A 144179-nucleotide genomic window follows, 5' to 3' on the forward strand; every position below is an offset into this window, starting at 1 on the left:
ACCGATTTACAACTTGTTTCTTTTTTTAGCGCATTGGTAGTCCATGTTTACATTATTGCCTGCCAGGACGCAGCGTCTCTATGCGGACCGGACAATACCTTAAACTGTAGGAGGTTTTGCTTTATGAATGAAAAACGAGAAGGAAATACAACTATCCAAACGTGATCGTGGGGAGCGAGCCACCGATATGAGGGATTAGCGTCCCTGTACCCGAGACTCATTGCGGAAAAGCCTTTCACTGCGGACTCATGTGAAAACGCATTGGGGGAGAACGTGCTCAAGAGGCATTGACCAGCGGAAAACCGTGGTGACCATGTAAGTTGCTCTCTGTACCTCCTGAAATGATGCAAAGGATGCATTCCCCTCGCATTTATGTGCTTGCACCACACTTTTTCCCCCAAAAAAATAGGCTATAGGATAATTGCCCAATGATAATAATAATAATATTTATAATAATAATAATAATAATAATAATGGAATTCTCCTCCAATTATTTTCTCATCTAAAAAATTCAGATGGAGCATCGCCTGTCAGTGTCATTCGCTCAATGACACAATGTGATGCATTGTCTCCGTGATAGACATGTATAATAAGGGGAAAAATGCACTTCTTAATTCCCTCCTTGCTGCATCCCTCACAGGCACAGCATTAGAGACACGTTCACCACACTTTCCCCCTAAATTACATTCCCTCCTTTGCTGCATACATCAATGCATTTGAGAGATACATCACATTCACCCCCATGGTGTACCAGGCTGCAAACCCTATCTGTCAGGTCATCTCTGCTTGTCTGGTTCCTAATGGGTCTGACTTTCACGGTTTCCCCCTCTGGTGTGCTTTGCTTACAGGTCCATTCATATTGTTGCGCTGGGCAGCGAGTCCCCCGGGGGAGTGGGGCCCGGGGAAGAGGCCATGGGTCAGGGCCAGCTCCAGGGGGGCCTGCTGTGGAGCTACTTGGGCCATGGAGCCGTGGCTGGAGGACCTGAGGAGAGCAGTCTGTCCAACCCGGCCTTCATGGAGTACACATCCCGTGTGTTCGGAGACGTCACTGTGGTGGTGCAGGACTGCCCTAGCTGGGTGTGTGTGTGTGTGTGTGTGTGTGGTGAGTCACAGGGTTGTTATGTAGGTTTGGCCCTGGAGCTGTTAGGGTGGGTGAGTGTGTGGGGGGCTGTGATAGAGTAAAGGGAAGGGAGGCTGGAAAAGGGGCAGTACAAGAAAGAGGGTTAGAGAGTGATGCAAGTGAGACCAAACGACGTGCACAGTTCTGTATGGTGATAAGAAAGGATTGAGAGTTAAAACAGACAAGTAGGAAGACAAGGACATCCTAATAAATGTTGTCCCCCCCCCCCCCCCCTTTTTTTTTTTTAAAGGAACTCATTATGGCTTTCAACTTACTCTTGAAAATTGTAATAGTAGAATGCACAAGGTGCAATTTTTCGAAATTGGGTAGTGCGTCATCAGTTTTTCTCTTGTCATTTGCATTTTAGTCATTTAGTAGACACTCTTATCCAGAGCGACTTACAGTTAGTGCGTTCATCTTAAAATAGCTAGGTGGGACAACCACATATCACAGGCATATTAAGTACACTTTTCCTCAATAAAGTAGCTATCAGCAAAGTCAGAGCTAGAGGGGGGTGGAAGAGTCAAGTGCAAGTGTTGGCTCAGGAACATGTCAAACCTTCTATTCAGTCAATACCTCATGTTGTGTTTAGTGGGTTTAAATTATTATTACCTCACTCTGTCGTCTGGAAAAGATGGCGTCCAGCCAAATGAAACTAACCATACTCCAAACCTACAATAGGATACGCACCACAGTCTGAACGATACGATACACACCACACAGTCTGAACGATATGATACACACCACACAGTCAGAGTGATACGATACACACCACACAGTCTGAGTGATACGATACACACCACACAGTCTGAACAATACGATACACACCACACAGTCTGAGCGATACGATACACACCACACAGTCTGAGCGATACGATACACACCACACAGTCTGAATGATACACTGTTGATACACACCACACAGTCTGAATGATACACTGTTGGTACACATGACAGCTGGTTCCACCATTGGGGTGCCAGGACAGAGAAGAGCATGGACTGGGCTGAGTGGGAGCTGCCCTCCCATAGGGGTGGGAGGGCCAAGAGACCAGAGGTCGCAGAACGGAGTCCTCGGGTTGGGATATAGGGTTTGAGGGTGTAGAGGCAGTTGCTGCTCCATAGGCAAGCACCATAGTCTTGTATTGGATGCAAGCTTCAACTGGAAGCCAGTGGAGTGTGAGGAGGAGCGGGGTGACATGGGAGAACTTGGGAAGGTTGAAAAGCAGGTGGGCTGCTGTGTTCTGGATAAATTGCAGGGGTTTGATGGCACAAGCGGGGAGCCCAGCCAACAGCGAGTGGCAGAAGTCCAGACCGGAGATGACAAGTGCCTGGATTAGGAACTGCACCACTTCCTGTGTGAGGTAGGGTCGTACTGTACGGATGTTGTAGAGCATGAACCTGCAGCAGTGAGTCACTGCTTTGATGTTTGAAGAGAACGACAGGGTGTTGTCCAGGGTCACGCCAAGGTTCTTTGCACTCTGGAAGGGCGACACTGTGGAGTTGGCAACTGTGATGGAGAAGTCTTTGAGCAGGCAGGCCTTCCCTGGGAGGAAGAGCAGCTCCATTTTGTCAAGGTTGAGCTTGAGGTGGTGGGCTAACATCCAAGCTGAGATATCTGCCAGGCACGCAGAGATGCGTATCTCCACCTGGGTGTCAGAAGGGGGGAAGGAGAAAAGTAGTTGAGTGTCATCTGCATAGCAATGATAGGAGAGACCACGTGAGGATATGACGGAGCCGAGTGACTTGGTGTATAGAGAGAAGAGGAGAGGGCCTAGAACCGAGCCCTGGGGGACACCAGTAGTGAGAGTACGTGGTGCAGACACAGATCCTCTCCACGTCACCTGGTAGGAGCGGCCTGCCAGGTAGGATGCAATCGAAGAGTGTACAGAGCCTGAGACGCCCAGCCATGAGAGGGTGGAGAGGAGGATCTGATGGTCCACAGTGTCGAAGGCAGCGGATAGATCTAGGAGGATGAGGACAGAGCGTCAGCTTTGGCAGTGAGGAGAGACTCTGTGACACAGAGAAGAGCAGTCTCGGTTGTGTGACCCGTTTTGAAGCCTGACTGGTTAGGGTCAAGAATATCATTCTGAGAGAGATAACGAGAGAGTTGATCAGAGACAGCACGCTCAAGTGTTTTGGAAAGAAAAGAAAGAAGGGATACATGTCTATAGTTTTTGACGTCAGATGAGTCGACTGTTGGTTACTTGAGGAGGGGAGTGACTCGGGCCAGAGGGGATGCAGCCAGTGTAAGAGGGGATGCAGCCAGTGGTCAGGGATGAGTTGATGAGGGAAGTGAGAAGATCTCCATAGATGGTCTGTAGAAGGAAGGGGGGTTGGGGTCGAGCGGGCAGATTGTCGGGCGGCCAGACCTCACCAGTCACAGGATTTCGTCTGGAGAGAGAGGGCAGAAAGAGATCAAGGCGTACGGTAGTTCTGTGTGACTGGGACCAGTGGACTCAATAGGCTGAGTGAATGAGGAGCGGATGTCGTCAACCTTCTTTTCAAAGTGGATGACAAAGTCGTCCACAAAGAGGGAGGAGGGAGGGGGTGGAGGATTAAGGAGGGAGGAGAAGGTAGAAAATAGTTTCCTAGGGTTAGAGGCAGAACCTTGACATTTAGAGTGATAGAAAGTGGCTTTAGCAGCAGATACATAGGAAGAGAAGGTAGAGAGGAGGGAGGGAAAATATGATTGGTCCTCTGGAAGTTTAGTTTTCCTAAATTTTCGCTCAGCTGCCCGCAGCCTTGTCCTGTAAGCGCGCAATGAGTCACTCAACCATGGAGCAGGAGGAGAGGGCCGAGCCGGCCGGGAGGAAAGGGGACAGTGCGAGTCATAGGATGCGGAAAGGGAGGAGAGTAGGGTCGAAGAGGCAGAATCCGGAGACAGGAGGGAGAAGGATTTAGCAGAAGGGAGAGTTGATAGGAGAGAAGAGGAGAGAGTAGTGGGAGAGAGAGAGCGAAGATTGTGACGGCGCATGACCATCTGGGTAGAGGCTGAGTGGCTAGGGTTGGAGAAAGGGAGACAGAAATGGAAACAAAGTAGTGATCAGAGACCTGGAGGGGGGTTGCAGTGAGATTAGTAGGAGAACAGACTCTAGTAAAGATGAGGTCAAGCGTATTGCCTGCTTTGTGAGTTGGAGGGGATTGGGAAAGGCTGAGATCAAAAGAGGCAAGGAGGGCAAAGAGAGAGTTGGAAAGAAATTGGGAAACGTTGTGAGGTTGATGTCTTCAAGTACGAAGAGCCATCGTTAGGAAATTAGTTTATCAAGGTGTCAAGCTCATTGAGGAACTCTCCAAGGGCACAGATTACATAGATTACAACAATGTTAAACTTGAGTGGACAAGTGACAGTGACAGCATGGAATTCAAATGAGGAGATGGACAGGTGAGAGAGGGAGAAAAGAGAAAATGTCCAGTTGGAGAAATTAGTAATCCTGTGCCACCACCGCGACGACCAGATGCTCTTGGTCTATGAGAGAAAACGTAGTCGGATGAAGAGAGAGCAGCTGGAGTAGCAGTGTTCTCTGGGATCATCCATGTCTCCGTCAGGGCCAAAAAGTCAAGGGACTGGAGGGCAGCATAGGCTGAGATGAACTCTGCGTTCTTGACTGCAGATCGGCAGTTCCAAACACTGCCAAAGACCCAGAACTCCACATGGGTTGTGCGCACAGGGTACACTAAATTTACACTGAACTAAAATATAAACGCAACATGTAAAGTGTTGGTCCCATGTTTCATGAGCTGAAATAAAAGATCCCAGAAATGTTCCATATGCACAGAAAGCTTATTTCTCTCAAATTTTGTGCACAAATTGTTTACATCCGTGTTAGTGAGCATTTCTCCTTTGCCAAGATAATCCATCCACCTGACAGGTGTGGCATATCAAGAAGCTGATTAAACAGCATGGTCATTACACAGGTGCACCTTGTGCTGGGGTCAATAAAAGGCCACTCTAAAATGTGCAGTTTTGTCACACAACACAATGCCACAGATGTTTCAAGTTGAGGGAGCATGCAATTGGCATGCTGACTGCAGGAATGTCCACCAGAGCTGTTGCCAGAAAATTGAACGTTAGTTTCTCTACTATATGCCACCTACAACGTCGTTTTAGAGAATTTGGCCGCCTCACAACCGCAGACCACGTGTATGGCGTCGTCTGGGAGCGAGCGGTTTGCTGATGTCAACGTTGTGAACAGAGTGCCCCATGGTGCCGGTGTGGTTATGGTATGGGCAGGCATAATCTACGGACAACGAACACAATTGCATTTTATCGATGGCAATTTGAATGCACAGAGGCTCATTGTGACCAACAGGTGCATATCTGTATTCCCAGTCATATGAAATTCTTAGATTAGGGCCTAAAGAATTGATTTCAATTGACTGAATTCCTCATATGAACTGTAACTCAGTAAAATCTTAGAAATTGTTGCATGTTGTGTTTATATTTTTGTTAAGTATAGAAGGGTTGCAGCCAAGGGCTGGGGAGCGTCTGTAAAGCCTACAGGGAGAGGAGCGAACAGGTATAGAGAAAATACACATAGTTGACAAAGCCACAAAAGAGCAAAAGGAGATCATCAGAAAATACACTATATATACACAAAAGTATGTGGACACCCCTTCAAATTAGTGGATTCGGGTATTTCAGCCACACCCAATGCTAACAGGTGTATAAAATCGAGCACACAGCCATGCTATCTCCATAGACAAACATTGGCAGTAGAAGACTGAAGAGCTCAGTGACTTTCAACGTGGCACCGTCATAGGATGCCACCTTTACATCAAGTCAGTTCTTCAAATTTGTGCTGCCCGCTTATTGTGAAGTGGAAACGTCTAGGAGCAACAACAGCTCAGCCACAAAGTGGTATGCCACACAAGCTCACAGAACGGGACCGCCGAGTGCTGAAGTGCGTAGCACGTAAAAATCGTCTATACTCGGTTGCAACACTCACTACCGAGTTCCAAACTTCCTCTGGCAGCAACGTCAGCACAATACCTGTTCGTCGGGAGCTTCATGAAATGGGTTTCCATGGCCGAGCTGCCGCACACAAGCCTAAGATCACCATGCACAATGCCAAGCGTCGGCTGGAGTGGTGTAAAGCTCACCGCCATTGGACTCTGGAGCAGTGGAAATTAATTATCTGGAGTGATGAATCACGCTTCACCATCTGGCAGTCCGACGGACTAATCTGGGTTTGGCGGATGCCAAGACAACACCGAATGCTTAGTGCCAACTGTAAAGTTTGGTGGAGGAGGAATAATGGTCTGGAGCTGTTTTTCATGGTTCGGGCTAGGCCCTTAGTTCCAGTGAACGGAAATCTTAACGCTACAGCATACAATGAAATTCTAGACAATTCTGTGCTTCCAACTTTGTGGCAACAGTTTGGGGAAGGTCCTTTCCTGTTTCAGCATGACAATGCCCCCGTACACAAAGCGAGGTCCAAACAGAAATGGTTTGTCTAGATCGGTGTGGAAGAACTTGACTGGCCTGCACAGAGCCCTGACCTCAATCCCATCAAACTCCTTTGGAATGAATTGTAACGCAGACTGCGAGCCAGGCCTAATCGCCCAACATCAGTGCCCAACCTCACTAATGCTCTTGCGGCTGAATGGAAGCAAGTTCCTGCATTAATGTTCCAACATCTAGTGGAAAGCCTTCCCAGAAGAGTGGAGGCTGTTATAGCAGCAAAGGGGGGACCAACTCCATATTAATGCCCATGATTTTGGAATGAGATGTTCGACAAGCAGGTGTCCACATACTTTTGGTCATGTAGTGTAACTAGGTAAGATAAGTGAGAGAGTGGTGTGGAGCCTTCCTCTCTTTCCTTCCTCAAATAACTCCACTGAACAGTCTTTGTTTTGCCGACGAGACCACCACTTACACCTGCTGCTGAGAAACCAGACTGAATTACTAACACTAATTGCTAATTGCCTAGCAGAGGTGAAGAGCACACCTCCCTGTACTAATTGCTGATTGCCTAGGAGAGGAGAAACCACTCCCCCTCCAATACAGCAACTGGTTACCAAAACAAGTAACAAATTGCACTACCCCTTAATCTTGGTTGATGTGTCAACAATCATCTGCAAGTTATGAGCCTTCAGCAGTTCACACACCAAGTAGACTACTGGGAAGACAGGCAGCACTTAAAGTAGATGGCCCTAGCTAGCAAAAAGACAGTACTAAACAACCACAGATAAAGACAGAAAATATACTTATCACTCCTGGAGATATCAGGTGTCCTATAGAATGAAGCACCTTAGAGAGCTATTTACAACTTGTCAGAAATATCCAGATCAACTAGGGCGGCAGGTAGCTTAGTGGGTAAGAGCGTTGTGCTAGGTGAAAAATCTGTCGATGTGCCCTTAAGCAAGGCACTTAACCCTAATTGCTCATGTAAGTCGCTCTGGATAAGAGCGTCTGCTAAATTACTAAAACATTTTTTAAATTTAACTAGGCCATGTCAGCTACGTTTTTTTGCTAGGTTTTGTAGCCCATAGATTTTGTAGTAATGTTCAAGTCACTCAAATATCACATGAATACACATTAGACATGGTAAAATGTATAGATTAGTTTTAAAACTGCAAAATGTTCTCTGCACCCCATGACAAAATGTGTAGAATGGCTGGAAATAAGCTGAGCTTTGTCTTCTCCACAACGGTGGCTAATCTTTTCCCTTTCAGGATAGATTTGATTAGTGGAGACAGACGGAGGTTATCAGGGGCCAAGCCAGTCCAATAAGCAGGCAGGGAAGAAAGGCCTTTGTTTTGTCCCAAGACCATTGTCATCATAAAGGAGTTAGTGAGTCACTCTGCAAGCCACCGTTGGTGTTTGTTTACCCGGCTAGCTTGATTTTGACACGTGTTCTTGAGATGCAACCGCATTTTGAATTCCAAAACGGTTTTCAGCAAGGGCAGTGTAACAAATCTAACCACTTCTTCTCTGAGGGCGTAGATGAGATAGTATGTAATTTAGCATACCACAGCTACTTTTACTATTTTCAATCTTTTTCCGGTATAAAACCTTTAGGGCCTGTTTGGTTTAGGCCAGACCTGGGTTCAAATACTATTTGAAATCTCTTAAATATGTGAGCGTTGGCTTTAGCCTGCCTGGAGTACCAGATGGGTGGGGTATAACTTTTTGAGGCCACTCTATTGGTTCCTTTAAGACAGGCAAACTGAATCAAGCACAACTAAATAGTACTTGAACCCAGGTCTGATAGCGAGTCTCAATTTGCATTTATTTTTAGTCCAGGATGAGGCTTAATCTGGGTCCGGGAAATGGCCCCTGTAATGTTCATGCATTCCTAATGAGATTGGTGTGTGTGTGTGGACAGGATCTGTTGGACAGTGACTGGACTGGCGTGCGGAGCGTTCTAGAACAGGCTGACATCCTGGTCATCAAGTACTCGGTCAACGACAAGCTGGCCTTCCAGCAAGTGCGCAACGGATACGCCCCTAGACTCCGCCCCCTCCTACACCACTGGGGCATGCCTGTCATTCTGGTTGCCGTGGGCGCCCGCCTAAATGGTGAGATAACATTGGTCTATCCTTGACCACAACACCATTTTGTCCTGTTGTGAAGTGTTGTCTGCTTGTGCTGTAATTTGTATTGCCGTGTACTTACCACATGCCAGGTCATCATCATTGACCTGCCTGGTTAAATAAAGATGACATTTTGTATGGTTAAATAAAGATGACATTTTGTATAATGAGTCGAGTGGGGAAGTTTTGCTCGGCAGTCTTACAATCCACTGCAGTCAATGGTTGCCTCATAGCACTTATAGAAACACTGACATTGATTGGATATGAGGCTTCTCACACCAGTCATAATAGGTTATGGCTTCCAACCATGTTAATGCCATCTGACATAACTCTGTTACGATGCAATAAACTGAAACTCAACTAATATAATCCAAAAATCTAATCTTTAGCATTTTGTGTCTTTTGGAAATATGACTACATTACATACTGTAGGAGCAGAGGAAATGGCTGAAGGAGTGGATTTGTCTTTTCAGTTAAGAGGATGATTCTCATTTTATGATTACATCTCAAACAGGCCCCAGGCTTTTGCATTTAAGTAATGTGTCTTCATGGCTAAAACAACAAACAAACCAAGCATAATCTAGTGCAAGAAAGAAGTAGGCAATGTCCAAACCCTGACACGCACGCACACACACACACACACACACATGCTTTGAGTGGTACAGTGAACCTGGTATTGCCCAGGTCAGTGGTGTTAAACTAGCAAAGTATTAACCATCATCATGTCTGTGCTTCTGTGTGTCACCATCTTTTTTATTTCAGTGGTGTAAACAAATACACCACATTCATGATGGGTTATTTTTAGCTCTATGAGATACTTTAAGATCTTGCCAGAGCTTCATTGCAAGATGATAATAGTATTTGTTAACTCTTTGGTGGTGAGAGAGGGGGCTTGTGGGATAGTGGTGGATCTGACACTATGTTTTTGTATTTTTTTGTAATTGCTTTATTGTCTGTGCTAAAGCTATCCCCAAATGAATGTGGCTGATGACAGCTGTGTGCAGTTGTGTTTCCTGTTGCCTTGGTTAGGTGACCTAGGGCAAAATCATTGCAGCACATGTCCCGTACACACACACACGCAAGCACACACACGCACGGAAACAAACACACACACACACACACACACACAAACGCACCACAGACAGTGTCTACCTTTCTCTATGACTGCAGTTTTATTAGCAGAGTTATTTATTCCTTGCATTTGGCACTGAGCAGAACGCCCCACTCTGTCTCTCTCTCTGGCTCCTTCGCCACATATTTTTACTTCTCCCTACATTTCCCTCTTAAACGTAATCCAGTGTCCACAGACGCAGAGACGCGATAATCCGGCGTCCCATTGTGACATAGCTGCGTGGCTCTGAGACCACCATCCGCTGGGGACTCAAAGCCCAACCGCACACCTCCCCAAAATTCCCAACCAATGTGCCTCTGCGTACATGTCCTCTATTCATTTGAATGGGGTGACGATTGGCGAAATTGCTTGAGCCACGCTGAGAATTCGAAAAGTATGAACAGTCCAATATTCTAGAACACTGCTGTGTGTACACACATTTTGGATTCTGATAGATACTGAATTATTTCTTCATATTCTCGCTTTCTGACTTGGTTTCTCTGCATGTAGGCTACAGAATGCGTATGCAGGGTATGCCTATGCATGCATTGTAAATCTATCTGAATGTCAGTATGTGGTTATATCTATGGTGGATAAAATATAATTTTGAGATGTTCTGCTGGAAGTTTTGTGGGTGAGACCATGTTTTTGTGCACTGAGTGTGTGTACGTCACAGGAGGTTGGTGGCACCTTAATTGGGGAGGACGGGCTTCTGGAAATGGCTGGAGTGGAATAGTGGAATGGTATCAAATACATCAAACACATGGTGTCCATGTGCCATTCCTTTCGCTTTGTTCCGGCCATAATTATGAGCCGTCCTCCCTTCAGCAGCCTCCTGTGGTGTACGTTTAGAGGAGGTATATTTAATCCTGTCTCACTCACCTCTCCTGTCCCCTCACTGTCTAGATGAGGGGCCCCCCTGCACATGCCCCCTATGTGCATCAGACTGGAGCAGCTGTGTCCCCCACAGCGAGGGCCTGCAGCTCTCTAGGGACCTGGGGGCCACTTATCTGGAGCTACCCTCCCTCAACCATGTCTTTGTGAGCCGCTACTTTGGCAGCGTGGTGAGTGTCAGCATCTGCCAGTTATGAACGGATCATTGTTTGATGGTGTGATTTATGACTGGTGTGTAATCTATGTTATCATTCATCATTGATGATGTAGATCAGGGATGCAACTCCAGTCCTCAGGGGCCTGATTGGTGTCACACCTTTGTCCCAGCCAAAGCTAACACACCTGACTCCATTAATCAACTAATCATATGATCTTCAGTATAGAATGCAATTAGTTTAATCATCTGTGTTTGTTAGGGATCAGGAAACAGTGTGACACCATTCCGGCCCCTGAGTACTGGATTTGCTCATCCCTGATGTAGATGGCAGAATGTTATGTTATTGGCCATAGTGCTAGTGGAGATAAGAATGGGACTGCCTGCTGTGTTTCAATTATGTCACAATTTTATCTTGGTGTGTATGTTTATGCTAACTAGGGTGTGTTTGTGTATGTATTCAGCTGGAGTACTTCATGATTCAATGTTTGAAGCAGAAGGCCAACGAGCGTCCAGAAAAGAGGCGGGGCAACAAGCTGAATGAGCCCCGCCCCCCTCATCTGGAACAACCAGGTGAGAGACTGTAATACTAGAAGAGGGGCACCTTTAAATCAGTTCTATGTGTCTATTATATCAACTTTACTTGTGGTGTTCCTCAGGGTTTAATTCTCAACCCTTTCTTGTTCTCACTGCACATGCTACTGTTGTTATAAACATGCTACTAGATGTTTAGAATTATATTTTACTATTTCTTCTCATAATCACCCAACCGTATGCGACTACATTTTAACCAATCAATTACACAGTTGGGTGTTTTAACCAAATGTATAGTAGACACAGAATAGTCAAATTACAACATTTCTACAACTGGTCCAATATAATAGATGCCTTACTTTTGGGGGATTTATTTTGCATGGATTCAAGGTCTGTGAGATCTGAAATGAGAATACCAGGACTATTTTTAGCTCATGAGATTAATTTGGAATTATGAAAAGAGAGCAATTGCGCACATCCAAACATGCCAGAGGAGTTAAACAAATTATTTGGGAGTTTCCCGCCCCCAAATGGGATTTTCGACTGAAGCTTAGTGATAATACATCAATACACAGGTGACCTGACGAAGATCATATAATGTTGGTTGAAACATTGTTGAAACGTTGTCGCTGTATCTTAAGCTTCAATAGAAGATCACATTTTGGGAGTAGCAAACTGTGAGTGGACATTTGCTTCCTTTTCTCAATATAGAACACAAACTTTCATTGCTTTATCAAAGTTTAGAATGATCTGTTAATCAGCCCCTCACCCTATAGTGTTCATTCTTTGTTTGTTTATTCCTGTAAATGTGTAGTACAAATACTACACCTATCTGTGTTCATGTACAGAGCACACGGCTAAGCTACAGTAAACATACTAAATATAGCATCCTTGCCATTTAGCCACTATGTCTGATGAACTTTGACTTGGTGATTGACAGTGAAGAGCAGCACTGCCAAAGTAGGTGGGTGGATGGGCTGGCTGGCTTGCCTGGGGCCCGTCCAACTCTACTTAACTCTCTCTCTGTGTAGTGCAACATCCATTAAATATGAAGTGCATTGATTCCTGGACAACCTTTCCTGTATACCAGGGCAAAACTGAGTGGCAATAAAAAAAGTGATGAGGTGCACAAGGGTGCAGCGTGGAATAAGCATAAATAGGATTATAATAGGACATTGATTTACCTTAACACTGGGAACCCCCTAATCTGTCTCTCGCTCTGTTTACCTTCTACTTAATACTCTGCTTTTCCCTCATCCCTCATTCCCACGCCCAACTCCCTAAACTAACTGTCTGATGATCTTTCTGTTCTCCCTCCCTCTCTATATTTCTCTCATTAATCCTTTGTTCTTCCACCCCCTCTTTCAACCCCTTTCCCTCCATTATCTCTCTCTCTGAGCCGCATACTTAATGATGTTGACACTAACTCTCATTTTCCCTCTATGCTTTTACTCTCTTTGCTCTCATTCCGACACTCATCTCATCTCTTCCCTTTTCACCCCTGACTCCCCCTCCCCTGAACCCATCCTTCACTCCATCCCTCCAGCACGTCTTCCCCCCATCCGAGTGGAGGAGTCCAGCTTCTCTCAGGACCTACAGTGGCTGCTGGAGCGCGGCGTCCAGTTTGCCGATGTAGCCTTCTACTCTGGGGACTCTGGGAAGGAGCTGGGCTGGGGGCACGCCGCCGTGCTCTGTGCTGTCAGCCCCTACTTCAGACAGCTGCTGCTGGGGCCCAAGGCCAGTGAGAGACCCATCTCGCGCTGCGCCTGCCGGGGGGACGGCCGGGGAGACATGGGACCCCCATCACTGCTCTCCACCTGGGATGGGGGTATGGGCATGGAGGACGGGTCGCGGCCCGATGGGCATCTGGCCGGACGGATATCACGCCTGGTGGTGAAGGACCCGCTGCTGTGCCTGTGCCTGTGGGAGACACTCATGTTCCTCTACCGAGGTAAACGACTGGTTCAAGTGCTGTTCGCTTTGAAACAAGCTTCAATTTAAAAGTTACTGGAAAAAAAATTACGTTGCAATTGCTTTAAGCATGTGGAGCAGAGATAGAGAGCGAGGCTGTAGCTAAGTGAGATAATGTTGTCTTCTTTTACAATGAATCATTTACCATCGCTGTATGAAACCTACTGTTACGACTATCTGCAGTCTCCATTATGTGTGTTTCAAATAAAATACAATTTTATTTGTCACGTGCCGAATACAACAAGTGTATACTTTACTGTGAAATGCTTACTTACGAGCCATTTCCCAACAATGCAGTTAAAAAGAAAGAAAATTAGCAAATAGATAAAAATAATATAGTAAAATAATAGAATACACAATAAAATAACAATAATGAGGCTATATACAGGCTGTATACAAGGAGTACTGGTACCGAGTCAGTGTACTGGGGTACAAGGTAGTTGGGTGATTGATTGAGGTTATATGTACATGTAGGTTTGGTTAGGTGATTGATTGAAGTACTATGTACATGTACACTATATATACAAAAGTATGTGGACACCCCTTCAAATTAGTGGATTTGGCTATTTCAGCCACACCCGTTGCTGACAGGTGTATAAAACTGAGCACACAGCCATGCAATCTCCACAGACAAACACTGACAGTAGAATGGCCTTACTGAAGAGCTCAGTGACTTTCAACGAAGCACCGTCATAGGATGCCACCTTTCCAACAAGTCAGTTCCTCAAGTTTCTGCCCTGCTAGAGCTGCCCCAGTCAACTGTAAGTGCTGTTATTGTGAAGTGGAAACGTCTAGGAGCAACAACGGCTCAGCCACGAAGTGGTAGGCCACACAAGCTCACAGAATGGGACCGCTGAGTGCTGAAGCACGTAGTGTGTAAAAATGGTCTGTCCTCAGTTGCATCACTCACTACCGAGTTCCAAACTGTCTCTGGAAGCAACGTCAGCACAATAACTGTTCGTCGGGAGCTTCATGAAATGGGTTTCATGGCCGAGCAGCCGCATACAAGCCTGAGATCACCATGCGCAATGCCAAGCATCGGCTGGAGTGGTGTAAAGCTCGCCGCCATTGGACTCTGGAGCAGTGGAAACGCGTTCTCTGGCGTGATGAATCATGCTTCACCATCTGGCAGTCTGACGGACAAATCTCCCTGTGCCCAAGAAAGCGAAGGTAACCTGCCTAAATGACTACCGCCCCGTAACGTTCACGTCGGTAGCCATGAAGTGCTTTGAAAGGCTGGTTATGGCTCACATCAACACCATCATCCCAGAAATCCTAGACCCACTCCAATTCGCATACCGCCCCAACAGATCCACAGATGACGCAATCTCAATCGCACTCCACACTGCCCTTTCCCACCTGGACAAAAGGAACACCTATGTGAGAATGCTGTTCATTGTCTACAGCTCAGCATTCAACACCATAGTGCCCACAAAGCTTATCACTAAGCTAAGGACCCTGGGACTAAACAACTGTCAAGTTTTCCAAAAACTCTGTTAAATATCTACTCTGAATGTATAAATAATGTGTAACAGTTGTGAATGTGAGTAGTGGAAATGTCTCAGCGTGTGCAGTGCACTTTCTCAGCAGCAGTGACTTTGGCTCTGTGATAAGAAATTACCTTTACATTTCTAGCCGCAATCTGTAACGCTTCAGCGAAACAGATTGAATAGAGCCCTTAGTGTTTGTGTTGTAGCCTATACGTATATTAGTATTAGCGTCTATATAGTTTATTTGAGTCTGTTTCTGTGATATGAGTATTATACACTGCTCAAAAAAATAAAGGGAACACTTAAACAACACAATGTAACTCCAAGTCAGTCACACTTCTGTGAAATCAAACTGTCCACTTAGGAAGCAACACTGATTGACAATACATTTCACATGCTGTTGTGCAATTGGAATAGACGACAGGTGGAAATTATAGGCAATTAGCAAGACACCCCCAATAAAGAAGTGGTTCTGCAGGTGGTGACCACAGACCACTTCTCAGTTCCTATGCTTCCTGGCTGATGTTTTGGTCACTTTTGAATGCTGGCGGTGCTTTCACTCTAGTGGTAGCATGAGACGGAGTCTACAACCCACACAAGTGGCTCAGGTAGTGCAGCTCATCCAGGATGGCACATCAATGCGAGCTGTGGCAAGAAGATTTGCTGTGTCTGTCAGCGTAGTGTCCAGAGCATGGAGGCGCTACCAGGAGACAGGCCAGTACATCAGGAGACGTGGAGGAGGCCGTAGAAACAGACTCCATGAGGGTGGTATGAGGGCCCAACATCCACATTCTTAAAATAAAGTGGTGATCCTAGCTGACCTAAGACAGGGAATTTTTACTAGGACTAAATGTCAGGAATTGTGAAAAACTGAGTTTAAATGTATTTGGCTAAGGTGTATGTAAATTTACGACTTCAACTGTATATATGATTATCATAGAGGTTCTATGGTATAAATATATATACACTATTGGTCAAAAGTTTTAGAACACCTACTCATTCAAGGGTTTTTCAATCAATTTTCAATTTTATTTTATATAGCCCTTCGTACATCAGCTAATATCTCGAAGTGCTGTACAGAAACCCAGCCTAAAACCCCAAACAGCTAGTAATGCAGGTGTAGAAGCACGGTGGCTAGGAAAAACTCCCTAGAAAGGCCAAAACCTAGGAAGAAACCTAGAGAGGAACCAGGCTATGAGGGGTGGCCAGTCCTCTTCTGGCTGTGCCGGGTGGAGGTTATAACAGAACCATGCCAAGATGTTCAAAAATGTTCATAAGTGACAAGCATGGTCAAATAATAATCAGGAATAAATCTCAGTTGGCTTTTCATAGCCGATCATTAAGAGTTGAAAACAGCAGGTCTGGGACAGGTAGGGGTTCCATAACCGCAGGCCGAACAGTTGAAACTGGAATAGCAGCAAGGCCAGGCGGACTGGGGACAGCAAGGAGTCACCACGGCCGGTAGTCCCGACGTATGGTCCTAGGGCTCAGGTCTCTCAGTTGGCTTTTCATAGCCGATCATTAAGAGTTGAAAACAGCAGGTCTGGGACAGGTAGGGGTTTCGTAACCGCAGGCAGAACAGTTGAAACTGGAATAGCAGCAAGGCCAGGCGGACTGGGGACAGCAAGGTGTCAGCATGCCCGGTAGTCCTGACGTATGGTCCTAGGGCTCAGGTTCTCAGAGAGAAAGAGAGAACGAGAGAATTAGAGAGAGCATACTTAAATTCACACAGGACACTGGATAAGACAGGAGAAGTACTCCAGGTATAACCAACTAACCCCAGCCCCCCGACACATAAACTACTGCAGCATAAATACTGGAGGCTGAGACAGGAGCGGTCCGGAGACACTGTGGCCCCATCCGAAGAAACCCCCGGACAGGGCCAAACAGGAAGGATATAACCCCACCCACTCTGCCAAAGCACAGCCCCCGCACCACTAAAGGGATATCCTCAACCACCAACTTTTCTTTATTTGTACTATTTTCTACATTGTAGAATAATAGTGAAGACATAAAAACTATGAAAGAACACATATGGAATCATGTGGGGGGGGGGTATACAGAAGATAGCCCTATTTGGTAAAAGACTAAGTCCATATTATGGCAATAACAGCTCAAATAAGCAAAGAGAAACGACAGTCCATCATTACTTTAAGACATGCAGGTCAATCAATACGGAACATTTCAAGAACTTTGAACGTTTCTTCAAGTGCAGTCGCAAAAACCATCAAGCACTATGATGAAACTGGCTCTCATGAGGACCGCCACAGGAATGGAAGACCCAGAGTTACCTCTGCTGCAGAGAATAAGTTAATTAGAGTACCAGCATCAGAAATTGCAGCCAATTAAATGCTTCAGAGTTCAAGTAACAGACACATCTCAACATCAACTGTTCAGAGGAGACTGTGTGAATCAGGCCTTCACAGTCGAATTTCTGCAAAGAAACCACTACTAAAGGACACCAATAAGAAGAAGAGACTTGCTTGGGCCAAGAAACATGAGCAATGGACATTAGACCGGAGGACATTTGTCCTTTGGTCTGGATTTTTGGTTCCAACCGCCGTGTCTATGTGAGACACGGTGTGGGTGAACGGATTATCTCCGCATGTGTATTTCCCACCGTAAAGTATGGAGGAGGAGGTGTGATGGTGTGGGGGTGCTTTGCTGGTGACACTGTCTGTGATTTATTTAGAATTCAAGGAACACTTAACCAGCATGGCTACCACAGCATTCTTCAGTGATACGCCATCCCATCTGGTTTGGGCTTAGTGGGACTATCATTTGTTTTTCAACAGGACAATGACCCAACATACCTCCAGGCTTTGTAAGGGCTATTTTACCAAGTAGGAGAGTGATGGAGTGCTGCATCAGATGACCTGGCCTCCACAATCCCCCGACCTCAACCAAATTGAGATGGTTTGGGATGAGTCGTACCGCAGAGTGAAGGAAAAGCAGCCAACAAGTGCTCAGCATATGTGGGAACTCCTTCAAGACTGTTGGAAAAGCATTCCTGGTGAAGCTGGTTGAGAGAATGCCAAGAGTGTGCAAAGCTGTCATCAAGGCAAAGGGTGGCTATATGAAGAATCTCAAATATAAAATATAATTTGATTTGTTTAACACTTTTTTTGGTTACTACACGATTCCATATGTGTTATTTCATAGTTTTGATGTCTTCACTATTATTCTACAATGTAGAAAATAGTAAAACTAAAGAAAAACCCTTGAATGAGTAGGTGTTCTAAAACTTTTGACCGGTAGTGTATGTGAGTGTTTATATATGTCTGTCTGTTTCTGTGGTATACATGAGTGTTTGTGTGCCTGTGGTTCTGGTGTGATCCAGGGGCGTGGGAGTGGGAGCACCTCCAGGAAGCCATGGGGGAGAAGCTGAACAACTCTCTGGCCGTGGCTCAACTCATGGACCGCATCCGCTCCTTCCTGGGCAGAGACAAGGTGACCCAGAGGCTTGAACAGATACACACACACAAACGCATGTGCGCGCACACACACACACATGCACGCACGTGTGCACACACACACCCTATCCCTGATATAGCGCAATACGTGGCTCTGGTCAAAAGCAGTGCACTAACTGATTAATTTGGGATAGAGTATACTCTCAGATTGAGCCAAGGGAATGGGATGTGGGACTTAACATCAGGAGAGACACGTGACATGCAGGGTCATAATTAGATCTGGTTACGAGGATTAAGTTAATTGTTTTTCAATTCCATCAAAAGCGAAGTGTCACTTTTGCACTCGTTCTTATCGAGGAGCATTTCATATGTTTGGTTTCAATCCATCACTGGAATTGACTAAGCAGCTGAAAATCAATGATCCATGCGATGTTATAACAAAATGCAGCATAATGAAGCCATGACTTTGATATGCAGACTGCTCTGGAAACGAGCGGGCCTGCCAGTCTGTTTCAGCATTAGCCAGCTCCATTGAGGCGGTCTTGGCAGTGAGGCCAGGGACAGTGAAGTTACCTGCTGCTGAGACAGGCTGTTAGACAGGCTATGTCGATGCCACGGGGGAGCTAGGTGTGGAAGCTCAGAATGAAATTGCACTAATGCTAGTAAACAGCAACAGTGGCGGAATTTTCAGACTTAACCCATGCTGTGTGTGTGTGTGTTTGTGTTTGTGTGCACACATGTTCCTGTGTATGTGTTTGTGTGTGCACACTTGTGCCTGTATGTATGCATGTGCGCATCTATGTGTGTGTGTTTGTAGGGCCCCAGGGACACGCCCAACGCCAGGGCCGCCCAGCTTGGTCCTCAGTCTCTGGTCAACCTCTTCAACTCTCCTCTCTACTCTGATGTCATTTTTATGGTGCAAGGCAAGTTCGCACACACATCACACCGCACATCACACCACATCACACCACACATCACACCACACATCACACACCACACATCACATCACACCACACATCACATCACACCACACATCACATCACACCACACACAATGTAGTGCCAGGTCACCTTTTTTTATTACACATGATTAGCTGATTCCTTCATTGGGGGCTCTCAGGGAGGCAATCCATTTCATTACTGCACCACAGAGACAAAATGCCGTCAACATAATTCAGGGCGATTCATATGACATACACTTGCTATACAATAACCACAGTGCTAGAAGGTCCTTTAGAAATGTATGCACAATTCATGTCATTTTGTACAATTATTTTATATTTTTGGGGGTATAAACGCTCAGTAATGTTAAAGACACCCTGATATTATGTTTACAGATGTGTGCCTTCATTTATTTAACTTCCTTTGCTGCAGTAACGGTACATTGTTAATATGAGAAACTCTTGCATGGTGACGCCAAGCATTAGCAATCATCTCCAATAACCCATGTAATGAAATACATTTTTCTTTATATGCTCCTGACACTTCAAATATCCACTTTGCTGCACGTTCTTCACCTGCGCTGCATCCAACTGTAGAGAGCACTTTCATAAGTGTAACAATGCCTGTCATTAGATGGAAAATACTTCAGGACAACCATTATGTCATGCTTTATAGCGGTCATAAGGTCTGGGTTAATTCAAATGACCCATTCCTGAAAGGCATCAATTCATAACTATGACAGTTTTAGATTAAATTCACCTTGCACCTAGACTGTGTATGAGAAGATAATTCGGTAGATGTGATTGGTTGATGTGAAGCTGTAATGTGGAGGCTTGTCAGTAAAGTACAAGAAACAGACAATTGCTGTAAGTATTATCCTCAGCTGTATTGTGAAAACCTTCCCTCTTATAACCAGGGTATGTCAGGGAAACGATTAGCAACGGGTTACCGAAAAAGCGCTCTCTTCACCTGAACCACCATTCAACCCCTCTCCTCCAGCAACTCTTCCTTGAGGTCTTGCTGTGAAGGAGACTGTATAAAGGAGAATGGATTCTAATTCTCAGTAACCTGGTCAAAATAAGGATTCAATTAACAAACAGACTGTGTGTTTCAGGGAGTGTGTTACTGGCTCACCGGGCGGTCCTGGTGGCCCGCTGTGATGTCATGGCGGCTATGTTCAGCGGGAAGTACGCGGAGGCACGGAGTCGGGTGGTGCCCATCCACGGAGTCTCCTCTGACACCTTCCTCTCCTTCCTGGAGTACCTTTACACTGACACCTGCTGTCCCGGTGGGTCCACTGCAGTGCAGTAACAAAAACAGGCACATTATAGGCCGGGGCCCACCCATTTCTGGGTAGATGTGGGCCTTAGACTTCTGTGTCTGAAAACATTACTACTGGTAGGTGTCAAATCCTTGCTTCCTCCGCCCTTGTTTCCTCAATTCCTCGCCTCACTCTCTAAGTTCATTGGAAGAGCAGGGCCGAGAGAGGGACTGTGGATCCTCTCCTCCAATGAGCTATGAGGGGAGTGTGAGTAATGGAGGAAACATGGACGGATTAAGCAAGGATTTGAGGGCTAGAACATTTTTCGCACACAGCCCAGGGGTGGCTGACCCTCCTCCTGGACAGCTAAGGAGTATGCAGGCTTTTGCTCCAGCCTTGATCTCACTCAGTGTTTTCCAACTCCAGTCCTCGAATACCCCTAACATTATACATTGTTGTTGTCACCCTGGACAAGCACACCTGATTCAACTTGTCAACTAATCATCGAGCCCTCAATGAGTTGAATCAGGTGTTTTGTGTCCGGGGATACAACAAAAATGTGTGTTGGGGGTACTCGAGGACTGGAGTTGGGAATCACTGCTCTAACTCAGGATTTCAAGCTTGATGAGTTGGTTGTTTGAATCAGCTGGGTAGTAATAGGGCAGAAAATGTAACGTGCACCAAGGAAGGGGCCCAGGACCAAGTTTGGGAAACCCTGCTCTAACTAACACTTGGATTCAGCAAATGAAGGTCCTTATTATGAGCAGCTGATTCCCTAGAAGCAGGTGTGATTCAGCAGGGCTGGAGCAAAAGCTTGCGCTCCCAGCTGAACAGATAGAAATGTAATAAATAGAGCACACACAATCCTCTGTCACGTGGATAGAATGAGAACCGCCTGTTCCATGCGTTGTATTTCTATCTGCAACCTATCAGTGAACAAGCCTCGGGTCCTCAATGCTGCTCAGTACAGGCTGTGAAATTAATGGCGGTGGATTTACACTCTCAGATGGGACAAACAGTATCTCATAAGGCCCAGAGGGATATGACTGACAGTTCCCCCAAAATGATTGACAGGCTGGGGGAAGATCAAGAGCAATTGGAGTGGACACTGTGATATGATGGATAGTACCATAGGCCGATTTGTTTGAAGGGGGGACTTTGTGTGTTTGTGATGTTATCTTGGGGTTGGTATATGTTTCCCAGCTGTGTAATGTGATATGATTGACAGTACAGCAAATGGAGGCATTTGACCACGGTGTGCGTGTGTTATAAATCACAACAGTGTGCATTTCAACCACAATTTACAATCAAATATGTGCATGAGTATGATCATTTTCTAAACGAAGCTCCAGTATGTTTGACAGTGTCTCTGTGTGTGTGTGTCCAGCCAGTGTATTGCAGGCCATGGCCGTGATGGTCTGTGCAGAGATGTACCAGGTGAAGCGTCTACAGCACCTGTGTGAGGTGTGTGTGTGTGCCTACCTCCAGAGCATGCCTAGCCGAGAGCTGGCATCAACCGGCATCAGTGTGATCCGCCTTCTCCGCAGGGCTAAGGTGAGTGTGTGTGTGTGAGAGATATATTCTCAATTCCAAATCGACCCCGACCCCTTACCCTCTCCACACTCCTATAGATCTGAAACATTGGATCGGTGTAAGCAATATGGTGAAGATTCTCATACCCATATTCAGATATACAGGAGTGCCTAGAGCAGGGCCAAATCCCTTCTGGTTTATGTTTTTACCTGGTAGTGAATTACACTCACATGGTGTCCCAGGTCTGAATCAGTCTCTGGTCTGATGGAGGGATGAAAACCAGAAGTGTTTTGGCCCTCCAGGACCGGAGTTGAACAGCCCTGGCCTAGGGGAAGGATTTGGTATTCAGCGAGAGAGAGTGTGTATGTGTTCTCTCTTCTGTGTATGTGGCTAGCTCCCACAATCCTCAATGGCCTCCTTTCCTTCACTACCTGACGAAGACCATGGGTCTCTCCTTATCTGACGAAGACCATGGGTCTATCCTTAGCTGATGAAGACCATGCGTCTCTCCTTATCTGATGAAGACCATGGGTCTTTCTTTAGCTGATGAAGACCATGGGTCTGTCCTTAGCTGACGAAGACCATGGGTCTATCCTTAGCTGACGAAGACCATGGGTCTAAATAATATTCCTCTGCTTGTATCCATTCCTTATCTGCACTGACACACGAGCTTAACTCCAGCAGCATCCACCACATCGCTTTCCAGAGAGATGAGACAAGGAGAGGAAAACACTTCAGACTATTGAGATGCACCCCAAGGTTTCAACAAGGTTTATAACTATGCCAATAAAGAGAGAAATAATTAAATAATGATAGTATCACCTATACAGCTCTTTCAAACCATTGGTTAAAAAGCTCTTGAGGCAAGGAGAGCATAAGCATGCATGCACATTGCACACAGTTGGAAAATTACATTTTCCATGTGGAAGTCATTGTTGGTGTTAGAATATAAGGCAGAATCAATTTTAAAAGCTGCAAATAGCTGACTTCCCTTCTCCATATCACTCTCTTTTTAGAATACACAGGGCAGAATACATCATCTTCAATCGTTACACAGTACATATTTTCCCAAATAGCTGACACTGACACACGTTTACATGCGCACCAATATCCCGTTATTATTCGGGATACTCAAGTATTCTGTTTTTGAGTTGATGCATATAAACATCATATCCCGTTTACAATAACCCTGCATTTTTTTTATCCCGGTTATGAGAAACCTGAATAAGAAGCCTGGGCTATGCCTATTTTAGACTTGATCCTATGGCATGTAAACATGTTAGCCCGTTTCCTGTTGTTTTTCAAGGTCTGCGCAGGTTCAGTTCCGCATATCATGGATGTTGTGCGGTGACGTTTTCATCTGATTGTCAAACAAATCATTTCAAAAAGTAGGCTACCTGCGCAGTTCGATCCACCATAATAATTTATTTTGCTGATACTCCGTACTGGACCATATAGCCTACTTTCACCCCTAATTTAGACACGTTTCTGTTTATAATTTCCGACATTTGGTAGGCCATTTATTTGTCAACTATAGTTAGATACATGCAGCTTCTCTTCTGTCATAACTTGTTGCCCTATGAGACTAAAATAAAGTAGTGCTCATTAGAATAATGTCTTACGTCGATATAGTTCATTAGTAATCTAGTTAACACCGGTAAAGTTGTCTTTCGTTTAGGGACCGGGGAGAAAACGCAATAACTCAAAAACAGTGGAAAGTTTCCTGTGCAAAATGTCCAAATGTCATCAGTTTGACCGGTTTTAAGGGAATGAAAAGCTGAGAAAACGATGAAACACGTTTCTGATAAGACTTCAGTAGGTCTTGTGTGCATATTTTATGCGGTTGAAATACTGTCTGCTTGCATAAGTGTCAAAGATAACACATTACAGCACATTCGCATTTTCTCAAGAGATGCTGAAAGAAAGAAATCATATTTCTCCACTCATGTTCCCGAGACAAAATTAACATTTGTCTATAATTTTAATGCAAGAAATGCATAATTCTGCAGAAGTTAATATTATATTACGGTACATGTGAGAGGTTATAGGCCTCTATAGTGTCCATATTTCAGTAACTATGCCATTTAAATTACGAATATTCTGTTTATTCATCGATACAGGGATACTCGTGAACGGGATATCAAAAGGTGTATGTAAACAGCTTATCCCGAATAAGACCTTCAGCTGGATGAGCTACTTACTATCAAGAACACTGTGCGCATGTAAACGTGGTCACTGTTCCCCTCCCCGTATTTCTCTCTCACAGTGCCACAATGCAGAGCAGCTGTATGTATGGCTACTCCACTTCATAGCCAATAACTACCTAATCTTCAGCCACAAGCCCGATTTCCTGGAGCTCTCAGGTGAGAAACCATCTGGCAGATTACAGGACATATTGATAACTCAAAGCTACTGACTAAGTATGACTGATGTTGCAAGCCCCATGCTTCCACCAACTGAGCAATTGGACCCGCATGAGTGTCACCATACGCTAAGGCTAATGCCAGCTGTGAAAGCTAATGGCTTTTTAATAACAGCTTTTTGTATATCATATGATGAAGGGTTCAGGTGAAGTGCAAACACATTCAGTAGGCATACTGTCTGTTATAATAGCGCAGATTATTAAGTAGAAGACATATACATTCTGAAAGGGGGCAGATGTGGTGGAATAGTGGATTTCTAAAGCATGAAAAAAAACCAAAAAAACAATCAAGGTCCTTCCCATTTTGTAAATAGGGCTTGCAAACCTACCACGCTAAATTGGCGTTTACCTTTCCTAAAGCCTGTCAAGCCACTAGATCCCTGGTTATGACAGATTTAGAAGACACACACTGGTTAAATAAGCACACATGGCACTTTTAGTAGCATCTAGAACAGGTTTATTTCCATTAACAATGTTGTCATCGTACACAAGTGCATATATAAGGTCAAATGGACAGGTCTGGAAGGGCATAAGTGAAGAGATGCACCATACAAAGACTAGACAGTAGGCCTACTACACATGATTATTCACACTAGTGCAGTTCTCAGGTGGAAGCACAGGGGTATCAGGCAGAACATGCAGGGGGCTCGATGGCTATATTAAAATGTTTAGGCAATGACAGAAAAATAAATACTGGCACTGTGTGTGTGTGTGTGCGGTTGACATGATGTCGCCATGGTGATATCGTCCCGGCAACCTTGTGTTTGTGTTGTCTCGGTCGACAGATGAGGAGCGGGAACAGGTGGAGAGACTGCGCTGGCCATCCCGAGGGTACCTGCAGGAGCTGAGCGAGTATCAGCAGCGCCGACGCAAACTCAAGAAGTCCCGCTGCCTCGTCATGTGACACCCACCCGCCGCCACACCCTGGAGAAGTAGTGAGAGGCGGAGAGGAGAAGCGGAAGGTGTGGGGCGAGAAACAGAGGACAAAGAAGAGGGGGAGAAGGGTGGCGGGGAGGAGTTGCGAGAGAATGAGAGAAGACTCTATAAACAAACCAGACTTTAATTCTGAGCTATCTGCCTCAATTGTACAGTGAATAAGGGGGACAGACAGCTAGACAGTTCGGGAAAAGAGGACCTAGAGGGTTGAGCATGGAGCAAAGGTCAAAAGGTGACATCAACAAGAGGTGAAATAAAAGACTGACGCACCCTGGTCCTTGAAGACCAACACGTGAATGTGTCTTTGGGACAAAATGACCGATCTATTTAACCAGGGAGAATTTCAAATGACAGCAGACTAGGGTGGAAAAACGAAAATGGCTACATTCCAGGTTTATCTTCTTGGCAGTAGGGGTGGCTGCATAGTTCAGAAGATTCCTATATCATACTTATGTGGTTCCTGAGATGTAAATCCTTCTCCAGGCACTGTGCAGCTGCAAAAAACATGACCTGTCTATGGAGGACTGTATCTATGGCCTGGAGATTATCGGTAGAAAAATGGCTGTGTCCATGACTAACCATAACCCTTTAAGGCAAATAACTGTATCCATGTAGAATGGACAATGATCATCTTTGCCATCTCCACACAGGAGATACATATATTTTTATTTACGCGAATACGGTGCTCAATTGAACATATGTGCACGGGAAACGTTCAAAGGAACAGGCTGAAACGCATTAAAACGTTTGGGAGTGTTCTGTCTAATGAACGTGACCGGTGATTGTGCGTCTATAGAGGATGTCTATTTAATCTATGGACACAATCCTCCTGTCCCAAATCAACCCCAAGGCACTACACCCTACACGTGTTAATGTCCCCTTCTTTCATATCTGTAATGGTTCATCAAGAAATGTCTAGAGCTATAGGAGTTGATTTGGGACGAGGCCACCATAACTGTGAGTACATAGTGGTCCTACATGGTTGTCTTACTGGGTTCTTCTGCAATGCTAAATCCTCATAAGAGAGCACCTATGTTTAACAGCATTGGGGCACCTGGAGACTTAAAACACACGTTCATTGAAACCCTAGCCAAACAACGCCTCTGGTTTGACCACACCTCAAATGTGTATTTTTTTTGCCATGAGATTATAATTTGACAGTGCTGCAACTATTTTTGTAATGTGTACTGTCTGTACCAGGGGGGGGGTTTGTTATGTCTGGAGTAGAGCTAACTGCGTAAGGCACCCAGCATGTGGAGACTAGAGGGTGCAGCGTGTTTTATTTGGTGGCCTGCCGGCTATGGGGGATGGTTGTGTACAGTGATAATTGTGACCTCTGAGTCACTCAGAATAAAAACATGTTTTAGAAGAACACGTTGGCACACCGCCTACTGAATCATTATTGTGCATCTGCTCAGTATGAGATGTCTTCAGTCACGAGTGTGTGTTAGTATGCATTAATAATGCACATACAGTACGTCATGTGTTGAAGATTAGGCTGAAGCTTAGTTGCTTGTCTTGAATTTAAACTGTATAAATTCATTCATACACACACTATATGACTTCAAATAATTTCTAACCCCCCCAATGCCGCTTACACACTCTGCCAGTAATACTACAGGACATAGGCAGTACACCAGGGGTACTCTACTACTATTTGAGAAGGTCCGGTCACACATATTTCTTAGATGGCAAAGGTCCGGATGGATATTGTCATTTATCGTCTCAGTAACAAACCCCCACGTCGCGACGAAGCAACACCAAACTGTTCCCACCCCTTTTTAGAAATGTTGCCATTTTAAAGCTCATTCCTTGCAATTCTACACATTTTGCCATGGGGCAGAGAGAAAACCTTTCAGTTTTAAAGCAAATATCTTGCAATTCTACACATTTTGCCATGTCTTGTGTGTGTTATGATACCTGAGCGACTCAACAAAATCAATGTGGGCCCCCTGGAGGTCAAGGTCCCTGGGCATGTCATCTGGCAATGACAACTACAATATTTAGATAGCTAACCAGCTATGTCCAGTAATTGAACTGGACATTTCTGTCAGGTTAAAAATAGCTCTAGGGTCTGTCAGTAAATGACATAAGAGGAAATATGCCTATGCACTACCAAATTAATTTCGAAATTGATGCTTGTGCATTGTACTATTACAATTGTCAACAGCAGCAAGTTAAAAGTCTGACTTGAGTTTTTTAAGTCGGGACCCGCGGTCTGTATTGACCCTGTTCTGGGTCCACCAGTTGAGTATGGCTGCAGTACACTATAGTATCAAATCAAATTTTATTGGTCACATACACATGTTTAGTACAGCATTTCTAAACATTTACTATACCAGTGAAACAGTCTTCCAGTTTTTTTTAAGACAAAATACAACATGTAAAAGTACCACTGGAGATACAACTCACCACTATAACTGTGCCTCTGTTACCTCCCTGTTGTGCAGTCTGTCTCTGCATCTTCTCGGTCTGTCTGTCACTCCTAAGTGTTAATTGCTATTACATATAGAGCCAACATATTAAGGAACTGGCAATACATCTGTCTCTCTTTTATTCCTACCTCCACTGCATTCACCCCTGAGCTGTCTCTGCTAAGCTTAGCATCCATTCCCACAGCAATGGTACCAGAAGACCAGGGGAACACAATGCCTGTGCTGGGCCCAGCAACATCCTAGTTGTGAATGAATAAACACATTTATTAGATAAAGCAGAAAAATTACTGTATAAATGCCTAATAGATTCCCATTGGCTCATAACTACTTATATTGCAAATATAAGTGCCTGGCTGTCATACATGTCCTCCCCTCCCTATCCTAAGGGTTAATTACTATTAATTACTGGGCCGCCCCCAGGTGGTAAGGGTAGGTAACAACACATCTGCCACACTGATCCTCAACACGGGGGCCCCTCAGGGGTGCGTGCTCAGTCCCCTCCTGTACTCCCTGTTCACCCATGACTGCATGGCCAGGCACGACTCCAACACCATCATTAAGTTTGCCGACGACACAACAGTGGTAGGCCTGATCAACGACAACGATGAGACAGCCTATAGGGAGGAGGTCAGAGACCTGGCCGTGTGGTGCCAGGATAAACAACCTCTCCCTCAACGTGATCAAGACAAAGGAGATGATTGTGGACTACAGGGAAAAAAAAAAGTGGACTGAGCACACCCCCATTCTCATCGACGGGCTGTAGTGGAACAGGTTAAGAGCTTCAAGTTCCTAGTTGTCCACATCACCAACGAACTATCATGGTCCAAACACACCAAGACAGTCGTGAAGAGGGCACGACAAAACCTATTCCCCCTCAGGAGACTGAAAAGATTTGGCATGGGTCCTCAGATCCTCAAAAAGTTATACAGCTGCACCAGAGAGCATCCCGACTGGTTGCATCGCCGCCTGGTATGGCAACAGCTCGGCCCCCGACTGCAAGGCTCTACAGAGGGTAGTGCGTACGGCCCAGTACATCACTGGGGTCAAACTTCCTTCCAGGACCTCTATACCAGGCGGTGTCAGAGGAAGGCCCTAAAAATTGTCAAAGACTCAAGCCACCCTAGTCATAGACTGTTCTCTCTGCTACTGCACGGCAAGCGGTACCGGAGCGCCAAGTCTAGGTCCAAAAGGCTTCTCAACAGCTTCTACCCCCAAGCCATGGCTACCCGGACTATTTACACTGCCCCCCCCCCATCCCCCTCCTTTACGCTGCTGCTACTCTGTTGACTATTTATGTATAGTCACTTTAACTCTACCCACCTCAATTACCTCGACTAGCCGGTGCCCCCGCACATTGACTCTGTACCGGTACCCCCCTGTATATAGCCTCCCTACTGCTATAGCTATTTGCTTTTATTTTTCTTAATTAACACTTTATTTTACAGTTTTCTTTAAAAAACTGCATTGTTGGTTAAGGGCTTGTAAGTAAGCATTTCACTGTAATGTCTACACCTGTTGTATTCGGCGCATGTGGCAAATACAATTTGATTTGATTTGATAATTGCTGCAAAGAAACCACTACTGACATCACACCTCCTCCTCCATGCTTCACAGTGGGAACCACACATGCGGAGATCAACCGTTCACCCACATCACGTCTCACAAAGAAACGGCGGTTGGAACCAAAAATATCAAATTTGGACTCCAGACCAAAGGACACATTTCCACCGGTCTAATGTCCATTGCTCGTGTTCCTTGGCCCAAGCAGGTCTCTTCTTCTTATTGGTGTCCTTTAGTAGTGGTTTCTTTGCAGCAATTCGACCATGAAGGCCTGATTCACACAGTCCCCTCTTTAGTAGTGGCTTCTTTGCAGCAATTCGACCATGAAGGCCTGATTCACACAGTCCCCTCTGAACAGTTGATGTTGAGATGTGTCTGTGACTTGAACTCTGAAGCATTTATTTAGGCTGCAATTTCTGAGGCTGGTAACTCTAATGAACTTATCCTCTGCAGCAGAGGTAACTCTGGGTCTTCCATTCCTGTGGCAGTCCTCATGAGAGTCAGTTTCATCAAAGCGCTTGATGTTTTTGCGACTGCACTTTCAGTTCTTGAAATGTTCCGTATTGACTGACCTTCATGTCTTAAAGTAATGATGGACTGTCGTTTCTCTTTGCTTATTGGAGCTTTTCTTGCCATAATATGGACTTGGTCTTTTACCAAATAGGGCTATCTTCTGTATACCCCCCCTACCTTGTCACAACACAACTGATTGGCACAAATGCATTAAGGAAAGAAATTCCACAAATTAACTTTTAAGAAGGCACACCTGTTAATTGAAATGCATTCCAGGTGACTACCTCATGAAGCTGGTTGAGAGAATGCCAAGAGTGTGCAAAGCTGTCATCAAGGCAAAGGGTGGCTATTTGAAGAATCTCAAATATAAAATATATTTTGATTTGTTTAACACTTTTTTGGTTACTACATGTGTTATTTCATAGTTTTGAAGTCTTCACTATTATTCTACAATGTAAAAAACTGTTAAAAATAAAGAAATACCTTGAATGAGTAGGTGTCTAAACTTTTGACTGGTAATATATATATATATTCTTATTTTTTTATCTATTTCGACCAACCCAGAATTGCCAGATGGCCAATCCCCCCATGGCAGCATTTGTGACTGACAGCTCAAATGGTGTATATTAGACATACTGTACGTTGGGATCTCTATGCATATACAAATATGAATATTTATTTTCCTACAGCAAATACAGTGTCTCACAAGCCTATTTGGGCTGGGCATCCTGAAGATGCATGTTATGATGCATTTTATTTCATCAAATAAATCAAAATCAGACGCACAGAGGCTGAGGGATACCTTGATGCAGGTAAAAGAGCTTCTGTTTCACTCTTCACTCCCTTCTGCCTTCTATACTGCATATGACACATGCATTGCAAACATCAATCTAATCTTGTGTTGCCAGACTCACTAATCTCACATTTGCTTTGAAGGGGAGGGCTGGACTGAGGCTACCAACAATTCAATAATTGCATTTTTTATTCAGTTATTGGAGAAGAATAACCCCACTCTGTACCTTGGTGGAAGCTTATGACTTAAAGAGAATATACAGAATTTTTGCCTCTGGGGGCATTCCTGAGCCAAAAAGGGTCCACTAAAAGGACAGAAATATTATTTAAATCTTGGGCCTTAGGCTGTGTTGTCCCAAGGTGGCTGTAGAGGACCTGTTTGGCCAGCAGGTGGCGTGGTTCTCTGGTCCCTGAACTCTCTGGTCTCCAGTGTTCTGAAGCACCACCTATGCTCCACCCAGTCTGGGGGCCTGCTAAAAAGAGACGCATGACTCCCTCATACTCTCTCCCCCCCATCTTCCAGCTCTACAAACTAATCCTTTGCGCTTCCCTCTCCTCACTCCCTTTCGTGTGTGTCTGTGCACATACCTGGGATAGTGTGTTTGCGTGTCACTGCAGACCGCCAATGGACTGCAGCATCCCCTCCAGTTTCCCACTCTCATTCAGCTCTGCCACGTCACTGCCCCCTCACACACACTCCTCGCCGCTGAAAACCCGTGGGACCCACACACACACACAGCAAAATATCATTAAGAATTGCAAAAGCAGAACCTGCATTTCTTAGGCCATGTCATTAGTAAAGTCCATCAACAGGCCAGCATTAACCAAAAATGAGATTTAGGAGGACTATAACAAATCTATCATGTTAGGCATAATACTGTACATCTTTGCTTGATGATCGCTGCCCTATTCATTGTTGATGGGATATGTAACAGACTGAAATCAATATTTCAAGTCACTGTGTAATGCATCCATGTGAGCATGAAAATTAACTTGAAAAGGTGAATGTGCAGCTGTGCATGAGCAATATGCTATCTTCATTATGGATTCAGAATTCAGTGATGACGGCTAGTCAAATGAATATGAATGGTTGAATACATTCACAGGTGATGAGCTTCAAGCCAATCAACATTCATGGATTGCGGAGTCATTGAGATGGCTGATCAAAACACTGAAACAAAAACAATTGAACATGTACAATACTAGTTAGCTTATTGTTGGAACAATAATATTTTGCTTTACAAAAGACATTGCAAAAAATTTAGACGTCTAGTTATTATGTTCGTCATGAACTCATTTCCCAAAAAGCACTCTTAGGCCCAGTCCTCGCGCAGCAGGCCCTCCCAGCTGCAGTCAGAGCAGGAGATGTTCACCCCTCCGTGTCCAGACCGCAAATGAATCGCGCATGCGGGAAGCCACCGCTGGCTGATCCCGCCATGGCTTACATTCAGGGCGGGATGTAAATGTAAAATGTTCTGTGTCTAAAATAAATCATTGCACAAAAATAAATCACTGCATTTGACTCACACAGCCTCAGTCACTTAATCACCTCGTCCACTGTGTGTGTGCCTCTCTGTGGACATAAGCTAAACATCTAGCTGGCTAGCTCATCATGTCTCAGTCTAAACTGTACTCTCAAAAATACAGAAAGGAGTGGGAATCAAACCCTGAATTCAAAGGTTGGTTGAAGCTGTTTATTGGAGATGATACACGGGCATACTGCCTGTATTGTAAGGCTGATTTCTACACCAAACTTAGTGTTGTAAAAAAACACATGACAACTCAAAAACATACTCAAAAAGGCAAAGCCTTATAACAGTTCCACCCAAAACAAGCTGCCATTTATGGTTAAAAAAAATTGACTCTGCAAAAAAGGCTGAGGCCACCATGGCATTAGCTATCGCTGAACACTGTTCCATGCTGGCATGTGATCACATTGGAGAAGCATGTAGAGCTGTTTTCTCAGACTCCACTGCTGCTACCCACTTCAAAATGCACAGGACAAAGTGCACAGAAATTATTAATGGTGTTCTAGCAACATACTTTCTGAAAAAGTTGGTCGCAGATGTGGGTGACCAGCATTTCAGCCTCCTCCTCGATAAGTCCACGGATGTAAGTGTTTCTAAGTACCTGGGGGTTGTGATAAGGTACTGTCGTGTATTGAGATTATGACGTTGTTAAATGTTTTTAAGTGGAACTGAAAGAATGTTGATTTTAGTATCAAGAGGGAATGTTTTAGTGTAACGTCACATACAACAGACAGGAAGTGTGTTGTAGACAGGGGAGACTGGTGATTGGCCAGAAGAGGGAGCATCTTTTTGCATTGTTTATAAGTAGGGGGAAAAACGAAGGAGAAGGCAGAACGGCCATTGCAATCTGGGACGCCGTTCTCCAGACACCGCGGGTCTGTAACTTATGCTGTAACCTCGTGATTTTAATAAAAGCCTCTAACACGGTGCAGCTTGAGCGGACTCCTTGATTGACAGCAATAATTGCCACCATTCACCCGATACGACAGTACTTTAGTGACACCAAGCAGACAATTGTATCAACATTTCTGGGGCTTGTTGAGTTGGAGGGAGGAGATGCCAAATCTATAGCCCGTGCTGTTGTGGCTTTCCTCGAGAAGTGTTGTCTTAAAAAAGAGAAACTCCTGGGGATATGGACTGACAATGCCTCTATTATGACGGGGATTAACAATGGGGTCCATAAAGTGCTGAAGGAGGAGTATGGCCTCAAAGATCTGGTTCTTATTCGCTGTGTGTGAAGCTCTCTGCAGCTTGCTGTAAGTCATGCTTCCAATGACACCATCCCCGTAGTGTGGAGTACTTGGTACGAGAGACTTATAACTGGTTTTCAGTGTCTCCAAAGCGCAGGGAGACCTACAAGGCCATATGAGACCATCCACTGTGGGGAAAAACCTTTACAGATAACCAAGGTGTGTGCCACACGTTGGCTCTCCATTGAACCCGCGGTTTCACGCATTTTGGACCAGTGGGAGGAGCTTAGGTTGCATTTCGCAGTCACCAAGTCCAGTGAACACTGCTACATGGCTGAGGTTTTATACTCCATGTACAGTGATCCTCAAAACATATTGTATCCGACTTTTTTGAAGTCAGTGCTGGGTGAGGTACAGTGGCCATCAAGGCTTGAGGGAGAGCAAGTAGATCCTCTTAAGCTACTTGACAGCTTGGTTAGCCTGATCAAGTCTGTGAGCAGCAGGGTGCTGAATCCACTGGCAAATGTAGATGTACTCAAAGGGCCAATAGATGGATACATCAGTCCCAAACCGTACCTTGGTTAGCTTTTTGAGTCAAAGGCAGCTGAGCTCCACCTTGCGCCTGAGGATGAAAACAATGTCCGAAAGCGGTGTGTAGCCTTCACCATCTCCCTCACTTATGAGTTGAGGGTGAGACTGCAGGACAACATCAAAGCATTGCAGTCCATGTCAGTTTTCAATGTGGAGGAAACTCTAAAGCACAATAAGAGCCCTGGAGAAATAGAAAAAATAGCCAAGCTCCTTGGCTACTCCCCTGCAGAAATAGACAAGATTGTCCAGCAATGGCGTGCCATCCATCTTAGTAAATGGAATGAGACAAAAAACACACTGGGCTTCTGGAGAGAGATTTGGAAGTTCAGGGATGCAGCTGATATCAACCCGTTTCAAGAACTTGCCATGGCTGCTGTCTCTGTGTTGTCCTTGCCATACTCGAATGCTGAAGTCGAGAGAGTATTCAGCCATTTGAGTGTGGTAAAAAGCAAACTTTGAAATCGGATGTCCTTGCAGACCCTTAACTCCATCCTGTACATTCAATATGGACTGAAGCTGTCTGGTGAGGCTTGCTATGAGCACCAGCTGCCTGATAATGTTTTGCAGCTTTTTGGCACATCAGCTGCTTACTCATTTAAGTCAGCTCCCTCAGTTGCTGAACCTGCCATAGAGAGCCTTGACCAAAATGACGATGACCCACTCTTTCTGTGAGCCAGCACAGCCTGTGTGTGTGTGTGTGTGTGTGTGTGGAGGGGGTTCTGAAAAAACAATAACAATTAACCTGAATTAGGGCCAGACTAGTTACCATCATTTTCTCACATTGCCATTGACAGTTTTTTCTATTGGTCTCTTTTTGGTCCATTTAGATTGTATACAAATTTTTTTTTTTTTATGTTATGGTTAAAAATGTTCATGTTTTACTGTGACTTGTTGTAGGATCCTAAGTGGACCATAAGGTTAAAAACCAAACTTAAGAAAACTAAACTAAAAAACAAAAATAAAACAAAAATAAAATAAATAAAAAACTAAGTAACTCCGCCAGTGTCTCTCTTTTGGGTCACTTTTGCCGGTCCCAAGCCCAGATAATGGAGGATGGTTGGAATTGTGACATAAAAAAAAAACAAGAATCGACAGAAGAAAGTTCATTTGTAGTTCTAAACATATTTAGGGTGTTTTTACTCACTTTTTGTCTCTCCCACGACGTTATTCCGCTCTCCTACAGCGTCCATCACAATTACATGCACATGGCCAATTATGCAAATTAGGTGATGACATTTGCTCAATGAGCCAGCACATCTTCAGGCAAGGTTACTCATCACGTGGTTCACTGAACCACCTCAGTTACAATAGTTAACATTGAAATATAAAATGGAAAATTATTTTCCCAGTCCTATAATTTTAAACCCCTGGAACATGCATGCATGTGTGAAAATATGAACAGTCACTGACACGTTGAAGGAAATTTGCATTGCTCCAAAAAAAATCCCTGTACAACCCAAGTTGCTTGAAACTATTTAAACAATGACCTTTCCATGTGTGCACTAGAGCAGGATCTGTATACCTTTGCACAGATGGAGCCAGAGGGACTCTATCCAGTTTGCTACTGTTCAACAGTCTACGTTTCTAACTATGAAACTGACTGTTCATTCCATGACAAGTATATTCAACAGTATGATTTTTCACACTAATCATGATGAAACAAATGTGAAGTCTTGGTAGCCGAAATGATCAATCAACATTCCAAAGCTTCCAAACACGCCTTCATAACAATGGGTTGCATTCATATGGAACTTTTAACCAGGGGTCAAGGCCCATTGATCACGCTGGTATGCAGATGGCATGCAACTGAGAAAAAAAAAAAAGAACAGTCCACAATCTTCAATGTAGAGCCAAGTTGACTTTTATTTTACAGATTTAATGTATTTTCAGGTGGGCAGGTTCAGCACTCCTTCACAATCCATACAGTTCCGAGTCGTCTTTCACACCAAAACATTGAGATGTCTTTTAACACTTGTTCGCCCTTTACAATTTCTCAGTAAGACTTCTGGCCTCTCCTCCCCCAACAACAAAAATAAAATCCTCCGCTCCTGCTCCCTCAGCCCTCCTTCCTTCCAGCAGTTCGGATGAGTCGCTTAGCGGCCTGCCACGTTGTTAAGACCCCCATCAAATGAATGTCCTTTGACCAGTCAATTGGCTGATGCTGCAGCTGGGTGTTAGCCTGCGGGGTCGCGGCGAGGACAGCCTCTCCCCAAGCCGTCGTATGAGAACGATTAGCGCCTAGCCACGCTAGCCTCGCCCTCATGTGGGTGTTAACAAGCAAGCTAGGTAGTGCTATGTATAAACAGCCATTGTCAGACAATCCAGTAGGGTTTGGAAGCTATGGTGCGCGTCGATTGGTCACTCGCGTCACGACATTGCGACGGATTTGAATAAATTCAGCTTCCCCAAAATTTAGTCCCACCCTGTACAGCTCCCTCGCACATGCTCGCGTCGCTCAACGGTCCTCCTTCCCACTAAGCTTCTCTTGCTTTCCTTCCATTGAGAGTGAATAGCTTCCGATGTTTCACCGCGCGATGCCGCTTCCTAGTGTAAACGCACTGTTCGTAGCAACGCTGCTAAATTTTCGGAGCAGTCTTTAAAAGGAGGAAGGAGGGGGGCAGTGAGACAGACTAGACCATGGGAGTTGTGTGTAGCCTAGCGTTTAAAAAAATCTAGAAAAACTGAGCCAATCACTCAAGTTATTTGAGTGAGGTTCCAACAAAGTTTCTATTTTGTTGGGAGTGGACCCTGTTCTGTAGTACTCTACTGGGACCCATGAGTGTCAAGATGTTTCAGGGATCTCCAAATAAGTATTTTTCACGTCTACAAATCCCTATAAAGCATGTATTGAGCTCATGGTCCTTGCATAGTTTGACTTTCAAACTGAAATGTAGTAACACTGGAATTTAGTTTGAATTGTGACTAAAGAGGGCCTTCCTGTTTTAAAGTGACACTACCTCTGGAAAGAGTCAGTCTGCTGCAGAGACCCATCCAAAGGAAGCCCCAATCATATTATGACAGTAGATATGAGGTCTATCACAGACCTTACATTACATCATACTGCATCATCTTCAGTTTCTTACTTATAATTTTGGATTTTTTCCTTTCCCCCCCCACTGAGAAAGTAGAGGAAAAAAAAGTTCAAATTTAGGATAAGTACTAGAATACTACCCCAAAACTGAAATATCTTCCAGGGAACACATTTTATATCCCGTCTCCAGTATCAGTGTCTAGTGTCTCATAAATAAAGGCTGAACCAGTAGGTAGATATATACCAGAACAGTATTTCATTTTCTGGGACAGACATTCTAACACAGGTTTGTAAACATAATATTTCCCTTGAGCTCAAGACCTTGAAATAAAGATGTTGATTTTCATACTCATAACGCATGCATCCATCCATCTGTCCGTCAAACTAAATCAACATGAGTTCAATTAAAAAACAAACAGAAATGCTATTCGCAGTTCTTCCATAGTTCTGCTGCACTGACAAAACTGGAATCGAGGAGAAAATAATACATTTGTCATCGTAATACAGATTTGTCCTCTGGTGGATACATTAATTTTTTCTCAAACAGAACAGCCTGTTTTCCTGTAAATAAACTGGCGAGCCAACGCTCTAGTCCTTCCAGAGATTGGCTACTTTAGAACAGCCCCCCAATTAAGAACATTAACTTTAGCCAGGTTGATCCTGAGTGCTCTGGCTATTCAAACAAAAGATTATAGCTGCTTTTTTTTAAACTAGTTTTCTATCCAACCGTTTTAAGCGAGTAAAGTACATGTCGGATAATCTTTTTTGAATGACAGGCCTGATGGAAACAGCTAATTTGTCAGTAAACTTACCAAATGCCAGGTCGCAGTTGTAAATGAGAACTTGTTCTCAACTGGCTTACCTGGTTAAATAAAGGTGAAATAAATAAAATAAACAAAATACGCTAGACAAGGTGTAAATGCCTTCATGCGCAAATATTGATATAATAACCATCATATTGAAGTAAACTTGGAGTCACGCAATGATATCATGTGGTCCTCCCACTACACCTCGGGAAAGCATGCAGTTTATTAGGCTACAGATTAAATAAATTATGAACTTCACAGTGTGGTGAAAGTGCATGGTGATGAGCTTGATGCTCTTTTCCAATAAATATTGAGGGTCTTATTCTGGTGACATGATGATCAATGCTTGGCTGCCGTTTGACAAATAAAAAGAATCTCGCTCTCATCATGTAGGTAGCCTACTCGCACTGTACCTGCTAGCTGTTGGCTAGAGCGCGTGCCACGACCAGAGTGGGCACATACGCTATATAACGCAACATTTCTCTGACATTTTCCATCAGCCTTTGAAAACGTGATGGAAATCCATTTAACTTGTATTTTAAAAAAATCGGTACATGGGAATTTATCAGCAAAAGTAATTTTTATGTGCACTACTTCATCACGCACAGACTTTTATCCGCAACAAGTCAGTTTGATGAAAACATCTCTGGTGGGAAAATGTTGATTTTAGAATATTTGCATGAAAATCGGTCACCCATTGGATGGAAACCTAGCTATCCCCCCCCCAAATCTCTTACTCCCCCCCGTTTTACATAGGCGCCCACCCACACATAATACTCACATATCCACCCACAAACCACCCTGACCTTTGTAGTTCCTCTTCTGACACCCCTGTCACCTCTCAAAAAAACAATAATAATAATAATAATAATAATAATAATAATGACACAGGTACCACTTACAACCTCACATATTTCATATTCCGTCCCCCCCCCAGACAGACACACACTTCATGCTGGTGTGTGACCTGTAGCCAGGTGGTTGTAGTTCCCCCGTGTTGCGACTCGACATTACAGAGTGTAAACTAACACCTTAAGGCATCCTTTTGCGCCGAGAGCAGAAACACTGATGTTGCACAGGTAGCGCCCCCCTGCTGTCAGGGGACGATACTCCTAAATTTACCCCAGCCTCCCATTACTCCCCCATGGCCATTATAAACCAGGCACACACACATTGGTGTTGCGTCTCAATGGTCTAAAGTGGATTCCTCTCCTTATGCCCTCTACTTCACAATGAAAGAAGAGGGTGACGGGAAGATAAGCAACTTCGGACAATTGGGACGCAGCATGGGATCTCCTCTCACGTGCAAAATGGCTTCAGAAAGTCAAACACATAAGGCCCATGTTTTTTTTGCATTGCGTTCGGAAAATATAAACTTTTTAAACAATAAATCATCTGACCAGTTGAAAATAAATACATCTCCCTCTTTTTTTTTTTTTTACTTAAATACAAGTGTAAGTATAATATTTTCTCTGCTTTCAAAAATAAGTTTAATTTTTGGATAAAGTCCTTCATAGGCTAGAAGTGTTAACTGTGGCAGCAGAGGCAGGGGGGTCGGAATAAATAAAAGCCAGTTGGAACCCCCTTACTCCACACACCCCTTAAACCACCTCAAAACTGTGGTCTAGCTCCAGGACTGGGCCCTGCGCTGGTCAAAGTCAGCGATGAGGCGCTTGATGTGGGCCAGCTTGTTGTGCAGGTACTCGCAGCGCTGCTTCTCCACTTGGTAGTTTGGGCTGTGCTGCAGGGTGACACACACTCAAAGAAATTAGACTCCATAATATATGTTACCTGATATGCAGTGTTTAGAAAGCCATTCATAACGTTTTTTGGTTGAAATACTGTTATTTGACCGCTCAACGTTCCAATGCAGTGTTTGGTCTGCCTCCCTGCGCTGAATAAAACTGGACAGCTGTAGCCAAGCTTAGCAGAGTCAAAGTTTAATCATCTAATGTTATCAAAACAAATTGTATTTTTCACATGCGTGGGAAACGACAGGTGTAGACTGAAAGTGAAATGCTTACTTACGGACCCTTTCTCTCAACAATGCAGAGACAAAAAAATAAAAATACTAAACACAAGGAATAAATAGAAAAATAATAAGAAATAAATACACCATCAACAGCACACAACAGCAGCATACCACCCTGCATCCCACTGCTGGCTTGGTCAAAGGAGATCCCAATGCCCAAGGGCAGTGAAGGGGACATTGCCCTGTGTAGGGTGCAGTCTTTCGGATGGGCCATTAAACGGGTGTCCTGATTGTGGTCATAAAAAAATCCCATGGCACTTATCGTATGAGTGTTAACCCCAGTGTCATGGATAACTTCCCAACCTGACCCCATTCCGTCATGTTGTGCTTAGGTTCATTGTCCTGTTGGAAAGTGAACCTTAGGACCTCAGACTGGGGCGGAGCGCTCTGGAGCAGGTTTTCATCAAGGATCTCTGTACTTGCTCTGTTAATCTTTCCCTTGAACCTGACTAGTCTCCCAGTCCCTGCTGCTGAAAAACATCCCCACAGCATGATGCTGCCACCACTATGCTTCACCGTAGGAATGGTGCCAGGTTTCCTCCAGACGTGACGCTTGGCATTCATGCCAAAGAATTCAATCTTGGTTTCATCAGACCAGAGAATCTTGTTCCTCATGGTCAGAGTCCTGTAGGTGCCTTTTGGCAAACTCCAAGCAGGCTGTCATGTGCCTTTTACTGAGGAGTGGCTTCCGTCTGGCCACTCTACCATAAAGGCCTGATTGGTGGAGAGCTGCAGAGATTGTTGTCCTTCTGGAAGGTTCTCCCATCTCCACAGAGAAATGCTAGAGCTCTGTCAGAGTGACCATCAGGTTCTTGGTCACCTCCCTGACCAAGGCCCTTCTCCCCTGATTGCTCAGTTTGGCCGGGCAGCCAGCTCTTGGAAGAGTCTTGGTGGTTCCAAACTGCTTCCATTTAGGAATGATGAATGCCACGGTGTTCTTGGGGACCTTCAATGCTGCAGAAATGTTTTGGTCCCCTTCCCCAGATCTGTGGCTAGACACAATCCTGTCTCGAAGCTCTACGGACAATTCCTTCGACCTCACGGCTTGGTTTTTGCTCTGATATGCACTTTCAACTGTGGATCTTATATAGACAGCTGTGTGCCTTTCCAAATCATATCCAATCAATTGAATTTACCACAGGTGGACTCCAATCAAGTTGTATAAACATCAAGGATGATCAATGTAAACAGGATGCACCTGAGCTCAATTTCGAGTCTCATAGCGAAAGGTCTGAATAATTATGTAAATAAGGTAACATTTTATAAAAACCTGTTTTCGCTTTGTCATTATTATGGTGTGTAGACTGATGAGTAAAATGCTTTATTTAATCAATTTTAGAATAAGGCTGTAATGTAACATTTGGAAAAAGTCAAGTGGTCTGAATACTTTCCGAATGCACTGTAAGTACAGTTGAAGTCGGAAGTTTACATACACCTTAGCCAAACACATTTAAACTCAGTTTTTCACAATTCCTGACATTTAATCCTAGTAAACATTCCCTGTCTTAGGTCAGTTAGGATCACAACTATATTTTAAATGTCAGAATAATAGTAGAGAGAATGATTTATTTCAGCTTTTAATTTCTTTCATCACATTCCCAGTGGGTCAGAAGTTTACACACTCAATTAGTATTTGGTAGCATTGCCTTTAAATTGTTTAACTTGGGTCAAACGTTTCAGGTAGCCTTCCACAAGCTTCCCACAATAAATTGGGTGAATTTTGGCCCATTCCTCCTGACAGAGCTGGTGTAACTGAGTCAGGTTTGTAGGCCTCCTTGCTCGCACACGCTTTTTCAGTTCTGCCCACACATTTTCTATAGGATTGAGGTCAGGGCTTTGTGATGGCCACTCCAATACCTTGACTTTGTTGTCCTTAAGCCATTTTGCCACAACTTTGGAAGTATGCTTGGGGTCCTTGTCCATTTGGAAGACCCATTAGCGACCAAGCTTTAACTTCCTGACTGATGTCTTGAGATGTTGCTTGAATATATCCACATACTTTTCCTTCCTCATGATGCCATCTATTTTGTGAAGTGCACCAGTCCCTCCTGCAGCAAAGCACCCCCACAGCATGATGCTGCCACCCCTGTGCTTCACGGTTGGGATGGTGTTCTTCGGCTTGCAAGCCACCCCCTTTTCCTCCAAACATAACGATGGTCATTATGGCCAAACAGTTTTTTTTTTGTTTGTTTCATCAGACCAAAGGACATTTCTCCAAAAAGTACGAGCTTTGTCCCCATGTGCAGTTGCAAACCGTAGCCTGGCTTTTTTATGGTAGTTTTGGAGCAGTGGCCTTGCTGAGCGGCCTTTCAGGTTATGTCGATATAGGACTTGTTTTACTGTGGATATAGATACTTTTGTACCTGTTTCCTCCAGCATCTTCACAAGGTCCTTTGCTGTTGTTATGGGATTGCTTTGCACTTTTCGCACAAAAGTACGTTAATCTCTAGGAGACAGAACGCGTCTCCTTCCTGAACGGTATGACAGCTGCGTGGTCCCATGGTGTTTATACTTGCGTACTATTGTTTGTACAGATGAACGTGGTACCTTCAGGCGTTTGGAAATTGCTCCCAAGGATGAACCAGACTTGTGGAGGTCTACAAATCTTTTTCTGAGGTCTTGGCTGATTTCTTTTGATTTTCCCATGATGTCAAGCAAAGAGGCACTGAGTTTGAAGGTAGGCCTTGAGATACATCCACAGGTACACCTCCAATTGACTCAAATGATGTCAATTAGCCTATCAGAAGCTTCTAAAGCCATGACATCATTTTCTGGAATTTTTCAAGCTGTTTAAAAGGCACAGTCAACTTAGTGTATGTAAACTTCTGACCCACTGGAATTGTAATACAGTGAATTATAAGTGAAATAATCTGTCTGTAAACAATTGTTGGAAAAATTACTTGTGTCATGCACAAAGTAGATGTCCTAACCGACTTGCCAAAACTATAGTTTGTTAACAAGAATTTTGTGGAGTGGTTGAAAAACGAGTTTTAATGACTCCAACCTAAGTGTATGTAAACTTCCGACTTCAACTGTATGTAATGCAAGAGCGTAAAATGGCTGTCCTGCGTAGTTGCATCGCAACAACATGCAAGTGCCAAGCCCAAAATAGTGTTTCCTTGCGTAGTTGTGTCAATGGGCTTGACACAACTACGCAAGGAAACACTATTTTGCCTAGCAAATTTGGTTTTAGACACATTAACTAGCTAGTAGCTCATTGACTACATTTGCTATATAAGTATTTGTTTTACTTACTAGTCTCATTTTGTTGTACTCCTTCACCACTTCTTCATGTACCTCCTGCAAAAGTTGAAACAGTGTCGCTTTCATTTACATGAGCATAATGTGTTCCATTGAGACAATATATATATATTTTTTAATCTGACCTGGTACTCTTTGGTGTAGACCTAGTTGTTATATGACCTGAGGGGTATACTACAAAGCAGGATCAATGAGTTAGCCAGCTAATTTGCCTAAATATTCTTAATTATATATATTAAGCTTGAAAATGGGCATGGTATAATTGACTCAACAACCAAAAATGCATACAGTGCTTTCAGAAAGTAATCATACTAGTCTTCAAGGGTCCAAAAAGTTGGACCCATTCTGAAATGGACCCCGGACCCGATATGCATAAAATATATATTTTAAAATAGAGACCTGTTCCATAGAGACCTGTTCCAAACGGACCTGTGGACAACTAGACCCACTCCGTACAGAACTGGTCGGATCCAGACCCGGTCCGATCAGAGTGCGGGAAGCAGCAGAAAAGTATTTTAAGCTACTTTATAAAAAAATCGGAGCTGATGAAGCACGAGAGGAGGGAGAGACAGGTGCAGCTCTAGCAGGCGGGGGAAGGGCCGTACTGTGAGCGAGTGACACGGGGAGCAGGGTGGAAGAGACAGCAACAAACCAAGCCGACTCGCGCTATAGTAGACTAATAGCTACCATAGCTAGGTTATTTATCATCAAATATGATAACGTAGTACCTGTCTTGATTGCATCAAACTGGGATAAGCTAGTTAAGCTAGCTAGGCTAATTGAGGCTGCAGTGCACGCGCTTTCTCATCCTATAGTTTCAAATAAAAACTCCATTCAGAATATTAATTATTCAAAGTCTAAGCCGTTGGGAGAGGGAGGGTTCTAAACTGACATATGTAAATTGTTTTAAGATGATCATACTATAGATAATTTAGCTATTTGATTTGGAATTTCTGGACCCCTTTAGTAATTTTTTTTATTTTAAATACAATTTGATAAAATATTGAATTTGGCCTTTACTACTATAGCCCAGAGAAACACATTGAATAACATTAATGGCAAAAAAAAAGTCAAAATAAATAACAAGAAACAAGGTTTTGAAGTGTTTGTCCTATATTTAGGAGATATAAAAAAGCTCAGGAAATATATACACACACCTTTTTTTAACTAAACATATTTAACCCCTTTTTTGGGTAGGCATAAAACCACCTTCATACTTCCATTCATTTTTAAAAACCGGTACCGGTTACCTTCAGATGAGTCCCGTAACACTTGTGGGGGTCGTAGAGCGCTGTCACCTTTCACCGCAGATGCAGAATTGCAAAGTCGGCAGATATCTCTAGCTTAAACTGAAGGATTTTGATGGGGATTTTTTTTATTGTGTTACTTAGATTGACGCACCGGTGTGTCAATCGACTCTAGGATTAAGTAGCAGACTACTTGTTGGCTCTTGGTTGTTGTAACCTATCCTACTCCCTTTAACCCATAAGAGTCTTATTTTTTGTTGTTGATGTAAGATAAGCGCTTATTTTTGGCACTAAACAGTCTCATATACTTCCATTCATTTTTTCAACTGGTACCGGGGGACCTTGACGAGTCTTGTGAAGCCTGTGGGCGTCCTAGAGCAAAACAACCTACATGTACGTGTTCGTGAGAGTATCACCTTTGCACAGATTGGTCAAATTGGTGTGTAGCCCAAACTGTTCGGACACTACATGCAGAAGTTGTCAGATCGGCTGTACCGAGTCCCAAGACGCTTGTGGGGGGCGTATAGGACAACGGAGAACACCATTGTGTTCGTGAGAGTCTCATCTAGTTTGTAGGCCAAACCGTTCTGGCGCTAAGGACGATTTTGATGACTTATGGTTGGCCAACAACAAGCTACACACCCAACTCTCATGAAAAGCAAGAGCAGCAATATAAAATATCTAATTTCTCTCACACTTGCTCTACTGCAGCAGCCTCGTTCGGATCTGTACGGGCCCTTCTGGACAAGTCAGTTCAAATTACACATACCCGAGACCCGTGACAATCATATCAGATCCCACCCAGACCCGTGACATTATTTAGAATTCTGGATCCGGACCAGCTTGGGTATTCAGGTGGATCTGTGAAGACTTTAATTCATACCCCTTGACCACCCTGCTCTATAGCGTGAGTCGGCTTGGTTTGTTGCTGTCTCTTCCACCCTGCTCCCCGTGTCACTCGCTCACAGTTCAGAACCCTCCCTCCTGCTTTGGTCATTTTCCTGTTGGAACGTAAATCTTCGCCCCAGTCACTTGCATTCTGAAGCAGGACCTCATCAACGCTGGAATGGCTTCAGAACAAGAATGTGAACGTCTGAGTGGCCCAGAAAAAGCCCAGACTTAATCCCATTGAACATCTGTGAAAGACTTCAAGATTGCTGTTCACTGCCACTCCCCATCTAACTTAACAGAGCTTGAGAAAATCTGCAAGGAATAATCCAGATGGGTATGTCTGTATCAGCTTTGCACAAGACGAGTCAAAGCTGTAATCACCGCCAAAGGAGCTTCTACAAAGTATTTCCTATTTTGTTGCATTACAACCTGTACTTGAAATTGATTTTTATTTGGATTTCATGTAATGGACATACACAAAATAGTCCAAATTGGTGAAGTGAAATGAAAAAAAATAACTTTTTAAAAAATCATTCAATAAATAACGGAAAAGTGGCGCGTGCATATGTATTTACCCTCTTTGCTATGAAGCCCCTAAATAAGATCTGGTGCAACCAATTACCTTCAGAAGTCACATAATTAGTTAAAGTCCACCTGTGTGCAATCTAAGTGTCACATGATCTGTCACATGATCTCAGTATATTAACACCTGTTCTGAAAGGCCCCAGAGTCTGCAACACCACTAAGCAAGGGGCACCACCAAGCAAGCGACACCATGAAGACCAAGGAGCTCTCCAAACAGGTCAGGGACAAAGTTGTGGAGAAGTACAGATCAGGGTTGGGTTATAAAAAAAAATCTGAAACTTTGAACATCCCACGGAGCACCATTAAATCCATTATTAAATAATGGAAAGAATATGGCACCACAACAAACCTGCCAAGAGAGGGCCGCCCACCAAACTCACGGACCAGGCAAGGAGGGTATTAATCAGAGACGCAACAAAGAGACCAAAGATAACCCTGAAGGAGCTGCAAAGCTCCACAGCGTAGTTTGGAGTATCTGTCCATAGGACCACTTTAAGCCGTACCCTCCACAGAGCTGGGCTATACGGAAGTTGCCAGAAAAAAGCCATTGCTTAAAGAAAAAAATAAGCAAACACGTTTGGTGTTCGCCAAAAGCCATATGGAAGAAGGTACTCAGGCCAGGTGAGACTAAAATTTAGCTTTTTGGCCATCAAGCAAAACACTATGTCTGGCGCAAACCCAACACCTCTCATCACCCCGAAAACACCATCCCCACAGTGAAGCATGGTGGTGGCAGCATCATGCTGTGGGGATGTTTTTCCATCAGCAGGCACTGGGAAACTGGTCAGAATTGAAGGAATGATGGATGGCGCTAAATACAGGGAAATTCTTGAGGGAAACCTGTTTCAGTCTTCCAGAGATTTGAGACTGGGACGGAGGTTCACCTACCAGCAGGACAATGACCCTAAGCATACTGCTAAAGCAACCTCGAGTGGTTTAAGGGGAAACATTTAAATGTCTTGGAATGGCCTAGTCAAAGCCCAGACCTCAATCCAGTTGAGAATCTGTGGTATGACATAAAGATTACTGTACACCAGCGGAACCCATCCAACTTGAAGGAGCTGGAGCAGTTTTGCCTTGAAGAATGGGCAAAAATCCCAGTGGCTAGATGTGCCAAGCTTATAGAGACATACCCCAAGAGACTTGAAGCTGTAATTGCTGCAAAAGGTAGCTCTACAAAGTATTGACTTTGGGGGGTGAATAGTTATGCATGCTCAAGTTCACATTTTTTGTCTTATTTCTTGTTTGTTTCACAAGAAAAAATATTTTGCATCTTCAAAGTGGTAGGCATGTTGTGTAAATCAAATGATACAAACCCCCCAAAAATCAATTTTAATTCCAGGTTGTAAGGCAACAAAATAGGAAAAATGCCAAGGGGGGTGAATAATTTCGCAAGCCACGGTATTTACACACACACGCGCATATATCTATCTCTCTCTCTCACACACACACACACACACACACACACACACACTACTGTTCAAAAGTTTGGGGTCACTTAGAAATGTCCTTGTTTTCGAAAGAAAAGCAATTTTTTTGTCCATTAAAATAACATCAAATTGATCAGAAATACAGTGTAGACATTGTTAATGTTGTAAATGGCTATTGTAGCTGGAAACTGCTGATTTTTTATGGAATATCTACATAGGCGTACAGAGGCCCATTATCAGCAACCATCAGTCCTGTGTTCCAATGGCACGTTGTGTTTGCTAATCCAAGTTTATCATTTTAAAAGGCTAATTGATCATTAGAAAAATATTTTGCAATTATGTTAGCACAACAATTTTCAGCTGTGCTGATTAAAGAAGCAATAAAACTGGCCTTCTTGAGACTAGTTGAATATCTGGAGCATCAGCAATTGTGGGTTCGATTACAGGCTCAAAATGGCCAGAAACAAATATCTTTCTTCTGAAACTCATCAGTCTATTCTTGTTCTGAGAAATTAAGGCTATTCCATGTGAGAAATTGCCAAGAAACTGAAGATTTAATAGTACACGCAAAACATCAGTCTCAACGTCAACAGTGAAGGGCGACTCCGGGATGCTGACCTTCTAGACAGAGTTGCAAAAGAAATGCCATATCTCAGACTGCCCATCTTAATCTTTTCTCTTCATTGTTGATGTTGAGACTGGTGTTTTGCAGGTACTATTTAATGAAGCTGCCAGTTGAGGACCTGTGAGGCGTCTGTTTCTCAAACTAGACACTACTGTATTTGTCCTCTTGCTCAGTTGTGCACCGGTTTCTATTCTGGTTAGAGCCAGTTTGCACTGTTCTGTGAAGGGAGTAGTACACAGCGTTGTACGAGATCTTCAGTTTCTTGGCAATTTCTCGCATGGAATAGCCTTCATTTCTCAGAACAAGAATAGACTGACAAGTTTCAGAAGAAAGTCATTTGTTTCTGGCCATTTTGAGCCTGTAATCGAACCCACACTTGCTGATGCTCCAGATACTCAACTAGTCTCAAGAAGGCCAGTTTTATTGCTTCTTTAAATCAGCACAGCTGGAAATTGTTGTGCTAACATAATTGCAAAATAGTTTTCTAATGATGAATTAGCCTTTTAAAATGATAAACTTGGATTAGCAAACACAACGTGCCTTTGGAACACAGGACTGATGGTTGCTGATAATGGGCCTCTGTACGCCTATGTAGATATTCCATTAAGAATCAGCCGTTTCCAGCTACAATAGCCATTTACAACATTAACAATGTCTACACTGTATTTCTGATCAATTTGATGTTATTTTAAAAATGGACAAAAGTGCTTTTCTTTCAAAAAAGGACATTTCTAATTGACCCCAAACTTTTGAACAGTAGTGTGCGCGTGTGTGTGTGTACAGTGGGGAGAACAAGTATTTGATACACTGCCGATTTTGCAGGTTTTCCTACTTACAAAGCAAAGATCCAGGAAATCACATTGTATGATTTTTAAGTAATTAATTTGCATTTTATTGCATGACATAAGTATTTGATCACCTACCAACCAGTAAGAATTCCAGCTCTCACAGACCTGTTAGTTTTTCTTTAAGAAGCCCTCCTGTTCTCCACTCATTACCTGTATTAACTGCACCTGTTTGAACTCGTTACCTGTATAAAAGACACCTGTCCACACACTCAATCAAACAGACTCCAACCTCTCCACAATGGCCAAGACCAGAGAGCTGTGTAAGGACATCAGGGATAAAATGGTAGACCTGCACAAGGCTGGGATGGGCTACAGGACAATAGGCAAGCAGCTTGGTGAGAAGGCAACAACTGTTGGCGCAATTATTAGAAAATGGAAGAAGTTCAAGATGACGGTCAATCACCCTCGGTCTGGGGCTCCATGCAAGATCTCACCTCGTGGGGCATCAATGATCATGAGGAAGGTGAGGGATCAGGCCAGAACTACACGGCAGGACCTGGTCAATCACCTGAAGAGAGCTGGGACCACAGTCTCAAAGAAAACCATTAGTAACACACTACGCCGTCATGGATTAAAATCCTGCAGCGCACGCAAGGTCCCCTTGCTCAAGCCAGCGCATGTCCAGGCCCGTCTGAAGTTTGCCAATGACCATCTGGATGATCCAGAGGAGGAATGGGAGAAGGTCATGTGGTCTGATGAAACAAAAATAGAGCTTTTTGGTCTAAACTCCACTCGCCGTGTTTGGAGGAAAAATAAGGATGAGTACAACCCCAAGAACACCATCCCAACTGTGAAGCATGGAGGTGGAAACATCATTCTTTGGGGATGCTTTTCTGCAAAGGGGACAGGACGACTGCACCGTATTGAGGGGAGGATGGATGGGGCCATGTATCGCGAGATCTTGGCCAACAACCTCCTTCCCTCAGTAAGAGCATTGAAGATGGGTCGTGGCTGGGTCTTCCAGCATGACAACGACCCGAAACACACAGCCAGGGCAACTAAGGAGTGGCTCCGTAAGAAGCATCTCAAGGTCCTGGAGTGGCCTAGCCAGTCTCCAGACCTGAACCCAATAGAACATCTTTGGAGGGAGCTGAAAGTCTGTATTGCCCAGCGACAGCCCCGAAACCTGAAGGATCTGGAGAAGGTCTGTATGGAGGAGTGGGCCAAAATCCCTGCTGTAGTGTGTGCAAACCTGGTCAAGACCTACAGGAAACGTATGATCTCTGTAATTGCAAACAAAGGTTTCTGTACCAAATATTAAGTTCTGCTTCTCTGATGTATCAAATACTTATGTCATGCAATAAAATGCAAATTAATTACTTTAAAATCATACAATGTGATTTTCTGGATTTTTGTTTTAGATTCCGTCTCTCACGGTTGAAGTGTACCTATGATAAAAATTACAGACCTCTACATGCTTTGTAAGTAGGAAAACCTGCAAATTCGGCAGTGTATCAAATACTTGTTCTCCCCACTGTATATATATAGCTCAAAAAAATAAAGGGAACACTAAAATAACACATCCTAGATCTGAATGAATGAAATAATCTTATTAAATACTTTTTTCTTTACATAGTTGAATGTGCTGACAACAAAATCACACAAAAATTATCAATGGAAATCAAATTTATCAACCCATGGAGGTCTGGATTTGGAGTCACCCTCAAAATTAAAGTGGAAAACCACACTACAGGCTGATCCAACTTTGATGTAATGTCCTTAAAACAAGTCAAAATGAGGCTCAGTAGTGTGTGTGGCCTCCACGTGCCTGTATGACCTCCCTACAACGCCTGGGCATGCTCCTGATGAGGTGGCGGATGGTCTCCTGAGGGATCTCCTCCCAGACCTGGACTAAAGCATCCGCCAACTCCTGGATAGTCTGTGGTGCAACGTGGCGTTGGTGGATGGAGCGAGACATGATGTCCCAGATGTGCTCAATTGGATTCAGGTCTGGGGAACGGGCGGGCCAGTCCATAGCATCAATGCCTTCCTCTTGCAGGAACTGCTGACACACTCCAGCCACATGAGGTCTAGCATTGTCTTGCATTAGGAGGAACCCAGGGCCAACCGCACCAGCATATGGTCTCACAAGGGGTCTGAGGATCTCATCTCGGTACCTAACGGCAGTCAGGCTACCTCTGGCGAGCACATGGAGGGCTGTGCGGCTCCCCAAAGAAATGCCACCCCACACCATGACTGACCCACCGCCAAACCGGTCATGCTGGAGGATGTTGCAGGCAGCAGAACGTTCTCCACGGCGTCTCCAGACTGTCACGTCTGTCACATGTGCTCAGTGTGAACCTGCTTTCATCTGTGAAGAGCACAGGGCGCCAGTGGCGAATTTGCCAATCTTGGTGTTCTCTGGCAAATGCCAAATGTCCTGCACGGTGTTGGGCTGTAAGCACAACCCCCACCTGTGGACGTCGGGCCCTCATACCACCCTCATGGAGTCTGTTTCTGACCGTTTGAGCAGACACATGCACATTTGTGGCCTGCTGGAGGTCATTTTGCAGGGCTCTGGCAGTGCTCCTCCTGCTCCTCCTTGCACAAAGGCGGAGGTAGCAGTCCTGCTGCTGGGTTGTTACCCTCCTACGGCCTCCTCCACGTCTCCTGATGTACTGGCCTGTCTCCTGGTAGCACCTCCATGCTCTGGACACTACGCTGACAGACACAGCAAACCTTCTTGCCACAGCTCGCATTGATGTTCCATCCTGGATGAGCTGCACTACCTGAGCCACTTGTGTGGGTTGTAGACTCCGTCTCATGCTACCACTAGAGTGAAAGCACCGCCAGCATTCAAAAGTGACCAAAACATCAGCCAGGAAGCATAGGAACTGAGAAGTGGTCTGTGGTCACCACCTGCAAAACCAGTCCTTTATTGGGGGTGTCTTGCTAATTGCCTATAATTTCCACCTGTTGTCTATTCCATTTGAACAACAGCATGTGAAATGTATTGTCAATCAGTGTTGCTTCCTAAGTGGACAGTATTATTTCACAGAAGTGTGATTGACTTGGAGTTACATTGTGTTGTTTAAGTGTTTTTGAGCAATATATATATATATATATATAAATAATATAATATAATATACACACACATTCAAATACATATATACACACACATACACAATATATACAAATACACAATACATACAAATACACATACAAAAGTATGTGGACAACATTTCAAATGAGTGGATTCGGCTATTTCAGTCACACCTGTTGCTGACATGTGTATAAAACCATGCAATTTCCATAGACAAACAGCAGTAGAATGGCCTTACTGAAGAGCTCAGTGACTTTCAACATGGCACCATCATTCTGCCCTACAAAGCAAAAAGGCAGTAACTGCTCATAGCGTGGAACTGAGAAAAAGTGCTTTTATTTACCTTGGTTTCACAGTAACCTTCTGCAGTTACTGTTAACATGACCCCCATTTTCTCCAAAACACAATAGAGGCAGGATACTTGTCCACATGATTAAGCATGTATTTATTGTAGCAAAAATGACAACTCATTTTTCGACCAAATGAGCAGTTACTGCCTTTTTGCTTGATAGGGCAGCATAGGATCTCACCTTTCCAACAAGTCAGTTCATCAAATTTCTGCCCTGCTTGAGCTGCCCCGGTCAACTAAGTGCTGTTGTTGTGAAGTGGACACATCTAGGAGCAACAACGGCTCAGCGGCAAAGTGGTAGGCCACACAAGCTCACAGAACAGGACCACTGAGTGCTGAAGCGCATAAAAATCGTCTGTTCTTGGTTGCAACACTCACTACAGGAGTTCCAAACTGCCTCTGGAAGCAATGTCAGCACAACAACTGTTCGTCAGGAGCATAATGAAATGGGTTTCCATGGCTGAGCAGCCGCACACAAGCCTAACATCACCATGCCCAATACCAAGTGTCGCTGGAGTGGTGTAAAAGCTCGCCACCATTGGACTCTGGAGCAGTGGAAATGCATTCTCTGGAGTGATGAATCATGCTTCATCATATGGGAGTCCGACGGATGAATCTGGTTTGGCAGATGCCAGGAGAACGCTACATGCCCGAATGCATAGTGCCAACTGTAAAGTTTGGTGGAGGAGGAATAATGGTCTGGGGCTGTTTTTCATGGTTTGGGCTAGGCCCCTTAGTTCCAGTGAAGGGAAATCTTAACACTACAGCAAGCATACAATTACATTCTAGACGATTCTGTGCTTCCAACTTTGTGGCAACAGTTTGGGAAAGGCCCTTTCCTGTTTCAGCATGACAATGCCGCCGTGCACAAAGCGAGGTCCATACAGAAATGGTTTGTCGAGATTGGTGTGGAAGAACTTTTTATTTTTTTTTACCTTTATTTAACCAGGTAAGCCAGTTGAGAACAGGTTCTCATTTACAACTGCGACCTGGCCAAGATAAAGCAAAGTAGTGCAATAAAAACAACACAGAGTTACATATGGGGTAAAAAACAAAGTCAGAAATACAACAGAAAATATATATACAGTGTGTGCAAATGTAGCAAGTTATGGAGGTAAGGCAATAAATAGGCTATAGTGCAGAATAATTACAATAGTATTAACACTGGAATGCTAGATGTGCAAGAGATTATGTGCAAATAGAGATACTGGGGTGCAAAAGAGCAAAATAAATAACAATATAGGGATGAGGTAGTTGGGTGGGCTAATTTCAGATGGGCTGTGTACAGGTGCAGTGATCGGTAAGGTGCTCTGACAACTGATGCTTAATGTTATTGAGGGAGATAAGAGTCTCTAGCTTCAGAGATTTTTGCAATTCGTTCCAGTCATTGGCAGCAGAGAACTGGAAGGAATGGCGGCCAAAGGAGGTGTTGGCTTTGGGAATGACCAGTGAGATATACCTGCTGGAGCGCAGACTACGGGTGGGTGCTGCTATGGTGACCAATGAGCTAAGATAAGGCAGGGATTTGCCTAGCAGTGATTTATAGATGGCCTGGAGCCAGTGGGTTTGACGACGAACATGTAGTGAGGACCAGCCAACAAGAACTTGACTAGCCTGCACAGAGCCCTGACCTCAACCCCATATAACACCTTTGGGATGAATTGGAACACGACTGCAAGCCAGGCCTAATCGCCCTACATCAGTGCTCGCAGCAATGTTCCAACATCTAGTGGAAAGCCTTCCCAGAAGAGTGGAGGCTGTTATAGCAGCAAAAGGGGGGACCAACTCCATATTAATATCCATGATTTTGGAATGAGATGTTCTACGAGCAGGTGTCCACATACTTTTGGTCATGTAGTGTATTTCTATATTTAATTTTCATTACATTTACACATTTTCTAAATACATGTGTTCACTTTGTCATTATGGGGTATTGTATGTAGATTGGTGAGAGAAAAAACAAATGTAATCCATTTTGAATTCAGGCTGTAACATCAAAATGTGGAATAAATCAAGGGGTATGAATACTTTCTGATGGCACCGTATCAGTTTGGAGAAAGACATGCTCAGATATCCAGGCACTGTATCCAAGTTTAGCTTTCTTAATGAACCAGAAAATCAATAGTTATTTCTGGTTGTTTATTGAAATTAGCTGGCTAACTCATTAAACCGGCTTTGTAGTATATCCTCACGTTATGTGGCATAGATTGTTGTGTTTTGACCTGGTTGTAACTGTGGTGAGTCTTGTATTTTGACCTGGTGTTCTGTGGTGTAGTTTGTTATAATCTGACCTGGTACTCTTTGGTGCCAGGCGGCAGCCTCCTGCACTGGGCGTCTAGCTGGGTGAAGCGGCGAGTGATCTTCTCCACGCGGGCATGCAGGACGCGGTACTCCTCATACTCGGCGTTGAAGTTGTCCTTGTAAATCTGCCTCTGGTCCATGGACACCACTGCCATGTACTCACTGTAGGGGGACAGCAGCACAGGCCAGCACAGGACAGTGACCAGGAAACATTCACACCGTGCCATTAAATTGTATTTGAGAGGGCTAAAAGGGGGTACCATGCCCAAAAAGGCTGATGATTGGCAGTAGTGGCACTCTCATGGAAGGATTAAGTCAGTAAATAAAGTACTCACCATATGTAATCTGGCATCACGGTGGTGGAGGAGAGGTCTGTGGAGTGGACTGGCCTCTCTTTAGTGTCTGGGGAATAGCAAAGACACACGTCTGACAATTATTTTACATCACCAACTGACATTAGAACATCTCTTTACTAGTCTTAAAATAATCCCACAGCACCCCCCCCTCGCACCGCCTCCCCACACACTGAACTAACACTTGACTCTTTCCCCTCTTATTAGCTCTAAATTTGCTGAAAGCTACTTTGAGGAAAAATGTATTTACTATGACTGACGTGGTTGTCCCACCCATCTTAAAATAAACTGTAAAATCGCTCTGGATAAGAACGCCTGCTAAATGACTAAAATGCAATGTAAATGTAAATGAGCTATACAAAAGTACTGGTCTTGAAACAGTTGTCAGAGTGAACCAAGAGAGTAAAATGGAACTGTGTGCTGCTCAGGGCGGACCAACTTTTACTTATCATAAAGACAACGTATCTCAGAATTGGCACATATGGTAGCCTACATACATACAACTGCAGTGAGAAATGTACTCCAACATACAAGGCAATGCAAGCAGCCCATCACGTTCAAAGCATGAATACACTTTGCCCTTTCCAAGCAGTCACACTATCAGCGCACTTTTAATGTGCCTGTCAATGCCTGGTTGTTCAATGCAGTAGTAGTGCATCGCTGTCATTACAAAACCATGGATTGGCAGTGCTTTTGACTGATCCGTTTCTGAGCTTTGAAAGCGACCGTTACTTGAAAACTAGACTAAGGAATCAGGCCTTGCACGCTAATGAGCAAGCATTCTCACACCTTTCAAGCATGAAGCCGAACCAAGACATTAAGGGAGACTACCTTCGTCCGAGCAGACTGGGCTTTTGGCGGGGATGACTGGTGTTAGTCTTTCCTCCCCCTTGGCCCGGTGTCTCTTCCTGGGCCTCTGGCCGTCCTCAACCTGCACCGCTGGGGGCCTGACACCACTGCCATCGCATGTGATGCTGCGCCCCTCCCTGCACCTCTCCTTCTCTCTGTCCTTCTCTTTGTGCTTCTTTGACTTTTTCTTTGACTTCTTGCTACTGCTGGGCAAGGGAGGGGGGATAATGGTGGAGGAGGAGGAGGATGATGAAGAGGAGATGGTGGAGATGGTGAGGGCTGGGCGGCTGTGGGGACTGGAGCTGGCCGGTGGCGGCATGCCATAGTGGTCGGCAGTCCTGCCCGAGGGGCTGGGGGTGGCTTTCGGTGAGGAGGGGTCCAGGCAGGTGGAGCTCTGGTCAAGGGGCAGGTCCTGGGTGCCACGGCCCTCAGGCGTGCTGGGTGAGTTGGAGCCCGGGCCGGGGTGATGCGACGGAGGAGGGCGGTGAGAAACGGGCAGCTGGGAGGGAGGGGGGAGGTGGTTGAGGGGAGGGCCAGCAATGGTGAGCCTGGCTGGGAGAGACAAGCGTTTGGTGGCAGCGGCGCTGTGGTGGCTGTCATCCCCCTTCGTGGCGCTGCAGCGATCTCTAGAAGACAAGGTGGGGGCGGCAGGTGGCCCTTGGTTGGTGACATGGGAGATGCGGGGCTTCTTGGGCATCAGGGGGTCGGTGAAGTGACTCGGCAACTCGGGCTGGCACTTCTGAAAGACCACAACCAAACAATTCAAACACAAAGATCTATGGTGAATGAGTAATAAAAAGGCTATTTTTAATCTTAGTAAATATTTATTTGCATAGGTTTGAGATTAAATGTCTCTTTACAGGAGAGACCTGGTCATCAGGTGTGGCTTGTCTGTTAGCTTCCACGCTGGTTTGTGCAAGTAGTGCAAGTAATACTGAAAGTGAGTGTGTAACAGAGTGTACAGTTGAGGCGTTACCTGTGGGGAGCTCGGGAGGCCATCTTTGGGAGGACTGCTGGAGGAAAGTGTCTCAGTGGGAAGGCCCAGTTTCCTGAGAGAGAGGGGAGACAAGAGGGAGAACCAACTGTGAGCCACTGCTACTCCGTCACCATGAGGTTCCGCTTGCAAGAAATGCAGGGATCTGTTCAGGAGGGTGAAACTTTCAGATAAAAATGTATTGTGACCTACCGGGCCAGAATCCCGTTGACCTGAACGCGGTCGTCCTCAGAGTAGCCCGGCCAGTCCCTCTGCACCTCACGGTACACAAAGTCCTTCAGAGAGTACGAGTTATCTTTGGGGTTCAAGTTGGCCACCTGACGACAAACATACACACAAACAAGATCAGCAGTGTCTAATTTTGTAGTCCTTCCAGTTGAAAAAAAGTGTTGTCCAATAATTTGGGAGCATTAAAAGCAATTCAAATACAACCGCTGGTATACATTTTTTGCCTCCTCCTTACTTGTTGCAGGGTGCTAGCCTCCTCCTTACTTGTTGCAGGGTGCTAGCCTCCTCCTTACTTGTTGCAGGGGTGCTAGCCTCAAAGGCTTTGCATGGTCAATCCGACATCTGCAGTGGCCGTACAGCATTTGCTGCGATATGGCCTCTGCAGAAGTCAGGGCATTCATACTTATTGCGCTTCACAGAGCAGTTGTGAAGGAAGTTGTCAAGGAAGTGAGTTTGATTATTCAGAACCTCCCGCCCCCACCTACCGTCAACCAATCATGTCAATGTAGAGCTATACTGAGCCCTCCGCATTGTTACAAAATTTGGAAGGCGCACGGCGATGCAGTACGGAGGCATCTGCATGTCATCTGCATGTTGGCATCTGCATGTCTCCAGAGGCGCCGCAATTGCGTCACACCCTCTATACGGCGCATCCAACCACATTTTTGGATCAAGCATAAATTGGCTTTTATCCTTACTTGTTGCAGGGTGCTAGCCTTATCCTTACTTGTTGCAGGGTGCTAGCCTTATCCTTACTTGGTGCAGGGCGCTAGCCTTACTTGTTGCAGAGCGCTAGCCATACTTGTTGCAGAGCGCTAGTCTTACTTGTTGCAGAGCGCTAGCCTTACTTGTTGCAGAGCGCTAGCCTTACTTGTTGCAGAGCGCTAGCCTTACTTGTTGCAGAGTGCTAGCCTTACTTGTTGCAGAGTGCTAGCCTTACTTGTTGCAGAGTGCTAGCCTTACTTGTTGCAGAGTGCTAGCCTTACTTGTTGCAGAGTGCTAGCCTTACTTGTTGCAGAGTGCTAGCCTTACTTGTTGCAGAGTGCTAGCCTTACTTGTTGCAGAGTGCTCCCCAGAGAGCTGCGGTCCTTCTGACTGACCCCATCCCGCTGCAGTCTGGCCAGTAGCTCCAGCTTCTTGTAGGTGCGCAACGCCAGCAGGTGGACCAAGCGGTCGCGGTACGGGCGCTGGGAAACCGGGTTGTTGGCAAGGCACTTGCGGATGGTGTTGGCTGGGTTGATAGGGGTGGAGCGTTTGCGCTCCGCGACTGGTTCAGAGCCTGACGGTGCTGGCTTGCGGATCTGGACTTTCTTACCTGAGGTTAGAGAGGGGCGAAGGAGGTGACGCTGAGAAAATGACACAAAATCTGCCCAAACCCAATCTCCGTTGAGACCATGGAATTATGGAACCTAAGAATTCCACAATCCATTTAGTTGATCATTTGTTTCCCTGATACTTAAATGAAATCAGTTAAATGTTGTATTGCTTACCTCAGAATTGAGTTTACAGCAGAAACGGCACTCCTCGCTAACTAGCATCTTAGTCACTAACTAGCGTCTAACTCGCTAACTAGCGGCTAAATTGCTTGCTGTCAATCCTACAATAAAACGTTTTATTATTAATATGACAACATAATAATATAATAGGGTTATTGGACACTGGCTGAAAGATGAGTACGAAAGCCAGCAGGCACTTGGAACCCTAGAGCAGGGATAATCAACTAGATTCAGCAGCGGGCAGATTTTTTCTTCAGCGGATGGTCTGTCAAATTGAACGCAAGAAGTCCAAACAGATATACACTGAACAAAAATATAAATACAACAATCTCAAAGATTTTACGGAGTTACAGTTCATATAAGGAAAATCTGTCAATTGAAAAATTCATTAGGCCCTAATCTATGGATTTCACATGACTGGGAATACAGATATGCATCTGTTGGTCACAGATACCTTCAAAAAAAAGTAGGGGCGTGGATCCCAAAAACAGTCAGTATCTGGTGTGACCACCATTTGCCTCATGCAGTGCGACATCTCCTTCGCATACAGTTGATCAGGCTGTTGATTTTGGCCTGCTCTTCAATGGCTGTGCAAAGTTGCTGGATATTGGCGGCAATTGGAACACGCTGTCACACAGGTCGATCCAGAGAATCCCAAACATGCTCAATGGGTGACACGTCTGGTGAGTATGCAGGCCATGGAAGAACTGGGACATTTTCAGCTTCCAGGAATTGTGTACAGATCCTTGCGACATAGGGCCGTGCATTATCATGCTAAAACATGAGGTGATGGCGGCGGATGAATGGTACGACAATGGGCCTCAGGATCTCGTCATGGTAATCAAATTGCAATCGATAAAATGCAATTGTGTTCGTTCTGCCAAATTCTCTAAAACAACATTGGAAGAGTTAGGTAATTCTCTGGCAACAGCTCTTACATTTGTATAAGATCATGTGTCTCCCTATTATGATGGGAATACTTGTGAACAGATTTCCAAAATTAAAAATCACTTGGAGATGATTTCCTGGTGTTTTTACAGTCTTATGTCAAACAATGAAAAAATATTTGTTTTAATGCTCCGAGTTGTTGTTGGGCCAAATAAAAACCACCTACGGGCCAAATTCTGCCCGGGGACCGCCCGTTGGGGGACCCTGCCCTTAAGAGTCAAAGTTGTTACACAACTATTTTGTGTTCGGAACTGTATGTGGACTGAATTTGAACTGATTGTATGCTACTAGTACAAGATGTATCATAGATGCCTGATTTGGAGAGACTGAGTTCCCAATGTAAAAGTCTATGTAATTAAGAGGATCCAGAGAATCTGGCCCCCAGCTCATAAGTCATCTGATTAGTCAGGATGCCTTGACATCTCTCCATACTGCTCTCCAGCGATTATGACATTTTAAAGCTCTCTACAAGATTAAGGTCAGAGAGAAACTTGTACCCTCGTCTGGGCAAATGCTGATAGACTGCGAGAGATCTCTAAGCGCACAAACCACACATACATTTTTGCTGTCTCACGGCCTGGTGAGAGACTGAGGTAGGTGAGTTGCTTGCGTCAGCTGCTAATGAGCTTTGCCTTCAGCGCTGGCCAGCCTAGTGACTTTATATGCCAGACTTACAGTGGGAGATAAAGCACAGCCATGCTACACAACACAGCAGGTCTGTTGGTTTGCTATCAGAATGATCGTTTCTGCCATGACATGCATCATATCAAATGTTATTGGTCTCATACATATATTTAGCAGATGTAATTGCAGGTGTAGCGAAATGCTTGTGTTCCTAGCTCCAACAGTGCAATAGTATCTAACAATTCACAACAATGTGACCAATAGAATTTGATTTGATGCATGTCATGGCAGAAACTGTCATTCTGATAGCAAACCAACTGAGCTAGCTGTGTTGTGTAGCAGTGCATGTGTGTTTATGCATTCACTTTAGCGTACTAAACTCTGAATGGCATCAAGTAAATGGTCTCCCATTTAAGGTCCCAGACCGACATACCTAACTGACATAGCCTAAACAAACTACATAAATGAAGGTTAGGGCTCATTTTGCACATGTTAATCGGAGCGCTTCTACTGAGCCAGCTGTAACATGCCCAAACTCCACTCCTTTCCTCTGCTCCCCTCTCAGTTTCCATCTGGGCCACAATATGCAAATGAATCCCCACGGCAGAAACTAGACCGAAAGAGGGTTGGTTTACCTGACTTTACAAGTTTGTGAGTGGGTGAGAGTTCTGAGACAAGAGTAGCAAAGCAGATTTCATGGATTCCTGCATTTAAAGATGCACTATGCAGAAATCGCTCCGCCATTTCCTGGCTAAAATTCTAATAGTTCGCCTAATTTCAGTTTGTGAAAAAACAAGCAAGTATAGTGTAGAGAATCATTGTACCATCTAAACTGCTGTGAAATACATTTTCCATAAGCTAAAATATTGTACTTTCAGCTGTTTGAAGCTGGTGTACAAAACCGAAAGTAAAAGATGCAAAAACTAAACTTGAGAATGGGAAGCATAGAAATAGCGCACTTAGAACAGATCTACCACTTCTTAGACTTGCTTTCAATGAGAATGACAGATTTATAACACACATTTCAATGTGAATTTGGTCAAGTCACCCAAAAAGTTACATATTGCCACATTAACTATAGTTCCAGAGCAGCCCTAGGGGTAAAAAAAAACCTCCCAGCAAAGATACAAATCTGCTTACTGTTGAGAAAACATGCAACCCCAATGAATTCCATGTTAAATAGACAACAACACCAATTCATGTAGAGAATTGGAACTCTATTTCTATGGGAAACCATGGACCTGAACATCTCCCCCGCCACGATCGTTACTATACGATCGTCTAAACTGTGAAGCCTGTTTAGACAAACTTGTAGACGCTGTGTTTTGCGCAATGAGAATTACACCAAAATTGAAAGCAATTGTCTGAGGATGGTGCTGGACCGTCTGGCATAATGAAAAGGGGACAGTTATGAAAAATCTTTAAATAAAAGTTTCAAATCCAGGCATGTCAGATGATTGCGCAAAACACATGGCACTAAAATTGTAATCACATACAAAGAAGCCTATGGGGAACACAGCCTTTTAGAGTAACATAACTGGTGGCAAACGGGCCATTTGGGTGACATCAATTCTCTGATGTTGCATGGCGCCGGAAGAGAAACTCTTTGCCAGTGAAACTCAGTTTATGGCTCTCTGCTGTGAGAGAACTCAGTCCACTCCCAGGTCAGTGGAGGTAGATTTGGCATGGCCAGTTACATCAACACAGCTGTTACGCTGCACATTCTCTCAATCTCCTTTTCCCTCGTATCTCCACCGGCAAGACGGGACGGGAGAGCGGTGGGCCAAATTAGATTACCCCAAGATTTACTTTCACTTTTCCACTTGGCCGAACTTAATCCAGTCGCAGTGTATTAGAAATAGAAAGGCAAGACAATTGGTTTAGAGGTGTTGTTGTGGGTGGGTGTGTTGGGAGAGAGTTGGGCTGTAGACCAGTGTTGTCTTTAAATAAGAACTATTTGGAGAGTGCGACTAACCCAGATATGGCTGTGGTGGCAGACAGTATCAAGTCATAAGTGAGTGTTTCCCCTATATTCATTTAGCAGTGGTGGCCCACCGCTGCTGAACTGTTCCCACCGCTGCAAAAAAAATATGATGTAATGAGATAGATGTAATTATATATAATTACATCTGCCGAGACGCACTTTTAAATGGATAGTCGTTCAATGACAGGAAGTCTATGGGAACAGCTAGCATGTCATTGCGCTAACGCTAGCTTTCAAAATGAGTCCTTTTTGGCTAGCCACAGCAGTCAACTAGCTAGCTAGGTAGCTGATTAGCTTTATAGCACATTCACTAATTTGTTTGTAACAATTAACAAGCTAGTTAACTACCACATGTTCTTGTCAAACTGTCAGAGTAGCTAGCAAGCAACAATATATGCCAAGTAAGCTAAACACCACATAAATCTGATTTATATGCGTTCAGACAAGTCGCATGGCCAGGAATCAGATTTGTATCCGATTTCAAACCACCTACGAATGTGGTTTGAAATGTGTCTTGAAATATCTGATTCCATGAGCTTTTTGGCTGTTCAGACTGCAGGAAAAATAACACATTTGAATCAGATATGCAAAAAAATTGGAGTCACTTCAAACTGCCAATGTGAACAAGACTTAATAGACTGGACCCAAGGACCCAAAGGGTTTAGTCAGGCGCAAACAATGGCAACATGGGCTTAAAGTTCCATTGATTTTGACCAAGCTAGTTCTTAAGAGAATCCGTGGTTAACAAAGGCTGGAGGATAGGAAAAAATAAGCAATTTTGTAGTAGTGGGACCTGGCCTGTGAAGAGACTACTGTTGGGGAGGGGGGGGGGTAGGTAAGTGCATGGAACTTGCCTCTGAACTGGCCTCCAGGCTTGAGGACTTTGGTCCCCTGTTTGCGGCTGTCCTCCTCTGTCTGCGCCATGCGCTCCCGAGTCACCTGGTAGGAGTCGTTGGTGGCACACACCGTGACTTTGTCCTGAACCATCCCCAAGGATGCAAGGTGGGGGATCCCCGAACTGGAGAGGACAGGGAGGGGGGTAGTGGGATGGGAAGAGGAGATTTCAGTCATACAGCACAGGGTTTCTCAACGTGGACCCATTTCAATTCAACTAATTACTCATTAACAAGGTTCAATGACATCAAATTCTGACACCAGAGTGACAATTATTCCAGTTAACTACCCAGTTTACAACTATTTACATGCTCGGTTTCGTTCCAGAGGGCGCTTACCTGGACACATATTGTTGGATGCACTCAAAGCTTCCCTGAGGGTTGTCCTTGCCCACGTTGGACAGGTAGAAGTCAAAGTTCTGAGATCCATCTGGAGAATCAGTCCTTGGGATCTTAATACGCTGTGAGGTTCACATCAAAAGGAGATCAATCAACGAATTAATAAAAAAAATTACAATTCATCAACCACAGAAAACAAGGAGTGTCTCTCTCTTCCTTGTATGCATGAAACTGCCAGGAGTGAGGTATTGCCCTGAGGTACTCGATCATTCTGAAGGGAAATGGGATTTCATTTTCCTCTACTGCTATAGCGCCTGGGTGGCGGGGGAGCAGAGATTCTACTCATATTTGAATGTGACAGAGTCAGTCATGCCAAATTGCGAACCATCTGTAAAAACACTTCTCAACTAGGTCTAATTTCTCATTAACCCTTTAAAAATCCAATCAAATGTATTGGTCACATACACATGGTTAGCAGATGTTATTGTGAGTGTAGCAAAATGCTTGTGATGTTCAGTGTGCTGCATCTGTCAATATAGACTGATCTGAGACGAATGGGAATGTGAGCTTGCATGACACAAGCAGATCTTAGAGGTCTGAGTTGCTAGGGGTTTGTGTGTCTGTTCCCTCTGCTCTGGGCCCAGCTGCAGACTGCCAGAGAAGTATTTATAGATATTGAGACATTGGAGAGTTCAACTATTCATAGTGCACAGCTCAGGTAGTCATGGGTTAACCAGGTGCTTTCACAGATGGGTGGCAAGAGTTAGGCCACAAGCCTCCAAATACAACTCGTAGCGAAACAAATGTGCATTTCACTGAAACCAACACAAATCATTGGGTCTACAACAACTGGGGTAGGAATTGTATTTAATGTGTATACCACCAGCGCTCAAATGATAGGTTGCTTAAGTCTTCAACAATGGTTGCATTACAATATTCAGTTCACCACCCACTGGGTTGACCCATAACTAGTACTGTAGCTCTCAAGTCAAAATGAAGAATTGAGGTGTGAACATACTTACCCCTTGGAGTCCCTTGAATTGCATTGTTGGCCGCGAGGAAGTTACATTCTGAAAAAGAGAGGAAGGGATTAGACTCTACAATCACATTTTCAACGTAAGCATTGATTGTAAGTTGTTCCATCATAAAAATAATTTTAATGTCACTCAGTTACAACTGGACTATCACAGACGTGGTTGAGAAAAAAACAACCAGAGCTGTTTCTCATTAAGTGACAAAAGTAGGCTATTCTGTCAACCAGTCACAGCTAATATGCTACTGGTAAGCATATATTGTCTTTCATCTGGCATATCACCTAGCTAAGAAGCTAGTTAGCAAAAGCATGTTTATAGTTTCATGAATTTGCAACGAGCAAAAAGTGCAGTAAGAGTAGGAATTTGAAACTCCCTCTTACGCTGAAAGCGGTGTACATCATAGGCAACTCAGACAAAATGGTCACATATTTTACATTTTAGTCATTTAGCAGACGCTCTTATCCAGAGCGACTTAGTTAGTGAGTGCATACATTTTTCATACTGCCCCCCCGTGGGAATCGAACCCACAACCCTGGCGTTGCAAGCACCATGCTCTACCAACTGAGCTACAGGAGGGCATTACCTCAGATTTAGCGAGTTCAACTTAGTGCCTTCGGAAAGTATTCAGACTCCTTGACTTTTTCCACTTTGTTAGGTTACAGCCTTATTCTAAAATTGATTACATTGTTTTTCCTCATCAATCTACACACAATACCCCATAATGACAAAGCAAAAACCGGATTTTAGAAAATGTGGGATTTTTTAAAAGAAAATTACCTGGAAATATAACATTTACATAAGTATTCAGACCCTTTACTCAGTCCTTTGTTGAAGCACCTTTAGCAGCGATTACAGCCTCAAGTCTTCTTGGGTATGACGCTACAAGCTTGGCACACCTGTATTTGGGGAGTTTCTCCCATTCTTCTCTGCAGATCCTCTCACGCTCTGTCAGGTTGGATGGGGAGCGTTGCGGCACAGCTATTTTCAGGTTTCTCCAGAGATGTTCGATCGGGTTCAAGTCCGGGCTCTGGCTGGGCCCCTCAAGCACATTCAGAGACTTGTCCCGAAGCCACTCCTGCGTTGTCTTGGCTGTGTGCTTAGGGTTGTTGTCCTGTTGGAAGGTGAAACTTCACCCCAGTCGGAGGTCCTGAGCGCTCTGGAGCAGATTTTCATCAAGGATCTCTGTACTTTGCTCCGTTCATCTTTCCCTCGATCCTGACTCGTCTCCCTGTCCCTGCCGCTGAAAAACATCCCCACAGCATGATGCTGCCACCACCATGCTTCACCGTAGGGATGGTGCCAGGTTTCCTCCAGAAGTGACGCTTGGCATTCAGGCCAAATAATTCAATCTTGGTTTCATCAGACCAGAGAATCTTGTTTCTCATGGTCTGAGAGTCCTTTAGGTGACTTTTGGCAAACTCCAAGCGGGCTGTCATGTACCTTTTACTGAGGAGTTGCTTCCGTCTGGCCACTCTACCATAAAGGCCTGATTGGTGAAGTGCTTCAGAGATGGTTGTCCTTCTGGAAGGTTCTCCCATCTCCACAGAGGAACTCTGGAGCTCTGTCAGAGTGACCATTGGGATCTTGGTCACCTCACCGACCAAGGTCCTTCTCCCCCGATTGATCAGTTTGGCCGGGCAGCCAGCTCTAGGAAGAGTCTTGGTGGTTCCAAACTTCTTCCATTTAGGAATGATGAATGCCACTGTGTTCTTGGGGACCTTCAATGCTGCATAAATGTTTTGGTACCCTTCCCCAGATCTGTGCCTCGACACAATCCTGTCTCGGAACTCTACGGACAATTCCTTCGACCTCATGGCTTGGTTTTTGCTCAGACATGCACTGTCAATTGTAGGACATTATATAGACAGGTGTGTGCTCCTTTCCAAATCATGTCCAATCAATTGAATGTAACACAGGTGGAGTCCAATCAAGTTGTAGAAATATCTCAAGGATGATCAATAGAAACAGGATGCACCTGAGCTCAATTTCTAGTCTCATAGCAAAGGGTCTGAATACTTATGTAAATAAGATATTTCCGGGTTTTTTATACACTTGCAAACATTTCTATAAACCTGTTTTTGTGTAGATTGCTGGGGATTTATTTTTTATTTAATCCATTTTAGAATAAGACTAACATAACAAAATGTGGAAAAAGTCAAGGGGTCTGAATACTTTCCGAAGGCACTTTATGCCTGATTATGATAAAGGAAATCACATGTAGTCAGATTACAACAGCAGGTTGCGTATAAATGGTAGCTACATGAGTAAACATTGGCACTGCAGAATATGTTATTTCCTGGCTGTTTTGAAACTTCCTTTCAGCAACTTCCCCTTTACAGTGTACACTAAAATTGATAAGTAATAGTAAGTAAACTTGCTAGTGTTGTCACAATACCAGAATTTTTACTTCGACACAGATACCAGGTTTACCATTACGATACTCGATACCAAGGCAAAACAAGAAAGGCGTATTAGTTACAGAATGGCACTTGATCCAGGGAGATCTTTTGAGTTCAATATGATTCATTTTGAAATGTTTTATGTTAATTTCAGAGACAGCCATGTATGTATTAATGAATCAATTATACAATCTCGGGAGGTTATTTGAATATTCGAACGGATGTTAGTATTCGAATACTTGTGCGGGTTCAAAAAATTGACAGACCTATTTTAACACTGAAAATGATTTTGCTAAATTACATTAAAATAATTGTTACATACAAGGATATACCATGACATTTCAAAAGAAGAAGGTTATGACGCCCCATAAAAAACAGTAGCCTTCATCTATCACTCCAGTGTTAATACTAAATTGTAATTATTTTGCACTATGGCCTATTTATTGCCTAACCTCCATAACTTACTACATTTGCACACACTGTATATAGATTTTCTATTGTGTTATTGACTGTGCGTTTTGTTTTATCCATATGTAATTCTGTGTTGTTGTTTTTAAATCGCACTGCTTTGCTTTATCTTGGCCAGGTCGCAGTTGTAAATGAGAACTTGTTCTCAATTGGCTTACCTGGTTAAATAAAGGTGAAGTTCATGTGGGTAGCTTGTTTATGTTGGCCAATTAAAGTGGCAAAGAGAATCAATGCAATGCAAGATGGAATAAAATTACGGAATTAAAAAGTTAGCGAAATGATAAAGGAGTAGGCTACAACAGGTAGGCTGTTTTATTTGTATGGGGTTGGGGAGAAAGCGCATCATGTGGCCTCAGGAATTAGCCTAGCTAGCTATAGCTGGTTAGCTTCGCAAGCTTCTTTAGGCTACTCCAGTCAAGACAGGCACTGTTTTATGGGATGATAAATAACATTGTGGCTGCTACAAGTTAGCTAGTCTTGGCTGTAGCAGAGTTGCCTTGGGTACAGCGTCTCTCTCACTCCTGCTCGCTCGCTCCAATCTCACCAGCCGCAGCAATAGAGCACCAGCCTTTCGCGCAGCAGTGCTCAGGTGAAATATTTTTTACATTTTTTTTATTTCATCTTTATTTAACCAGGTAAGCCAGTTGAGAACAAGTTCTCATTTGCGACCTGGCCAAGATAAAGCAAAGCAGTGCGATAAAAACAACACAGAGTTACATATGGGGTAAACAAAACATAACGTCAAAAATACAAACAGAAAATATATATACAGTGTGTGCGAATGTAGTAAGTTATTTAGTTAAGGCAATAAATAGGCCATAGTGCAAAATAGTTACAATTTCGTATTAACACTGGAATGATAGATGTGCAAAAGATGATGTGCAAATAGAGATACTGGGGTGCAAATTAGCAAAATAAATAACAATATGGGGATGAGGTAGTTGGATGGGCTAATTACAGATGGGCTGTGTACAGGTGCAGTGATCGGTAAGCTGCTCTGACAACTGACGCCTAAAGTTAGTGAGGGAGATAAGCGTCTCCAGCTTCAGAGATTTTTGCAGTTCGTTCCAGTCATTGGCAGCAGAGAACTGGAAGGAATGGCGGCCAAAGGAGGTGTTGGCTTTGGGGATGACCAGTGAGATAGAACTGCTGGAGCGCAGACTACGGGTGGGTGTTGCTATGGTGACCAGTGAGCTAAGGTAAGACGGATATCCGAAAGACATTCATGATACTATTCGAATAGTGAAATAATTTCAAACCCCCATCCCTAATACAATCAATTTGACTTTATCTTTACCGAACTACATAACAACCTAATGTAAACCTCTATTGATAAACTAGATAAATGAAGATGTAGCCTAGGCCTATTCACAATACAGGTGAATGCATATTCAGTGAGTGTGTTCATGCATTGAGTTATTGAGCTTGTTTTGGCTGTTTTTAAAAATGGGGCTACAGATTAAAAACTATTGTTTCCTTTCGGGACTTATTTTAATTGTACTGATCATCAACATTTGCATAGAAGAAGCAATCTCATCTTTTATAAAAAGTGTATGCGGTCTCTTTTAAACCTAATGATGTCATTCACACACAGTGAGAGACAGGAGAGACATGACTGAGGCGCGGGAGGCAAGTGAATAGATAACGTTTTTGGCAATGATTGTATGGTTTATGGTGACAATCAGCTTTGAGACTAGGGTAGTGAATTGATGTTAGCTTCATCTGTACGTTAGCCTACAAAGCTGGAAGCTACCGGTATCTTCTTGCATTGTAAAGCGTTCTAGCCTGTAATAATGTACATTGTTTTGTGAAAAGTAATTAACAGTTGCAACATTTCTAAATGCTGTGTTGCATTATTCAAGTGTGTTAAGTTCTGTACAGCATGAGTGGGGAGCTAAGATGAGGACAGGCTAGAGCTAGCAAAGAGTAAGTGGAGCAGGTAGGGCTGGCACAATTACATATAACCGTGTAACCGCCGGTTATGGATACAGACCCGTTAAAAATATATATATATTTTTATGAACAGCTGACTGAAGACGGGACGGCTGGGGCATTCGTGCAGTTGAGTCCATTTCCGGCGGTAACATGGACTCTTAACAACGTGATGAAACTTTGTTGCTTCTTGCTGAAACAAGCAAGGTGTTGTAGCAAACGAGTCTTCTGTTGCCACACTAGGCAACGCCCCCCACAATGCAGCAGCACACATAGAAATAGAATGAATAATACGGACTTGGAACCTCTAACCCTGGCAATTTGACTGGTAAACTCATGGGTACACTCGCAATGGCTGCCTTGTATTGTGATGCAATAATTTCCATGATAATGTAGAATGTTCTTTCAAATGATGTTAACGGATGTTGCTCATGCAATGAATGTATTTTGTGTAATGTGCTGTGATTTGTTGATTCAACTGACATATTGATGGGTACACTTCCTACTTTTACTTCCTGCTTTGCTCCTATGGCTACACTCGCAATGGCCGCCAGTCATTGACTTGAATGGGGACGCCCGTTCTATTCATTCTATTTCTTTAGCAGCACATGCAGTCAGGAGAGGAGGAAAGGATCAAATGTGCATCTAAAAAATAAAGAAAAACTATTTTTTGCTAGTCGAGCAGTTATTACAGAAACCGCGGTCATTTGGCTGGCCATTTTCCATCATTCAAAACTCCATGAACATCCCAGCCCTAGGAGCAGGCACAGAACACTCTATAAGTCTCTATAACACTCTCTCACTATAAGGGGAAATCGGCTGCACTGATAGACTTGATCCTCTCTCAAATCAGCAGACAACGCAAAACACATTTGATAGAAGTACCGAAAGTAATACAAATTATAGTACCAAACCGTTTGTCATGTTCTAGTATCTTAAAAAGTACAGAAGTTTCGGTATACCGTGCAACACAAAAAAAATGCACAGTGGTAGGCCATATTGAAATTTTGTTTGTTTCCTGGGCAGGGCTTAGAGGCCTCAAAGCATTTTCTGAGCTCCAACATCAAATCTCAAAAATGAATTTCCCATTGACACATAATGGAAAACTCAAGAGTTAGAAAATATACTAGAACGAGGAGCTACGCTAACACATCTGCCCCCAGAACTTAATCGAGCATCTGACACAATTACACAAGACTTTAGTTCTGGGTTTCCGAGATTATGCGTTACCATACTCCCAAATCTTCTCAATCACTCAGGCATTTAGGAACCAACGTGAGGAAACCTGTAAATTGAGATTCCCTAAGGCCTAATGTTTTTAATTAGTATCACAATTTTCTTATTGATATCAGTCCTTAAACAATAAGTGAGTGATAGGTTACACTAAAAAAATATGTATTCAACTTCACCAAACCAACTAGCTACAATCTATTGGCCCATGATGAGCAAAGTTCAATGGAGATGTGGAGTAGCCTAAATGATGTTCTCTCGCATTTGGCCTGAATGCTGAATTCGGCACAGTTTCCTCTACAGACGTTTGTAGAACCAGCCACAGCATTTCACCCATCCCCCAACACACACTCGCAGACCATCCAGTCCACGCACACTCCTGATCACATTTCATGCCACCACACAGAGCCAGGGCTAGCCAGCTTTCCCACTCCAGCGGATAGTTCAGCCTGCACACAAATCAGAGAGAGAGAAAGAAACGAAAAGCAGGCAGTTTTGGCTGCTCAGTCAGCAAGAGATGGTAGGCTGGTCATTGCAGCATACAGGTAATAAGGTTGTTGGGTCATCAGAATGTAGGCCTAGGCTAACTACTAGGACTTGGAGTAGAGTTTAGTAGAGATGTTTCATTATCCCCATTACTGCTATTTGCTTTGCAGCATGGTCAGAACCCATACAGATATAAGAATAGGCAACACAAACACGTAAGTATCTGCTCACCTTATCATTTCCTTTTGTGTCCTGTACCAGTCATATACAGTGACGCTATCCCCTTCACTTTCCAACTTCGATTGGCTTGTTGTCAGCTTGTTCTAAGCTCCTATTGGCCAAGGCAGTGTTCCTTCCCATATCACCTCCTGACACCCTTTCCAACACCAGAGGCAATCTGCATTTAGCAGGCAAAACAGTGACCCGAGGGCAATTTCACCTCTGACCATTGACCACTTTCAAACATAGGCTACTTAACTGGACAAGGTCTTAACTTCTTGATTCAACAAACTTTCTAAGTCCTAACTGTGCCTGAATTAAATCCTTTAGGCCCAGCTTCTCAATTTCAAACCAAATAATTTTGATTGGGATTTTTAAAAATGATTTTACTGGGCCCTGGCCTGAACATTCTGAGAATATGCTACAGAGTCTGACTAGCTTGTTGCTGGAATTATGTAAGTGTTGACAGTCCATTGAACTTCCCAGGGCTCCTGGCCTCCGTTGATCACAGGCCCATTTAGTGCATCTCTATTGAGGTGCTTCCAGATAATACAGGTTGTACGGCCATGGGATTAACACGTTAGATTTACTTTGTCCCTACAGGTTGGTTCGGTAACAGCGCCCGTAAGGGCCCACAATCACCAGAGGCTGACGTGATAGGAATCTGCGAAACTGTGACAACTATTTATTTTTCCTGAGTCATGATTCTGTGTTTGCCACTGAGAAAAGCATGGTATGCAAAGGCGTGGAATGAGACCAAATCCACATCACATACCAACACTACTGTCCATCAGGACAGAGGAAATAATGGTAGCCTCAATGTGCTAAACAATGTTAATATTTTTTGCTGTTAGCCCTTTTCTGTGAATATCTTGTAGGTCTAACGTGTGAATCTGTAATGTTTTTTTTTTTTTTTACAATAAAATAGCCTTTCAGTTATATTAGATTAAACAGTGTGCAAATTAAACCGCTCTCCCGTCCAGGATCTCCTTGAAAAGCACTAGTTTAAAAGTGATCATGCGGTCCTGAACTTTTACTGTAGCTTTAAGAGAGAACAGCACCAGATTAGAAGTAAAAGGAGTGAAAACACCAGTACTCAAGTCGTGCACAGCGACTAGTATTTTGAAGAAAACCGCAAATACCCAATCAATGTTCAATAGGCCTATCACTTCATAACAAATCGCAGTCAACCTGCAACACAGTCAAGTAGCCTAGGCTATATGCTTACTATAAAGATTGGCAAAGTTGGTAATAACATTTCATAATTTAATCATGAACATAACGTACACTGACAAACTCAAGAGTGTAGAGCAACTGGATAGGTCTGTAGCCAAAACAGTATGTTATAATAAGGTGTATTGCTATTCCAAAAATAGTTTGGAATAAAACCAACATTTTGATGCAGATAATAGGAAGTAACAATGGAGTGAATTTGAAATAATTTTTGTATAAAAAGGTGATTTTTGGGTGAGATCATTTCATAAAACGTGCTAACATAGCTAGCTACACATGTAGCCTGAATACCTTAACTATAATGATGTACTGGGTATGAACAGAATACACAGCTGGTTTTGTATTATGATGTACTGGGTATGAACAGAATACACAGCTGGTTTGTATTATGATGTACTGGGTATGAACAGAATACACAGCTGGTTTGTATTATGATGTACTGGGTATAAACAGAATACACAGCTGGTTTTGTATTATGATGTACTGGGTATGAACAGAATACACAGCTGGTTTTGTATTATGATGTACTGGGTATGAACAGAATACAAAGCTGGTTTGTATTATGATGTACTGGGTATGAACAGAATACACAGCTGATTTGTATTATGATGTACTGGGTATGAACAGAATACACAGCTGGTTTGTATTATGATGTACTGGGTATAAACAGAATACACAGCTGGTTTTGTATTATGATGTACTGGGTATGAACAGAATACACAGCTGGTTTGTATAAATTCTCTGCACTAGGACTAGTGGATGTTGTTGGCCCAATCCCAAATGGACCCCTAGACCCTCTGCACTTGTGGGGATCTGAGAAGATTTGACAGGTGCAATCAATCTGGTAATAGCTCCATTTGCCCTCTGATAGGCTAGGTGGAAGTTTCACCATATTGCTTCTACCAGTCAGGTCCTCTCAGATCTCCACAAGTGTATAGGACGTGTCTAGTGTCCATCTGGGATTGGGCCCTGTTGTTTCTCAATGACGCTTCCTCCCACAGTACATGAATAGGGAGACGGTGGTGGAGAGGACTTTGAGACAGTCTGTCTGTAGATTCCTTCCGCTATCTTTAATGCGGAAAATTAATTTCACACACAGCACACCAGACCTGGGTTCAAATACTATTTGAAATCTTTCAAACACTTTTATTGGTTTGCTTTAGGCCTGCCTGGACTGCCAGATGGGAGGGGTTTGGAGTGTGGGACAATTCTTCTGGTTAAATTGCAACAGGCAAGCTCCGTCAAGCCCAGTTAAAGTATTTGAAATTATTTCAAATAGTAGGTCTGCAACACGCACACACACAGAGTATATCAATGAACATGTCACACAATAACATTGAAATGAAATCTACTCTGCTCATTCATCTGAGAGAAACTTAGTGATGATGCTAATAGTGTTATTCTTTATTTTTAACAATGTTACTACAAAGCTATGTAAGTAAAACATGAACATTTCTATACGAATAAACATAGTTGTTTAAATGTTTGTTTTGTAAATCATGTTAATCTACTGTCTTCAGATATACAAATATACATTTTTATCAAAACATTCAAAAGCCTTATTCGTTGGTGGGGGTATTTGATATTTTTGATAGAAATTCTAAAAGTCAAAATAACTACTTTGAGATTCATATTGATATTCAAAACAAAGACAAAATCTCTCCTTTTAAATATCTACCTTGTCCTTGACGTACATATTGACCCAGTAGCTTAGAAGGACGTTTAGCCTAAGAAACAGATAGCACACAGACACCCAAAGTATGCACGAATGCATGCACACACACCACACACACATATATATATTGGCACAGACACACTAATGTAGTGGACTCTGATGACCCGTGTAGCTCAGTTGGTAATTACAACGCCAGGGTTGTGGGTTCGTTTCCCACGGGGGGGGCACTATGAAAAATGTATGCACTCACTAACTGTAAGTCGCTCTGGATAAGAGTGTCTGCTAAATGACTAAAATGTAAATGTATATTTAAAAAAAAAAAAAAAATGGTAGACATGGTGGTGTGTGAATATGTAAACTATACATTTAGAAATGTTGAAAACAGGTTTGACCTCCTACTAATGGTAGCAGCTGGTGACAGTGGCTAGCTAAGTAAACTAATATCAACTGTTGACAACAGTACCCCTGACTACTTTCAAGGTAAAAGGAACATCACACTTAAATTACAAAATAAGTTAGCTACTGTCACTTAAATGTATCTACTAAAACTGTGTTAGTATAGCTAGCTAGCTTGCCAGCAAGTTAGCATTACCTAGCAAGCTAGCTGTTCTTAATTTGTTTTTGCATCTTTTACTTCAACAATATTTTCTGTTATGGAAAATATATTTCACAGCAGTTTAGATGGTACAATTATTCTCTACACAATGACAGCTTCTTTTGTCACAAACTGACATTAGGCAAACTATTGTAATTTTAGCAACCAGGAAATGGCGGCGCGATTTCCGCATATTGCACCTTTAAGGTCCAAGGACCTTTTATGTTATTTACAGGTAGACAAAACAGCCAAAAACTCAATCTAAACGTGAATCGATTATCAATTGCGATTTGGTTCTAGAAACATAAAGGCCTTTACTTTCATATCACATCAAAATAATTTCACAAATTCAAAATACACACTTACTGTACTTTTCAGTGACAACGCGTTTCTGGCCGCCTTCCATTACACACAGGTGTTTAGCGCACGCTAGATAGCTAATTAGCACAGGTGGTCCCTCTTCTTCCGTAAACACGCGCTGTAACATGGAGATTTGGCCGTGTGGGAACACTAACCCTATAATGGTGTGTATTCATTTAACGTTTTGTTTTTTGAAAATCGTTTCTCGCTGATATTAAAGTTACGGTCCTTATCATGCTTCCACAACCGATGCGTGTTAATGTTCAGACCGAGTATCTGGGCTCTTTACAAAACTCCCCCGTACAGAAAACGTAATGGAACGGAGTCACGATCAAGGATTACGATAGTTACCTTAGCTAGTTGGGGGCTAACTAACGTTAGCTAGCTAGCTAAACTCATTTCCTAACATCTCCAAACGCCAAAATACTGAAGCTGGTTTCGGAACATACGGTAAGTTAGCTAAAAGTTAAGTAAAGATGTCACGAAATTGCCATCCAAATAGTCAGTCATCTATTTCGCCTGGCTTGAGTAGAAAAAAGTGGACTTGCTGGGGATAACGTTACTTTTTTGTTGTGGGGGAAATTACATTTGGTTAGCCAGCTAATTTAGCTAACGTTAGCTACATTGCCTAATTTAGCTAACTACAGTACATCGACTACACAAATCCAATTTCAGGCATTTCTCTCAAACTTTTACTTGTAATCCACAAATTGTTAACTCACTTCATGGCATATGCATTCTCGGTTTGACAGTAAGTAACTTAACTAGCTAGGTAACTTGAATAACGTTAGCTCAAGCTGACTGTGCGTGGCAGTTTGTTCACCAGTTTTGATAGCATCGGTAGTCGTATAAGGTAAGCTATAAGACATGTATTCAACTTACCTTAGATGTTTGGTACCTCTCTATCGCTCTGAAAGCTGTCTCTGTCAATTTTACGTGCAATACAGTGACTCGGTCTGTATTCTGTCCGCCACAATTCAGTCCATACCTCCCATCCTCGGAGAGCGCCGCCATCTTTACCAACCCTCCACCATCGTCTCTCTGAGTCAGTCTTATGTCCGAGCATATAGATACTCTACCTAGCACAAATTCAAGGGAGGGACTCCCACAAGGGCTTGTTCTAGTTTTTGAAGTCTGATTGGTCTGACTTTTTCTTTCCTCTCTAATAACCATATGTAATTTCAGCCCTCCTCAGAGACTTCACTCCCTCAGTGTATGAATGTTAGTTTGTCATTGTAGAACTCTTTCTTTGGAGAAGTGAAATGTATGGATCGAATCAGCTGTGGTCTGTCCACTACTACATCATAGAACAATACGGTATCATAATGTCCACTTGGAATTAGTGGAAATGTATGCTGCTGACACTTACAACGTTTTTATCGTTGACATTTATTTACTACTGACAGGTATTACTTTAAATTCTATGATTTTTTCCATTGCTTTTCACTGACACAATACATATTCTCTTACAATAATTTATAGTGAAAACAATTCATTTTCACTGTAGGGTTTCATAAAAGACTAGCCATATTCAACATGATGAGCCCCTCATAGTAAATAATATTAGAGGCATACTGGCCAAACCAGTAACCATGGAAGAGCAGCTGTCTCAACCTTTTTTGGTTACATATTTTGCTTAGACCAGATTACATTTACATTTTACCAGTAGGCTTATGTTGTTATGAAGCACAGGGGTGTGTGCTTAGTCCCCTCCTGTACTGCCTGTTCACCCAGGACTGAGTGGTCAGCAGGTTGACGTTTATTTTCATGAGTCTTGTCCTGGAGGCAGAACTGAGTGATTTCCCCTTAGATAGGCCAGCTGCAAAGTCAAATTTGGCTATATTGTACAAATTTATGACATAGCTTTTTGGTCTTAATTTAAGGTTAGGGTTAGGCATTAGGGTTAGCAGTGTGGTTAAGGTCAAGGTTAGGTTTAAAATCAGATTTTATTACTTTGTGGCTGTGCCGGCTAGTGACCACTCTGCAGAGCTGCCTCCATAAATAGATTTATGACGAAAAACGCTAACCTGCGGGTGGCCACGCACAACTCAAATGGTGCTTTCAAGACAACTGGGAACTCTGGGGAAAAAAACGAGGTAAAATCATGACGTCTGTGATATTCAGGTCGGAGCTCTAGAAAGATGCCTGAGTTTCCGACTTGGAATTCCGAGTTGGATGACTGTTCAAAATGATTTTTCCCAGTCGGAGCTTGTTTTTTTCAGAGTTCCCAGTTGTCTTGAACGCACTGAAATTGGAAATCAGAGATTTCGGTAAAAATAACTTGCCTACAATAAATGTGCTTTAGCTGTCACACTGGCCTGATTTTGGCGACACTATCTAGGTACTTCCCTCTCCTTACTGCGGGAGCAGAGGAGCATGGATTTTGTGGGGACGGTCGAGTGTGAAAAGGCTACAGAGACAAGCGGGAACCACAGGAACTTCTGTTATGAGTGTGGGGAGTTACTGCTGCATGAGACAGTCTTCTGTTTCAGCTGTGAGGAATGGAAGAGGAAAAAGAGGAAGAAGGCGTTGAAGAGAATGAGGAAAGCAGAGGTTGAGGTTGAATTTGATGAAGATAGCGATAGAAAGGGAGATGGGGGGCGAAGAAGACTGGTGGCAAGTACAAACAGAGTGAGCAGTACGCCAGGTTGAGTGCTGGAGGTGAAATGGAAGTGAGTGAGGGTAAGCTAAGTGAAGGGGAAGGTGTGGTGAAGAGCTCGGTGCCTGAGCCTTGCATCGATGGACATGAGAAAGAAGAATCTGGTCCAGTAGGAGTGACATTTTTGGAGAAAGTAGATCCTTGCCTTTTGGCGGATCCATTTGTGGTTTCAGGGTGGGTGGAAAAGGAGTTGGGTGCAGTTGAGTCAGTGAAGGTAACCCGTAGTGAGCTTGTGATATTTGTGTGTTTCTTCCAACCAGATGGAGCAGGCACTCCATGTCACGCAACTGGGGGCAAGATCGTTTTCTTGCTTTGCTCTTAGGAACAGGGCCCCATTGAAAGGAGTGATTACTGGGGTAGCGGTAAATGTGAAGATGGACCAGCTGAAGGAGAAGATTCCCAGTATTTGTGATGCTCGTCATTTGAAGTAACGTAGGCAGGGTGGTGTGAGTGGTGAGACAGAATTGTCGTTGTCTGTTTTGAGTTTTGATGTTGAGTCTTTGCCCGACAAAGTGATGTTAGGATATTTCAGTTATCCAGTACGAGCTTTTGTGCCAAACCCATTACGTTGTTACAGGTGTCAAGCTTATTGACATGTGGCAGCAGTGTGTAGGAGGGAGGTTCCTATGTGTGAGAAGTGTGCAGAAGGGCATGAGACAAAGGAATGTGTAGTATTGGGGAAAGAAGTGGTGTGTGTTAATTGTAGGGGTGGACATGATACTGGGTATTTTTTTGTTTTTTTTGTTATTTATTTCATTTTTATTTCACCTTTATTTAACCAGGTAAGCCAGTTGAGAACAAGTTCTCATTTACAACTGCGACCTGGCCAAGATAAATTAAAGCAGTGCGATGAAAACAACAACACAGAGTTACATATGGGGTAAAACAAAGTCAAAAATACAACAGAAATAAAAATATATACAGTGTGTGCAAATGTAGCAAGTTATGGAGGTAAGGCAATAAATAGGCTATAGTGCAAAATAATTACAATTAGTATTAACACTGGAATGATAGATGTGCAAGAGATGATGTGCAAATAGAGATACTGGGGTACAAATGAGCAAAATAAATAACAATATAGGGATGAGGTAGTTGGGCGGGCTAATTTCAGATGGGCTGTGTACAGGTGCAGTGATCGGTAAGGTGCTCTGACAACTGATGCTTAAAGTTAGTGAGGGAGATAAGTGTCTCCAGCTTCAGAGATTTTTGCAATTTGTTCCAGTCATTGGCAGCAGAGAACTGGAAGGAATGGCGGCCAAAGGAGGTGTTGGCTTTGGGGATGACCAGTGAGATATACCTGCTGGAGCGCATACTACGGGTGGGTGTTGCTATGGTGACTAATGAGCTAAGATAAGGCGGGGATTTGCCTAGCAGTGATTTATAGATGGCCTGGAGCCAGTGGGTTTGGCGACGAATATGTAGTGAGGACCAGCCAACAAGAGCGTACAGGTCACAGTGGTGGGTAGTATATGGGGCTTTGGAGACAAAACGGATGGCACTGTGATAGACTACATCCAATTTGCTGAGTAGAGTGTTGGAGGCTATTTTGTAAATGACATCGCCGAAGTCAAGGATCGGTAGGATAGTCAGTTTTACGAGGGCATGTTTGGCAGCATGAGTGAAGGAGGCTTTGTTGCGAAATAGGAAACCGATTCTAGATTTAACTTTGGATTGGAGATTCTTAATGTGAGTCTGGAAGGAGAGTTTACAGTCTAACCAGACACCTAGGTATTTGTAGTTGTCCACATACTCTAGGTCAGACCCGTCGAGAGTAGTGATTCTAGTCGGGTGGGCGGGTGCAAGCAGCGTTCGGTTGAACAGCATGCATTTAGTTTTACTAGTGTTTAAGAGCAGTTGGAGGCTACTGAAGGAGTGTTGTATGGCATTGAAGCTCGTTTGGAGGTTTGTTAACACAGTGTCCAATGAAGGGCCAGATGTATACAAAATGGTGTCGTCTGCGTAGAGGTGGATCTGAGAGTCACCAGCAGCAAGAGCGACGTCATTGATATACACAGAGAAAAGAGTCGGCCCAAGAATTGAACCCTGTGGCACCCCCATAGAGACTGCCATAGGTCCAGACAACAGGCCCTCCGATTTGACACATTGAACTCTATCAGAGAAGTAGTTGGTGAACCAGGCGAGGCAGTCATTTGAGAAACCAAGGCTATTTAGTCTGCCAATAAGAATGCGGTGGTTGACAGAGTCGATGAAGGACACAGGTCAATGAAAACGGCTGCACAGTACTGTCTATTATCGATCGCGGTTATAATATCGTTTAGGACCTTGAGCGTGGCTGAAGTGCACCCATGACCAGCTCGGAAACCGGATTGCATAGCGGAGAAGGTACGGTGGGATTCGAAATGGTCGGTGATCTGTTTGTTAACTTGGCTTTCAAAAACTTTTGAAAGGCAGGGCAGGATGGATATGGGTCTGTAACAGTTTGGATCTAGAGTGTCACCCCCTTTGAAGAGGGGGATGACCGCGGCAGCTTTCCAATCTCTGGGGATCTCAGACGTTACGAAAGAGAGGTTGAACAGGCTAGTAATAGGGGTTGCGACAATTTCGGCGGCTAGTTTTAGAAAGAAAGGGTCCAGATTGTCTAGCCCAGATGATTTGTAGGGGTCCAGATTTTGCAGCTCTTTCAGAACATCAGCTGTCTGGATTTGTGTGAAGGAGAAGCGGGGGGGGCATGGGCAAGTTGCAGCGGAGGGTGCAGAGCTGGTGGCCGGGGTAGTGGTAGCCAGGTGGAAAGCATGGCCAGCCGTAGCAAAATGCTTGTTGAAATTCTCGATTATTGTAGATTTATCGGTGGTGATAGTGTTTCCTAGCCTCAGTGCAGTGGGCAGCTGGGAGGAAGTGCTCTTATTTTCCATGGACTTTACAGTGTCCCAAAACTTTTTGGAGTTAGTGCTACAGGATGCAAATTTCTGTTTGAAAAAGTTAGCCTTTGCTTTCCTAAGTGCTTGTGTATATTGGTTCCTAACTTCCCTGAAAAGTTGCATATATGGCGGGGGCTATTTGATGCTAATGCAGTACGCCACAGGATGTTTTTGTGCTGGTCAAGGGCAGTCAAGTCTGAGGAGAACTAGGGGCTATATCTGTTCTTAGTTCTGTATTTTTTGAATGGGGCATGTTTATTTAAGATTGAGAGGAAATTACTTTTAAAGAACAACCAGGCATCCTCTACTGACGGAATGAGATCTATATCCATCCAGGATACCTGGGCCAGGTCAATTAGGAAGGGATCAGAAGTGTCCGGCGCGAGAGAGGCAGGTGTCATATGCTGAGGCAGTGAAAAAAGTAGAGGAAGATGGATCAAGGGTGAGGGATCCTGAGAGGATCCCCGCGAGTAGTAGATCTGTGCCAGCACAGAGGGATTGATCAATGAGTGATACATGCTTCAGTAAGGTTGAATTTTTAGCATTTATAGCTATGGTTATCAACTGTACAGCAGAGATGGAATTTAAGTCACAGAAAATAGATGTTGTGGTGGCAGCGGCAGAGAAGTATTTGGAGTTACGAGATTTGACTTCAGAAGAGTTACAGGGCGTGTTGAATGGTGCTGTCCGTTGGCCTGGGGTAGGGCCAGATAGGGTTAAATAGTGGAATAGGGTGGTGGGTTTTAATGACTATTTTTATTTCCTTTGAAATTCTTCCATGTTACAAAGTATAATGGATTTATATCCCAGTCTAGTTGGTGGCGGTAATGCAACATAAATTGGATGCTAACCGCCGTTAAACCTCACCGAAGAAGAAGTACTGTGGGAGCGAAGGACACTGTTCCCTGTATTGTTTTGTTGCCGGCTTGCAGCGCAAACTCTCCCCATTGAGCAATAGACTGTATCACGGTGACCATGTGTTCTCGCATACCCCGAGAGCATCTGGTCAGAGGGGTGGTGGCACAGGAATCCTCATCTCTCCCAAGTGGACATTCTCAATTTTTCCCCTAACCCAACTGTCTATCTCCTCATTTGAATTCCATGCTGTCACAGTCACTAGCCCATTTAAGCTTAATATCCTTGTCATCTATCGCCCTCCAGGTTCCCTTGGAGAGTTCATCAATGAGCTTGACGCCTTGATAAGTTCCTTTCCTGAGGATGGCTCACCCCTCACAGTTTTGGGGGATTTCAACCTCCCTACGTCTACATTTGACTCATTTCTCTCTGCCTCCTTCTTTCCACTCCTCTCCTCTTTTGACCTCACCCTCTCACCGTCCCCCCCTACTCACAAGGCAGGCAATACGCTTGACCTCATCTTTACTAGATGCTGCTCTTCTACTAATCTCACTGCAACTCCCCTCCATGTCTCCGACCACTACTTTGTATCCTTTTCTCTCTCGCTCTCCTCCAACACTACTCACTCTGCCCCTACACAGATGGTAATGCGCCGCCGCAACCTTCGCTCTCTCTCTCCCACTACTCTCTCCTCTTCCATCCTATCATCTCTTCCCTCTGCTCAATCCTTCTCCCTCCAATCTCCTGATTCTGCCTCCTCAACCCTCCTCTCCTCCCTTTCTGCATCCTTTGACTCTCTGCGACATACACTACCAGTCAAAAGTTTGGACACACCTACTCATTCAAGGGTTTTTCTTTATTTGTACTATTTTTTACATTGTAGAATAATAGTGAAGACATCAAAACTATGAAATAAGACAAATGGAATCATGTAGTAACCAAAAAAAGTATTAAACCAATCAAAATGTATTTTATATTTGAAATTCTTCAAATAACCACCCTTTGCCTTGATGACAGCTTTGCACAATCTTGGCATTCTCTCAACCAGCTTCATGAGGTAGTCACCTGGAATGCATTTCAATTAACAGGTGTGCCTTCTTAAAAGTTAATTTGTGGAATTTCTTTCCTTAATGCATTTGAGCCAATCAGTTGTGTTGTGACAAGGTATACAGAAGATAGCCCTATTTGGTAAAATACCAAGTCCATATTATGACAAGAACAGCTCAAATAAGCAAAGAGAAACGACAGTCCATCATTACTTTAAGACATGAAGGTCAGTCAATACGGAAAATTCAAGAACTTTGAAAGTTTCTTCAAGTACAGTCGCAAAAACCATCAAGCGCTATGACGAAACTGGCTCTTATGAGGACCGCCACAGGAATGGAAGACCCAGATTTACCTCTGTGTTACAGGAGTGGGTCGCAGTTCCGGAGCGACCCACTCTGTGTCATCCTCTGACAACCTTAGGCACCTCCTCACGCTGCTGCAGAGGATAAGTTAATTAGAGTTACCAGCCTCAAAAATTGCAGCCCAAATAAATGCTTCACAGAGTTCAAGTCACAGACACATCTCAACATCAACTGTTCAGAGGGGACTGTGTGAATCAGGCCTTCATGGTCGAATTGCTGCAAAGAAACCACTACTAAAGGACACCAATAAGAAGAAGAGACCTGCTTGGGCCAAGAAACATGAGCAATGGACATTAGACCGGTGGAAATTTGTCCTTTGGTCTGGAGTCCAAATTTGAGATTTTTGGTTCCAACCGCTGTTTCTTTGTGAGACGCAGTGAGGGTGAACTTATGATCTCAACATGTGTGGTTCCCACCGTAAAGCATGGAGGAGGAGGTGTTATGTTGTGGGGGTGCTTTGCTGGTGACACTGTCTGTGATTTATTTAGAATTCAAGGCACACTTAACCAGCATGGCTACCACAGCATTCTGCAGCGATACGGCATCCCATCTGGTTTGGGCTTAGTGGGACTATAATTGGTTTTTCAACAGGACAATGACCCAACACACCTCCAGGCTGTGTAAGGGCTACTTTACCAAGAAGGAGAGTGATGTAGTGCTGCATCAGAAGACCTGGCCAGAAGACCTGGCACAATCTTCCGACCTCAACCCAATTGAGATGGTTTGGGATGAGTCAGATGGCACAGTGAAGGAAAAGCAGCCAACAAGTGCTCAGCTAATGTGGGAACTCCTTGAAGACTGTTGGAAAAGCATTCCAGGTGAAGCTGGTTGAGAGAATACCAAGAGTGTGCAAAGCTGTCATCAAGGCAGGTGGCTATTTGAAGAATCTCAAATATAAAATATATTTTGATTTGTTTAACACTTTTTTGGTTACTATGTAATTCCATATATGTTATTTCATAGTTTTGATGTCTTCAATATTATTCTACAATGTAGAAAATAGTAAAAATAAAGAAAAACCCTTGAATGAGTAGGTGTGTCCAAACTTTTGACTGGTACTGCACGTCATCAATTTGGGCACCAGCATGTCTGTATAGCCTCTCCCTGGCAGTGTGGTGCCAGGACAATAAATAAACATCATTAAAAAAATTAAGACCAAGGAGCTGATCGTGAACTACAGGAAACGGGGGGGGGGCGTGCACACCCCTATCCACCTCAACTGGGCTGTGGTGTAGCGGGTCGAGAGCTTAAAGTTCCACGGTGTCCAAAACCCTACACTGCAAAAAGTGAAATCTAAGCAAGCCTAAATATCTGATATTGATTGATAATTCTCTTAAAATGTCCTGTTTTTTCTTGTTTTTTCGTACCAAGCAAAATTATCTAACGTAATTTTTTAATTATTTTAGTGGTGTTATTTGCATATTGCATCCTGATTGGCCTAATGCTAATGACGGTCTGTGGGAATTTAGGGGTTTATGAGGAAAGCATCTCTCATGTGGCTTGTAATGTGAAGCAATGTCAAGTTAGCAATACATTTGCCTTCATGAAGATACACCGTTAGTAGTAATTTTACTCACGTATGGACAAGTCTGATTACCCGTTATGGTGTCAGAAGTGGACTAGAAACAACAAACAGTAACAACAAAAGAGGCATGCGCAGTGGATAGAGTTATGCAGAAAGGCAGCCAGTATCAGTGCAAACAGAAATTCCAGGGTGAGACAGCTAGCCATGGAAATACTTATGCTAATGACAAAAAGCAGTCAGTGTCGAAACTGTGGCAAAAGCCCTGCACATCCAAGAGCACAGTGTGCAGCTAATGAAGTAGTGTGTCGCTCCTGTGGGGAAAAAAAGTACATTACCAACGTGTGTGTATATCATCAAGAGCCGTAAACGAGTTTTAAGAAGAGGATGATAGCATTTTCCTAGGAACAATAACAGCAGGAGGTGACTTATGGATGATTGACATTTAAGTGATGGACAGAAATGTGAAATTCAAAATAGACACAGGTGCCGATGTGACTGTTATCCTTGACAAATGTGGGTAGCCAGCTCTGCAGAACCCCCAAAAAACTCTGCTAGGACCAGGAAGAGCACCGCAGGATGTGATCGGCGTCGCAAGTATGGTTCTATGACAGGGAGAAAAGGAGAAACTGGAGGACGTGTATGTCCTCAGAGATCTACACACAGCTTTACTAGGCAGACCAGCTATCACAAAGCTTGAGCTAGTTGCTCGACTCGACAGCATTGATTTACAGACACTGAAAGAAAGCTATCCAAAGCTGTGCTGTTGTCTTGGCACAGTACAACAACCATATACCATCAAGCTGAAACCCAGCGCAGAGCCCTACTCACTCCACACTCCACCACGGATTCCTCTGACATTGCTGCCAAAAGTTAAGAGCTAGAGCACATGCAAGGGTTCAAGGTTGTCACCAGAGTGGAGGAGCCTACGGACTGGTGCGCCGGCATGGTGGTTGTCCCAAAGAAGAATGGGGACGTGCGGATATGTGTCCATTTCACCAGTCTCAACGAGTCAGTGTGTAGAGAAAAATACAAACTTCCCACTGTCAAACAGACCCTTGGCTCACTAGCCGGGGCGAAGATCCTCAGCAAGCTCGATGCGCACATGGGCTTCTGGCAGATCCCGCTAGCCGAGGAGTAAGTTAAGCTAACAACCTTCATCACACCTTTCGGGCATTACTACTTCAACCGTCTGCCTTTAGGCATCGCTTCAGGACCTGAACACTTCCAGAACAGAATGTTGACAGAGGTCACTGAAGGCCTAGAAGGTGTTGTCTGTCACATGGATGATGTGTTAGTCTGGGGCCAAACACAGGAGGAGCATGATGCAAGACTTCATGCCGCATTGCAGAAGAAGGAAAAAGCCATCTTAACTCTGAACATGGACAAATGTGACCTGTCAAAGCAGGAAGGGAAGTTCCTGGGCCTCATTATCTTGGACAAAGGAATACAGCCCGACCCGACAAAGACAGAGGCTATCAAGGAGATGGCGGAGCCATCCAAAGTCAGCGAGCTGCAGAGTTTCCTAGGAATGATGAACCAGCTGGGAAAGTTTATCCCTCAGTTAGCAGAAAAGGACAAACCTCTCAGAGACCTATTCTCAAAGAAAAAACACTGATACTGGGGGGCTAACCAAGTCGGAGCTCTCAAAGAGCTGAAGGAGAAGCTGACATCCACACCTGTGCTAGCCCTGTATGAGCCAAACAAAGAGATCAAGGTGTCAGCCGATGCGTCTTCCTACGGACTAGGAGGAGTGCTGCTGCAGAAGAAGAGCGAGGAATGGAGACCCATTGCCTACACTTCCCGGTCTCTCACACCGACCGAGCAGAGATACGATCAAGTGGAAAAATAAGCTCTGGGGCTGACATGGGCATGTGAAAGACTCAAAGACTTTCTCATTAATCAACACTTTCAGTTGGAAACTGATCACAAACCTCTCCTGAGCCTTCAGGGGAACCAACCCTTGGACAACCTTCCCCCACGAATCCAACGCTTCAGGATGAGACTCATGAGATACTCCTACAGTATTGCTCATGTCCCTGGAAAGAGTCTGTGACACTGCAGACACGCTGTCACGTGGGCCAGTCAAAGCCAAAGCTACTTCTGCAGAAAAGGAGCTTATGGAGAGCACAAATATCTATGTGGATGCCATCATGTAACAGCTTCCAGTGAGTGTTTCCTACATGGACAATATGAGAGAACAACTCAAAGCCAACAGTGTGTGCTCAAAAGTCATGACAATGTGTCAGGAAAAATGGTCTGAGTTCAGCGGATGCGAAGGACCACTGAAACTGTGCTGGGCAGAACGTGATTTTCTCACAGTGCACGACGGTCTCCTGTTGAAAGGAACAAGAACATTCAATCAGCCTTACAAAACGATGTCATCAAGGTGTGGTCAATTGCATAGAACGTGCACAATAGTGGTGGCCTGGACTCAGCCAGCAACTGAACTGATTGTGCTTAACTGCAGCACATGCATCAAAGAGTGCACAAACCCCACAGAACCACTCATACCATCACAACTTCCTGAGAGACCCTGGCAAAGACTGGTAGCGGACTTGTTCACTCTGAAAGCACCACCTACCTGCTGGTGGTGGACTACTTCTCAAGGTATGTGGAAATCGCAAACCAGTCACTAACAAAGTCTGCGGACGTCGTAGTTAATCTGAAGTCCATCTTCACCTGCCATGGGATACCTGAGGTCCTGGTTCTCTGGAAGACCCCTTTCCGACTTCGCTGAAGAGTATGGATTTTGCCATGTCACTAGAAATCCAAAGTTCCCGCAAAGCAATGGAGAGGTGGAATGCACCGTTCAGACGGTGAAGAACCTCCTCAAGAAAGCAGCTGACCCTTACCTTGCTTTGCTGGCCTATCGGTCAACTCCACTCCATAAAGGCTTCAACCCGGCACAACTGATGATGGAACGACAGCTTCGTACCACAGTGCCAACACTCCCATCGCTGCTAGACCCATCACTCCCAAACACAGCTGCGGTCAGATCAAAGGAAAAGGAGAGAAGGAGTGTGGATCAGCAACGCTTCAATAAGCATCACAGAGTCAGCGATCTGAGCAGACTCCCACCTGGAAAACAGGTGTGGGTGACTGACTCAAAAGTCACAGGAACAGTGCTGAGGGAACATGCAGCACCACAATCCTACATGGTGGAAGTTTCCCCACTGGTCTGTCCGCAGAAACCGACATAACCTCATCCATATGGATGGACCTGAGAACAACAACGCTACGCAGGAGAAGATTGAAGTGTTTTCACCACTCCAATACACCGCATTGCCAGAACCACCAACACCCAAGGTAATTATGAATGTACCTGCTACACCCAGAACAAGGTCTGGGCGAGCAATAGTTAAACTTCAAAGAGGAAACAAGAACAAAAGACTGATCTTTAAGTTTAAAAAAACTTTATAAAAAAAACAGCTGACAAGTTGTTACAGTTTTAACTTACCTGTGGGTAGATTTGTGTTAAAAGAAGTGAGAGATGCATTTTGGGTTCAAGTTTACAGAAAATATTTATGTTCATGACTATGTTGAAATGTTCCAGAAGAACTAGTCAGGAAGAGTCCTACTGAGATAAGGGCAGAATAATCCCTTGTCTGTTGAGACAAAGGCAGTCTACCCTTTGTTCTCTAAAAAGGGGAGATGTGGTGTCATTTGCTTATTGCATCCTTATTGGCCATATGCTAATGAGCGCTTGTGGGAATTTAGGGCTTCATGAGGAAAGTGTTTCTCTCGCTCATGTGGCTTGTAATGTGAAGCAACGTCAAGATAGCAATACATTTGCCTTCATAAAGATACACGGGTAGTAGTTATTTTACTCACGTATAGACAAGTCTGATTAACCTAAAACTATTTTAACCTAAAAAAGGCTTAATACAAGTAATTGATCTTATTTCAAGATATATTTCAAGATTGAAATATCACTCAATATAAGATATTTAGGCTTGCTTAGATTTCACATTTTGCAGTGAGGACTGAAAATGGTCCACGCACACAGTCGTACAGAGAGTGGTGTGGATAGCTCAGTACATCACTGGGACCGAGCTCTTGACATCCAGGACCTCTATAACAGGCGGTGTGAAAGGAAGGCCCGGAAAATTGTTACAGACTCCAGCCACCCAAGCCATAGACTGTTCTCTCTGCTTCCGCACAGCAAGAGGTACCGGAGCGTCGAGTCTGATACCAACAGGCTCATGAACAGCTTCTATCCCCAAGCCATGACTGCTAAATAGCTAACAGAATGGCTATACGGACTGTCTGCATTGACCCTTTTATTTTTATTTTTGCAGACTATGCACACTCACAGGACTCTACACACTCACTCACACATAAACACACACTGACACTCCAACACACACACACACACACACACACACACACACACTTGATTTGTCCACACACACAACACGCACACACATTCATACTGACTCTACACACGCACACACACTCACATACAATCATCATATACAAATCAAATCAAATTTTATTGGCCACATGCGCCGAATACAACAGGTGCAGACATTACAGTGAAATGCTTACTTACAGCCCTTAACCAACAGTGCATTTATTTTTAATAAAAACAAAAAAGTGTTGAGAAGAAAAGAGCAGAAGTAAAATAAAATAACAGTAGGGAGGCTATATATACAGGGGGGTACCGGTGCAGAGTCAATGTGCGGGTGCACCGGCTAGTTGAGGTAGTTTAAGTAATATGTACATGTGGGTAGAGTTAAAGTGACTATGCATAAATAATTAACAGAGTAGCAGCAGCGTAAAAAGATGGGTTGGGGGTGGTGGGGGTGGGTGGGCAGTGCAAATAGTCCGGGTAGCCATGATTAGCTGTTCAGGAGTCTTATGGCTTGGGGGTAGAAGCTGTTGAGAAGTATTTTGGACCTAGTTGAGAAGTCTTTTGGACCTATATACATTTACATTTTACATTTTAGTCATTTAGCAGACGCTCTTATCCAGAGCGACTTATATAATGCCATATATGCTGCTGCTACTCTGTTTATCATACATCCTGATGCCTAGTCACCTTAACCCTATACATACCTACCTACCTCTACCACTCCAGTATATATTTGACAATAAAACATGAAACTTGAAACTTGTTCCCAGGTAAGTACCCTCTGTGGATAGGCCAAGTACCTCCATGGGTCCATCTAGGCTAGCCCAGGTTGAGAACCACTGGTGTATAATGCCATGTCTCCTTGTCTGTACACACCTGCACTATCTCTCCCTGTCAGTCCCTACAGAAGGGAATGTGTTTTGGTGTGGTGTAGCCTCAGGCAGGGTGTGGGAAAGCCTGTTTGAATCCAGCAGATTACTGGATTCACTGTAGCCTGTCCACCACACCCATCCTGACACACACACTCATTTAAGGCTTCTTACTTACTCAAAAAAACATGAACATACACACATTTACATTACATTTACATTTACGTCATTTAGCAGACGCTCTTATCCAGAGCGACTTACAGGAGCAATTAGGGTTAAGTGCCTTGCTTAAGGGCACATCGACAGATTTTTCACCTAGTCGGCTCGGGGATTAGAACCAGCGACCTTTCGGTTACTGGCACAACGCTCTTACCCACTAAGCTACCTGCCGCCCCAAACACAGCGAGTGACTTACTCAAACAAAAAGACATAGACAAGAATACACACACACACACACACACACCTACCTGAAACAGTCATCCGGACTCGATAAACCAACCAACCAATATACCCAGATGACATATTGTCCTCATCGTCTTACAGGAATTACTGCACAATTACAGTGATAATGAGATACTGTATGTTCTACCCTCTTGTGGCTTTGAGTCAGTGACTCTTATCATGGAGTGAAATTCATGTCATCTCATATGATTACAGTCATCTCATATGATTACAGTGATTACAGTCATGTCAACTCATATGATTACAGTGATAACAGTCATGTCATCTCATATGATTACAGTGATTAGTCATGTCATCTCATATGATTGCAGTCATCTCATCTCATATGATTATAGTGATTACAGTCACATCATCTCATATGATTACAGTGATTACAGTCATGTCATCTCATGATTACATTTCCTCTGTAGCGCACCCCTTCTTTGTTGACACAAGTGCTCATTGTCCCAGGTTTTCAGTACTGTGTGGGGACAGAAGAGGTCCTGAAGACTGTGCTTCTATCCCAGCCAGGCACCCATGCCTGGCACATAATGTGCAATGGATGGGATTGGACTAATTCACTTAACAGCCATTGTTTTTACAACGGCCTAACCCATCCTAAAGCATCTACTGTACACTGTGTGTCACTGAAGAAAGCAACAAGGCTTTGGGCCTTCTTCATTGACATTTACATAATGTTAGACCAAGAAAAACATCCGTTTGAGTACTGAGTACTCCTCTCTTTGTTTAGGTTGATTTTAAAGTGAAAGTGATCATGATATTGACCAAAATATGCCAAACGAATAAAAAAAATACATAGCCTAACCCTAAATTGTCTTTGTCAGTTTTTTTTATCCAAAATGGCTTCTTTGGAATCATTAGGCTAATTTCACAATGTGTTCTGAATACCGGTAGGTAAGATTCAGCACAGGGATTCTCGACAGCTGGGAAATGTTCATCACAGAGAGACAGGTTGGGGTCTAATGGCCTATATCCATATGCACATAGTAGAACGCGCTTCTTACAATTGTCATTCATTTTGAAATACACACTCTCCATCTACCTGTCTGGCACTCAGAAGTCAATCATTAATCACTGTGCTATTTGGACAGGTTCCCTCATCGGTGATAATCAACAACAGCACATGCTCACTGGACTACCGCTGAAGCCTCTAATCAGTACACAAAGAGATAAAGATGTTCTTTCGCCATTGCCAATACCCAGAGGTGCTGTTAATGAATGTGTTATGCCCCAGAACTGAGGTCAGTTCTAGGATATTGATGTTTCATCACAAGCCTGAATTTGGGTTGGAAATAGCATTTGTAAGGCATCCAGAATGTGGATATTTTCATTTGTGTTTCCCCCCACCTTCACAGTGTTTTACTAAAACCACTTCCCACATGAAAAAATACTATAGTATACTATGGTATAAATACTATAGTATTCATTGTAGTATTTTTGCGGACTTTACTGTAGTATTCACTGTAGTGTTTTGCAGACTGAAGTCCACAAAAACAGTACAGTGAATACTGTTGCATTTGCTGTAGTATACTGTAGTATTTACAGTAAACTATAGTATAAATACTGTAGTAAAAGAAAATGAGTATATACCATAGTAATGAATGTTTTTGCAGATTGTAGTATACTGTTGTATTTACTGTAGTATTTTTGCAGACAGTAGTATACTATAGTATTTACTGTAGTGTTTTGCGGACTGTAGTATACTGTAGTATTTATGTAGTGTTTTTGCGGACATTACTGTAGTATTTACTGTAGTGTTTTTGTTTTATTATCTTTGACATAGAAGTGGAGGCTTTCTCCTTGAGGAAACCTACTGGAGAAATACTAGGTAGAACTGGGGTCTGAACGGATAACCTGTAGGGAATATATGCAAATAAAATAATGTAGTATTTACTATAGTTAAAAAAGTATAGTGTTTTTGTGGACTGTGGTGTTCTTGCGGACATTACTGTAGTATTTACTACAGTGTTTGTGGATAATACTGTAGTATTTACTATAGTATTCTACAGTATACTACAACATTATATAGTAAGTACTACACATGATCGAGGGATACTACAATGTGTAGTATAGTATTCTACAGTATACTACAGTATACTACATAATTCTATAGTAAGTACTGTAGTATTCTATAGTAAACTGTAGTATGTTTTCATATGGGTTAATAGGCTGCCTTTGCACCCCATCTCATAAAAGTTTAAGCAAAACACTGATTCTGGCTTATTCTGAAATTGAGGCCCTCAAGAGTTTCAGACTCTTGTTCAGGTCATAATTGCAATGGTTCTCAGTTGGCCCAATAATAGATTTTACAGAATTATTGCGAAAAAAGTGTGCTCAACAATTAAATAATTTTCTTGTGGTCATGTTTATTGAGATGTATCGTTCTCAAAATATGTTTTCTGTCAGAATAAAATGTAACTTTGACAGAACCACAATTAAACAAGCGTCAAATGATTTACATGTATCAATCAGTCATCGTGTGCTGCAAGCCATCATGCTAGAGGCCGCAAGGGGAGGTACAACTGGTCTAACCGAGTCATATCATCAATTATAATGAGTTCCTGTGTGTTTCACTTGTAAACACTTTCACCATACTAAAGATATGGTCTGAATTCAATGTTCTTAAAGAGATAGTTCAAGGATTAGTTTGAACTCATCTTGTTGATACACATAGAAAGTATGCTATGGACCTACATCGGGGTTTGTTTATTTAGCAACAGCTTAGCATTATTGAGTTAAAAACTAGTGGTATAGGACCTCTGTCACCATTCTTCAAGTAGCATGTCTAAATCAATTATTCATTTAATCAGTGTTTAACGTTAATCAGTGTATAAAGAGGAACCGTAGCTGTTCGTTTGAAGATTAAGCCAACAGATATGCAGAAAACATACAGTGCCTTCAGAAAGTATTCACACCCCTTGACATTTTGCTATGTTACAAAGTGGGATTAAAATGTTATTGTCATTTTTTGTCAACGATCTACACAAAATACTATTTTGTCAAAGTGGAAGAATAATTGGAACATTTGTAAAATAATTCATGAAACAATGACAATGAGGTTAAAGTGCACACTGTCAGTTTTAATTTGAGGGTATTTTCATCCATATCGGGTGAACCGTTTAGAAATTACAGCACTTTTTGTTCATAGTCCCCACATTTTAGGGGAGCAAAAGTATTGGGACAAATTCACTTATATGTGTATTAAAGTAGTTAAAAATGAAGTATTTGGTCCCATATTTATAGCACACAATGACTATATCAGACTTGTGACTACAAATCCAAACTTTTGAAGTATACAGCCAAAATAACAAGACATTCTTCACTGTCCCAATAATTACGGAGGGCACTGTATCTTGATTAGATAAGTATTCAACCCCCTGAGTCAATACATTTTAGAATCACCTTTGGCAGCGATTACAGCTGTGCGTCTTTCTGGGTAAGTCTAAGAGCTTTCCACACCTGGATTTTGCAACATTTCAAAATTCTTCAAGCTCTGTCAAATTGGTTGTTGATCATCGATAGACAAACATTTTCAGGTCTTGCCATAGATTTTCAAGCAGATTTAAGTCAAAACTGTAACTTCGCCACTTCGGAACACGCACCACTGATCCCCGCACTAAGCCAGTGGTGCGTGTTTTCTTGATAAAAACTCCAGTGTAGATTTGGCATTGGGTTTTCGGTTATTGTCCTGCTGAAAAGTGAATTACTCTCCCAGTGTCTGGTGGAAAGCAGACTGAACCAGGTTTTCCTGGCCTGTGCTTAGCTCCGTTCCGTTTATTTTTTATCCTGAAAAACTCCCCATAACATGATGCAGCCACCACTATGCTTGAAAATATGGAGAGTGTGGTACTCAGTAATGTGTTGTTTTGGATTTGTCCCAAACATAACACTTTGTATCCAGGACAAAAAGTGAATTGCTTTGCCACATTATTTTGCAGTATTCCTTTAGTGCCTTGTTGCAAACACGATGCATGTTTTGGAATATTTTTTATTCTGTACAGACTTCCCTCTTTTTACTCTGTCAATTAGGTTAGTATAGTAGAGTAACTACAATGTTGTTGATCCATCCTCAGTTTTCTCCTTTCACAGCCATTAAACTCTGTAACTGTTTTGACATCACCATTGGCCTCATGGTGAAATCCCTGAGCGGTTTCCTTCCTCTCCGGCAACTGATTTAGGAAGGATGGCTGTGTCTTGATACATCATCCAAAGTGTAATTAATAACTTCACCATGCTCAAAGGGATATTCAATGTCTTTTTTTTTTTTTACCCATCTACCAAAAGGTGCCCTTTTTTGCGAGGCATTGGAAAACCTCCCTGGTCTTTGTGGTTGAATCTGTGTTTGAAATTCACTGCTCAACTGAGGGACCTTACAAATAATTGTATGTGTAGGGTACAGAGATGAGGTAGTCATTCAAAAATCATGTTAAACAATATTATTGCACACAGAGTGAGTCCAAGCAACTTATGTGAGTTGTTAAGAATTTTACTCCTGAACGTATTTAGGCTTGCCATAACAAAGGGGTTGAATACTTGTGTGTAGGCCAGTGACAAAAAATCTAAATGTAATCAATTTTAAATTCAGGCTGTAACACAACAAAATGTGGAAAAAGTCAAGGGGTGTGAATACTTTCTGAAGGCACTGTAAATATTCAATAACTTGTTTGTGGATATTTTGGATAGTTTGAGCCTCTACAGATGTGTTCTATCAAAATGAAGTGCTACTATGGAAGTGTGACCAAGACTGTTAAGAGTTTACTGGGACTGTGAGACAGTAAAGATTAAAGAATGACTTGACGTGGCGATTTGGCCCAGGAGACTGACATCATTGGCAGTGGGAAAAAGCCATCTGTGTTAGCCTGAGAGAGAGAGAGAGAGAGAGAGAGAGAGAGAGAGAGAGAGAGAGAGAGAGAGAGAGAGAGAGAGAGAGAGAGTCATTTTATTCAATCCATAAAAACTAAGAATGAGTTGACTCTGTCTCTATTGTGTCATGAGATGGAATGTGTCATGATGGCTTCTCTTCACCCAAGGTAGACATTGAAAAATGTGTTTGTTTTAAAAGTTGGTGAGCTATTACAGTGTGATGTTTTACTGTATGTGTCATTTGCAGTATGCTTCTGTTTTCTTTCCAGCACTTGTCACTATATGGATATGGTGCATATTCTATTTCACCCATATAGCCAAATTGAATGTGCTGTAAAAGACTGGTTAGGGAACAAACATTTTCAGAGGCGGTATAAGAAAGAGGAGACTCAGACCATTGGGAATACTATGTTTAGTGTCCTCTCCAGTTCTGCACACACAGAGCCCTGAACACAGAGGCCAACATGGCATGTAGGGAAGCAGCATCCCACTGCTGTGTATTTAAAGACCTTGAAATGGCAGCGCCGAACCCTTTCTGGTTCCAGGTAGAACCCTTTTGGGTTCCATGTAGAACCTTTTACACAGAGGGTTCTACCTGGAACCAAAAACAGTTCTACCTGGAACCAAAAGGGTTCTGCCTGGAACCAAAATGGGTACTTCGAAGTGTTCTCCTATGGGGACAGACAAATAACCATTTTTGGTTCTAGATAGCACCTTTTCTTGTGTGTAGAATCCTTAGTTGAAACAATAACAAAGCAGCCACACAATCCATGTCTCAATTGTCTCAATCCTTCTTTAACCCTACTCCCCTTCATCTACACAGATTCATAGACAGAGCTATGGATGCAAGGACTGACCATCAATTATATAAAAATTATAGTTTTAACCGTGTTTTAAGGCTATACAATGTTTGTTTTCCTTTACATTGTTTTTGGTTTCTGATGGGGTACAACAGTTGAACTTAGCTCATGAAGCATGTATAAGTTATATTCTTCAAGAATCAATGGGTGTACACTGAGTGTCACGCCCTGACTCTGAGGACTTGTATTTGTTGAGTCAGGGTGTGTATTTTCTGTGTCGTGTTGTGCTATGTTGATTGTCTATGGTTGATCTAGAATGTGTAGATCTATGTTGGCCTGAGTGGTTCCCAATCAGAGGCAGCTGTTGCTCGTTGTCTCTGATTGGGGACCATACTTAGGCAGCCTTTTGGCACCTATTAGTTGTGGGATCTTGTTCCAGTTATGGTATGTTTGTGTGTTACCTTGGACTTCACGTTTCGTTTGTTGTTTTGTCGTGGGTTTATTCGTGTAAATAAACATGGATGCTTATCACGCTGCACCTTGGTCCTTCTCGTTCATGAACGATCGTGACAGAAGATCCCACCAAAATAGGACCAAGCAGCGTGTTCAGGAGCAAACGCCGGGAACTAAACAGGAGGTTACGTTAGTAGATGTCCTCCTCGGTTGGGGGAGAATTACGAAGGAGGAGGCCGTCCACTACCGGAGGGAGATGAATGAGGATGCCCAGGTAGGAGAGGAGAAACGGCGCCAACAGTGCCGACGACGGAGACCCGAGAGGCAACCCCAAGAACATTTTTTTGGGGGGCACACGGTGTGGACGACGAGGCAGCAGGAGGCAGCGACAGGGCGATTCTGCAGGTTAGGAGAGGAGGCCACAAGGTTACGGGGGCTATTGGTCCAGAGGGAGCAGGAGTTATTTGGTCAGAGGGAAGAGCTACAGGAGGCTATAAGGGAGAAGGAGAGTGTAGAGGCACGGCGAGAGGAGCTGGTTAGGCAGCAGAAGGAGCGGGGGTTTATAAGGGAACCCAGTCCCGCTCCTCGCACCAAGAAAGTGGTGCGTGTCGCCAGTCCGGTCCGGCCCGTTCCTGATCCCCGCACTAAGCCAGTGGTGCGTGTTCCCAGTACGGCCCGACCCATTCCTGCTTCCCGCACAAGGCCAGGGGTGTGTGTTCCCAGTACGGTCCAGCCCGTTCCTGCTCCCCGCACTAAGCCAGTGTTGCGTGTTCCCAGTACGGCCCGACCCGTTCCTGCTCCCCGCACTAAGCCAGTGGTGCGTGTTCCCAGTAGGTCCGGCCCGTTCCTGCTCCCCGCACTAAGCCAGTGGTGCGCGTCGCCAGCCCGGTCCGGCCTGTTCCTGCCCCTCGCACCAAGCCTGTGGTGCGCGTCGCCAGCCCGGCCCGGCCTGTTCCTGCCCCTCGCACCAAGCCAGTGGTGCGCGTCGCCAGCCCGGTCCGGCCTGTTCCTGTCCCTCGCACCAAGCCAGTGGTGCGCGTCGCCAGCCCGGTCCGGCCTGTTCCTGCACCTCGCACCAAGCCTGTGGTGCGCGTCGCCAGCCCGGCCCGGCCTGTTCCTGCTCCCCGCACCAAGCCTGTGGTGCGCGTCGCCAGCCCGGCCCGGCCTGTTCCTGCCCCTCGCACCAAGCCAGTGGTGTGCGTCGCCAGCCCGGCCCGGCCTGTTCCTGCCCCTCGCACCAAGCCATTGGTGCGCGTCGCCAGCCCGGTCCGGCCTGTTCCTGTCCCTCGCACCAAGCCAGTGGTGCGCGTCGCCAGCCCGGTTTTGTACGTTTGCCCACTGACAAATAAATGATCAGTCTATAATTTTAATGGTAGGTTTATTTGAACAGTGAGAGACAGAATAACAACAACAAAATCCAGAAAAACGCATGTCAAAAATGTTATAAATTGATTTGCATTTTAATGAGGTAAGTATTTGACCCCCTCTCAATCAGAAAGATTGAGAGGTGTATTTTATATAGGTAACGAGTTGAGATTAGGAGCACACTCTTAAAGGGAGTGCTCCTAATCTCAGTTTGGTACCTGTATAAAAGACACCTGTCCACAGAAGCAATCAATCAATAAGATTCCAAACTCCCCACCATGGCCAAGACCAAAGAGCTCTCCAAGGATGTCAGGGACAAGATTGTAGACCTACACAAGGCTGGAATGGCTACAAGACCATTGCCAGGCAGCTTGGTGAGAAGGTGACAACAGTTGGTGCGATTATTCGCAAATGGAAGAAACACAAAAGTACTGTCAATCTCCCTCGGCCTGGGACTCCATGCAAGATCTCACTTTGTGGAGTTGCAATGATCATGAGAACAGTGAGGAATCAGCCCAGAACTACACGGGAGGATCTTGTCAATGATCTCAAGGCAGCTGGGACCATAGTCACCAAGAAAACAATTGGTAACACACTACGCCGTGAAGGACTGAAATCCTGCAGCGCCCGCAAGGTCCCCCTGCTCAAGAAAGCACATATACATACCTGTCTGAAGTTTGCCAATGAACATCTGAATGATTCAGAGGAGAACTGGGTGAAAGTGTTGTGGTCAGATGAGACCAAAATTGAGCTCTTTGGCATCAACTCAACTCGCCGTGTTTGGAGGAGGAGGAATGCTGCCTATGACCCCAAGAACACCATCCCCACCGTCAAACATGGAGGTGGAAACATTATGCTTTGGGGGTGTTTTTCTGTTAAGGGGACAGGACAACCTTCCCTCAGCCAGGGCATTGAAAATGGGTCGTGGATGGGTATTCCAGCATGACAATGACCCAAAATACACGGCCAAGGCAACAAAGGAGTGGCTCAAGAAGAAGCACATTAAGGTCCTGGAGTGGCTTAGCCAGTCTCCAGACCTTAATCCCATAGAAAATCTGTGGAGGGAGCTGAAGGTTCGAGTTGCCAAACGTCAGCCTCGAAACCTTAATGACTTGGAGAAGATCTGTAAAGAGGAGTGGGACAAAATCCCTCCTGAGATGTGTGCAAACCTGGTGGCCAACTACAAGAAACGCCTAACCTCTGTGATTGCCAACAAGGGTTTTGCCACCAAGTACTAAGTCATGTTTTGCAGAGGGGTCAAATACTTATTTCCCTCATTAAAATGCAAATCAATTTATAACATTTTTGACATGCGTTTTTCTGGATTTTGTTGTTGTTATTCTGTCTCTCACTGTTCAAATAAACCTACCATTAAAATTATAGACTGATCATTTCTTTGTCAGTGGGCAAACGTACAAAATCAGCAGGGGATCAAATACTTTTTTCCCTCACTGTAAGTGAATTTAACAAGTGACATCAATAAGGGATCCTACCTTTCACCTGAATTCACCTGGGCAGTCTATGTCGTGGAAAGAGCAGGTGTTTTGTATACTCAGTGGATAAGTCCAAATATTCTAGCTTTAAGTACACAGTTTGGTCACTCTGACCGACCTGTTGGAGGTAACACAACATACTGGTTAACTGTTTGACCTGGGGCTGGGGTACACACACACACACACACACACACACACAATAATACAACACACTGGTTCCGTCGGCCTAGATTACACAGACATGGACCCAATTCACATAGATCAAATTTGATTTGCCACATACGCAGAATACAACAGGTGTAGAGCTTACAGTGAAATGCTTACTTACAGTGGCTTGTGAAAGTATTCACCCCCCTTGGCATTTTTCCTATTTTGTTACCTTACAACCTGGAATTAAAAATTGATTTTTGGGGGTTTGTATAATTTGATTTACACAACATGCCTACCACTTTGAAGATGCAAAATATTTTTTCTTCTGAAATAAACAAGAAATAAGACAAAAAAACTGAAAGCTTGAGCGTGCATAACTATTCAACCCCCCAAAGTCAATACTTTGTAGAGCCACATTTTGCAGCAATTATAAGCTTGGCACATCTAGCCACTGGGATTTCTGCACATTCTTCAAGGCAAAACTGCTCCAGCTCCTTCAAGTTGGATGGGTTCCGCTGGTGTACAGCAATCTTTAAGTCATACCACAGATTCTCAATTGGATTGAGGTCTGGGCTTTGACTAGGCCATTCCAAGACATTTAAATGTTTCCCCTTAAACCACTCGAGTGTTGCTTTAGCAGTATGCTTAGGGTCATTGTCCTGCTGGAAGGTGAACCTCCGTCCCAGTCTCAAATCTCTGGAAGACTGAAACTGGTTTCCCTCAAGAATTTCCCTGTATGTGGTCCTCTGTAGCTCAATTGGTAGAGCATGGCGCTTGTAACGCCAGGGTAGTGGGTTCGATCCCCGGGACCACCCATACGTGAAAATGTATGCGCACATGACTGTAAGTCGCTTTGGATAAAAGCGTCTGCTAAATGGCATATTTTTATTATATTATTATTATTATTTAGCGCCATCCATCATTCCTTCAATTCTGACCAGTTTCCCAGTCCCTGCCGATGAAAAACATCCCCATGATGCTGCCACCACCATGTTTCACTGTGGGGATGGTGTTCTCGGGGTGATGAGAGGTGTTGGGTTTGCGCCAGACATACTGTTTTCCTTCATGGCCAAAAAGCTCAATTTTTGTCTCATCTGACCAGAGTACCTTCTTCCATACGTTTGGGGAGTGTCCCACATGCTTTTTGGCGAACACCAAACTTGTTTGCAATTTTTTTCTTTAAGCAATGGCTTTTTTCTGGACAGTCTTCCATAAAGCCCAGCTCTGTGGAGTGTACGGCTTAAAGTGGTCCTATGGACAGATACTCCAATCTCCACTGTGGAGCTTTGTTGGTGTCTTTGTTGCCTCTCTGATTAATGCCCTCCTTGCCAATGCAAATTGTCCGGGTAGCCATGATTAGCGGTTCAGGAATCTTATGGCTTGGGGGTAGAAGCTGTTAAGAAGCCTTTTGGACCTAGACTTGGCACTCCGGTACCGCTTGCCGTGCAGTAAAAGAGAGAACAGTCTATGACTAGGGTGGCTAGAGTCTTTGACAATTTTTTGGGCCTTCCTCTGACACCGCCTGGTATAGAGGTCCTGGATGGCAGGAAGCTTGGCCCCAGTGATGTACTGGGCCGTACGCACTATCCGCTGTAGTGCCTTGCGGGTGGAGGCCGAGCAGTTGCCATACCAGGCAGTGATCCAACCAGTCAGGATGCTGTCGATGGTGCAGCTGTAGAACATTTTGAGGATCTGAGGACCCATGCCAAATCTTTTCAGTCTCCTGAGGGGGAATAGGCTTTGTCGTGCACTCATCACGACTATCTTGGTGTGTTTGGACCATGATAGTTTGTTGGTGATGTGGACACCAAGGAACTTGAAGCTCTCAACCTGTTCCACTACAGCCCTGTCGATGAGAATGGGGGCGTGCTCAGTCCTCTTTTTTTTCCTGTTGTCCACGATCATCTCCTTTGTCTTGATCACGTTGAGGGAGAGGTTGTTATCCTGGCACCACACAGCCAGGTCTCTGACCTCCTCCCTATAGGCTGTCTCATCGTTGTCGGTGATCAGGCCTACCACTGTTGTGTCGTCGGCAAACTTAATGATGGTGTTGGAGTCGTGCCTGGCCATGCAGTCATGGGTGAACAGCGAGTACAGGAGGGGACTGAGCATGCACCCCTGAGGGGCCCCCGTGTTGAGGATCAGTGTGGCAGATGTGTTGTTACCTACCATTACCACCTGGGGGCAGTCCGTCAGGAAGTCTAGGATCCAGTTGCAGAGGAAGGTGTTTAGTCCCAGGGTACTTAGCTTAGCACTATGGTGTTGAACACTGAGCTGTAGTCAATGAATAGCATTCACACGTAGGTTCCTCTTGTCCAGGTGGGAAAGGGCAGTGTGGAGTGCAATAGAGATTGCATCATCTGTGGATCTGTTGGGGCAGTATGCAAATTCAAGTGAGTCTAGGGTTTCTGGGATAATGGTGTTAATGTGAGCCATAACCAGCCTTTCAAAGCCCTTCATGGCTATTGACGTGAGTGCTACGGGTCGGTAGTCATTTAGGCAAGTTATCTTCGTTTTCTTGGGCACAGGGACTATGGTGGTCTGCTTGAAACATGTTGGTATTACAGACTCAGTCAGGGAAATGTTGAAAATGTCAGTGAAGACGTGCCAGTTGGTCAGCGCATGCTCGGAGTACGCGTCCTGGTTTTCCATCTGGCCCTGCGGCCTTGTGAATGTTGACCTGCTTAAAAGTCTTACTCACATCTGCTACGGAGAGGGTGATCACATAGTCATCCGGAACAGCTGATGCTCTCATGCATGCTTCAGTGTTGCTTGCCTCGAAGCGAGCATAGTAATGATTTAGCTCGTCTGGTAGGCTCGTGTCACTGGGCAGCCGCGGCTGTGCTTCCCTTTGTAGTCTGTAATAGTTTCCAAGCCCTGCCACATCCGTCGAGCGTCGGAGCCGGTGGAGTACGATTCAATCTTAGTCCTGTATTGACTCTTTGCCTGTTTGATGGTTCGTCGGAGGCCATAGCGGGATTTTTATAAGCTTCCGGGTTAGAGTCCCGCTCCTTGAAAACGGCAGCTCTACCCTTTAGCTCAGTGCGGATGTTGCCTGTAATCCATGGCTTCTGGTCAGATATCATATACATAGCCAATTTATGTAGGATTATTTACACATGGCAGATACATGCTGATCCTTGTCTATATAAAAATTAAGTTTATGGGTCCTCCCGAGTGGCGCAGCAGTCTAAGGCACTGCATCGCAGACCCGGGTTCGATCCCAGGCTGTGTGACAACCCACTGGGGAGCCAGGCCCAGCCAATCAGAATGAGTTTTTCCCCACAAAATGGCTTCATTACAGACAGAAATACTCCTCAGCACCCCATCCCCCCTCAGACGATTCCGCAGGTGAAGAAGCCGGATGTGGAGGTCCTGGGCTGGCGTGGTTACATGTGGTCTGCTGTTCTGAGGCCGGTTGGACGTACTTCCAAATTCTCTAAAATGACGTTGGAGGCAGCTTGTGGTAGAGAAATGAACATTAAATTCTCTGGCAACCGCTCTGGTGGACATTCCTGCAGTCAGCATGCCAATTGCACGCTCCTTCAAAACTTGAGACATCTGTGGCATTGTGTTGTGTGACAAAACTGCACATTTTAGAGTGGCTTTTTATTGTCCCCAGCACAAGGTGCACCTGTGTAATGATTGTGCTTTTTAATCAGATTCTTGATATGCTACACCTGTCAGGTGGATGGATTATCTTGGCAAAGGAGTAATGCTCACTTACAGGGATGTAAACACATTTGTGCAAAAAAATTGAGAGAAATAAGCTTTTTGTGTGTGTGGAACATTTCTGGGATTTTCTTTTCCATCTCATAAAACATGGGACCAACACTTTACATATTACATTTTTGTCATTTAGCAGACGCTCTTATCCAGAGCGACTAACAGTTAGAGTGCATACATTTTTATATTTTTTTCCCATACTGGTCCCCCGTGAGAATCGAACCCACAACCCTGGTGTTGCAAGCGCCATGCTCTACCAACTGAGCTACACGGGACTACATGCGTTTATATTTTGTTCAGTGTACATACAGTTGAAGTCGGAAGTTTACATACACTTAGGTTGGAGTCATTAAAACTAGTTTTTCAACCACTCCACAAATTTCTTGTTAACAAACTATAGTTTTGGCAAGTCGGTTAGGACATCTACTTTGTGCATGACACAAGTACATTTTCCAACAAGTGTTTACAGACAGATTATTTCACTTATAATTCACTGTATCACAATTCCAGTGGGTCAGAAGTTTACATACACTAAGTTGACTGTGCCTTTAAACAGCTTGAAAAATTCCAGAAAATTATGTAATGGCTTAAGAAGCTTCTGATAGGCTAATTGACATCATTTGAGTCAATTGGAGGTGTACCTGTGGATGTATTTCAAGGCCTACCTTCAAACTCAGTGCCTCTTTGCTTGACATCATGGGAAAATCAAAAGAAATCAGCCAAGACCTCAGAAAAAGAATTGTAGACCTCCACAAGTCTGGTTCATCCTTGGGAGCAATTTCCAAACGCCTGAAGGTACCACGTTCATCTGTACAAACAATAGTACACAAGTATAAACACCACGGGACCACGCAGCCGTCATACCACTCAGGAAGGAGACGCGTTCTGTCTCCTAGAGATGAACGTACTTTGGTGCGAAAAATGCAAATTCATCCCAGAACAACAGCAAAGGACCTTGTGAAGATGCTGGAGGAAACAGGTACAAAAGTATCTATATCCACAGTAAAACAAGTCCTATATCGACATAACCTGAAAGGCCACTCAGCAAGGAAGAAGCCACTGCTCCAAAACTGCCATAAAAAAGCCACACTACGGTTTGCAACTGCACATGGGGACAAAGATCGTACTGTTTGGAGAAATGTCCTCTGGTCTGATGAAACAAAAATAGAACTGTTTGGCCATAATGACCATCGTTATGTTTGGAGGAAAAAGGGGGTGGCTTGCAAGCCGAAGAACACTATCAAAACCGTGAAGCACTGGGGTGGCAGCATCATGCTGTGGGGATGCTTTGCTGCAGGAGGGACTGGTGCACTTCACAAAATAGATGGCATCATGAGGAAGGAAAATTATGTGGATATATTGAAGCAACATCTCAAGACTTCAGTCAGGAAGTTAAAGCTTGGTCGCAAATGGGTCTTCCAAATGGACAATGACCCCAAGCATACTTCCAAAGTTGTGGCAAAATGGCTTAAGGACAACAAAGTCAAGGTATTGGAGTGGCCATCACAAAGCCCTGACCTCAATCCTATAGAAAATGTGTGGGCAGAACTGAAAAAGCTTGTGCGAGCAAGGAGGCCTACAAACCTGACTCAGTTACACCAGCTCTGTCAGGAGGAATGGGCCAAAATTCACCCAACTTATTGTGGGAAGATTGTGGAAGGCTACCCAAAACGTTTGACCCAAGTTAAACAATTTAAAGGCAATGCTACCAAATACTAATTGAGTGTATGTAAACTTCTGACCCACTGGGAATGTGATGAAATAAATAAATGCTGAAATAAATCATTCTCTCTGCTATTATTCTGACATTTCACATTTTTAAAATAAAGTGGTGATCCTAACTGACCTAAGACAGGGAATTTCTACTAGGAATAAATGTCAGGAATTGTGAAAAACTGAGTTTAAATGTATTTGGCTAAGGTGTATGTAAACTTCTGACTTCAACTGTATATCCTTTCTACTGGGGATGTACTATACACACACACACACACACACACACACACACACACACACACAAACATTTACACACATTTATACAGTGCATTCAGAGAGTATTCAGACCCCTTCCTTTTTTCCACATTTTGTTACGTTACAGCCTTATTCTATAATGGATTAATTATTTTAAAATCTACACATAATACCCCATAATGACAAAGCGAAAACAGGTTTTTAGAAATGTTTGCAAATGTATTAAAAATAAAAACAGAAATACCTTATTTACATAAGTATTCAGACCCTTTGCTATGAGACTCGAAATTGAGCTCAGGTGCATCCTGTTTCCATTTATCATCCTTGAGATGTTTCTACAACTTGATTGGAGTCCACCTGTGGTTCATTCAATTGATTGGACATGATTTGGAAAGGCACACACCTGTCTATATAAGGTCCCACAGTTAAAAGTGCATGTCGGAGCAAAAACCAAGGCATGAGGTCGAAGGAATTGTCTGTAGAGCGCAGAGACAGGATTGTGTCGAGGCACAGATTTGGGGAAGGGTACCAAAACATGTCTGCAGCATTGAAGGATCCCAAGAACACAGTGGCCTCCATCATTCTTAAATGGATTAAGTCTGGAACCACCAAGACACTTCCTAGAGCTGGCCGCCCAGCCAAACTGAGCAATCGGGGGAGAAGGGCCTTGGTCAGGGAGGTGACCAAGAACCCAATGGTCACTCTGACAGAGCTCCAGAGTTCCTCTGTGGAGATGGGAGAACCTTCCAAAAAGACAACCATCCCTGCAGCACTCCACCAATCAGACCTTTATGGTAGAGTGGCCAGACAGAAGCCACTCCTCAGTAAAAGGCACATTACAGCCCGCTTGGAGTTTGCCAAAAGGCACCTAAAGGACTCTCAGACCATGAGAAACAAGATGATCTGGTCTGATGAAACCAAGATTGAACTCTTTGGCATGAATGCCAAGCGTCACGTCTGGAGGAAACCAGGCACCGCTCATCACCTGGCCAATACCATCCCTAAGGTGCAGCATAGTGGTGGCAGCATCATGCTGTGGGGATGTTTTTTAGCGGCAGGGACTGGGAGAGTAGTCAGGATCTAGGGAACGATGAACGGAGCAAAGTACAGAGAGCTCATTGATGAAAACCTGCTCCAGAGCGCTCAGGACCTCAGACTGGGGCGAAGGTTCACCTTCCAACAGGACAACGACCCTAAGCACACAGCCAAGACAACGCAGGAGTTGCTTCCGGACAAGTCTCTGAATGTCCTTGAGTGGCCCAGCCGGAGCCCAGACTTAAACTGATCGAACATCTCAGGAGAGAACTGATAAAAGCTGTGCAGCGATGCTCCCCATCCAACTTGACAGAGCTTGAGAGGATCTGCAGAGAATAATGGGAGAAACTCCCCAAATACAGGTGTGCCAAGCTTCTAGCTTCATACCCAAGAAGACTTGAGGCTGTAATCGCTGCCAAAGGTGCTTCAACAAAGTACTGAGTAAAGGGTCTGAATACTTATGTAAAATGTGATATTTCAGTTTTTTATTTGAAATAAATTAGCTAACATTTCTAAAAACCTGTTTTTGCTTTGTCATTATGTGTGTAGATTGATGAGGGGTAAAAAACATTTAATCCATTTTAGAATAAGGTTGTAACATAACAAAATTTGGAAAAAGTCAATGGGTCTGAATACTTTCCAAATGCACTGTATATACAGTGAGGTAAGAAAGTATTTGATCCCCTGCTGATTTTGTACGTTTGCTCACTGACAAAGACATGATCAGTCTATAATTTTAATGGTAGGTTTATTTGAACAGTGAGAGACAGAATAACAACAACAAAAATCCAGAAAAACGCATGTCAAAAATGTTATAAATTGATTTGCATTTTAATGAGGGAAATAAGTATTTGACCCCCTCTCAATCAGAAAGATTTCTGGCTCCCAGGTGTCTTTTATACAGGTAACGAGCTGAGATTAGGAGCACACTCTTAAAGGGAGTGCTCCTAATCTCAGTTTGTTACCTGTATAAAAGACACCTGTCCACAGAAGCAATCAATCAATCAGATTCCAAACTCTCCACCATGGCCAAGACCAAAAAGCTCTCTAAGGATGTCAGGGACAAGATTGTAGACCTACACAAAGCTGGAATGGACTACAAGACCATTGCCAAGCAGCTTGGTGAGAAGGTGACAACAGTTGGTGTGATTATTCGCAAATGGAAGAAACACAAAAGAACTGTCAATCTCCCTCGGCCTGGGGCTCCATGCAAGATCTCACCTCGTGGAGTTGCAATGATCATGAGAACGGTGAGGAATCAGCCCAGAACTACACGGGAGGATCTTGTCAATGATCTCAAGGCAGCTGGGACCATAGTCACCAAGAAAACAATTGGTAACACACTACGCCGTGAAGGACTGAAATCCTGCAGCGCCCGCAAGGTCCCCCTGCTCAAGAAAGCACATATACATGCCCATCTGAAGTTTGCCAATGAACATCTGAATGATTCAGAGGAGAACTGGGTGAAAGTGTTGTGGTCAGATGAGACCAAAATCGAGCTCTTTGGCATCAACTCAACTCGCCGTGTTTGGAGAAGGAGGAATGCTGCCTATAACCCCAAGAACACCATCCCCACCGTCAAACATGGAGTTGGAAACATTATGCTTTGGGGGTGTTTTTCTGCTAAGGGGACAGGACAACTTCACCGCATCAAAGGGACGATGGACGGGGCCATGTACCGTCAAATCTTGGGTGAGAACCTCCTTCTCTCAGCCAGGGCATTGAAAATGGGTCGTGGATGGGTATTCCAGCATGACAATGACCCAAAACACACGGCCAAGGCAACAAAGGAGTGGCTCAAGAAGAAGCTCATTAAGGTCCTGCAGTGGCCAGTCTCCAGACCTTAATCCCATATAAAATCTGTGGAGGGAGCTGAAGGTTCGAGTTGCCAAACGTCAGCCTCAAAACCTTAATGACTTGGAGAAGATCTGCAAAGAGGAGTGGAACAAAAATCCCTCCTGAGATGTGTGCAAACCTGGTGGCCAACTACAAGAAACGTCTAACCTCTGTGATTGCCAACAAGGGTTTTGCCACCAAGTACTAAGTCATGTTTTGCAGAGGGGTCAAATACTTATTTCCCTCATTAAAATGCAAATCAATTTATAACATTTTTGACATGCGTTTTTCTGGATTTTGTTGTTGTTATTCTGTCTCTCACTGTTCAAATAAACCTACCATTAAAATTATAGACTGATCATTTCTTTGTCAGTGGGTAAAAAACGTACAAAATCAGCAGGGGATCAAATACTTTTTTCCCTCACTGTATACACACACACACACACACACACACACACACACACACCTGTGGCCCTTTTGATTCGTGGTGTCTGCATTCCAATCTTAAGTACACCGTTTACAAAGGTCTCTGTGGCTCTAAAAATGAAGCACTTATTCGGGATGAAATGTAAGTGCGCGTTGGGAATGAGAAGAATGCACTCACACTTTGGAAGCGTGACAACTTGGAATTCTTTAAGTAGTGAAATTCTGTCTCAATATCATTACAGAACTTGTAGGCTGTTTCAGTTTTGATAAAGACCACGAAATCAACGACAGCCATGACCCATTTTACAATGACCTGAGATGTGAGTATTCACATAGAGGAACGGGTGGTAGAGAGAAATAAAAACAGAGGGCAAGAAGGAGAGGGGGAGGAGAGAGACAGCGAGAGGAGAGAGAGGGAGGAGAGTGACTGTGAGAGAGACAGCGAGAGGAGAGAGGGGGAGGAGAGCAACAGTGAGAGACAGAGTAAATGGTGAAGTTAAAGCGCGTTGGTGGCAAAGTTGGACTGACCTGAGAGCAGTTTGCAGAGTGGGAACAGCACCATGCTCTGGACAGACAAGAGGCTGCAGCAGGACCTGGCTTTGGGCTAAGGCCTGGATGTCTGCCAGGAAACTATTATTTATCTTTCTCTCTTTCTGTACGTCTAGCACTCTTTTTAAAGCTATCAATTCTCTTTCTCCATCATCTGTATTTGTGAGTTGTGTTTTCTTCTCATATCCCACTCCCTTGTTATCCCTCCTCCTCCCCCCCCCCCCAGATGTGTTTTGAATCTGGGCTGATGGATGAGTTTGGAGAGACAAGATATGGAGTGGGGAGGAGATTATTAGGAATGGAGGAGAGGAAATTAGAGAAGAGGAAGGAAGGTGCCTTCATCTGAACAAATCTTTGCAGGTTGGCATTTATTGGGATGACTCGTACTGGAGGCAGCGCTGCAGGGTCGTCACTACCTTAGCTGTCGTTACACTAAGTAATACAATTTGATTCTAATCTTAACCCTTACCTTAACTACACTGCTAACCTTATGCCTAACCCTAAACTTAAATTATGTCCAAAAAGCTAATTTGTGTTTTCATTCATTTTTACAATAGAGACAATTTTGACTTTGCCTCTGGCCCATCTAGTGGAAACTGCTCAGCTCGGCCTCCAAAACAAGATTCATGCCAATAAACGGCAACCTGTGTCTCATTTCACTTGTCCAGTTGTGTTGTAACTGGAATATATGTCTGGCTGCGTATCACAGTTGAAAAAGAGTGACTCAAAAAAAAAGTAGTCTAGCTATATTGGCAGATTTGTCCTAATTGTTAAGTGTTTATGTGTGCTCATTCCCCATTGAGTAGTGTAGCCTTTTTAGCCACAAGGTGGTGGGTGGTATTTAACAAGAAATCGGCATATGACTTTGAACTTCAAATGACTCTAAATGACGTAGGCCAGTGTTTCCCAACCCGGTCCTCAGACATTGCACATATTTGTTATATCTCAATAATATTCACAACAGTGATAGAACTAAGAAATGTCTATATGATTTGAAGTCTTTATATGACCTGAAATGTTTATATGAACTGAAATGACTATATGAACTGAAGTGTCCCTATGAACCAAAATGTTTATATGAACTGAAATGTCCATGTAGTATGAACTAAAATGTCTATATGACTTGAAATGTCTATATGAACTGAAATGACTATATGAACTGAAGTGTCCCTATGAACTGAAATGTCTATATGAACTGAAATGGCAGATCGCAGTTGCAATCCCAACAACTCAGACACACTCACCAGGTCACTTTGCAGTTTATTACGATAAATCTCATTTTGTACATCCAGAAATAGCGACATATTTCAGCTCTTGTGAACAACATTGGACAGAAGCATCAATCAAATCCAAAATATAAACAAACAGATCAACATTGGCTACATTGAAAGATGTATAAATTACAGGATGCATGTAAACCATTCTTCATCTGTCGCCTCAATCTTTCACCTTGTTTGGCAGAGAGTAGGGCTAGAGCCAATACCACAGAAAACAGGAGCTACTTAACACTAGTGTACGGGGCTCTACATACATAGGGCTACATAGTACATTCATAGCAGTTCATAACACTGTCATAATCACTACATAAGCATTTATACATGCAAATGTCAGCTAAGATTATCAACCGCAAGTTGACATAAGATAAATCAGTGACATCTACCGACCTGCAGTTGAGCATAAACGTGAATGTTTACATAGGACATATGAAGGTATTATACTATAAATGTGTTATAGTTTTTTTGTGTGAAGCCCCGCCTACACTAAAGTATAACTGGATTGAATCATGAAAGGTCCACTAATACCAAAGAGATTGTAGAAATGAACATATCCAATGAGTTGCATATAACTATGTAGTTGTGTCAATATGAGTTTGTAAATGAAGCAACAACATCGAAGCCTGTTTTACAATCACCTAAACACAGGAAAACGTGTAAAAAATTTGGCAGCACAACAGTTTGGCAGTGTTAATTTATATTCATAATTCCATTTAGTTTGTATTAATTTAAACCTAGAATTTGACTAAATCTAAAATAAAATGATTTTAAGGGATTTATATATACACTACCGGTCAAAAGTTTTAGAACACCTACTCATTCAAGGGTATTTCTTTATTTTTACTATTTTCTACATTGTAGAATAATAGTGAAGACATCAAAACTATGAAATATCACATATGGAATCATGTAGTAACCATCAAGCACTATGATGAAACTGGCTCTCATGAGGACCGCCACAGGAATGGAAGACCCAGAGTTACCTCTGCTGCAGAGGACAAGTTCATTAGAGCTACCAGCCTCAGAACTTGCAGCCCAAATAAATGCAATAAAAGTAACAGACACATCTCAACATCAACTGTTCAGAGGAGACTGTGTGAATCAGGCCTTCATGGTTGAATTGCTGCAAAGAAACCACTACTAAAGGACACCAATAAGAAGAACACTTGCTTGGGCCAAGAAACACAAGAAATGGACATTAGACCGGTGGAAATTTGTCCTTTGGTCTGGAGTCCACATTGGAGATTTTTGGGTCCAACCGCTGTGTCTTTGTGAGACGCGGTGTGGGTGAACGGACGATCTCCGCATGTGTATTTCCCACCGTAAAGCATGGAGGAGGAGGTATTATGGTGTGGGGGTGCTTTGCTGGTGACACTGTCTGTGATTTATTTAGAATTCAAGGCACACTTAACCAGCATGGCTACCACAGCATTCTGCAGCGATACGCCATCCCATTTGGTTTGGGCTTAGTGGGACTATCATTTGTTTTTCAACAGGACAATGACCCAACACACCTCCAGGCTGTGTAAGGGCTATTTTACCAAGAAGGAGAGTGATGGAGTGCTGCATCAGATGACCTGGCCTCCACAATCCCCCGACCTCAACCAAATTGAGATGGTTTGGGATGAGTCGGACGGCAGAGTGAAGGAAAAGCAGCCAACCATTGCTCAGTATATGTGGGAACTCCTTCAAGACTGTTGGAAAAGCATTTCAGGTGAAGCTGGTTGAGAGCATGCCAAGAATGTGCAAAGCTGTCATCAAGGCAAAGGGTGGCTATTTGAAGAATCTCAAATATAAAATATATTTTGATTTGTTTAACACTGTTTTGGTTACTACATGATTCCATATGTGTTATTTCATCTTTTGATGTCTTCACTATTATTCTACAATGTAGAAAATAGTAAAAATAAAGAAAAACCCTTGAATGAGTATGTGTTCTAAAACTTTTGACCGGTAGTGTATATATTTTAGAAAAATATTTCATTTAATGCAGCATTGTACTTTTGAATATAAAATGATTCAAATTGCACAACATGTGTAGGATACTTTAAAAAAATGTTTTCTTTTATAGTTATTTTATATTGTCAGTTAAAATACATAATTATTCAGAAGGTTTCAACATTGGCAATTTGCAAATGCTTCAATCATATTCATCATATCTACAGTATCTCACAAAAGTGAGTACACCTCTCACATTTTTGTAAATATTTGAGTATATCTTTTCATGTGACAACACTGAAGAAATGACACTTTGCTACAATGTAAATTAGTGAGTGTACAGCATGTATAACAGTGTAAATTTGCTGTCCCCTCAAAATAACACAACACAGCCATTAATGTCTAAACCGCTGGCAACAAAAGTGAGTACACCCCTAAGTGAAAATGTCCAAATTGGGCCAAAAGTGTCAATATTTTGTGTGGCCACCATCATTTTCCAGCACTGCCTTAACCCTCTTGGGCATGGAGTTCACCAGAGCTTCACAGGTTGCCACTGGAGTCTTCTTCCACTCCTCCATGACAACATCACGGAGCTGGTGGATGTTAGAGACCTTGCACTCCTCCACCTTCCGTTTGAGGATGCCTCACAGATGCTCAATAGGGTTTAGGTCTGGAGACATGCTTGGCCAGTCCATCACCTTTACCCTCAGCTTCTTTAGCAAGGCAGTGGTCGTCTTGGAGGTGTGTTTGGGGTCGTTATCATGTTGGAATACTGCCCTGCGGCCCAGTCTACAAAGGGAGGGGATCATGCTCTGCTTCAGTATGTCACAGTACATGTTGGCATTCATGGTTCTGTCAGTGAACTGTAGCTCCCCAGTGCCGGCAGCACTCATGCAGCCCCAGACCATGACACTCCCACCACCATGCTTGACTGTAGGCAAGACACATTTGTCTTTGTACTCCTCACCTGGTTGCCGCCACACACGCTTGACACCATCTGAACCAAATAAGGTTATCTTGGTCTCATCAGACCACAGGACATGGTTCCCGTAATCCATGTCCTTAGTCTGCTTGTCTTCAGTAAACTGTTTGCGGGCTTTCTTGTGCATCATCTTTAGAAGAGGCTTCCTTCTGGGACGACAGCCATGCAGACCAATTTGATGCAGTGTGCGGCGTATGGTCTGAGCACTGACAGGCTGAACCCTCACCCCTTCAACCTCTGCAGCAATGCTGGCAGCACTCATACGTCTATTTCCCAAAGACAACCTCTGGATATGACGCTGAGCACGTGCACTCAACTTCTTTGGTCGACCATGGCGAGGCCTGTTCTGAATGGAACCTGTCCTGTTAAACCGCTGTATGGTCTTGGCCACCGTGCTGCAGCTCAGTTTCAGGGTCTTGGCAATCTTCTTATAGCCCAGGCCATCTTTATGTAGAGCAACAATTCTTTTTTTCAGATCCTCAGAGAGTTCTTTGCCATGAGGTGCCATGTTGAACTTCCAGTGATCAGTATGAGGGAGTGTGAGAGCGATGACACCAAATTTAACACACCTACTCCCCATTCACACCTGAGACCTGACACCGGGGAGGGAAAATGGCTAATTGGGCCCAATTTGGACATTTTCACTTAGGGGTGTACTCACTTTTGTTGCCAGTGGTTTAGACATTAATGGCTGTGTGTTGAGTTATTTTGAGGAGACAGCAAATTTACACTGTTATACAAGCTGTACACTCACTACTTTACATTGTAGCAAAGTGTCATTTCTTCAGTGTTGTCACATGAAAAGATATACTCAAATATTTACAAAAATGTGAGGGGTGTACTCACTTTTGTGAGATACTGTATATATATCTTGAAAGTCGAATAACATCCATAAAAATGACACAACCAATTGATTCTTGGTCAGTTATCGTCCCAATTTCTTTTGTTTTATACTGTATGTTGTTGTTTAAATAAATATTCAAAGAATTTCCCCCAAGGAGTGAATTGTACTACTTATTTTTTTCTCAAGAGAACCGGGTAAAAGGCTGCCATTCTCAAACTCTCCAATGCTTTGTTGACACCCTGAGAAAAATATGCCATATATCAATATCTTTGAGCTTTCAGTTTGAAAAACAATCAGTAGTGGGACTGCATTTTTCATGCATATTAAAGTATAGTCGGAAGCCTAACTTGAAATTGTGCATATATGTTAAAATCATATACCCCAGATTAGGATTTGGGCTTAAGATACAGTAGCACAGTGAGTACTTCTACTCTTACAGAAAACAAATATATGACAAAATAAATATGTCAAAATATAAATCTTAAATAGATATTTCAGAGTTGGAGTTTAGAGAGGTGGATATTTTAGAGGTGAAGTATATTTAAAAACAACATTACAATCATTGTCTTTGTATAATATATTGATCATGTCAGTCATAATACAATTATGAAATTGATATTCTGAAGGTAGCATGCTCAAGCATGTGGTGGAGTGAAGGGAGAATAGGGCTGTGTCCCAAAAGTCTTTAAAATGTTATTTCCTCATCTCCTTCTCTTCTCCTTCTCTTGTCTGCTTCTCTTGTCTCCTTTCTTTCAATACCACTGATAGGTAAAGGTGATAAATAGAGCCTCACAATATAATTTATATACTAAATATATAAAATTATTAATATTGTTCTCACTGTCACTTGGGACCGTTCACTCAAAAATCAAGGTTTGTCTGACGTTTTTAGACCCAAAAAGTAATGTACAGATGAGTCTATGTCCCGCGTCAAATCTTGTGTAGATCCAGCTACATGTATATGCCTTAATCCCAAATAAATGGAAATACATTTCCTTAATCTGGAATTAATGGAAATTAATTTCCTCATTTTATTCAGTGCCTATATTTTTCATTAATTTGGGGTTGAGGCATACAGTTGGATCTAAAAAACATATGTCCTGGTACGTGGACTCATCTCGACACCAGACCACTTTTGAGGGCTGAAAAGATCTTACTAACTTTTGTTTTGAAGTGAAGTGTCCCTTTAAGACTATTAGGACCCATCCAGAGGTGGAAAGATGGCTGGAGGAAGGGGGGGTGGAATGATGATGGAAAGATGGCTGGAGGATGGGGTGGAACAATGGTGGATAAGGTGGATAGATGGCTGGAGGAGGGGGGTGGAATGGTGGTAGATAGATGGCTGGAGGAGGGGGATGGAATGATGGTGGATAGATGGCTGGAGGAGGGGGGTAGAATGGAATCCTAGATTAATCTAAGTATTCTTTATGGGCTCCCTTTCCTTGCCTCTTTTCTTTCATGCATACTGATCTGAGAAGACTGAAACAAAATGGCGGGGGTCTATGGGCTAGCTAGGTTTAACTACATCAGAAGGGGGGGAACTTGCGGGAATTGAGCTGCAACCGACCTACAACTGTGCAGAATGAAAGACAGACAGACTAGAATGCTGCAAGGTAAGAAAAGGAGCGTTTTGGAAAAACAACAACACAATTGGCTGGAAGAGTTTCTCTCTGGCTTTCACTCTCCCCCTCTCTCTCATGCTCCTTCCATGCCCTGCCCCCACCTCCTCACCCTATCTCTCTCACCCCTTACCCCGGGGTGGCCAATCTTGACCAAGGAGAACCGCAGGGCTGTGTAGGCTCGAGCCCAGCACTAACACACCTGATTCAACTACCGGTAGTTAACTAAGCACAGTCTTCAATGTAGACCATGATTAGTTCAATCGGCCCTGAATCCTAACTTGAGTTAGGATACAGGGCTGGATATGTTGGGGTTGGAACAAAAGCCTGCACACACTGAGTTCCACCCCATGCCTTCCCCCCCTTCTCCCACCTCATTGCCTGTCGTCAGAGAGCATGTTGAAGAGCGCCTGCAGCAGCCGGTCGTCTCTGTGCCTGTAGGGCTTGGCGCTGTAGAAGCCGTCACTGTAGTCGCTGTAAAGGCTGTCATCCTGCCCGGTCCGCTGGTACTGGTTGATCCTGTCCAGGGCCTGGTACAGCTTCTGTGGAGCGATGCGAGGGCCTGCTCCCCCTGGAAGGGAGGGGGTCTGCCGGTTGAAGGCCGTCTGGAGGAGACGCAGGAGGGCCAGGGAGGGGGACAGGGGTGGGGAGGAGGGCCTCGTCTGCTTCCTCTCGGGGGTAGCTGAAGGAGGGGGTTGGGTCTTCTGGGGTGGGTGGGCCTCAACCTGGGTGGGCAGTTCCTATAGGATTGGATAGAGAGAAAGAAGAACAGACATACAGACAGAAAATGGTTTAGTGGATGAGGTCAGTAAGCTACACAGAATTGCATTTGAGGTCTGACAACAGTCGACAGACCATATATACACATGTATATTTAACTATCTCATATGTAGACACTGGTATGGTTCCGGAGATAATAAATATGAAGTTAAAAAGAGGTGAAAAGTCCCTTTAATTATCGTGCTCACCCCTATCATGTCGTCCATGTGCTCTACTCCTCTACGGTCATTCTGGACAGCATTGTAGGGGACGTACACTCTGGGTTTCTTCATGTGCTCGGGCTTCTCTGACGTGCCATGGAGAATCAACTTCCAGGTCAGGATCTGACCTTCGTTCTCCATCCGCCCGGACTGACAAAGGGAAATATAAAAAGAGCGTCAAAAACAATATGGACAATTGATACAACACAATGCCTATGCTATGTGGCATTTTGAGCAGTTCGACCACAGTAAATGGCCAGCTCCATTTTCTATTAAGTTTGAAATCGTCTAAACAAACTTTGTTGGAGAGTAATGGATTGGAACTATCCCTTTAAAATGTGAAACAGCCAAAGCGTTCTCCAGCCCTGTGACTGACCATGTCAGTGATCTTGATGGTCCAGGTGCCAGTGGGGTCCTCTCCCCAGGTGTGAACAGACATGAAGTCCCAGTTCCTGAAGCCGTTAGATGACATGTCCCTCTCTCTCTCTGCCAGCAGGACCGTGCTAGTGCCTGATGGCAGAAAATAATAATGGATCATATAGCCTTGTGTTTTTTGGTTTTACTCTCCTGGGGACATGAAGTCCTCACAAGGATAGTAAAACAAGGAGAATTCGGACAAGTGGGGACATTTTGCCGGTCCCCACAAGGAAAAAGGCTATTTTAGGCTTAGGGGCTAGGTTTAGGGTTATAGCTCAGACATACCGCCAGGATTGTCGAACATTTATCTGCCGACAGTACTTAGCACCTCTGAACAGTGTCAGCAGTCAATCTCTTTTGTGAAGTCATCAGCTACTCAGCCTTGTTAAAATACTCCAAACCAAAAGTTGGCAATAGCGTTGTTTGTCAATGCATGTCTGTGTGTGTTGCTTATGGTCTAGATTCCAGTGTTAGCTAGCTAGCTAGCTGCGCTAATATTGTTATTTTGTAGAACGCCCTTGTTGATACTAGCCAGATGGCCACAGCTAGATAACTACCTAGCAATATGACGAAGAAACAATTTAATTCACTCTCCATAATCCCATACTGTCAGTGCCAGCACATAGCCAACTGTTTAGCTAGCTAGCTAACGTTAGCATATTTGCTAGAGGACACTGCTCTAACTCGGCAGCTAACACAGGCAGCTGTTTCATGTAAACTAGCTAATCCATTGTCATTTAATTGTAATGTCAATACTAACTACAGTGGTTAGCTAGCTTGGAGGAAGTATTTAGTGTTGTGTGCATTGCGTCTGTGTACTTACTGTAACTAGCTACCATCCCATAGCCTACATTGCATATGAAGTGTAACAGGCTCATCCGTGGATATACTATATAAAAAAAAAATATTTGGGGGGGGTCACTCCTGTTGGCTCCTGCTCTCTGATTGGCTCAAGTCAAGTTGTTGGCCACTGACGAGCATTTCTATTCTACAAGTAGAAACGGTAGGTTTGTCGCTAACGGGTCGGCATGCAGCAGGTACCGCTTTTGTTCTCGCAAGAGAAGGAACGGCCTCCCACTGTGATAAGTCTATTGGCAGTGAGATTCTCGGTGTGCATCATGCTTTAAGGTTACAATTAGGATTAGGGTTAGAATTAGGGTTAGGAGTTAGAGTTAGGCGATAAGGTTAGGTTAAGGGTTATGGTTAGGGAAAATAGGATTTTGAAGGATAGTTTAACAAACGTGTGTGTGTGTGTGTCTAACCTGTTGGGGATGTGAGCGTGATGTGTAGGTCTCCTCTCCTGGTGTACTCGATGCTGGCCTCCACTTGCACATGCTCCAGTGAGAGGACAGTGTTGTCCTGGCCGGCACAGGCCTTGGTGGGGATCTCAATGGTGATCTCTCCTGCTGCTTTCAATGCCCTGGGAAAAAGACACAGCACAGGAAATCAGTACTGTGGTTGCACTACCACCATAACATACCAAATCAAACAACATTGGTTCAACGTATACTGGCCATGATTCATATACCATCGAATATAGTCGGACAAAACATGGTCTCATAATAAATCTAAATAGTGACAATGAACCATTATTTATTGGTTATATTGGTATGTGTTACTTGTGGATACATGTCAACATTCTGACATACAGTATTTCTAATGAGAGTTGTCTGTCTGACTATATTAAATGAATACTACATATTACCAGATTTGACAACACATACATTTCGATGGCCAGTGGTTGGCCCAAAATCAGGGTTAATCCCTATATTCACCCAAGATGTGAATGGATGGAGCAATGACACAAATGGAGGCTTAAATCCTCCGGATTATACAGAGGTGGCGTGATCATGATGGCCTAGGTCAAAGTTAACCAACTGGTGGCCCCCCAAGGGATTATATTTGGCCCGCCAAGTTTTCTGAGCAAAATAAAATTAAGTTTAAAAATATATATTTTTTAATTTTAATTTTTTATTGTTGGACATAAAATACTTAATCTAGTTGATGATCCCTGGCCTAGGTAAAAAGGAAACTGGGTGTCATGCCACTGAGTCGCTTAATCCTAGCTGCCTGGCAAAGGGACATGACCAAGAATCAGGTTGCAGAGACATGTTTTGTGTTTGTCCTTTGTGTTTGTAGTCACAAATAACTTTATTCACAGCTAATATTGTCCTCATGACCTAATCTCTCCCATTGATGTTTGGTTAGCAGAGGCTAGTAAGGCTGTTTAAGGAAATCCATATTGTGGACTACAGTCTCTTATAGCCTGTAAACTACTGTCAGGGTAAGGAACCATAACTGTAAACTCTATACCAAACCTATCCTTTGAACTGAAGGTCATTTAGCCTAGCGCTGGTGGCTAAACTAGCTAGCGCCCACACGTCCTAAGGCAGTTAATCCGAAAGGAAGGTAAACAAAACATCTGCTCAGATAAAAAAAATCTAATCCCTTCCTTCTGAGGTTTAATCTGGAGATAAATGTTGGCTTTGCAACATTGCCAGCTAGCTTTAGCTCTAGCTTTAAACTCCTAAAGCCTAATAACCTAAAGTTATTAGCAAATAGAAGATCGCTCCAAAGATTGTTTGAGCCTTCCATTACAGAAATCTAATCCCAGCTTTCCTATCAATACAGACCGTGGACATACACATATGTGCGCTTATGCATGTACACATAACATAAACACACAAAACAACACTTGACCCGACACACAAATCTCTTTGTTATAATTGTGGTCCTCTGTAGCTCAGCTGGTAGAGCATGGCGCTTGTAACGCCAAGGTAGTGGGTTCGATCCCCGGGACCACCCAAACACAAAAATGTATGCACGCATGACTGTAAGTCGCTTTGGATAAAAGCGTCTGCTAAATGGCATATTATTATTATTATTATTATAATTGTTCCATATGAGAAACCGGTCAAACTACAGATGGCATTATCATAGAGTCATTAGAAGAGCCAAAACACAGGGACATCTCAGGACGCGGGATTCTGTCCCTAATGGAATTACCGGTGCACTCCATAAATTTGCTTGTCCACAGGAATTAGTCTGAATTGAACAATACAGGGCGGCAGGTTAAGAGCACTGGGTCAGTAACCGAAAGGTCACTGGTTCGATTCCCTGAGCCGACTAGGTGGAAAAATCTGACGACTAGGTGGAAAAATCTGCCGATGTGCCCTTGGTAAGGCACTTAACTCTAACTGCTCCTGTAAGTCGCTCTGGATAAGAGCGTCTGCTAAATGATTAAAATGTAAATGTAAAATGCATGTATGTTACGTCAAGAGGATTACATGTTTCTGGTATACTAGAATACTAGAGTGTCTTTGTACCTGGGCTGGAAGGAGTCGTCCCTGATTATGCACTGTTTCTTTTCGGGGACGTGTTTCCAGGTGGCTGGGTAGGCCAGGTCCACCAGGGCCTTGGCGTTGAGCAGGCCGAACCCAAAACGACTGTTGACCATCAGGCCTGCCCCATTCCTCTTCCAGCCGGGGTTGTTGGCCAGCGGGTCGAACTCAGACGTCCACACCACCAAGTGCTGCAGATCCCTCCATGTCAGCTCAGGGCTGGGGTGAGGGGTTAGTGGGGATAGACAAATAAGAAGTCCGACATGTCCCTAAACACCTATTTCATTAGTGGAAATTGTTTAAGTCATCGTTTAAGCAGACGCTCCGACTGTAAGGCGCTACAGATGGTAGTGCGTACAGCCCAGTACATCACTGGGGCCAAGCTTCCTGCCATCCAGGACCTATATACTAGGCGGTGTCAGAGGAAGGCCCAAAATGTAATTTAATTTGATTGTTGCCTTACTTTTGTTCCAGTGCCAGGGCAAATATCCCAGCAGCCAGTGGTGCGGAGGCAGAGGTTCCCGTGTGTGTCTCTGTGCATTCATTATGCAAATCAGCACTGGTCTGCAGGAAGACAGAAGTAAACAAAGTTACCATAGGTACCATGAAGTAAAGTAACAAAATGTGACACAAACACTAATCTCCACTATCCAGTGGTGTGGGGGAGCTGGGGGTAAGGTCACTCACTATTCTCTGGTCGGTGTAGTCTCCGCTGCTGTAGGCGGTGGCCAGGGTGGAGGAGCACTTCTCAGCGTACCAGGGGGACAGGCCCTGCTGGGAGGCACTGCTGATGGAGATGGTGTAGATGCTGTCTGTGTAGCCGTCGCAGTCGCAGTTGTCCCCCTGGCGGCCCCCGTTCCCCGACGCCCACACGAAGATAGAGCCCTTCCCTCCCCGGCCCTGAGGGGAAGGAGATGGGTGAGGAGTTAGTGTTAAGTTTGTTTTTAGTAGCCTTTTGCTTAGGTTCCTTGTCTATCTTCCCTTTTTAATCACATTTCTATGTATTTAGATAGATGATTTGTTAGGATTTTAGTTTGTTTTGACTGCTATGTGGGTAAAAGTGGAATAATTATGTTGGAATAATAATATGAGTTCCTTATTTATAAATCAGTCATTATGAAGTGTGGAGTGCCGTTGAACGGTCAATTTTACAATCAATATGAACTTGGTGACACAACAGAATAACATGATGTTGATTAATGTGATGCTATTTTTTTAAAGGGGAAAAAATAAAGGACTGTGGCATGTTACCTTCTGGATGCCGTACTCAAAGGCCTTTGACGCAAGGCGACCGGGGCCCTCCACCGTCTTGCCATCGTCGTTGGGTCCCCAGCTGGCACTGTAGATGTCCACGTGGTCCGGATTGAAGCCAATAGAACTGGCCTCGATGGCGTCCGTCACGATACCGTCCAACATGCGGATCCCTGAAGGTCAACATGATGGAACGCGTCAGGGAAATGTTTGATTGACTGTAGTTGAAGTGTTTTGAGTCATACTTTGCAAGTAGTGCAGTCTTGTGCCCAAATATAAAACATGTATCCATCCTAACTGGTATAGGCCTACTTACTTCTCATTTTAATATTAAATATTAGCTACCTCCTCTGTGGAACAGGTGCCCAATTGTTGCTCAGTCATTTGGTTAAGTGGTATTGCGTAACCATCCGCTCAAAAAAGTAGGCCGCCACCAGGACAACTTCCCTTCTAGCTGCTGTGTGGATCACCCAGATACACACACACACACACCAGGTGTGCTTGCGTTACATCTCTTACCTCCAACCTTGGAGTTGTACGCCACCCCGACTCCACATTTATTGTTATCTGCCTGCATGGCGATCTCACCGGCACACCTGGTCCCGTGCCTGAGTACATACAGAAACAGAACACACAATTACAACTAAACATAATGGCCTTTTTCTTTACAATCTGTCTCTAACGGAATGAAGTTATATTTTCATATACATGTAGCAGTGGATTCAGATTACACCAGTCTGATCCGGAACCTTTCTAAACTGGTTGATGGTAAATCTCAGTATTGCTTACAGTAAGCTTTAAAATCTCATCAAAACATTGCAGATCCACCATAAAACCTCTGGAAGAGTGCCAGCGTCACCCGATTCATTTCGGGTTTGGTTACGTAAACTCCTTCATCTCAGTATGTGCTTGCCATAGAAAATATTGATACTGAGAGGGAATCTTGTCAACTGAAAATGAAAGGTCCTTTGGTTTCATGTCATTTGGCATGCTTATAGGAGACAATAAACAGCCTGCTGCTAGAGTCTAAATTATACAGAGAGCGCTCAGAGTAGATTGACAACAAAAGAGTGCACTAACAACATGGGTGGGCAGTGGGGTGGGCTGAGTGTGTGTTTTTTGTGTAACCCTCACAGCTGTCATAGAGTGAGTCCCCATTTACATGTATTGAGAGAGAGAGAGAGAAAGAGAGAGAGTGAGAGAGGAGCATTGAACCATTGAGGGTTTTAGTAAGCGGTTTTCTGTGTGCTTTTAACGTTTCCCAACAGATTAAGCCATTTTCTCTCTCTCCCTCAGTTCCAAACCAATTTCCGACGATGTGACATTGTCAGAGGTAAAATGGACTGCTTTGAGTTGTTATGGTTAGGATCTACCATATAAATAGATTTACTATAATTATACTATCTGTAATACTGTAATTCTACGTCTATGGGATCTACCACCCAAGCAAACACTACCAGGCACAATGGCAGATAGTGGAAAGATTTAGTCGATAGTCTGAGTGTTATTCTGGTGAACTACTTTTACTGAACCTCACGCTAACCTGTCTCCCAGGCTAGATCTCATGGACATGTAATAGAATAATTCAATATACAGCATTTTCTGGTAAATGTCGAAAATTGGTCAATCTATAGATTCCCTGGGAAATGTATTGCTTTTCAAATTTTCCACACTTAGCGTAATATATAAAGCAAATCAGTGAGGAACCCTATCAATATGACTGTTATAACATTATTTTACATCAACAGCTCCAGTTGGATCATCTGTGTGTGTCTGATATGCCCATTTCCAGCCGATGTGACCTGTGTGTTAGGGTGTTACTGTAAGCCTGCCCCCCTACTTAACAGGTTATTTAATCGACATAGAGGATGCTGTAACTAGGAAGTGGATTACATGGATTGTATGGCGGCCTTCAGACTGCATGGGACCCGATCCATGAGGAATAACATTCTCCATTACTACTGGAGTCATAATCATTTTGATTGGATACTATGCTAGATAGCCCACATAAGTATAGGCATATGCATGTAAATGATGAATATACAAATGATGATTTGAAAAGAGATAAATGTGTGTGAAAAGTCCTACTCACTTCTCCCATATGCCACAAAAAGCCATGATATGTCCCTGAAATAAATAACCAACTTACTTGTTCTCATTTGTGGAGTCGTATCTGGGGAAGGGGTCAGGGTCGTTGTCATTGAAATCGTAGCTGGCTGCTGCGTCCTGGATAAGGACGAGACAGGGAAATCACAACAGGATTCAGAACCCAATCTGGCAACCCACTTAACAGGTTACTAGACCGAGGGCCAACCTGTTGTCACTGAGAGAGACTGTAAATAACGTCTATGGATGGTTGAACACCAGACAAGAGGACCATGGAGGAAATTATTTAGGGCTGAAACAAAGCCATTCAGTTTGAGAGAGTGGAATGTATAACATTTGTCGATAAGTCTTAAAGGTTTATTGCTACAAGGTTGTAGAAACTGAATAAGACAATATAATCTGCAGTTAAGATGAGTGTGGACAATTTTATTAGTAATTTTGAAAATATCTAATTCAAAAGTTTTACACTTGAATCAAAATCATTCATACCAGTCTGCTCTAATGTACAAGAAAACAAATAATGGCAAGAAAATTACTTTTGTAAGAATGACTCTGTGAAAATGATGCAAATGAAAGCAGAGGGCCTCGATGAGTGAGGATGAATGAGCGTCTCGCTTGAGTCCATTTCATTAATCACAGCCATGCTAGAATTACTGTTTGCCACCAAAACGCAGATATCCTCTCATTTTAAGATTTGAGAAATGTGCCAACATGACTGTCTAATGAGCTTTGGTTCATTATTAAAAACCACCTGACTAAAACAACTTATTGTTGAAAACCATCGTCTCACTTGCAATGGGGTTTGGCGGCCTAAATGTAGATTATTTGAAACTTTTACAGAAACTATTTCAAAATGTGCAAACACAATAGTCACTAGCTAAGACTTCTTCACTATGAACTTTAACCAATTTGAGGAAAAACCTTGATAAATGCTAAAGGCAACTTTGCAGTTATACTAGCCAAGTATTGTACCTGTCAACGCAACAACTACAAAATAATCTAGACCCACAATAATTCCTCCTATTATTGATGTCCAGTTCTATACTCAATGCACGCTATACAACTGTCAACACCACCTATCATATAGCAATTTATTACTGCTTATTAGTGCTTCATGAATGGCTGTGTAAGTGTCACTGACGTTGCTATGGGAACGCTCTCCCTTAGTGATGTCTGTTGCCGTGGAAACGTGGTCTTACATAGTTGGGGTAGATGTCAGTGTGGTTCCACTCCAGACCGTCGTCCAGCACGGTGATGACCACTCCTTTTCCTGTGAGCCCTTTCTTCCACACAGGGATCACGTGGAGGTCCAGCTTGGGCAGGGAGGACGACGTCCGAGTGTCTTGCTGGAATGGCCGACACAGAGGGGGAAGAGAAGGAGAGAGAGAAGGAGAGAGAGAGAGAAGGAGGGAGGGAGAGAATGAGGGAGAGAATGAGGGAGAGAGAGAGAGAGAGAGAGAGAGAGAGAGAGAGAGAGAGAGAGTAGTTTACGTTATTTGTAGTTAAATAATGTGCACAGTACATTAAGCATTAAAGGTATACTCCGGGATTTTGGCAAAGAGGCCCTTTATCTGGCGACACAGAGGGGGAAGAGAAGGAGAGAGAGAAGGAGAGAGAGAGAGAAGGAGGGAGGGAGAGAAGGAGAGAGAGAGAGAGAGAGAGACAGAGAGACAGAGAGACAGAGATAGAGAGAGAGAGAGAGAGAGAGAGAGTAGTTTACGTTATTTGTAGTTAAATAATGTGCACAGTACATTAAGCATTAAAGGTATACTCCGGGATTTTGGCAAAGAGGCCCTTTATCTGGCGACACAGAGGGGGAAGAGAAGGAGAGAGAGAAGGAGAGAGAGAGAGAAGGAGGGAGGGAGAGAAGGAGAGAGAGAGAGAGAGAGAGACAGAGAGACAGAGAGACAGAGAGAGAGAGAGAGAGAGAGAGAGAGAGAGAGAGAGTAGTTTACGTTATTTGTAGTTAAATAATGTGCACAGTACATTAAGCATTAAAGGTATACTCCGGGATTTTGGCAACGAGGCCCTTTATCTACTTCCCCAGAGTCAGATGAACTCATGGATACCATTTATATGTCTCTGAGTGAAGTTTGACAAAATCCTGAAGTATTCCTTTAAGACAAGATCTCATGACATTGGCACTGGATTTACATACAGGAAGTAGCTCCCATACGACGCAACAATGGAAAAAGAACAGTACAGCTGTGGTGCCTTAAGAGTGAGGTACTTCACCTAAATTGCGTCTGTGAATATCAAGTATCATAGGCCAGTCTCCAAAACAATGGAGAAAGGTCAACTGAAGATGGCCACCTCGCTATGCTAGCCCCATCTTCGCTAATGGAGACTGTCATGTCCAAAGTTGACCTTCAGGAATCAATTATCAGCTTGTTGCTTTCTTTGTCCTGGCTGACTCCACTCTCTTGACCACTTACAGCAGGAAACCCTTGGTGTGGAGAGCGTGCAGGCTAATCCAACAAAATTATTCAACTAAGTGGATCACCGAAGACCGCACTAAGGTTGAGAATCTTGTGACGCGTAATAAAACAATAATACTTCATCATTGTGTCATTGTGCGAGACCAACCTCTATCACCTCTACCAAGCCTCTATCTAATCAGTGATCCCTTTAATGTATGTAATGTAAATGTATGTGTATATGTTTGGGGCGCCCAACTAGTGTTAATTGGCTAATCAGTAGGGAGTGAAAGTGCAGCAGTCCTCCCTGAGGAGAGATGGGATGATTCAGAGCAGCAGACGGGACTAAAAAAAGACTAGGAAAGTCTTGGAGCTGCTGTGTTACCTCCCGCATTATGCACAGACACTGCGGAACGCCACCCAGTGCAATGAGTCATCGCTGTGATCTCTCTCTCGCTTTCCTTTTTTTCAAATTTCTCCTCTTTTTTCTCACTTGCTCCCTCTTTCTTCCCCATTTCTCCTCTCTCTCTCCTTTTTCTTGCTCTCTTTTGCGCCCCCTCTTTCTCTTTCTGTTTTTCTCTCACTTGCTCCCTCTTTCTTTCGCATTTCTCTTCTCTTTTGGGCCGTGTCACTTATCTTCCCTCTCTCCCTCTCCTCTGTTTTTCTCCGACTACTGGAGGAAGTGAAGAGATGGGGGGTGGTAGTTGGAGACTGGAGACTGACTGTTTGGATTATCATCAAAACCCTCAGATTCATCCTTACAACACAGATGCCACACAATACGTTTCTAGAACAGGGACGGTTGACAAAACAGTCAAATATATGACATTTTCCCTATAGATATCCTACCAAATGACCAAAACATATAAATGTGGCAGAATATCAGAGATTATGTTAGAAATCAGGCTGTGCGGTCCTATTGACGGTTTCTGTAGCTCCTCTGTCTTGGTATCTTATTGGATGACTCATCTATTGACTGGCACGTAAACTGTGGGCTCCAAACAGCCCTGCTCGCATGCACAAGCAAACATTTAGAATGGACTCTCACAGTAAACAAACACATCGGCATCCACACACGCTTACAGTACGTGCACAAACTGAAACCTGCACTCACACACACTCACACACACACACACCCCTTGACAGAGGGAGGAATCTAAATGTATTATGAGTCACTCCTTTGATTACATTATCAGGCAGTCACCCACTCCTACAATCTCTATCTCTCTCCATCTCCCTCTCTCCACATCACTTTCTCCATCCCTTCTTCTCTCCATCCCTCCCTCTCTCCATTACATCTTTCTCCCTCACTGCCTTCTGCCCCTCACTCCAAACCCCCTTCAATTCTTCTATCCATCAGTACCTCCATCCCTCTGTCCAAGTCATGTTTGTCACCCCCCCTCTACCTTTATCTCTCTACCTCTCTACCTCTCTACGCAATCCTCATTCCCTCCTTTCCTTTCCTATCACTCTTCTCCCTTCAACTTCCATGTCATTCCTGCTATCCCTCATTAGCTTTATCTCTCTTCCTCTATCCCTCGTTTTTGTCCTCCCACACACCCTTATTTCTATTTTCCCTTGGGTATTACTACTCTTTCTTTCTTTCTGTCATATTTGACAGTCCCTAGGGCCGGCCTAGGCCAATCAGAGTGGTGTCACAAATTAGTGGGCAGGTGTAGGTGTTTGTCAGCCATGCCCTCTCAGTGGCATACAGAAAACGAGCATGCCATGACCAATTCAATTAGGATCATCAGCCCAGATGAGTAAAAAGGATCCATCTCGATTTATTTCCTGCAGTGAGTGACTCAGTTCATTAAGTTCAGGGAAAATGGAAAGAGTGGAGGAAATACACACACTGACGCAAGTAAACATACTCAAACACACACACACACGTGCACACGCACACACACACGTGTCCTATCTTTATGAGATAAGAGATGTTGACTTAGCCAGCACCTCTGTCATGGAAAATAAAATAATAACTCTTTTAGCTTTTAACAAATGACCAAATACCGTTACAAAAGTTCTCTCCACTCTCACAATAGTTGCAAGGGGTCCATAATAGTGTATCAACGTTAGAAAAATGCTATTGGCATGCTATCAAAACACAACCTGTAAAAGTAATGACATGGAATAAAATAGTAAAAATGGAGTATAGGTTGGTTCAGCCTAATCCTAAACACAGGATGAAGTGGATATGTCTGTAATGTATCTGGTAGGGAATACATAGCTGTGACACTATCATCCACTGGCTTGGCCTCAATGGGCTGAAATAGCCATTGTGTACGGCTAAATTGGGTCTTAATGTGCGACAGCCTATTCCGTTCCACTGGATTACGATTGGAGAGAGTTGAGTTCCCTTATAATCTCCTGCCAGGCCAGCATGTTCAATTAAACAAATAGTCTTCTTTCTGGGATTTCGGATGATTACTAATTAATTTGGTTAAAACCTTTTCTTTCACATTTCTCAAGTGTCTCACACACATATTCATGTATGATCGCTGAAGATATCTGTCTCATCCTCACACACACATGCATGTGCACACTGTCACGGATTCTGCCGAGGCTGCTCCTCCTCCTGGTTCGGGCAGGCTTCGGCGTTCGTCGTCCCCGGAGTACTAGCTGCCACCGTTGAATGTTTCTATGTTTGATTGCTTTTGTCTGTCTTTTACACCTGTGTCCGTTTGTGTCTGATTACGTGTCCTATAAGTTGCCTGTTTTGTATTGGTTAGGTTGTGTGTTGTTTTTCGCCTGTCCGTAGTGCTGCGTGTTTTTGTTTCTGTTTCGTTGTTTAGTGTAATACGCATAGTTTGCGTATTGCTCGCCTCTGTTTTGTTTTGAGGCCGTTTACTGTATCTTTGCCTAGTGGTTTCACAGTAAACTTTGTTGGACTAAGCTTCGGTGTCCTGCGCCTGACTCCCACACCACATACACCTCAGCCTTGACAGAACAACACACCAGTATGGAGTCAGCAGGAGCAGTGGCGGCACCCAAGTCACTGGAGGATCGGATCAGCGACCAAGACATCATGATCCGGCAACTTGGGGCCGCCATGAACGAGGTGTCCAACACTCTGCGCCGGTTGGTTACGGGAGAGGTGCCCACGCCTTCTCACACCATCCCATCACCAACGGCCAGTCCTCCTCTCTCAGCACCGGAACCCAGTGGCATTCGGCTCTCGCTCCCGAGGGCATATGATGGTTCTGCAGCCGGGTGTCAGGGGTTCCTCCTGCAGGTGGAAATCTACCTGGCCACCATACACCCAGCGCCCTCGGGATACGAGAGCGTCTCCGCCCTCATCTCCTGTCTATCCGGCAAGGCGTTGGAGTGGGCCAACGCCGAATGGAGGGGAATAGACGCCGCTACCATCACCTACGCGGAGTTCTCCCGCCGCTTCAGGGCTGTCTTCGATCATCCACCGGAGGGGAAGGCGGCGGGGGAGCGTCTGTTCCACCTCCGACAGGGGAGGAGGAGCGCACAGGAGTTCGCCCTGGAGTTCCGGACTCTAGCGGCGGATGCGGGGTGGAATGAGAGGGCCCTCATCGACCATTACCGGTGTAGCCTACGAGAGGACGTTCGTCGTGAGCTGGCCTGCAGGGACACCAACCTATCCTTCGACCAGTTGGTGGACATCTCCATCCGTCTCGACACCCTGCTGGCTACCCGCGGACGTCCCGAGTGGGGGTCGTCCATTCCACCCTCCAGCACCTCCGAGCCGATTCCCATGGAGCTCGGAGGTGCTGGCGCTAGAGAGAGGAGGAGAGAGAACCCGAGGGGGGCCATCCCCTGCACCAACTGTGGCCGTGGAGGACACACCACGGCCAGGTGCTGGGGAGGGTCTCCTGGGAGAGGGGACAACAGGTCACGCACTGGGGAGTCATTTCAGGTGAGTAGGCGCCCCACTTACCCAGAGCTCTCTGTTGGTCACATGTGTATACCTGTGAGATTTCCACAGGTGGCACCTCATTCCCAGCATAAGGCGCTAGTAGATTCAGGCGCAGCTGGGAATTTTGTTGATCGTGCATTTTGTTATAGGTTAGGAATTCCCCTTCGGCCGGTAGAAGCCCCCTTTCCTGTTCATGCCCTAGACAGCCGGCCGTTGGGGTCGGGGTTGATCAGAGAAGTCACAGCACCACTTAAGATGACGACGCAGGGGGGTCATGAGGAGATCATTCAGTTTTATCTGATTGACTCTCCTGCGTATCCCGTGGTGCTGGGGCTTCCCTGGTTAAGCGCCCATGATCCTACCATTGCGTGGCAACAGAGGGCTCTTATGGAGTGGTCTGCCCAGTGTGTAGGGAGATGTCTAGGGGTTTCCTTAGGGGCGACCTCGGTAGAGAGTCCGAACCAAGTGCCCGCAATGCGCATTCCCCCTGAATATGAGGATTTAGCACTGGTGTTCAGCAAAACGAGGGCAACACGGCTACCACCTCATAGACAGGGGGATTGTGCGATAGATCTCCAAACAGGAGCGGCACTTCCGCGGAGCCGTGTGTATCCCCTGTCTCAAGAGGAGACAGCGGCTATGGAGACTTACATAGCCGAGTCCTTGGCACAGGGATACATACGGTCCTCCACTTCCCCGATTTCCTCGAGTTTCTTCTTTGTGAAGAAGAAGGACGGGGGTTTGCGCCCGTGTATTGATTACCGTAGTCTCAATCAGATCACGGTTAAGTACAGTTACCCTCTTCCACTGATTGCGACTATGACAGAATCATTACGCGGAGCGCGGTTCTTCACAAAATTGGATCTCAGGAGCGCGTACAATCTGGTGCGCATTAGGGAGGGGGATGAATGGAAAACAGCTGTCATGAACCCTGCATCCTGAGTCGGTTCCTGCCTGTGTTGTCATTTTCTGCTCGGAATCTCCAGTTTCCTGAGGGTTCTGGAACGCTCCCTGCCTGGTTGCCGGGCGACGTTGCTAGGCGGGAGCTCTCCTGATTAACCGCACCTGCATCCCATCAGCGATCTGCACACCTGGTCCTGATCATCACCCTTTTTAAGCTCTGACCTGACATCCATTCCCTGCCGGATCGTTAGCCATGAACAGTATGTTTATCAGTGTATCAGCCTTAGAGCTTCTAGCGTTAGTTTTGTTGTTTTGCACCTTGTTGGCTTGCTGTGTACTTACCTCCGTTTTGTTCTATCTGCAGTCACTCACCCGGAACCTTCACCCAACCCCTGCCTGGTGGTCGGCGGCTACCGAGCCATTATTGGACCTGTCACTGCACCCCCACCAACTCATCTCCGCCGCCCGCTCTGTTCCCTGGATTATTCAGCATCGCTTTTGAATCTGTTAAATAAACACTCACCTTCGTTTCAACTCACCTTGTCCTGGTCTGCTTCTGGGTTCTGGCTTTGTAACCCGTGACAACAGCATTTAGCACCACCTCGGGTCATTACGAGTATCTCGTCATGCCATACGGGTTAATGAATGCTCCTTCAGTCTTCCAATCCTTTGTTGACGAGATTTTCCGGGACATGCATGGGCAGGGTGTGGTAGTATACATCGACGACATCCTAGTGTACTCTTCTACACGAGCCGAGCATGTAGCCCTGGTGCGCCGAGTGTTGAGGAGACTGTTGGAGCATGACTTGTATGTCAAGGCAGAAAAATGCTTGTTCTTCCAGGAGTCAGTCTCCTTTTTGGGTTATCGGTTGTCTGCGTCTGGTGTGAAGATAGAGGTTGACCGTGTGTCGGCCGTGCGTAATTGGCAAACTCCAACCACTGTAAAAGAGGTGCAGCAGTTTTTGGGTTTTGCTAATTACTACCGGAGGTTTATCCGGGGCTTTGGACAGGTTGCAGCTCCCATTACGTCCCTGCTAAAGGGGGGTCCGGTTCGTTTGCAGTGGTCAGCTGAGGCGGACAGGGCATTTGTCAAACTGAAGAACCTGTTCACCTCGGCCCCGGTGCTGGCGCATCCGGATCCCTCTTTACCATTCCAAGTAGAGGTAGACGCGTCCGAGGCCGGTATTGGGGCAGTCCTGTCACAACGGTCCGGCACGCCACCTAAGCTCCGCCCCTGTGCGTTCTATTCCAAGAAGCTCAGCTCGGCGGAGCGTAATTATGACGTAGGGGACAGGGAGCTGTTAGCTGTAGTCCAGGCCCTAAAGGTGTGGAGGCATTGGCTTGAGGGGGCTCAACACCCTTTCCTCATTCTGACTGATCACCGTAACCTGGAGTACATCCGGGCAGCTAGGAGATTGAACCCTCGTCAGGCTAGGTGGAACATGTTCCTGACCCGGTTTGTTTTTAAGATCACATACATCCCAGGGTCCCAGAACGGTAAGGCAGACGCCCTGTCCCGGCGGTATGACACAGAGGAGAGGTCCATTGAGCCTACTCCCATACTGCCGGAGTCTTGTCTGGTGGCTCCGGTGGTGTGGGAGGTCGATGCGGAGATCGAGCGGGTACTGCGTACCGACCCTACTCCCCCCCGAGTGTCCTGTGGGGCGGACGTACGTTCCGCTCGAGGTTCGTGATCACCCTATTTATTGGGCTCATACATCACCCTCCTCTGGACATCCAGGTATTGGCCGGACAGTGCACTGCCTTAGCGTGAAATACTGGTGGCCAACGTTAGCTAAGGATGTGAGGGTTTATGTCTCCTCCTGCTCGGTGTGCGGCCAGTGTAAGGCGCCTAGACATTTGCCCAGGGGATAGTTACATCCCCTGCCCGTTCCACAACGACCATGGTCCCACCTCTCGGTGGATTTTGTGACCGACCTACCCCCCTCCCAGGGGAATACCACCATTTTGGTCGTTGTGGATCGGTTTTCCAAGGCCTGTCGTCTCCTCCCAATGCCGGGTCTCCCTACTGCCCTACAGACCGCTGAGGCCCTATTTACCCACGTGTTCCGGCACTATGGGGTCCCCGAGGATATTGTGTCTGACCGAGGTCCCCAGTTCACCTCCAGAGTCTGGGGGGCGTTCATGGAACGCTTGGGGGTCTCGATGAGCCTTACCTCGGGGTACCACCCAGAGAGCAATGGGCAGGTTGAACGAGTCAACCAGGATGTGGGTAGGTTTCTGAGGTCCTATTGCCAGGGCCGGCCGGAGGAGTGGTCTAGGTATATCCCCTGGGCAGAGATGGCCCAGAACTCTCTCCGCCACTCCTCCACCAATTTAACACCTTTCCAGTGTGTTTTAGGGTATCAGCCGGTCCTGGCACCATGGCACGAGAGCCAGATCGAGGCCCCTGCGGTGGATGAGTGGATTCGGCGCTCGGAGGAGACATGGGACGCTGCCCATGTCCATCTGCAGCGGGCCATCCGTCAACAAAAGGCGAGCGCCGATCGCCACCGCAGTGAGGGACCGGTATATGCACCGGGAGATCGAGTCTGGCTCTCGACTCGAAACCTGCCCCTCCGCCTGCCCTGCCGGAAGCTGGGTCGGCGGTTTGTGGGGCCCTTTAAAGTCCTGAGAAGATTGAACGAGGTGTGTTACAGGTTACAACTGCCTATTGAGTACAAGAATATTAACCCCTCGTTCCATGTGTCTCTTCTCAGGCCGGTGGTAGCTGGCCCACTCCAAGAAGATGAGATAAGAAAGACCCCTCCGCCCACTTTGGACATCGAGGCGGCCCTGGCGTACAGGGTCCGGACCATCTTGGACTCGAGGCGCCGGATGAGTGGTCTCCAGTATCTCGTGGAGTGGGAGGGGTACGGTCCGGAGGAACGGTGCTGGGTGCCTAGGAGGGACATCCTAGATCCATCCCTCCTGACTGAGTTCCACCGTGGGCATCCCACGCGCCCGGGTCCGCGTCCTCCTGGCCGTCCCCGAGGCCGGGGTCGGCGCACGGCTGGAGCCGCGCGTCAAGGGGGGGGGTACTGTCATGGATTCTGCCGAGGCTGCTCCTCCTCCTGGTTCGGGCAGGCTTCGGCGTTCGTCGTCCCCGGAGTACTAGCTGCCACCGTTGAATCTTTCTATGTTTGATTGCTTTTGTCTGTCTTTTACACCTGTGTCCGTTTGTGTCTGATTACGTGTCCTATAAGTTGCCTGTTTTGTATTGGTTAGGTTGTGTGTTGTTTTTCGCCTGTCCGTAGTGCTGCGTGTTTTTGTTTCTGTTTCGTTGTTTAGTGTAATACGCATAGTTTGCGTATTGCTCGCCTCTGTTTTGTTTTGAGGCCGTTTACTGTATCTTTGCCTAGTGGTTTCACAGTAAACTTTGTTGGACTAAGCTTCGGTGTCCTGCGCCTGACTCCCACACCACATACACCTCAGCCTTGACACACGCCAATGTACACACATGCTGTTCCTCACACATGTAGGCTTTCCTTTCAATTGGACAGATCCTAATTGTGATAGGCAACAACATTAATACAACCCCCTAAGTCTAACGCAAGACCTCTAATGAACTGGTGCTATACACACTTCTCTAAAAGGCTTATGAAGGCAAAACATCTACTCATTAGGAAGCTGTCCGTCCCTGCCAGTGCTGAATCTCAGGGGGCTCTGGGATTGTGTTAGCCTGGTCCCAGATCTGTTTGTGCTGTCTTTCCAATACCCAATGACTATGACCATTAGGAATTGGCAAGACAGCACAAACAGATCTGGGACCAGGCTAGGATTTTGTTTGTGAATCAGGTCAAACAGAAGGCAGCAGCAGACACCAGCCGGATCTGAACTGACATCACTGATAGTCTGGTCAGAAAACACATTTTAGATTGCTGTTTATTCAGCATTTCAATTCTGGCACTGGCTATTGGCCATGACAAGAAATAACTAAATAACTACACAGACAGCCAAACAACCAACTAACCACACAGACAACCAAATAACCACACAGATAACCAAACAACCAATGAACCACACAGACAACCAAATAACCATAAAACAACCTAGACTGTTCAAACGGTAATATTACTCACCGGGTATGACTTATAGGAAACATATGGGAACGTGTGGATCTTTGGGACTTACCAGGTACCACTGCTGGTTCCACATAGGGTCATTGAACAGCTTGTCCACCGGACAGTCCCGGCATGACCCCAGTGACGCCCGCTTACTGCGCCGCTTCTCATATTGTTGCTCCGCCCACGATACCTTGACGCCCAAACAGACAGAGAGATATCAGAATACTGCCATATTTATGTTTATGCTGTATATTTTCTTACGTAGCTAATTCACACGCACATGTGTTTTATTCTGAAAATTGGAGAACTGTACCCGTGAGAAGAGTCTACCAGAAGAGACACACTGTGTCCAAAATGGCACCCTATTCCCTTTAGTGTACTTCCCTGGTCAAAAGTAGTGCACTATATAGGAAATAGGGTGCCACCATTTCAGACACATCCATAGACAACGTTACAGATATAGGACTGTTTACCCGATCATCCTCGGACAGGCGTTTGGTGATGTGATCGGCACTTCGTTTCATCCTGCTAGGATGAGACTGGTGTTTGAACAAGTAATGGTTTTCTAGCGCCCCAATCTGCAGACAAGAGGAGAGTGGTGGGTTATTTAATATTTCATAACAGTGATGTAACACCATTATCCTCTTCCTGTCAATCCCGTAACATAGGACTGCCTGCAATTATTAATTATATATTAATCAAGTGCCTTGGGTCATATTACACCAGGAATGACATTCCCTTTAAATGTCTTGAACAGCTTGTTGAACCAGTACCTTCGATCACTCTCAAACATGGGTAGCTGTTGATATTCAATTATTATATTTCTATGACATGAAGGCAGATACCACCACAACAGCAATAGGCCTGCCAGTTTCCTTATTAGTTATATTTACAGCAGGCCTTGTTCAGGAATTTCCTGGGAAAGCATAACACAGCTAAACCCACTGAATCTAAAGGTGCTTATCAGAATATCATGCATATTGTGCAAATAATGAGTCAATCATAGATACTGCTTAAAAGTAAAAGAAAAATATCACTAATCTAGGATACGTGTTACTCTGAGCCATAGTTTAGGCCTATTATATTGGTGGAGCTGATATGGCATCATACCCACCCCCCTGTCTGAATGGAAACACAGGTTAATCATTGACCTGTGTAGTGAGAGAGCTAGGTTCCTCTGAGTAGACTAGAGAGAGATCACCTGGGGGTCTATACTGTAGGCCTAATATGTTTATTTTGGACAAGGTAGACAGTGAATTACAACATTGGAGATAGACATATTTACAGAAGGGGGCTATCATCAGTATACAGCACACAATGAGTCATTGTTAAAGCCTATTACATGAAATATGGATTGGATCCCCATCTTTTGCCCAAATACATTTTAAGACTAATTGTTTGTGCTTGTTTGATGACATACATTTACTTATTATAAAGTAACAGTGATATGCAAATACACGGTTACACCAGGATCAAGTATGTGAAACCCTGGGTTACACTATTGAATTTCCCTGCTCACTCCGACCAGAATTATGAAGATGATTGACAGAGTGCACCAATCACTATAGTTGCTGTGTTTTAAATCTCAGTTGAAGCATAAATTCAGTAAGGATGTTGTCTGTGTAAGCTACAACATCAGCAACAAGGCTGCCATGGCACCCTCCATCTCAGCTTTCAGCTGTATACAACCGAATTAATAATAATAATAATAATAATAATAGTAATAATAATAATAATAATAATAATAATAAAGTGGAATACTGACACCAAGACAAGATACTGAGCCAAATTGAACACAGAAAGATGCACATTCATTGTATAATGTAAAGAGATACACAGTTCCAAGACCACTACTGTGGAGGGTGAAGTGTTCTCGGGCGTTGCTGTGGCGCTAACCTACCTGGCGGACTACTCGGTAGTCCAGTTCTTTGGCGATGGACCTGGCGGCGTCCGGTCCTCCGGGAATCTCCACCGCCCATTCGTTGAGGTACTGTCTGTCCCCGAACGAAGCATCCACGGAACGAGCGATGGAGCAGAGAACCGCAAGAGCACAGCACATCACCGTTGTTGGGCAACATCTCATTTCCATCTCAGAGAAAGTACGATTAGATTTAAAATATATTTGATTGATGCTCTTGGAAAGCATACAAAGACAACAAATTAAAAACAAAAATGCAAGTAATATTAAATAAATTGGTTCCCCTTGCATGTATTTTTTCCTTCAAAGTGCAGGGTGGGAAAGAGCACCTGTCACGGCGTTATTGTCTTATTGAACCATCAAGGAAAGCAAGCGGAGAGTAAACCTTGGAAGTGGGCGAAAATGTTTACACGTCAAATTACGAAGAGGCTCTGACGTCAACGAGCCTATATACCACGGGGTAGGGTCTATGTTCGAGTCCCGAGAGAGACAAGCGGGGAGAAGGAGCATCAGAGGGGAGGGGAAAGTTATATCTAAAAATATCCCTGTATTGTTTTATTCAAGCTAGCAGGGGTATGACAATGAATACTACTGTAATAGTAATGTGTGTGCACCAAACATGCAGAGGAAAATACATTTAGCACCATGTATCTCTAAAGTTTAGCCTACTTTCCCCCCATTCAAGAATAATGTTTCTTTAATGGAAGAGACCCCCACCCTCACTAACGCATAGTCTATGTCAGCCAAGTAGGCTGTCGTCTGAAGCACGTCCAAACTTAATGTTTATGTTATTATTGCGTTAACTCTATGATTTTGATTTATGTTGTGCAAGGAAAATGCAAGAGCAAGAATAGGCTAATATAGGCACTATAGCTTTCAGAGACCACACTACTTGAACTGGGATTGACTATTAGCCTATGTGTGACAAATCATGGCAGCATTGCAAAATAGGTCTTTGAGATGTGTAAAATATTGGCATGACTGCCAATTTTCTTCAAGTGTATCTGTTACATGCACCCCCAAAGAGAGCTCACTCCTACCGAGGCTGTGGTGACGCATTTGTGCAGCGCATATGTGGTCCTCTGTAGCTCAATTGGTAGAGCATGGCGCTTGTAACGCCAGGGTAGTGGGTTCGATCCCCGGGACCACCCATACGTAAAAATGTATGCACACATGTCTGTAAGTCGCTTTGGATAAAAGCTTCTGCTAAATGGCATGTTATTATTATATCGCTGTTTCAGCACAACGGCATTGGACACTGGTGAGGACAAGGTTAAAGCAAACAAGTTGTTTCATATGGGGAAATTATTCTCTCGGTGAAAAACGTGGATGATTGAAATATATATTTGCAGTGTGCTTTGAAAAAAGGTTGTATATTATAGCCTTTTATACAACAGCCTGTATAATATGGGCATATAACCTAATAATAGGCCTATGTTTATGATAGGCTATGGAAAGAAATAACAGTATATTTTGCATGATTAGGCCTTCTAATTTCCTCTTTATTACACCTGCATTAAAAAAGTAGGCATATTATGGCCGGGGCTTGTAATAAGAATAGGCTAACGAAGTAGTCTAAGTAGCCTAGTCTTTTCGTTTTTGGTAGGCTAAGTAGGGTATGGTATTTGGAATTATTATGGATTGATTTAAGAATGCCCACCACTGTTAACCACTTACAAATTAGTTTGTGTTTCGTTTTATTCAATGATAAGCAATAGGCTACATAAGAACATTTGTGGCTGTAGTTACAGAAAACATGATAATGTAGCCTATTCTAAGGAGAAGAGACATTGGAGTTCAGTTAACCCGGCCACTTAAAATGCGCTCTCACACATAATTAATGCTAATTCTATTCTCTCTCATCTCATCTCATCAAAGCAAGAAGCGCGTCGTGCACATTGATGACCATAGCAACAAACTCACTTGGTTGTAACAAAGCGTCCTTTCTGATGTTGTGTTTCCCTTCTTGGCATGCTTATGTGCTGTTTTTGAGCTCGAGCGGCTACATCAATTGCTCTTTGTGTTGTTCAGCTGATTGGAGTGATGCCCTCAGTCCAGGTGCGTGCGCTCAATAACTGCCCATCGGCGGGAACCTTCCTTCACGTCCGCACGCCTGCTCTATAAATAAAGTCGTGCACGTGCGGGTCTTACATGATGATATGGCTAGGTAGGGTTTCTGGTATCTTTCCCAAGTCAGAAATATCAAATATCAAAATAAAATAACAATATCAAATGTCAATATCAATATCAATCAATATAATTATTCTCATGCTGCAACAGGCTAATGAACCTCTTGGAATTGTGTAGCCTAAAAAATAAAACAGTGTTTAGTGACTTTGCCTCACTGCTCAACTTGTTCCACCACAAATAGACAAACCAAAATGTCAGACCTTTCATGAGGGAATTGAAATGATAGCCCAATACAGACAGTCAGTATACTAAACACATTTATTTGAAGTGAATATGACCTTTAACCCCAACATTTAAGAAATGATAGATATTTGGACATGAAACTGTTTACTAAATCTACACATTGAGCCTAGTGATGAGGTAGGATGTGGAGACTTGCCCTCTCAGGAGCAGTGAGACCTCTTGTCATCTTCTCACCAGGCTCAATGTGTAGATACGCCCCCATTCTCATCGACGGGGCTGTAGTGGAACAGGTTGAGAGCTTCAAGTTCCTTGGTGTCCACATCACCAACGAACTATCATGGTCCAAACACACCAAGACAGTCGTGAAGAGGGCACGACAAAGCCTATTCCCCCTCAGGAGACTAAAAAGATTTGGCATGGGTCCTCAGATCCTCAAAAAATTCTACAGCTGCACCATCGAGAGCATCCTGACTGGTTGCATCACCGCCTGGTATGGCAACTGCTTGGCCTCTGACCGCAAGGCACTACAGAGGGTAGTGCGTACGGCCCAGTACATCACAGGGGCAAAGCTCCCTGCCATCCAGGACCTCTATACCAGGCGGTGTCAGAGGAAGGCCCTCAAAATTGTCAAAGACTCCAGTCACCCTAGTCATAGACTGTTCTCTCTGCTACCGCACGGCAAGCGGTACCGGAGTGCCAAGTCTAGGTCCAAAAGACTTCTCAACAGCTTCTACCCCCAAGCCATAAGACTCCTGAACAGCTAATCATGGCTACCCGGACTATTTGCACTGCCCCCCCACCCCATACTTTTTTACGCTGCTGCTACTCTGTTAAGTATTTATGCATAGTCACTTTAACTCTACCCACATGTACATATTACCTCAACTACCTCAACTAGCCGGTGCCCCCGCACATTGACTATGCAACGGTACCCCCCTGTATATATAGCCTCCCTACTGTCACTTTATTCTATTGTATATATAGCCTCCCTACTGTCACTTTATTTTTACTTCTGCTCTTTTTTTCTCAACACTTTTTTGTTGTTGTTTTATTCTTACTTTTTTGTTTAAAATAAATGCACTGTTGGTTAAGGGCTGTAAGTAAGCATTTCACTGTAATGTCTGCACCTGTTGTATTCGGCGCATGTGACCAATAAAATTTGATTTGATTTGATTTGATTTGAGGCTGTGAGCAAAGAGGATAGGAGCAGATCTGATGTGTAATCCACCTCAACCTAGCAACACTTGTTTGCTTTAGCAGAACACTCACTCATGCATGGCCTGATAGACTTTACTCTGAAAAAACGGCTGCAGAGGAGGAAGAGGAAGAGATGCTATAACTCACTGACATTTTAGGAAGGAGTGAGACACTGAAGAAGGTTGAAACCAAAACGTCTGTTTGTGTGAAGCTATTAGTCCCCTGACTGCTATGTGAGAAAGAAAAAAATAACTTTCAAATGAATATTTCTGAAGCTTTTACAATTTTTTGTGTCCAATCCACCCTCTCATTTTGGACAGAGGAGGGTAGGCTACAAGGTAAAATGGAGGAGGAGGAAGAAGAGGACAAATTGAGGGAGGGAAGAGAAACTACTATAAACCCTTTACAAAGTACTGTATACTTAAATGTAAAGTGTTAAAAAATATAACTTAGGGTCGGAAGTAGGCTATAATAAAATGACAATCTTGGATTTCGTAGAACAAATTATCTGCAGCTGTCACAGGATGTTTGTTTCACCAATTAAATGAGTGGTCATGCATGCAGTGTTCCTTGTTGGGAGTGCAGGACACACACACACTGGTCACACACATACACACACAAACACCCACACAACGTCCCCCACACGCTCTTCTTTGAAATCATGTATATAGATTGGCCCTATTGGCATCACCTAATTGTATTGTTTTTTCCAGCTCTGCTCCGGTTGTGTCTACTGAGAGGTGGATGGTAAGGGAAAGCCCAAGTTTAATGGTGTGTTGAATGACGTCTGTCTGTGGAGCCATAACAGCTAAAGAGTCCCCTGCCACAGGAAATGACTGTACTGTTTAGGCTCAGTGGAGACTGTCAGTCGAGGAGACGTGTCAACGTGTCACCAAAGATAGTACAGTATGAAGATAGGCTAAAACTGCTTCTCCAATAGAAATCCCCGATCACACTTGTAGGCGATGTCATGGCGATGTTGGCTAGCTAAGCTCATGGTGGAAACACGGGTCTATGCTTTGAACACACCAACTGTGTTTTTGCGCAACATAGTACGCAGCATCATCTAGAAATGTGTGGAACAAAAGTTCAACATTCACCTTCTGCTACCATTTCTGTCAACCCATTTACGCATACAGTTTGATGTATACGTTCGATAAATCCAATGTATGCACCACACAGAACACACTGCAACTGCCTCTGCAACGCAATGCTGGAAGCAAACGCAGCGTACCATTGGAAATGAATGTACTTCTGGTGTACCAAAATGCAAAACACAGTCGGTGTGTTCGAAGCGTAACGGTCGTCTCGTGCGGAACTGTGCATGTACAGGCCGTCAAATCAAAGGCACTCCTTAGATATAACGTTGTTTTTGACGAAAAGTTTGTCACTTTTACGAGGTTGGAGTAATAACATGTTCAACTTCTTAAGACGTTGGCTCGAATCTAGGTTGTGCCTTTATATGGCGTCACTCTCCAGGGGGGACAGCAGCTAGCTCCTCTGTGTAGCAATGACTTATTTTCTCTGGTTTTCTGTGGAATAGAGTGCTACTGCTAACACAGTTCATGGTCATTGTAGCAGACGTTTTTATCCAAAACAAACGACAGGTAACACATTTATTCATGGTGTTGCTAGCAGCCCACTGAGCCATCAGAACCATCTCTTTCTATGATAATATAATCAGACTTTGTTCTTGATCCTGTGCACTAGATTTGTATGCATACTGCAGTTGGCAACACAGATACTGTATCTCATCCAAGTAGGCAACACACACATATTCAGTGCCCTTTCTATTGCTTACAGAGCAGCAAGACTAATGGAGACCACAATATGGTCTGTAGGCTGCTTGGAGAACTCCTCACTACATTTTCCCTTTGGGCAGCTAATCAATGTGGCGATGGTTGATAGCACAAACATCCCATTTAAGACAGTGGTGACTGCTACTCTAGTAATAAAGTCAGAGACTTAGACAAACATCTATAAAGGCAGATGATAGAGACGGTCTTGAAGTCTCTATCCCAAAAATCAACCAAAACATATTTAGGATCACAATGCTCCATTTACCCCTTCTCAGACATTCATTAAAAACTATATTTTCTTATTTTCTCTTTTTCTCTATCCCTCTTTCTTCCCTCTTCGTCTCTATTTCTCCTAGCTCGATCATTCGTCAAGGATGTGTGGTTGCCACGGCAACCATCTCTCTCTCTCTCTCTCTCTCTCTCTCTCTCTCTCTCTCTCTCTCTGTCTCCCTCCCCCCATCTCTCTTACGGCTTTATCGGCAACACAAGCAGCGGATTAAATTCTTCCCATATCTCACCTAACGAGCTATGACAAAACGCCCAGATTAGAAAAGGAGACCGAGAGAGGGAAGAAACCAATCTGATCAGACAAGAAGGGGTGGGGGATCGAGATACAGGAAAGGAGAGAGGGATGTTAGAAGGAGGGAGGAGTCAGAGAGAGGGAGTGTGATCTTCAGGGGTACATATCCCTCCATCTTATGTAACTGAGGCAATATATCTACCACAATGACAGTGGACATACGCAATACATACACAACAAGCAAGTCCTTGGCATTCTATTTTACAATTATGATATTAATGAATTGGGTTTAAGTTGTGTGCCTTTCAATAAACTCGCAATGTCTTTACATTGTATTGGGGTAGGTAGCTCACCCCATCCACTACCAATGTGTTGCATCCATCAACTCAAACCTGTGGAACCACCTGCTGTGGAACTATCTTTGGATACAGGCATGTTTTGTTGTAACCTCGTCTACAACTGTGGCCACACTGGTCTGGAAAGGAGGCTGTTTGTTAATGCAATATTCACTCAGAAATTGGGCAACAGGTTTGATTGGTTCTCTCAAATGTTTTTTTCCCTCTGGGGTTGAGACCTCTCGTTGTTTGGATTTGAAAATGGAGCCGTTTTAATGGAAGGGGGCGGCACTCTGGGCTGTGTGTAGTTGTGCGTGTGGGTGTTTGAGTGAGAAAGACACAGAGGAGAGCCAACCAGTAAAAGCACATCCCCCTTCATTATCAACGCATTGTGCTGACAACATCAAAGAGCCATTCCAGACTTCAAGAGTTAGGTGTTAGCCAGACTAAAGGGATCCATAAGGAGGTTGTTACAAAAGGGCTCCTGTTGACTTCTCAGTGTCTGGAGGAACCCCCTGATTACATACACAGGGTTTAGCCATTAGTCGGGGGGATGGTGCATGTGTGGATGCACCTGTGTGTGTGCATAAGATAATGACAAAGAGATAATTACAGGTTCTCTCTTTCTTAGCCCTTGCTGTCTCCCATGGGCTCTTTCTCCATAACAACTGATACAGGAACAGTTCTACAAACTGCAACCAACCAGGCTGGAGCAAGTGAAGCGTGGACATAAGAATATGTCCATATGAATGTTATTGTTGGAAAAAACAATTATATGCGAGGTTACAAGAGAGGGACCAAAATACCAATCTGTTATGTGCACACTTTCCCTCCCTCTGTACTCCTGCAATATAGATTCCCCTGAGAGAAATCCAGATTGAGGGGCAAGTGAGAAACTGTATTGATGTGACCAGTTGAGATTGAGCCAAGGTCCAGGCAGTTTCATTCCTTGCCAAGCCTCGTTTGTCACTGTGTGTGTGTGTGTGTGTGTGTGTGGTAAACACTCCAGCTGCTTGAGCAGATAATGTGAAGAGAGGACAGAGTGGGGGCCATCATCAAGCATCAGTGTGTGAAAGACAGTTACTGCCACATTTGTTTGCCTTAGAGTCCATTGATTCTCCATTCAGGTTATGTGAATGGAGAGGACTGCGGCAGACTCGAGCTGGATGTCAGCCCAGAATTCAATTGCCACAGATAGCATTTCATAGCGTATTCAACAGCAGACAATGCATATCTGCATCTACCACAATTGGGATTCAAACAGATAGTTTCAGGTCAATATATCCACAATTTACCGCGATCAATATGTCACCCTGATTGAAATGATGTGTCCTCTCCGTCAACCTCCAACACAACAATGGGGCTTGTAGACCTTGGAAACGTTGAGGAAACATTCCCCTTACGTTCTACCAAACGTTTGTGTAGTAGCGATAGGCTGTTATCAGTGTGGAGGAGATACAGCCTGAAGGTCAGCTGTATCTGTGAAAGCCATCGCCATGGCTCACAGTGTTATTGTCACCTCTCAGGTCTATACCAGCAGTCTGCTAATCGGCTCTGTGTTCCTCCTGGCTCAGGGCTGAGCTCTACAAAACACCCTGCTGCACACGTCATCCATGCCCTTT

At 44.1% G+C, this 144179-nt stretch overlaps 3 protein-coding genes across 4 annotated transcripts; 1 reads left to right on the forward strand and 2 right to left on the reverse strand.

Annotated features, from left to right (window-relative positions):
- Window positions 1–236: 236 nt before the first annotated feature.
- rhobtb3 (Rho related BTB domain containing 3) lies at window positions 237–26704 on the forward strand. The gene is made up of 12 exons (XM_084167457.1): window positions 237–315; window positions 849–1077; window positions 8449–8641; window positions 10674–10831; window positions 11280–11388; window positions 12896–13300; window positions 18151–18260; window positions 19041–19150; window positions 20283–20452; window positions 21813–21979; window positions 24225–24321; window positions 25166–26704. Coding segments are annotated over exons 1-12 (1869 nt in total). The 5' UTR covers window positions 237–313; the 3' UTR covers window positions 25285–26704.
- Window positions 26705–38661: 11957 nt separating this feature from the next.
- Window positions 38662–75881, reverse strand: ell2 (elongation factor for RNA polymerase II 2). Of its 2 annotated transcripts, XM_084167458.1 has the most exons (12): window positions 75597–75881; window positions 64106–64153; window positions 63084–63205; window positions 62706–62869; window positions 57855–58114; window positions 56764–56888; window positions 56554–56626; window positions 55560–56316; window positions 54711–54777; window positions 54366–54537; window positions 43051–43095; window positions 38662–39504 (listed from the first exon to the last, which is right to left on the reverse strand). In XM_084167458.1, exons 1-12 carry the CDS (start codon window positions 75726–75728, stop codon window positions 39388–39390), a joined length of 2082 nt encoding a protein of 693 aa, XP_084023584.1. In that variant the 5' UTR covers window positions 75729–75881; the 3' UTR covers window positions 38662–39387. The 2 variants fall into 2 exon arrangements, with proteins under 2 accessions (XP_084023584.1, XP_084023585.1); XM_084167459.1 differs by lacking the exon at window positions 43051–43095 and having other exon boundaries at window positions 39204–39504.
- Window positions 75882–115421: 39540 nt separating this feature from the next.
- On the reverse strand, window positions 115422–136504 carry pcsk1 (proprotein convertase subtilisin/kexin type 1; the record flags this gene model as incomplete). Its single annotated transcript, XM_084167829.1, has 14 exons — window positions 115422–115787; window positions 116016–116177; window positions 116404–116537; window positions 117707–117864; window positions 119771–120004; window positions 120249–120349; window positions 120473–120685; window positions 121037–121209; window positions 121556–121644; window positions 123186–123262; window positions 124342–124488; window positions 134483–134605; window positions 134889–134993; window positions 136316–136504. 14 exons carry the CDS (start codon window positions 136502–136504, stop codon window positions 115422–115424), a joined length of 2271 nt encoding a protein of 756 aa, XP_084023955.1.
- Window positions 136505–144179: the final 7675 nt, after the last annotated feature.

This window comes from Coregonus lavaretus, assembly GCF_964263955.1.
Source record: "Coregonus lavaretus genome assembly, chromosome: 8".
Lineage (NCBI taxonomy): Eukaryota > Metazoa > Chordata > Actinopteri > Salmoniformes > Salmonidae > Coregonus > Coregonus lavaretus.

What these genes read in the sequence shown, in the direction of transcription:
- rhobtb3 (XM_084167457.1), top strand. An exon ending in TGCAGGACTGCCCTAGCTGG is followed by an intron (nt 1,078 to 8,448) that starts GTGTGTGTGTGT and finishes GTGTGTGGACAG; the next exon opens with GATCTGTTGGACAGTGACTG. An exon ending in ATTTTTATGGTGCAAGGCAA is followed by an intron (nt 19,151 to 20,282) that starts GTTCGCACACAC and finishes TGTTTCAGGGAG; the next exon opens with TGTGTTACTGGCTCACCGGG.
- ell2 (XM_084167458.1), bottom strand. Translation starts at nt 75,728, where the DNA reads ATGGCGGCGCTCTCCGAGGATGGGAGGTATGGACTGAATTGTGGCGGA. An exon ending in AATTCAAGGGACTCCAAGGG is followed by an intron (nt 63,206 to 64,105) that starts GTAAGTATGTTC and finishes TGAACCTCACAG; the next exon opens with CGTATTAAGATCCCAAGGAC. An exon ending in AGTACAACAAAATGAGACTA is followed by an intron (nt 39,505 to 43,050) that starts GTAAGTAAAACA and finishes GTCACCCTGCAG; the next exon opens with CACAGCCCAAACTACCAAGT.